The sequence below is a fragment of the Dermacentor albipictus genome, chromosome 5 (assembly GCF_038994185.2).
Source record: "Dermacentor albipictus isolate Rhodes 1998 colony chromosome 5, USDA_Dalb.pri_finalv2, whole genome shotgun sequence".
NCBI classification, from domain to species: domain Eukaryota; kingdom Metazoa; phylum Arthropoda; class Arachnida; order Ixodida; family Ixodidae; genus Dermacentor; species Dermacentor albipictus.
Window position 1 is genome coordinate 35663778 of NC_091825.1, and position 144179 is coordinate 35807956.

The following is a 144179-nucleotide window of genomic DNA, read 5'->3' on the forward strand; positions in this document are numbered from 1 at the left end:
CTCGTAGTTCGGTCGGCGCACGCGCGGAATGTCCGCGCAGCTTTCCGGACCCGAACCAAAGAGGAAGCGCCTTCACCTTTCCGCCCCCAAGTAACCCCGCCGTGAGGCGGCGTTAGCAGCGCAACACTCGCGCCATCTCTCGTACTGCGCTTCAACCACAGCGACCGCCGCGTGCCCCAGGCCACGCGGCGAAGCCGAATTGCAGGAGACGGGAGCCATGCGGGAAAACAACATATGAGGGGACCCGTGAAAGTCGCGCATCCCCACATCCCCGCAACCTTAAATCACTACACATTCCGGCGAAACATGTCACACGGTGTAACATCAACGCGTGCTTCGCGAACAAGGTAGTACACGCAACAGTGGCCGCTCTGAGGAAATGTCCACACGCTGTCCATAGCATGCGAGCCTACATAGTCCTTGGGTACACCGCTGGCGTGCGCCGGTGTCAGCAGCAGCTTTGCAGACTCGACCGCACGATTCCAGGCCAAGGCTCCGGAAACGGCGACGCAGTAATCGGTACGGGCAAGAGTCGCCCGCGCCTACGCGCCCTGCTGGCGAGAGCCGCGGTGGCTATCGGTGATCACCAGCTCTTTTCTCCGCCGCCGAGGGTTGCGAGCTGGATACAGGCGGCCGCCGAAGTCGCTGCGCCGAACTGGCCACAGCATCACCGCTTCCCGGTGGCTCGATCGTAGTCCGGGGCCGCAGCGCAGACGATGTGCAGGTAACAGCAAACCAGGGGTGACTCCGCTCACGCTGCGTACACTCAACGCACTCGACCAACAATAACGTAGCGAAAGTGAGAGAAATTCAGCATGCATATCGCCCACGTGGTACGATGTTCAACTCGGCTAGCAAAAGATCGGGCAGCTACTCAGATGCTAAGTTCACGTGAACGAAGCTCGCTTCCTTGACTAGAACGAGTAAATTCATTTCACGCGAGGCTATAACTAGAATGGGGGAAGCGAATTGCAACACCTCACGCCATGGTCCACCAGGTTCTGTCGCTCCACGTGTGACAGGCAGCATCGTAAAGCCTTAGGCCTAAAGCATCGCTACCCTGACAACAACCGGCATCGAAAAAAAGAACACCCAAAATGGGTGCAAAACAGGCAGCCGCGAGGAGACGTCAGCTCTATTAGGTGGTCCTACCCCGCTTGGTGCACACAGCATCCGAGTTGACGGCGCCCACCGTCCCAGATGGTGTCGGAGCGCCCGGTGCCAGGACACAAGACCAGTCAGCCCGTAGTGGCACCCGTGTCCACCCGGCTCCCAGGGCCGCAACTTCATCAGAGTCAAAAAGACAGAAGAAGCTATATGAAATTGGGACCACCCACGAGGCTTCCGTACTCACTCGCTTCAGGCTTGCCAATGCTCCGCGGGCGCTAAGCCTCGTTCTCCCAGGATGTAGACCACGTGGCTCTCGTACCGAGAAATGTCATTAAAAAACACTTGCGAAAAGGCTTAGCATGTTGACAAGTTCAAACACACTACAGCCACCGTAGCCTCACTCACGAAAGCACGCCGCCAACACTAGCGTTCAACATCCACGCTAGCCCTACACTTCGGTTCAAACGTCTCGAACGAAGCAAAACTGTTAAAACTATCGTCCGATGCCCCAAGAGGTCCACGTTGGGCAGCGAGGTGTGGGATTCTCATCCGTGCTCTTGGGACAAATGAACGACAACGCAGTAGTGCAAACAATCACAAGAGCATTTATTGCACCTTTCATAGATCAATGCCTGCTAGCCTAGTTGCTATCCCCCAAACATGCCGATGGGCGCGCGACAAATCTAAGAAGTCCTACTCACCGCGACCGGATAACGAGCGAATGTCTTCGCCCTATGCTGGATCCCAACGCCTGGTAGTTCGCGCGTATACGGTCACGCGAACGCTGGCGCGTTCGAAGGAGGCCACGCGAGACGGTCTCCTAGAAGCATGGAATGTCCGCGAAGCTCGGAATGTCCGCGCAGCTTGCCGAACCCGAACTAAAGAGGAAGCGCCTTCACCTTTCCGCGCCCAAGTAACCCCGCCGTGAGGCGGCGTTAGCAGCGCAACACTCGCGTCATCTCTCGTACTGCGCTTCAACCACACCGACCACCGCAGGCACCAGGCCCCGCGGTGAAGTCGGATCAGAGGAGACGGGAGCTATGCGAGAAAACAACGTATCAGGGGACGCGTGACAGTCGCGCATCCCCACACTATCTATCTATCTATCTATCTATCTATCTATCTATCTATCTATCTATCTATCTATCTATCTATCTATCTATCTATCTATCTATCTATCTATCTATCTATCTATCTATCTATCTATCTATCTATCTATCTATCTATCTATCTATCTATCTATCTATCTATCTATCTATCTATCTATCTATCTATCTATCTATCTATCTATCTATCTATCTATCTATCTATCTATCTATCTATCTATCTATCTATCTATCTATCCGTCGGTCGGTCGGTCTATCTATCTATCTATCTATCTATCTATCTATCTATCTATCTATCTATCTATCTATCTATCTATCTATCTATCTATCTATCTATCTATCTATCTATCTATCTATCTATCTATCTATCTATCTATCTATCTATCTATCTATCTAATCTGTGAAGTTGTGTAGACGGTCGGAGCGGACATTGTCCGCCACATCGTTTCTCAATCGTGCCACTTGTGCACGAGATTTGTACTTTGATTTCATTGAACCATCGCAAAAGCCGAAGTCACAGCGCAGAAAGCATAATCAAGGTGGAATGCTGAATCTTAATTGAACTTTATCAAAAAATAAACAACAGAAATAGTAAACGTCTAATATCGACCACTTCACACAGAGTAAACTGGTGTTTTTGCGGTGCTTTTCAATTTAAACGCTTTCTAGAGAAACTCAAGTTAAAGATCAGCGCTCCATCGCGTTAGTTGCTTCCTTTGCCTTCGCCTTTCGCGCCATTTTAATCTTGCCATCGCATCAAGTGGCCCAGCTGACTTTAATTTTGAGTTTTTGGCCACCAATTTGGAATTTCGGTGAACGTTTCTGCTTTCTCCATACCCAGGAGACTCTTTGGGAATTCCAGAAGCGCAATCGGTAAACGCAGCGTCACTCATGTTTTCTGGCAACTGCTTCTTAGAGGCGCACCGAGTGCCCCGTAGGTAAGAACCAAAATTTGCAATTGGCGGAAGTGCCACCCTCAGCCTCTGTGGGATAGGTAACGGCCGGCGACCAACTCCGCCGCGAAGACTAGAACGCTGAGGAGGCAGAAAGCAGCGTACACGTAGAACACGGATGCCAAGTCTCGCAGCTTGAGCTTCTCTTCTTCACGGGCGGCAGTGCATCGGTCGAGCGAAGGAATGGCCATGTTGTACTTGTGGAAGACGATGCCGCTCTCCATCAGCCTTGTGTTTCTGCGACAAAAGAGGGATGACAAGTGACAGCGCTCGGGACGCTTTGATGCCGTGACCTTTATTTGGGTATTTGTAGACACAAAGAGAGCCGGCTTTAGCCGCAATTGATGTTTACAGTGCGCTGCATGTGACTCTGTGCAAGTCTGCGGCGATAGTAGCCGGCTGCAATCGCGTGTTTGTGCTCCCTCTCTATCTCTTTCTCTCTCCATTTTCTCTTCTTTCTACTTCCCTTATCTCCCAGTGAAAGGTAAAACTGGATTTTCTGCTCTGGTTTACCTTCCTACCTTTCTCCTTTCTTTTATTTACCTCTCTGTCTATGTAGGCAAGAATCCTCTTCGACCTTTCGAGCAGTAGGTACGACTGCTCGAGCAATACGGGCTTCGAATGGCGAACCGGATGCCGAATATGTGTCTGTTTCTAAAAGAAACACAGAAAAAAAAGTGGCATCGAAATTTCGTTTATTTGCTTCAATTCACAAAAGGCTGTTTGAAGTCTGCTCAGCTCCGGTAGCTTGCAAATTTCCAATGAGTGAAAGGCCACCAAACTGGCTAGTTGGCAATACCCGCCATAGGATGCACTTCTGTTCGATCCAAGTTATTCCAGCTTATCGCACTCGCCAGCTTTGTAAACTTCTTCGAATTTCACCCGTTTTTCGCGTCAGCACAGCACCGTTTCCAAAACTCGTCTTCATGCCAAACTAAATTTCTCTCAAAAATCAATTGAGATAGAAATATGGGGCTTAACTTCCCAAAGCAGCACGCAGACAACGACAGATGGCGTAGCGGGAGGTTCCAGATTAATTTCCGCCATCCGGAGTTGCTTCAACGTGAGCCTCTCTAATGTGGCCACCTAGGAATGCGGTCGCCGAAGTCAGGAGCATGACCAGCGAGGTTGTGTTCAGGAGCACAATGCCAAAGCTACTGAAGCACACAGGCTGGTCTCGTTCTTTTTCACTCTCGCCTCCGTGCGTCCGCGCTATCCACAGTCAAGCAATACAAACAACATAAACACCTCGGCGTATAAATAGACCAGCACAATGCGTTGGCGGGCTAGTTGGTGCGAATCCATGAATACTTTGTTTAGCGCAAAACGACAAACACAAGAAAGACGACAGGACAAGGTGCCTTGTCCTGTCGTCTTTCTTGTGTTTGTCGCTTTGCGCTAAACAAAGTATTCGTGTATACATAGATGATGGAGAGACTTACTCAATCACCCTCCAAGATAACCCCAAAGTAAAGGGGAAGCGGAATGCAGCAATAACGAAATATAGGTCACCTTGGGTAGCAATTAAGAGACGTAGATGGGCTACTGGCTTGACGAAACATGGTTAAATCGGCACATGTAAGGGCGGGATAAAGAAATAACGCACGGAGGATAATCGCAGATCTTCAACTGAACTTTAGTGTGGAAAGAGATGCACGGGCAGCGGTCGCTGCGCGGAAACATCATCAGCGAAATCACAGCACAAGATCATCCATCTCATACATCACTACGGAGTGGCCTGATCGGCCCAAGGTTAAAAGTACACTTTGTAAAAACGCCATGACAACATCTTTCGCTCCTCATGCCTGCGAACTTCGGAGCTTTATGGGCAGGTGTACGTCTTCTTTTTTTTTGTTACAGATTAAGGGACGCAGGGCTAATGCAATCTTCTCATTCATTTTTTGTGCATAATGCCTCAAACAATTGTCACTCTTTCTGAGCCTTAAAGCTTCCAAGTATACATTTGTCAATGAACGCTGGAGTGCACAGACACCTTTTGCTAATGTTAGCCAAGTGAGCCCCCGCAGCGAAGGCCTGCTCAGATGCTGGGTGCTCCCTCAAACGGTCATTAACGTATACATATCTGCCGATTTGGCCAACGTAACACTTGCCACAGGGGGTGGGGGGGCGTACAATACGTACAATACATTAGGTACAATACGTTTGTATATTCGGTTGATGTTGATTCGATCGATCAATGAAATTTGAAGTTTGTGGTCCCTCCTGCAGTATCATATGTCCCTTCCGTGTATTCGTGGTTTTAACAGTATAGCTTTGACTATGAAAGCCCATGAAATAACTTGCTCTGAATTAGTACACGCTTATCGTTAGCATTGTGATACCGCATTCTCAAAATTTGACGTCTGAGATATTTCAGCCTTGTGTAGCGTGAATTTGGCATCAAGGATCAGTACACTGATTTTGGTATCAGGGAATAGTACCGCAACATGCGATTTGTTGGGTTACGTGCACAGGATGTCGAATCTACATACAATGCTGGAATTTGAGTTCATCGCTTCTGTCATTAATATCGAAAGACGAAATCGCAGCTCCCCCTTTCATCTCGCCCGGAATAATACGCGCTTGCTTCTCTCGTCCGGAATTCATTCTCTGAGTCGGTTTGGGCAATGTTATTAATGGGGAGGTTGAGTACCGGGTTTCTCAGCAAGCATGTTTGTCAAGAACGTGTTATCACTTCGATCGCTAACTAGAAATCTCATGAAGTGCTTTAGTTTATGATGAAAGCTGGGCAATACGAGATGGACAAAAAAGGAACTCACATTTTTTTAATTCGCTGTCGAAGGTCCACGTTCATTTGTCGGCTCATGTAGGTTCCGAAGATCACATTGCACATTGACTCCGTTCCGAAATAGAATTCTCCCACTTCGCCACGCCCGCAGAATTTGCCCGCCTGTAAGTTTGCAAGCGCGGAAAGCGATTACTATTGAGCCGCATTTTAATTTAACGCCAAGGCGGAAAAGTGGCTACTCAATCGGCTGATATACACACCACGTGCACAAGTGTAATACTGAAACACTGAAAGATGTACAGAAAATCTGAATATGCAACATGGTCGGGGTGTATACCGCGAGTTCCAGCAAAAAAAGAAAGAAAATGTATACGAATGTTCGAAATGATATATTAAAAACAAAAGGACAATTTTACTGACCCATCTTCACAGCAGCGGGAACACCAGAATTTATGCGACGACCACCAATACGTTGTCGTTTAAAAACCGTTGAACAACGAGAACTCAATAACAGAGCCGCCTATCCCAATGCACACTTAAGAAATTAAAGCTACCCATCGTTAATAACACATCATAAGAGGCCAACAAACACTGACACCGGGGACAACATAGGGGAAATTACTTGTGCTTAATAAATCAAATAAAAAGGAAGGTTGTGGGATCGTTCCGCACCCAGCTGCGGCAAGTTGTTTTTTCATCCACTTTCATTTCCATTAATTTATCTTTATTTCATTTATTAAGCACAAGTGATTTCCCGTATGTTGTCCTCGGTGTCAGTGTTTGTTGGCCTCTTATATGACTAATAAAAAATCGGACCCCTTGGTTAACCCCCTATCTTCCCATCGGTAATAACAAAAAATATAATAAAGGTTTTAGTCACTGTCTTTAGGGGCAGGTTGAACTAGCTCATAGCACACGACGTCACCGTTTCGTGCGTTTCCCGTTCTGGTCCTAGGCCTTTTAGCGCTAATTGCACAATTGAAGTTGATATTCAACCTCATGTGAGAAACTCTGACTTGCACCAGCTTGAAGAAATACAAACACAGAGTTTGCAGTGAAATGAATGTATTGCTCTTCTAATTATTATGTTTCATCATTCGGCAATGCCATGCGGATGAGTGTCAACAGCGGTAGCAATGCATTTGATGGCACATTTTGGTTTCTTATACCTTGGAATTAGGCGAAGCTCAGAATACTATCAGACTTAAATTGTGCAGTAACTACATGCTCCTCAAGATTATTATTGAAAAATATGATTACTAGGATTTTCGAATTCATAAGCTTAGCGGCGATTATCGCATCAATTCGTCTATCACTCGCATAGAGCTTGGACAGAAAATGTATTTTAATTTGAATTCAATATTGCAAATAATTTGAGACAGACGTTACAGAAACATGCGGATAAAAGATGAACACCCAATAGTTTTATTTTGTATTAGGTTCGTCTGAATTTCACAAAACACGGTTGTCTAAAACTGAAGGACATGATTAGTAAGTCAGAAATTGTGACACAAAGGAAGAAGCTGGAGCCGTATTAAAGAAAATAAAATAGCTTTTCTAAACATATACAGAAATTTCTCGTATTGCAAACTACACTGATGCATAAGCACAGAGTGAAGAAGAAATGATTGACAAAAACAAACTTTAGAAGTGAGGGATGCCGTCTAGCACTATACAGAATCTTGAAACGTAACTTTAATTAATTAATTTATCTATTCAGTACTGCAGCCCACAAGGGCCAAACAGGAGGGAAAATAACTCGAAGTACAGCGACAGATTTAACGTTTCTGGATATCAAAAATACAAAAGCACAGAACACAAAGTGCAAAAGTGCCAAAAACATGGTGCGCAACTTTATACACAGCAGTTAGGCTACAACGGTCAGGTGAAATGGCATCGATTTCTTCTACAGATCTGAAGCAATGTTGAGGCAAACTGTTGAAGTCAGAAATTGTACGGGGAAAGAAAGAATACTTAGACAATATTGTCTTGGAAAAAATATGGGATTAAGGAAAATATGATTATGCTGGAGAATGCCCGCAAACTTGAAAAAACGAGAGCCAGACACAAGAAAAGCGACACTTCATGTCGCTTTGCCTACGACTGCCTCTCGACTTTTTCCCTTCTTCAAGTTTGCTGACACTCGCCGAGCGTAAGCATGTACCGACTAGCCCAACAAGCAACTCTCATGAGAATAAGAGTGACGGGTTTTTCGAGTCAATAGTGGGACAACTTATCAGATAATGCACGCCAAGTGCGAGTTCATTCTAATTTGCTTGTGGTTTGTAACTCTGTGATAGCGTTATCTTTCGCGAGCTGTGAAACAGGCACCTTGCGATTACACTTAAAGAAAACAGTCTCTTTCGATTCCAGAAAGCTACAAACAGCTTTTGTAGTCAGTCGCAGCTTATTGTGATTTCGGATAATAAGAACTGCAGCCTGGGAAGTCTGTTTATTAGCGACAGGGTTAGCCAGTCTCCGGCACTTGGATCTGGTGGCTCTTGTGGTAACAAGTAAAAATATTAAAGCGTCGTTACTGAGGGAATGTCCTCAAGGCCTCACAGGAGATAAGGCAAAAATATCACCCCGCTTTCCTATCCGCAGCAGGGAGTCCAAATCGTCCTCCCAGATGTAATATATGTAAAATGTGCAATATGAGGTGATGCGCAACCAGGCCACGTTCGTCTTGCATGCTTACGGCGGCATGACGATGTCCGATACTTGCAGTAGCCGATCAAGTGTACAGCATAATTATGATGCATATATGGATTTGATGTCTGCAGACCTCGGTTGTCTACGGATGTCTACGGATGTCTACGGATATGTGTACGGGCCATGAAGCCAGAGGGGCAACAAATTGTCGATTTGTTACGTTCACCGGTACTTTTGTTTCCCTTACGCTAGAGAAAAACTATGTTGTTAGCCTCCGAGGTTATTGATGGTAAATAATTCTTGCTCATGGCACGCCAAACTGGATGTTGTTGCTGCTACAAATGATAACCACAAGGGGCATTGTGATGAAAATGATAAAGGCGACAGAGCAAAGAAGTGTGGGGGCAAGTCGCATTGTGGGCACACCTGTTGCACGAGTGACGTGGACGTGGAGGTACGTGGGCACTGAACAAAATGGGGAATTCGAAAGGGATGTTTTCCCTTGCAATAAAAAGTGAAAAGAAAAACAATTCAGTGCCATTTCACTCTGTGAAGGTGGATGACCAGCGAAGCTGTGTATGTCGGTCCTTTAATGGCGAACTGGCCATTGCCGTGCGTCAAACACCGTGTGCCCGAAAATGGAAGGCGAGGCGCGACTAGTCGCTCCTCCACGTTACCGAGCGTCGGGAGATGATGAGGCACCGGGGAAGGGGGGCATACATACCCATGTGTTTTTGCAAAACGCGACACGACACCTCTTACTAGCCAATCCCGGCACCTAGAGCAGACATGCACCTCATCGCACTCCGAAGGCACACACTGCTTCACCGTAGCCAAGGTGACCGTGCGTCGGTCGACGTCCCGCATTGTAGTAATGCTTGTGAGGCCACTCAAAAACCATGAGCTGTCGCAAACAACACGGGCAACACAAAATTGGTTCTCCACAAACTCCCTCTGAAAGCTGGCCACTGCTCCGGTGCAACTTTCCAAGTTTTCGGGATCGGGGCCACACGCACGCTTCGCATTACTTTCCGCCTCGCAGTCCTGGCGGCAGCACATGTACGGGACCGCCACCGCGGGAGAGCGGAAGGAAAGGCAAGCGCCTGGGGAACGCTGCCACAGAGAGGGTGGTGCGAAGGTAGACATGGCCGACCCTGGTAAAAGTGTAGTACCTGTTCTTATGAGCTTAACATCTGATACGGGTTGTGTTTGGACCTAAGATATAAAACTTATTTTCGCAAGTTGGCGGAGTGCCTAAAGCCTGCTTCATCTCCACCGCGGGTCGGCCGGTGCTGCGCTGTCTTCGTGATCGGCACTCATATGGGCAGAAATTCTCGATCTAGACGGCTCTTGCCGACGGATACATTCTTCATTAGAATCTAGTCATATACAGCTTCACTGTAAAAATCATGAAGTGAAATTTATTGACTTGATTGGGCACTGATCGCAACTAATTCATTATTCATTCAATAGTGGATGTTGTAAAGCCGAAGCCGAAGGGACGAGAACTCACGAAGCAGTAACAGTCAAAACATATGGGAGTGCATCAACATAAGATGATGTCGGACAGCCATCAGTCTTGTTTACAGTATATTGGCTACCGTGAATGTCTAAAACCAATTTCTTGTGCGCTGGTCAGTCCTCAACCTGAATTTGCATCGACTAGATATGTGAAATTCTCATAGTGCTACCAAAGTATCTTAACAGAAGACATCCAGCTTGGAACTATTTACTCTTACTATGACAGATATATTGCAAGTACCGATATTATAATTGTTCAATGAAACCTGTAGTGGGTACTTGCGTAAGACTTCTTTGCAAGATTCGTCATCGCGCGACTTGAAAAGTAGCGCATGTGTTAATTGATTTTTCCGAGTTACTGGCGTGGTCAGAGTTCCGAGTTTCATAACTGAAAACCAATACGTCCTCTGACGTGTTTTATTCTATCCGTCACCTATCTTGCCGCACGACAGGACTTCCTGCAATTGCCGTTCGTTGTTGCATCGATGTAAATTTGGCGCACCAAAAACTGAGCGTTAACGATTTCAGCTGTTCTTTTTTTCTTGAAGTATTTTATCAGAAGAATGCGCTCTTTTTACAGCGAAGCTCTTAAGGGCTACTGTCCCCACGATAGTGTATTCATGTAGACAAAAGCTATCATCATCAGCAATGGCTCGAGCGTCGTCGCCTTCTTCCACAGCTGGCTCGTTGGCGCCCCTCGGCGCCACCGCGCGAGCACGGCCGCGCCACTGCTGCCGCGTTCGTCATCGTGATTATGTAATTATTAATTAGTTAATTATTTGCGAAACACAAAGCCGCAATCCGTAATTGAGAAATACTTTCATGAACCATCGGAATTTACCCAGTGATCGACACCGGGGCCGCATTTTTCAGTTTCGCCGGTTAACCATATATACGCAGTGCTTGGACTGATAGTTTTACCTTTAATTTCCTATTTTCATGGTTCGTGCGTGCCCTACTGCGCTGCTGCCAAGGCCTTTAAATAATCATTCAATATTGGTCATATATGTCTACTATGATCTTATATACTAAGTTTATGTCAGATGTGCAATATCTAAAGTTAAGTCATCTTAGGCGCAACGTCAGCGTTCGTCGCTTGTTGTGGAAGATAGGAGAAAGCATTATACGCATTAAAACTGGCAGTAAGGACAGTTCCGGTAGTATCACTGCAAGTCGGAGTGCATTGATTTTTGAAAGGGCGACAAGTGAGAGAAACAAGTGCGCTAAGCATAGAAACCGGTGCATACTTGTCTTTTATTGCTTTGTACCTTTGCTTTTATGCCTTTTTTGGGGGGAGGGGAGACAGAATTCCTGTATAGGGCCGTAATTCAACAAAATTACGCAAAAGCTAGCTTCAGAACAAAAGCAAGACGCCCTGCCTCGTCTCTCGATGTAGACCCTTGGTCCCAGAGTAAGCCCTTCTACGGAGTTGGACCAACACAGTTTTTTACTAAAATTACTAAAGGGAACTCGGACACTGAGTCCGTTCAGCTACCATAGGAGTGATGACATGAAGTTAGGAAAAAAAATTTGTCCTAACTTAGGGACCGTTGTTTGAGACGTTTCCTCTGGCTTTATCTACTATGCCTTCCCTGCCTTTAGTGGCCGAAATTTTGAAATATTAATCCTACTTTTCCAAACGTATAAAGCAATAAAAAGAATCAGACTACACGCATATTCGTTGCTCATTCTTGCATTTACACAAAGCGACATTTTGTCAGAAATGGTAAATTGGCAAAGTGGCAAAGCCGTCCGAATTCAGATGGATGAAGTTCAGGGAAATATGTACACGTATTAATCATAATCGACATGCTGGCGGAACCACCATTTTTATAGCTCCTACTGACACTGGTGTCAGGATTCCCTGTAGTAATTTTTGGAAGAAAAACTATGTTCAAGTTCCGCAGAAGTGAATTACCGTATTTGTTGACTCGATGAAGTGCAGAACTGAACGTGAACTGTGATATTCACAGATCTGTGCAGCCATCTTTATTCTTTATTTGCTACGCGGTACTTGGTTCCCTTGAAGTTCTGATGCCGGACGACTCTTCTTGCGTAAAAAACAAAGAAAGAAAGAAGCAAGCAAACCAACAAACAAAGAAGCAAGCAAGCAAAGAAAGAAAGCACGAAAGAAAGGAAGAAAAACAGAAAGTGAAACATGAAAATATAAAAAAAATTCTTTATTACGGTTGGATTGCTGCGGAAACTTTTTACAGCCGATAACTTCAGCACTGTTGTTCATGGTTCTGAATCAGAATAAGAATCATAATCGGTTTTTATTTAGATGATTAGAAATATTTCAAGATGTTAATATACAGATGGAGGTCCCGAAGTCAAAGACTGAAATGGGACCTCCTTTGTAAGGTAAGCGTAATAAAACACAAATTACAGCAGTTTCAACAAATCGTTAACATGGAAGGATTACAGGTTGTAGTATGAATAGCATGTCTGACGAATTACATGTGCATAAATTTCATGAAAAAAAGCACTGTAATATAATCTCGTTGACAATTAATAAAGTAACAGCGTAAGTGACGTGACGAATCAACAGAGTATAATTTGCTTACTCGAATGCGTATTTAAGGGAGAAGCGGAAACCTAATGATATGCCAATGAAAATGAAATGAAGCCACTTTGAAAGAATTACGTAGACCACCGCCAGAGACGTGTTCTGGACGTCAAAAGCACACGATGAAGCTTGTTCGTGCAATTCCTGGCGACTAATGGTGCAGATCACTGCACGCAGCTGTTTATCATTACGTGCCCTGTTGTCAGAGGCGCTAGTCGTCTGATCGCACATCAAATGAAACTCATGAGGCGCTGACATGTAGTCATGGTATAGTATGGGATTTCTCACTTCCAGGACATAGAGCGCAATGGTCCGGATGCATTTGAGTAAATGGGTCTGTTGGCACGGCGGCAGAGGGCGACGATGTCTTCTATGAATGAGGTTTGCGACTTACCGGTCTGCTGAACACGCTCAGCAAACTTCTTTCTCGCCACGAGTGAGTGGACAGTGAGGACGGCAAAATCTGTCGAATCTGCTGTTTAAAAGAGTTCCAGTCAACGAATTCACGTTCGTGGTTGAGAAACGACATCCAAGTGGTTAAATGCCACTCACGCGGTCGTAATTTTCCAATCAGCGACAAAAGAAAGACGTACACCGGCCTAATAAAACTTTAAAATGCAAGACGTTTCGGCTTCCATGCGGGAGCCTTGGTCACAAATGGGGCATGAAGTGATGACGAGGTGAGAGCGAGGTGATAGTTTCGTCTGGCGTTCATTCTCTGTTTACTTTCATTCCCACTGACATGGCCATGTAAGCGTGTGCTGCCGCTCTCTACGTTAATGCGGCTCTAACGAAAAGGTTGCCAATTGATATGCCCGACTTGAACAGGCTCCTCAGTTTTTGTTTGGGCAACACTTACTTCTGTTTTGATAAGCCAATCTACAAGCAAGTCCACGACACAGCAATGGGTTCCTCTGTCTCGATGACCGCTGCGAATCTGCGGCTGAAAAGTTCGCCCCCTAGCTTCTTTCAGCCTGAAATCAATAATGTTTTAGGGTGCGTTTGCGATTGCTTTTGCGTGTTGAAGTGCTGTGCTTTGGAAGCTTTCATCACGCACCTAAACAGTCAAGCGTATTACATTCAGTTCATGGTGGAGGTGGAGGTGGACCAGAAACTGCCTTTTTTGGATGTGTTGGTAAAAAAGAGCAATGGCGCGCTTTCTTTTAACGTTTACAGAAGGAGTACGCAGACTGACCAACACCTGAACTTCATGTCTGTTCACCCTGACACTCACAAGATGTCAGTAGTGGCCTCGCTGTTGGGCCATGCGATCTGAATTTGCGCGAGACCTGAAGACCCGAATTCCGATGTGCAGACAATGCGGAAGGATTTTACCACAAGCGGTTACCCCCCAGCCTTCACGAGTGCTGTGGAACACAAGTTTGTCCAACGCTTTCCAGCCTGCAAGTACCCGTCGGAAGAAACGCGCTCTCATTTTATACCGTTCCGGGATAAGGGAGACCTTATAACGCATGCTGCATAAGTATGACGTAGAGGTGGCTCACGTTCATGTGTGCTGGGGCACGTAATGAGTGGAAAGGAAACAACCTGCCTAAGGGAGTTTTCTTAGCGTTGTTTAAAAAACTCCCTGTGCGGATTGAGATAGCGTCTCCATTGAGGAGACGGGCAACATTAAACAGCGGCTGCGCCTACATCTGAACAATGTGAATTAGAAAAGAGCGGCGTGAAATGCTCTGACAGACCACACAGCGACGACTGACCACAATATAGACTGGGTGAATTATACTATAACTGGCCAGGAAAGAAACTGAACGTCACGCCTCTACCTGGAGTTCCTCGAGTTACAGTCAATAGGCCACATGCTCAATCGATACTAAGGAACCCTCCCTCCGTCTTAGTCTTAACTCTAAGAGTGGACGGCCCCGCACCCTCATACTGCCATTCCGTGAATCGACTACAGGCTACGCACGTACCTCGTTTTGGGCTACCATGGAGACGTGAATGACGACGGCTTTCTCGCCGACGATCTCGTGCTAAAAGCTACTTAAACAGGCAGGTATACTCTTTTACCCCATTGTGAACAAGGCTTCCGTATGGAAGCCGAAACGTCCTGCCCTATAAAGTATATTTGGTCGGTGTACGTCTTTATTATGTCATCTTTCATGCCGATCAGACGGGCTTCTGTCGAACTCCCGGTTACTTTTCCAATAAGTCTTCAACATCGTCGCCATGCAGCCCAGCAAGCATCTGGGGAGCCTGAGTGGTAATCATGACCCAAGAAGGGCTACCGATAAGAGCATTGGAAGCTGCCTTGTTGGGCTGCTGCTCTTTCGACGTGGTCGAGAGCGTAGCTACAGGGATGTCTATGTGTGTCTGGTTGAGAAGGGGGGGAGGGGCTCGAGAGAGAAGAAGACTGAGGGACCGGAGAGCAATCTCCACCACTTACGAGACAGCGGTAAGGCAGCATGACTCCTTTTTATTTCGGTGAGCGAGACACGCATTATTACGGCCACGAGTGGTGATGATGAGTATGCATAGATGAGCAAGATAAAATTGACACACGACGCTCACAACATTGAAATGCTAGCTCTAAGAGCAGACGGCCCCGCGCTCTCCTACTGCCATTACTACTGGCTACGCACGTACCTCGTTTTGGGCTACCATGGAGACGTGAATGACGACGGCTTTCTCGCCGACGATCTCGTTGAGCATCTCGTGCGAAAAGTGCAGGAGGCCATACACGTCACTCTGGTCACGTCGAATCATGCTCCACACTTGTCGCTCCGCTGCTCCTTGCGAATACTGCGTCACGGCAATAAGAAAACGGGGTGACAGCGAGAGAGGTATTCCGGAGAGGTATATAGGCGAAAGAGAGCAGAAAAAAATCCAAAGTACTTGCTGATTACATTGAATACCTCTTTTACGACATGGCATTACCCTCAGTATTTTCGAAAGGTTATAACATACACACTCTAGTGACTCGATTCACTTTGTTACTGAGAATAGCATTTACGCCAGTACTGTGTAGAAAAGTCTTGCTACACGCTTTTTCCCTTCTGGTTAAACAGTGCGACACATACATGGAAAAATACCCAAAGGACAGCGCTCCGCCTTCTTCTGTAGCTGTCCTGTTTCACCTTGTTTAAAGCTGCTTTTGAACAATGCGTACAAACCAGCCTAAATGAACATGCTGTTTCTCTCCTGCATTAGCCGAGTTCACGCTTTGAACCGGCTTATCATCCGATACAACGTGTCGCTGTGGGAAAGGAACATTATTCACTTTATTTCTCACGCTATTTTCAAATACGCAAGCGTAATTACGACTTGCATCCTACCTCGAGTGATCGGGTAACCAGAGAGTTTTTCAGAACGTAGGCCTTGAGGTGAGGTCTTGCCGCGATGTCGGCCAGGCTGTTGACCTTCTGGAGCTCGGACTTGACCATAATGCAGGCGCGCATCTGGCCGGCGAACGCATTCATCAGCACTACGATGGCAAGCAACCAGACTGCGCCAACGATTCGCAGAGCTGTCCTCTTTGGCAGTGTGGCTGACGCTGCAAGGGCGGGCATCAAATGTTCTTCTCAGACGTCGAATGTTGGAAATGGTAAATGTGGGCGATATTTTTATATTTAGGGCACGCAGATTTTAATGAAATTAATGCGCGCTTTTCTCGTGTGTGCCAATAATGCACCGTTGCAATTTTAAATACTCGCACGCAAAATCTCCATCCACACTTTCAAGTGGGCGGTTTCTACTGGCCACGCTGTGCTTGCCACTGAAGCCGTCAACAGTAGGTGGAAGCTCCGGCCATGATATCACTCAAAACAACATTTAATAAAATTTTAAACTATGTTGCCGTGATCTCTGTTCCCATGTTGTTCTGGTTGGTGGTGTAAAGGTTTCGGCGGCGCCCTAGGGTTTCTAGTAGTCAGATTTCATATTGGAGAAGTTGCATAGTGCAACACGCGAAGGTTCAGAATTAAGTGATGTTGAACACAATTTCTCAAGATATATATAGCGGTTCTTTAGGCCACACTAAATCTATGCCTCTACTGAAGTCCCGAGAAGCAGCTCCCAAGCCTTTCCGATGCAGCTTTCAATGTGTTTGTTTTTAACACTTCATTATTCATGAACAGCTAGAGTGGAGGTTTATGACATCGCACCGTATCTAAACTTAAGCGTCAGTTATGCGAAAAGCGTTGGCGTTGCTGATGTTGCAGGAGTTTGTCTTTTTTATCACACTGGCGTTTTGCGCAAAAGGAAGAGAACTACGTAAAATAACCACTTCATTGACGTGATGGAATTTTGCTGGAATTGCCCTATAGATACAAATACTGTGCAAGAACAAACACGGCATTTGTGTTTCTCAAGTGGCTCCAACAAACAAAAGAAAATGGTGGACAGCATGTCGCAAGAGAAAAAAACACACACAATGCGGCATGATTATGCAAGTCGACGCCTTCCTTCCTGCAGGCCGCTTCCTCCATATGATTCTTCAATTTCAGAGTAACGCAAACCACATGTCCTCCACCTTTGTTAGGATTACTTTATTAATTGGAAAAGAGAAATCCGCTAGCGGAGTTTTGCATAAGGCTTATTTCGCTCGTTCGTACGTATGACGTAATGTGAGATTCGCAGAAACATTGTCCTTAGAATCAGTTAAAAGGAATGCATCTTTACAATCTAAGGCGAAATGTATGGATGTCTCACTTAAAATTTATTAGCAGTTCGGAAAATGGAGCGCTGATAAGTCACAAACGCACGTAAGTACATTTCGCGGTTTTTTTTGTATGTATTTCTCGATACTATAGCGCTAAGTACAATAGTTATGCGGGATGTATAATAATCCACCACTGATATGTTCCGATTCTGCGGTTGGGGAGTATGTGTTAAAAATTCTTAAATTACAAAGTTGGCAGGTGAAGTTTTCCTAATGAGCCAACATCCCTTTGCGATATCTTTTTCAAGTAGTGCCTGCCTAGCCGACGATATTCTAGCCGACGATAGATAATCGTTGTGAAGACTGTTCCCATTAAACTCCACATCCCGGTATGTACTCGTCGTGGTGACTGGGTGGATGTGGCTGTCGTTTGCTGCACGTCAGGTCGCAGGACTGCTTCTTATTAACAACAATACCATTCAGATTGGGCTGAGGCTAAAACGTACAAGCAAGCGAGAAACTGACAAAGGCAGCGCTCATGCGCTTAGATTTAAGGGCTCGTTTAACGACATGTAGTGTTCAAATCGTCCACCATGAAAGAAAACGCCTCACCCTACCAGCACAATCTCAGCTTTAAAAGGAGAACGTGTGCTGTGTTACGTGCTAAGCGGATATAAGTCAATCAAACATTGACCTAAAGGCCTCCTTACCATGCCCCGCCGGAATCTATATCGTCTTCCATCGGACGTCGTAAAGCGTCATCAAGGGAGTCTATATTTAGGTGCGTGAATGTCTGCTTGCTTGGGGTCGTGTTTTTTCATTTGTGCACGTTTGTGTCCACGTGTTCGTGCGTTCGCGTTTACGTGTGCGCGCTTGGACGTGTTTGCGGGTGTGTGCGTGTTTTTGAGTGCGCTTGCGAGTGCGCGCGTGCGCGTATGCGTGTTTTGCATGTGTATGTATTTCATGCGGTTGGTAGTGTTTTGCTTTAACGTGCAACAAACCTTCTTTATAACTGGTGCAGTTATTGCGGAGAGAAACCATTGCTTCGTTCACACCCATTTAAAAAGCAGCTCCTGAATAAATCATTGTTAGATTATTTATCTTATGGTTGAAATTTCTTTAAGGATAAGTGAGCACCTCCTTTAATCGAAGTGCTGTTTCTTTCTCACTTTTTTCGGGCAGATGCGGGCGATTTCGGTAATGCGACGACAGTTTTCGCACACGCTCGGACGCTCGGTGGTACTAAAGCTGCTCCATCCACGCGCCACCGCCGCTTTCTTGGTCGGTGGAAGCGTGTATGGAGGGGCTTTAGGTGGCACGCGAGCAATGTGTTCTCGCACCCGCGCGGACGAGTATCCAGGGAGAGAAGCGTTCTTTCGGTTGCCTGCAGTTGATGACGCAGCGGGCAGACTCCAGACAGGATAGCGCTGCGGCCTTGAAACCTATTCTAGGTAGCGTTGCCATTATGCCATCCTACCCCCAGCATCCACTCGAAACCCACGTTCAGCATTTTTCTTCTCTTTCTTTCTGCACAGTGCATCATGCAATCGTGGTGGTTTTGTGTGCTCCGAGCTTTACTGGAGTACTCGCATTCTTCGGGTTGCTACTGACTGCTCCCACGCTACAGCAGACAAACGTCACGTGGTGTATACGCGACCGGCAGCAGTCACGTCGTCTTGGCTGGAGCGACCGCTCGGAGAATGAAGGGGCACGCAGCAGTTCGGTTCAAATTACAGTGTGTTTGGTTGCGTACATAGGTGCAATATTTCGCAAACATGATCGCGACCCCGTGATCTAGGCATAAAGCTCGTTACTTAGCAATACCTACGCACGATGATGGACCGAATTATCTGCAGATAGTCCATAAAAAATGTTTACGTGCTCTATCTGTAAGCGGCTATGACAGAAGTATCAAGCCTGAACGCCACTCCTTCCTAGGTAATTTTTCCATTTCTTCAGTAGTATTGCTGCTTGCACGTAGCCTTTCGAAAGCAAAATGTGCTGTCAGGCATTCGAGGGGGCGCACCTTCGCAGAACATGTTCTCGAAGAGCCTCCAGAAGTGGTGGTCCCAAACCACGAGTGGCGCTGCTCGTTCGTTTCGCATACGTCGGGAGATCAGATCCAGAAGGGCGAGAACGACGCTGAGGAAAGCCAGGAAAAATAGAAGCAGCGCCCAAACCTGTGGGAAAAGCATGATTGCAAAGAGAAAACAAAATCTGTTGTAAGAAGCACGGGTTACCGTCAGCGCCAGCCAATTCAAGACCGCCTAAAACAAGAGCACTTGCCAGATATACCTATATCTTGTTACCTTAGTGCTCCTTAAGCCTGAACGTAACCTGCGCTGAATGTTTATTAATTTGATCACTAAATCTAGTCGTTATTTGCCTCTGACAGTTCTTTATCCCGTTCCCATAGCGCTCATTCTACTACTCTAAATGACCACAGATAGTCGGTCCGACGCTGGCGATCTCAAGTGCCCCGTCAGTCACCAATTTTGTCAACAACTCGTACAGAGCAATCGCAGAAAAATAACTCCTGCGTCGAAAAAAAAAAATAAACTCGGGCGTCTTTTGTTACACACGCAGTGGTGGCTCAGGGCCTATGCCTTACTTGCTTAGGACCTGCCCATGAGTTCGAATCAGGGCCGTGGAGGCATAATTTATGTTAGAGATGAATGCAAAAAGATGAAAGTGAGGGAACAAACTTCATTCAGAACAGCTCCGAAAATTCTTATCCTTTGGCTACGTGTTAGTAATATCATGGTGCTTATATTTAATTTGGATCATTTCACAAAAGAACTTCCAAAGCCCCATCCCCACTTAAAGTGAGAAAATAAACCAAGCGAGCCAACAATTTTTTTTTAGAAATGCATGTTGTCGGTACTTACTGAGAAGAATAGACTGAAATAAAACTGCGAATTGGGTCAGTTGGTAATTTTTCATTTTGATATAAGACAGCGCACGGAAAAACCAGAACGAATAGCTAGAACGACACACACTACAAGCGCTGGTGGTGTCGCTCATTCTATCTATCCTACCCGGTTTTTATGTGCGCTGTTTTGTATATAAAAAGAGCATATAGACTGCTGGGTCAAATTACCATGCAAAAAACGCATAAATGCATAAATGAAATGCATTTATTTAGGGCACTTGCTTGTAAGTACTTTGTTCCTTGTAATGTAATTTTGTTTGCGAATAACTGAAAAAGTACAAGTCTAAGCATGATGATATCGACACATTTTGAGTCGTCAAAAGAAGCTGTTCTTAAAAAATGGCTTTATCAAAGCTGTTTCGTTTTCAAGCACATCACTTTATTGCTTTCTTTGAAATGAGCTGAATGAATATTAAAAATAACGTTAGCTGGCAGTGTAGCTGGGCTCAATAGTCTTCCTTAGTATTTATTCGAAACAGTCCATAAAAAGAAGTATTTCCTAAGCACGAGATCGCGGGATCAAATCCCGGCCACGGCGGCCGCATTCCTATGGGGTCGAAATGCGATAACACCCGTGTACTTAGATTGAGGTGCACGTTAAAGAAGCCCAGGTGGTCCAGATTTCCGAAGTCCGCCACTACGGCGTGCCTCATAATCATATCGTGGTTTTGGCACGTAAAACCCCGTAATTTCCGCCGACTCCTTTTCTACCTTCCAACAGCTCTTCAAGTTATCGCTCGGCACGGGTGCGCCTTGTGCCGAGCGATAACTTGAGCAGTTGTTGGCAGGTAGAAAAGGAGTCGGCGAAAAAAAAAAGGTAAACAATGCACGCGTGTGAAGAATGTATTACAATCGGCACAAGCAGCATTACCGATATGCACGTGCGTGGAAGATGCTTCCTTTTTGGAAGCATCCTTTGTGGAAGGCCTTCCTTTTTTTCTGCGAACAGTTGTGAACTAGCAAAACGTGCCGATCCTATCTGTTCGTTCGTTCGTTCGTTCGTTTGTAACGTTTTGTTTAAGGCACGAAACGACGTAACGTAAGAAGGGCAGACACACGGGCCTCTACTCGAGGACATTCTAGGATTCCACGGATGGATGGTTGGATGGATATTTTTACAAAACTCTGAGACGCGGTGGTTGCATGCTTCACCAAGCTTGTCAGCCTTATCTTTCGTCTGCTCTTCTTATCGGTGGTTGTGGACCACGGCTCGTGTTAAGGAACCATAACTCCAGACAGTCATTTATTGCTCTAAAATATTTTTTTTTGTTGCCGGCTTTCTGCCACCAACATTCGAGCCGTCTTTTAGTATTCTCCAGTTTTAAGGATTATCTTTCAAGCCTCATACATTCGCGCTGGGTTACCACGTCCTCACTGACCTGTGAGTGGATATTGTGCTGTTGCTAACAGAATATGCCCGACGGTTTCTGCGCTACTTCAACAAGTTACGCATACGTAGTCACCTACAAATTTGTGCTCCTATAGCAGGATAGCCCAGCCCGGTCGACAGGCTCAACAAGGCGCTGCAATTCAATAATGACCCTCCATGATTCTTCCTACGTAAAGTTGAGATGAGAAATTATGTCATAGTTACAATGTATTCGATCAGACACCGTGAACAGCTGTGTTCAAGCGCAGTAAGCGGTTCAGCCGTGAGGCGGCACTGCCATTCAATTTCTTGGGTCGAGGTGGAGTGCTGTGTTGATGAAGATTGCTGTCGGTCTCAAGACGTGGCTCAGTACGTCTCAACATGACTCAACGCCTCTCATTAGGTTCCAAAACATGGGTGTAGTGATTTCTTTTTCTGTTCTTTTTTTCAGAGCAGCGGCGCCAGGGCTTGAGCAGAGTGCATCTGTAACGGCCTACCACTCTCCGTAACCGTGCCTTGACCTAATTAAATGTTCTTGGTGTCTTACCCGGCCTTCACCTGTGTTCTTTCGGAATAATAATACTAGGGGTGTCCGAATGTTCGAAAGTTTCGAATAACGAATTGACTTTTGCTCTATCTGAGTGACTCTTCAAATGGAATAGTCACTATTTGTAAATGGAATATTATTTGAATAGTTGTTGAATATTTTAAATCGCCAAGCGTGCTCAACCACGCATAATATTGAAGCAAACGTTAAATAAATTTTCTCCCCCAGATCATTGTAGACAGACAACAGGAAAAGTTATCCGTACAAAGCAAGTTTCCCCTTCCTATTTGATGTAGGTATAGACCGTTTCATCGGGCGAGGAAGATAGGGCGCGCGGAGAGCCTTTCCGCCTCTCTGGCTTGGGCGATCCGGCGCGGCGCTGCTTGAAAGTATTGCTGTCGCGTGCTGCGGAACGATTTCAAAATGTTTTACATCGTACTTTGTGAAATCTGCGCCAAGTCCGTTTATATAAGGTCGTCAGGGAAGCCTTTCTGTGCATCGGGAACTAGACTAGGAGGAAATATCTCTTGGGGGCGCAAAAATGTGACGCGTTTTACCAGCCGCGGTGTACTCACATTATCAGTCGTGGTGTGTGTATGTGTTGTGAACAATTTTGTTTATATCGGTTGTAATTCAACAAAGAAAACCGGTGTATCTGTATTAGCAGCATGGAATGGTAAATCTGCTCACTATCTCATCGTTTGGCGTAGGGAGTAAAACATAAAGCATAAGAGTGCATGATAGTGCACGGCCAACCTAAGGCAACCACGAAACATCTAAGCGGCAGGCGCTATCAAATATTTGTGATGCACCGGCATCGTTCTCGCGCATTTCGAGTCTAGTAGGCTTCAAATTACCATATCTCTACGCTAGCCTTCCTGCATGAGGCCGATGACGCTGCTGCTCAACAGAGCGATCACTGCGTTTGGTGAACCAGCACGATACATATGTAAGCTGCGCGCTCCAGGATTGTCCTTTTGGCCTGCATACAGCCATATTATATGAGAGGGATCACATAAAAAGAATGAGAAGCCTATTTTTTAGGACAAAATTTCCGTAATACGTGTGAGTGCGTCGTACAGAAAGGAACGAACACAACCGAAAAAAAAAAATTCGGTTATCATCCTCTTTGTCGAAAAAGCAAAAAAAAAAACGGGCTAACGCCGCAATAGGACCTCGCATAGTCACGCCGCACAACGTTTATAAATACATAACCGCTGATGCCGTATGCTTGGACCATACGGTATATAGAGCAAAGCTATATGTAATTCAGCACCTACCACTGCTTAGAACGCTCGCGCAGTTCGTAAACAGTCCCTTTGCTGGACAAGCTTAATTCAGACTGTAAGGTATGCTGCTATTACTTGCCAGAACTATTTCATTCAGGGGAAGAAACCTCATCCATCGAACCAAGTAGTCACGCAATGTAACCTGAGCGAACAGTTTGAACGCTTGTCAAAGTATAACATCACAGCTCCTATCGCAGCAGAACGGTACCCACGCTGTTACGATCGTCGCGGATGTTTCATGGCTCCTAAACCGCAGCTTCGAAATAGAGGATAAAACTGCAATAAGGTCACATTAGTGAATGGAACATTCAGAAATACACAGTTGATCTCCGAGGCTGATTGTAGGCTCAAATAGGCGCGCACACATCGCGCTGCGAGTTCCGTTCACCTCACTGCCAGCAGAAATTCCGGCCATGACGCCTTAAACCACTTCAGCACGTCTCACAGAACCGTTTACCACGTACAAGGCTCACGTCACACTATACAGACCGCACGACCGCGAAAACAAACGCCAGAACCTAACGCCGAGCGTATAGACCGTTTTTTTCGTAGACGCCGCCATATTGTGAGCGCAGTGGCGCCGCCTATGAGCAGCGCCATACTGGCTTGGGTGAAAGCGGTCTTTTGCATGGCAGGTATACGCTCGGCGGCAGGTTCTGGCGTTTGTTTTCGCCGTCATGCGGCCTGTTTAGTATTACGTGTGTCTTCTACGTGGTAAACGGTTCTGTGAGACGTGCTGAAGTGGTTTAAGGCGCCATGGCCGGAATTTCTGCTGGCGTTTAGGTGGACGGAACACGCAGCGCGGTGTGTACGTGCGCGCATATTCGAGTCTACAATCAGCCTCGGAGATGAATTGTGTATTTCTGAATGTTCCAGTCACTAATGTGACCTTATTGCAATGTTATCCGCTATTTCTAAGCTGCGGTTTAGGAGCCATGAAACATACGCCACGATCGTAAGAGCGTGAGCGTGGGTACCGTTCTGCTACGATAGGAGCTGTGATGTTATACTTTGACAAGCGTTCAAACTGTTCGCTGCAGGTTACATTGCGTGACTACTTGGTTCGATGGATGAGGTTTCCGCCCCTGAATAAAATAGTTTTGGCAACTGATAGCAGCATACCTTACAGTCTGAATTACGCTTGTCCAGCAAAGGGACTGTTTACGAACTGGGCGAGCGTCCTAAGCAGTGGTAGGTGCTGGATTACATATATCTTTGCTCTATATACCGCATGGTCCAAGCATACCGCATCAGCGGTTATATATTTATAAACGTTGTGCGGCGTGACTATGCGAGGCCCTGTTGCGGCGTTAGCCCGTTTTCTCTTGCTTTTTCTAGAAAGAGGATGATAACCGAATTTCTTTTTCGGCTGTGTTCGTTCCGTTCTCTACGACGCACTCACACGCATTACGGAAATTTTGTCCTCAAAAATAGGCATCGCATTCTTTTTATGCGATCCCTCATATATTATGGCTGTATGCAGGCCAAAAAGGCAATGCCGAAGCGCACAGCTTACATATGTACCGTGCTGGATCACCAACCGCAGTGATCGCTGTGTTGAGCAGCGCCATCGGCCTCATGCAGGAAGGCTAGCGTTGACATGTGGTAATTTCAAGCCTACTTGACTTGAAATGCGCGAGAACGATGCCGGTGCATCACAAATATTTCATTGCGCCTGCCGCTTAGATGTTTCGTGGTTGCCTTGGGTTGGCCGTGCACGAGTATACGCTCTTATGCTTTATGTTTTACTCCCTACGCCAAGCGATCAGATATTGAGCAGATTTACCATTTCATGATGCTAATACAGAGACACCTGTTTTCTTTGCTGAATTAAAACCGATATAAGCAAAATAGTTCACAACACACACACACACCGCGACTGACAATGTGCGTACACCGCGGCTGATAAAACGCGTCACATTTTCGCGCCCCCAAAAGATATTTCCGCCTATTGCAGTTAACGATGCACCGAAAGGCTTCCCTGACGACCTTATATGAACGGACACGGCGTAAATTTCACAGAGTACCATCTAAAACAACTCGAAACCGTTCCGCAGCACGCGACAGCAATACTTTCAAGCAGCGCCGCGCCGGATCGCCCAAGCCAGAGAGGAGGAAAGGCTCTCCGCGCGCCCTATCCTCCTCGCCCGATGAAACGGTCTATACCTGCCGTGCAAAAGACCGCTTTCACCCAAGCCAGTATGGCGCTGCTCATAGGCGGTGCCACTGCGTTCACAATATGGCGGCGCCTACGAAAAAACGGTCTATAGAAACAAAGAAAAAAAAACACGTTGTAAGGTACAATTATAAGACCTGCGACGTTCGATAGTCAGATGATGTAGTGGAGCACACTACGTCAGTCGGGGAGCCAACCTTATCCGGTTAAACCACTATCATTCGCGCTCATCAATATGCCTTGAGCATGCGAATAAACTGCTCAATTGCTTCTAATGATCATTTTGCGCTTTAAATAAATGACCCTTTGAAACGCACATGTTACATTGTAATAACACCGACTTGCTGATGTGAATACAGTAAAATTTGAAGATCGTTTTTAGTTAGGGTGAAAATGGACAGTACATTATTCTAAAGCTATTCGATATTCGATTCGCGTCTGGCACTGTTCGGTTCACACTCGGCTCGGTCTCAAAAATCACTGCTTCCACACCCCTAACTAACAATTTCGCCAACTTTAGGTGATTTACTGCGCGAAACAGTTCGTTGATAACGGCGCCGGCGCGGCATTGAGGAGAATGACCACGACGGCACAACGACGACGGCAACGACAAAAAAAGCCGTCATGAATATAGCGACGGCTCGGCAACAACGAGGGTGGCGGCATCGTGAATCGATACGAGAGCATCTTTTTCGTATTTGCCCAACCATGGTACGCACGCGAGAGTTGCGAGTGAGACATCTGGGGCGATCTATCTAGGAACTTTGGTTCTCGTAATCTGTCAATTCCTAGTGTTGTGATCGACCGTTCGCCCCGCGACACTCTACGGTCACGGTTCACACGATTGTGGGGAACGGGCCGACGACCTCGTTGCGATGTTTCTCGGCACGGATGCATTACTACCATCGCGGGAATACGTCATCCATTAGAGGTCTCAGCGATTAGCAATGATACGGCTGTCCCCTGTCAGAAGCACAAACTGGCCTGTCCAAGCGAGAGGTGCTCTCAGTATGATTCGGCCACCAACCTTCAGAGTACGATCGGCGTCGGCGAGAAGGGCGGCCTACCTCCGGATTTGTGGTGCCTGATGTCAGCGGCCTGCTGACACCGGATTGGTGGGACCTGATGTCATCGACACTCTGGCACCGGATTGGGGGAAGTGACTAAACAAAGATCACACACGGCATAAAAGGAGCTACGGACGGCGGAAAAAAACAGCGACTACCGCTTTATCATCAACTTTTCTGTATTTCTTTGCATTTCTTTGTATTTGCTTGCATTTTCGTGTACTTATGTAAATATATACATGTTGTCCAACGTTCCGAATATCGGCCCCAGGCTCCCCTTTAGTGACTCCCCTTTAGTGACTAACAAAGACAGATTTTGAGAAGTAGAATTCCGCAGCAAAAGTCCGCAGATTTCTCTCTGTGGACTTTCTTGGGTAGGGAAAATACAATAAAGAAGTGCTCGTTGAATCGATAGCCCGTAAGCAATGATGGCGCCGAGGCAACGATGATGTGATAACAGTGGTGACGATAGCCGAAGGACCGGCACGACGACGCGACAGCGACAAAGACGGTGGCACAACAACGACTGTGATGAGACGACGATGGCATGAGACGGCAGCAACGTTGATAGCGATAGTGGCGATTCGTTCACTAACATCGAACACAGCCAACGGCTGCCTGGCAGGAATTGAAAGTCGATGATTGCTTTTGTGAGAACAACGCCGAGATTGGTTGCTGCACTGAAACCAGCGTTGCGAACAACCGCACTTCTCTTGGCACCGAAGTATCTCATATCTAAAAACTTAATATGACTCATAATTATCCTAGAACCTCCCAAATTCGAAAACACATTTTTTTCTTTCTCTACTCTGCTTCTGCATAGTATTGTCTTTGTATCTCTGTAAGCCTCCCGGCGAGAGCTACGTAGTTTGTACATGCGCGTTACAATGCAGCGCAACGGTACGGATGCATGAACGAACTCGGGTATCCAGAAAAATATAGTGCTACTGTAAAAAGTACAGTAAATATATGTATGGGTGGGATCAAACCAATCATCATGGTTATGGAATCCTAGAGAGAGATAAATGAGGTGTGAAAAGCAGGGAGGTTAACTGGAAGATAGATATTCAGTTTGCTAGCGTGCACTTGGGAAGGGTAAGGACACACATGCACACGCACGCACGCACACACACACACACACACACACACGCATGCGCGTGTGTATCCTTATTCTTCCCGAGTGTAGGCTAGCAACAGACAAACAGGGACGCAGGAGGGTCACCGTGATTCAAGCAGATCACTCGACTGGAGGAACTTCAGTAGCACCTTAGTAGTCTTCTGGTGCGAATACCGCATCAGCCGGCACTCTAGCATCATCTGCTCAGAAAGCGGCTGGTCGTCGAGGCGTGCCAACCCCGCCACGAGCGACTGTCTCTGGGAGCTGTAGCGAGGACAATGACAGAGGATATGTTCGATTGTTTCCTCGCTGCTGCAACTATCACAGACGACTTCAGCCATTCCGATGTGGCAGGCAAATGCAATTGTAAAAGGTGCTCCAAGCCACAGTCAGCAGAGAACAGTTGTCTCGATTCGTCATAGTCAAGATGGAATACGTGGTCGGAGGGATGGGTCTAGGCGGTGCAGTCGAGTATGCGGGAAACAAGGCGCGTTCCACATGGAATATGTGACATCATGCGCGAGTATACGAAGCTTTGCTGCTGAAATGGTTCTTGATAGCAGGATGGGTGCCTTCACTGCATTTTTGTGGGCCCTCCTAACAGCTTCATCGGCATGTTCTTAGCCGTTGAAGCCGCAGTGGCCTGCAGGAACAACTGAAAAGTGATGTCGTGCCATTTTTCTTCTAGTTAGTGATATAGCTGCAATATTTCTATCACAAGTTGGTCTTGGGGTCCACGACGTAGAGCGGATAGCAGACAATGCAGGGCTGCCTTCGAATCGCTAAGTATACTCCATCTTCGTAGCAGATCTCCATTGAGTTTAAAACCTCTTTCACCAGTCAACGTCGACTTCTGCGGAGCTTGCTGCACTTCGCAGTGCACTTCACATGGATCACGAAAATCTGTCAAAGCCTAGAAATCTAATAATTTTACTATGCCTGCAGTGCTGCAATGAAGACTTGTGCTGCGAACGACCTGTCTTACAGACATCGATGGTGTTCTGTCGAGGTCATTTTGCGCACCATATCTGGGAGTTTCAGCAAGGCGCGATGCCTTCATCGTTGCTGCACGTGCAGTTCGACGCACCTCGTCCCTCGTTAACCTGACACTCACATTTCGGAGCACGTGTTGTTTGCGAGATTCGTGAGTTCGTGACTTACGTGAGCAACAAATAATAGCCCAGGAATATTGCGGGCCCGAAAAAGAGCTGGGCTAATGCGGTGCCTTAGTTCTTAAGTCGACGTTCATACTCGGCGACTAACTCAGAAACTACAATGCAGCAGCCAAGTAGCGATGGCTTTCAGCGCGGCGGCCAGTATTCGTGAAGGCACATTAGCAAGGCAGAGTGCCCGATTAGCCTATCATCCGGGAAACACACAAGACGTGGATCAATCCCTCTCACTTTGAGAGCCGCGGTCTCTTCGCGTATCTCGCACAGGATGAATTGCAGCCTTACGATGAATCCACTTACTAGATGTACAAAGCTTATACGAAAAATGTATGTTACTGTATGATTTGACTCACTCTATTATTGTTATCAGAGTGGGATTGCTCTCAACTTCCCGCGCGCGGCCCTCAGTACGTTCTGTGAGCACTACCTGGCAACTTGCGTCTAAGGGCAAGATTAAGCACGCAAGATAGGCAGGCTTCCGTTAGAAATTGTGGCATATATATAGTGACTTGTGAGGGAGGTCACTTCAGGTGGGCTGAGGAAATAAAGGCCAGGCTAGACGTATACGCTTGCCGGTGCGCGAAAGCTCACGCCCGCGCGCCTACACATGCGCAGATGGGGCGAGACAGCTCGTGCGCGTCAAAGCGCGATGCGAGCACAGTGCGAAACGATATTTGCCGAGGGCAAAACAGTGAGCTAAGTGGGCGCACGCTAGCTCGCGTTTTGCATAGCTTCAAACCGCCATTACTCGCGAGGCGCCGCAAACCCAAGGCACGCGGGCGCGAGCTTTCGCGCGCCGGGAAGTGTACGTGTTGTTTGGCTTCAACGCTTCTCCTCGGCGAGTGAAGCGCCAAGCCACTGTGACTGCTACGCGCCAGTCTCCAAATTTTCTGCTAAATGCGGTGTGGCCTGTGCATTTTCAGCGCGGAGCAAAATAACGCGAATATGCCGAGCGGTTCGCGACAGCAATGATAATGCTGCGTGTTTCAGACAAATGCACTAGCTACCTCTACACATGTTAGACAGAACCAGTTTACAGTACACCACTGCCGTGCGGCATTTGTTACGTTGGTCAGACAGCTGGCATGATCGGTGCATTTCGGAAAAAATCGCGAAACATGCTCGTGCACTTCTCTTGAACCTTATCATTTCCGGGGAGTATAAGTATTACAAATATAAAATGCTAGTTGTAGCATGCTGCAATGAAAAGAAAGGTGCTATCTCTGTTTTCGTCCCCTCTATACAAGAAGCATTACGCAGCACGGACCTGGCGGAGCAGCTATGGGCCGTCCAGCGAGCCCACGATGCGGCCAGGGAGTTACAACTCCCGGTCCCAACGTGGGAGTAGCCTGCTCTATGGGGCCTTGCGTCCCGTAGCTCGCAGGACCTCTCATTAAAGTTATTCAATCCAATCCAATAACACTGTGAAATAAAGAATTCGATTATCCCAGAATTTGATTATATCAGTAGCGATAAGCATGTGGTCTGATAGTAGCTTCTTCTGCCGTCACATCAGCTCTATGTTTTCGAAGCACAATTAGTTGAGTACCAGTGTTCCGTTTATCCTGTTAGACTACGTTCCAAAGCGCGGCGGAAATATTGTGTCGCCTTCACTATTCCACTGCGCACGATTACCACTCACCTGGGGATCGAACGTCAGTAGGTATCCGGCAACGTTGGTGTCGTGGGTGCGATTCCGTCCGGCGAGGATCTTCACGGGCATCACCATGATGGGCGATGTTGGGTCCGCCAGCGCGTCGCGGTCAACACTCCTCGCAACGCCAGGATATGTTATATTCACCAGCTGGACAGCGATTGACAATACTTAGTACGTGGAAGAGTTAACTGCTGGACTATAGTTGGTGATCTTGCATACTGAAAAGATTTTGCGCCAAAAAACAACACACACAAGAAAGGCGACGACACCACGGTCGCTATTTCAACCGTTTAATGAGTACGTGGCGCTGGAATTTACGTAATTTGAAATCTTGGAATATCGTTTTCTGTTATCAACAGCCGCTAAATGAACGGCTCGATATCCGTGCATAACTTCTTATACAATCAGTCGACAGTAAACTTTTGCGTACGTTATAGGGAATAAAGGTGAAAGCCTGCCCGCTCACGCGACATTCATTACATTACTTGACGTTTTAATTCTAATGCGTTGTTATTTCCTTGTGTTTTCTCCCACCAGAGGTCGTGGTCGTGGGTTCGAGTGGTTTAATTAACTCTATCTTAATTAGCCGTGCCTTAGTCAACTTCGTCTCAAGAAACGCCGAAGGTAGCGAGTTCCACTCTCGACCTTCAAGATCTCAATTAGAACCCAACTTGGAGATATGGCCGGTTCGCCTACATACCCATGTGAGTTCGATTTCCGCCAAAGGTACAGGGTTCGACTACCACCAGAGGTCGTACGTACGAGTGCATTGATGGATGGATCAATGAATAACTTTCTTGGGGTCCATCGGTGCGCGTGATTAGTGCGCAGTGGGCCGCTCCCACATCGGGACAGAGAGGCCATGCCCCTCCGCCGCGCCGCGGGCCCGATGGATAGCCCAGAGCTGTGATTCAAGGTCCGAGATGCGTAGAGCTCGGTCCCACTTTTCCTTGGTGGGCCTGGCCTCCGGCGCCAGGGGGCATTGATGAAATATCCTAATTAAATTTGCCCTAATTAACTTTGCCTTATTTAACCCCACGGGCTGGCGGTTCGACTAGTTCGAGTGCCTTAATTAACTTTGGCTTAAGTAACACCAAAGGTAGGGGTTCCACTCTCAAACTTCACCATGTCAATTCGAATACAACTTGGAGGTACGGCCGGTTTGCCCATATCTCCTATGGGTTCAACTCCCACCAAAGAACTTGGGTTCCAGTGCCCTCTATATGTCCGCCTTAATTAACTCTCCCTTAATTAACAGCACACGCCGTGCCGACGTTTATCGTTCGCCTATGCTTCACGCTTTCTTATAAAGTAGTTGATGGTCGAATTAGCCCTAATTAACAACGAAGGTCGTGGGTTTGACTCCCACCAAAAGTGGTGGGACTTAATTAAATCCGCTTTATTTAACCTCACAGGTAGTGGGTTCGACTCCCACCAAAGGTAGAGGGTTCGGCTCCCTATGAATTTGGGTGCCATAACGCCGGACATGGAATTTTTTGTCCCATGAGTCGCCTAAGGCTTTCGCCTTAAAACAAGCAAGCAAATTAAGGCAACTTAACTACAGGGCAGTAGTTTTTGACGGGCCCTGTTGAAGAATATGAGAGGTGTATCAACAGTTTTCCAAACTAGAGAGAAAACTCACGAACGCTGCGTGCATTCTGAGACTGACGGCGCGAGTTAGCGGGGGCCCATAAAGCCCCTTTAGGGGCCATTTGTCGGAGTCCCGCCAGCTTGGGTATGAGAGTACGTGCAAGACAAATAACTGCCAAAAATTCCACCCGTCGTTGTTCTTTAGTGGCTTTGGTGTTGCACTGCTCAGTACGAGGCAGTGGTATCAAATCCCGGCCAGGGCGGCCGCATTTTGATAGAGGTGAAATGCAGAAACACCCGTGGGTGCTTAGATTTAGGTGCCTATTAAAGAACACCAGGTGATCGAAAATAATTCGGAGTCTCCCACTACGGCGTGCCTCATAAGCAGATCGTGGTTTGGGCACGCGAAACCCCACAATTAAATTAATTACAAGAAATCCGAGAAGTTGACCGCTCAAGATAGAAATGCGATTATTAAAATCCCAATTATCGGAACGGCGTACGTGAGGAAACAGCTTGTGTTGCAATTTTGTGGCAAATTAGTTAAATGAATTAAATATAAGCTAGTTAATTAGGGCAGCTATGGCTACTGTCGATGTAAGCTTTGTAGCTACTTACGAGGTTATCTCGTGTCATTCCTCCAATCCTTCTAAATTAATAGGGTAGTTTGTTGGGCCACCTCTTCGAAATAATAAATACGTTTCCGCTTGTGTGGGGCAGACCGGGAGGCATAAGATAACGTTAACAGACGACTAAGCGCCAAGTTTCAATTTCCCAGAGAAAAAGTGCGGAAGTTTCCCCTGTTGCAGAGCGCAGGTGAAAGACATCTCAGAACTGATATTTCAACATCTCAAACATTTCAAAACTGATGTGACATCACTTTGTCAGTCACTGCAAACTTCACATCGTCAGTAGTCATGTGATCGGAGTAATTAAATAGAACAATTATTGTATATAACCGATGGGAAAGAACATTGGAACACATAACCTGAGGTGTGACGTCCGCCGTTCCCAAAAATACGGTTTCTAAGAAGTCACATTTTTTATTTTACCTGGAGTGGTCTATTATAAAAAGCAAAATAAATATAAAGCGTTATTATGAAATACAGGTGCTGCCAGACGCCGGCGCACATTCTGCTGATAATCCTGTAGTTGCCAGCACCGGATGCCTGTTTCGGACTACGAAGGATTGCTAATACGCTATGGTTGAAGGCAGACGGATCACACCAACGTTCCGTCGCCATCTTAGGTTACGCAGTTCCACTTTCATTATATGGTACATAGGAGATGCTGTCGCCTTTAACCGGTGCCGGCTACTCCTTCTCATGCAGAGATACGAGATAAATAAATAAGAATAAAATAAGAATAACATAAACGCGCTATAACTAAAGGTTAACTCCAAATCACAATTACACAAAGTCCAGACAGATAAGCGCACTAATGCCACACTAAAACTGAAAGTAAACTCAAACGCAGCAACTCAAGCTCCAGTAACATGGGTGCACTAAAGTAAACACTCAGTCAGTTCACATAACTACACTAGAATCAGGGTACATAAGAAAGTTCGGATTAGATTGAAATAGAAGGTTTATTAATCGCACGCTCTTAATGTAAGCTGTGAAGGCCGCGCTACGTACTAAATCAGTTCGGGAGTGCAATACAGGAACCAGGTTTTAAGGAAAATCGGTTCTCACATTATTCTGAAGGTCGGCCATTAGCCCTGGACTCCATGTGCCATTCGGATAGGGCTTTCCGATAGTAAGCACTGAAGCCAGGTGGTAACTGTACCTGCAGAAGGGAAGTAAAATAAAACATTTCGACTAAGATTAGGCCACTCCCTAATGCAAATTTCGAGCGCAACTTTTAAGTGTTTTGAATTTGCGATATGTTATGTCAAAGAATTTCATTCTGAGGAACCAGGTGCTCTCGCCGGCAGCGCTGTGTCTCTGTTCGGGCAGCTCGTTTAGCAGGAGCGGCAGACGAAGCGTTTCCACCGGTTGCGTCGGCCATTGTTCAGAAAGAAAGCGTGAACGCGTAGCTCGCGCGGAGCGCATTCTCTAGCGGCGGCGGTGCCTCAGGTGAAGTGGGTCGGAAGCCCACGCGAGCGCTTTGTTTCCGCGCAGGCCGAATGTATAGTACGTTCAGGCACTCCGCTTCCCTCCTCACCCTTTTCGCTATACCCTCCTTCGATTCCCCCCCCCCCTCATTGCGCGGCACCCTCCTCTCCGCTTCCTCCGCGCGTCTTTCATTACATGGCCTTCAAGCTGCCTCGACTCTCTCATTAGCTGTCTATGTAGACTGTCTCCGATGCTGGCCAGAATTGGAACACATCATGTATAGGTAGTTGGCACCCCTGTAAGGGCAGTATTGGCGTATTAAAACAGCATCCGTTCCAATTGGGCCCGTTATTATCCAGTTCAGTTATTACACTTCACGACGCGACAGGAGTGTGACAGACACAACAGGTGGTGAAAATGGCCTCACAGCATCTGTCCGAGAGTCCGAGCAGGGTGAATTGAAACACAGGGACCAGTATGTTATTTCCGAGCAGTTTTTTTTGGTATTCATTGCCAGTCATTCCCCAATAGCCCAGTCACTAGTAAAAACAAGTTCCGTTTGATGATGATGTATAAGGTTTGATGGCGCAAGGGCCAGACACAGCAAAAGAACGCCATACACATGGTGATGAGGTTTCAATAATTTTTTTTATTGAAATAGAGGAATTCAATTGTGGATGTAAAATGGCTGTAACCAGGCCTAAAACCAGTCACTTTAACTTGCGTAAAATACATCAGTAATAAAATGATGACAATGACTAGAAATGTGAGCAATATGGGCACAAAAATTATGTTCTGAAGCGAGAATGTCATAACACCTGCACGTAAAAGTAGCCCCGGTGTCTCAACAGGGCCCTTGAATGCGAGGGCTGAGAGGAACGTGCTCTGCAAGAATGCTGCCGCAGCAGGAACCTCTGAGGAGAGGATGTGCTAGGAGTGTAAGGAGCTGATACTCGCAATACACCGGCATCTTGAAGAAAGTTTAAAACTTACCTGTGGTAAAAAAAGCAAACAAAAAAAACGGTATATGCCAAGGAACATTGCTGGCCGGGTAGAAAGGAACAGGCTGTTTATATGCTAAAGGGAAGTATTTTTTTCTCTTAGCTTTTAATTCCTTCCCCTTTATCAATACATGGAGTGCAGTTAGCGTCTCGCCACACATAATTCAGAAAGGAGATTCATTACCAATCAAGAGGCGAGAGTGTGTGCCATACGCATCGTCGACTCTAAGACTACAAAAAACCACCTCAGTTTGTCGTGTTTTTGTAATGGGTGGCCAGTAGTCAAGATTGGGCTTAATGACGTGGAGATTATTGAGTGTTTCGCCGTCCCATGTACTTCGGCAATATCCCCTTAGTTTCTTCATAGGCAAGGCTTTAAATATGTTGTGGGGAGAGCCATGGCACAGGTGTCAGCTTTCGTTGTTAGAGAGATGGCAACATTGTCGCAAGAACTCGATGGCTCTACGCCCAGGCACCCCGCATATTATGACTAGTTTAGCTGCATACATAGAGCGGAAAGACGTTGGTAAATAATTTTTTTTTGCGGTAACGCTTTAATAGTCGGTAAATGTTAAATGCCTTTCGGAGTTTCAGTCTATCGATGTGTTTAACTGCAGACAGTACTGCATAGGTCTCTGCCGTAAAGATTCTTGTTTGGGAATGAAGTATATCGGATTTCAAGAAGGATGGGCTGGCTGCCGCATAGAAACGCCAGCATGTGACTTCGTTTCGTCGGTATAAAATTCAGGGCAAGAGTACTTCGATTGTCCCTGGTGTCCAACTCGTCCCCAGTGACTCGGGTGTGGTTGACTAGGCATCGTGCAATGGAATGGGTGCCCTCGTTGAGATTGGGGAGGTGTTGGGGGACAGGGCACGCATGGGCCGGGATCCATGTCCCATGCGGGCCTTTTACCTCAGTCGCCGAACCTTCCCCCCACCTCACCCCAAGTTCAGCCGGGCGCTGGCTACCACCCTGCGTCTGCTGCAAACAAACCCGTGCGCTTCACCCGCCCATCTCTACCTTATATTCCCAGACCTTTGCACTACCCCCAACTGCCGGTGCTGCGGCATTCACCCGGCTACGCTTCCGCATATGCTGTTGGAGTGCCCAGCACAGTACACACACGTTAACACCACGACCCTTTCGTCCAGGTTGCATGAGGCTCTGCAGAGCTCCGCCCTCGACGACCGAACCTGGGTGACCCAGCACGCGCGTGAGGCGGAGGCGAGGCAAGCCCTCGACGTCCCTTCATAAGAGACTTGGGCCCGGCCATCACAAAGTGCTAGTTCTATAATAAAAGTTTATTCCTCCTCATCACTCCTTGGCTGACTTCGTTCCTATGGGGCATTTTCCTATTTTTCTTGTAAATGATTAAGGTATGAGGATGTGGAAAGCTTGTTCATATTTCCGAAGACATTCACATATGCTTCCTGTGCACCTTGACTAATCAGTGCTTCCGTGAGTATATCTAAGGAATCGAACGCCTTCTCGTAAACAATGAAGGCAGTATATAGAGGTTGGTTATACGCACATGCTCTGCAGATTTCCAAATTATCTGAATGATTAGTACTGAATCTGAATTATCTGAATGACAGTACTGCTCGGATAGCAATTGTCTCAAGGGAAGTTCGAAGGATTGTTTGATGACAGGCAGACCCTTTATCGACCACTATAGCGACACTGCCGGACGAGGCGGTAGTGTCGCCGAGGTTTTTGCAAAAATTGGCATATTGCCTCAGAAAGTTTGCTTCCTGGACATACAATACCTCCGCACTATATTTATGAAGGAGCTCTTTAAGGTCATCAAGGTTATGCAGGAGACCCTTGATGTTTCATCACAACATTGGCGTGTCCATATTAAAAAGAGGTTCGTGGTATGTGTGAAGGAAATTAAATTTAGGTTATAGAGCGCTTGTTGGGCCCTCTGATACGGGATTTTTCTTTTTTGGAGCGATGCCGAGAATCGCGCCGTTCCTTAGGCGTTGCCGACATTGTTGGACGGGGATTCGTGTCCATCGCCTCCTGCAGGGCGCTGGACACCCGCTTTGCTGAGCGGTTTCTTTGACGAGAGGGCGTCTTCTCAAGGAACGATGCTCTTGAGCCTACCAGCCCGAAGGTCGATGGCCCCGTCTTCTGAGACGGCGGAACAGCGCTGGCTGCCGCCGCTGAGGGGGCGGGTGACGTCACCGCTGGCTCGCTGTGTGTGGGCCGGACAGCCGCCGGAGGCCGTTGTGGCACTGCCCTCCGACGCGCCACTGCGGCAACGCTGTTTTTCGGCATGTAGGCCTCCGTGCTTTCTGAAATGATATATTCTCTTTGCCTCTAATTGCGAGGATTTCTTTCTTTTCTATGGTAGGGAGGACCGCGAGTAAGCGGCGTGATCCCCATCCCAGTTCTCACGATGTAGATTGTTTTCGCACAACTCAGTTGGATGCTCATGCACACTACATTTAGCGCATGTCAGTCAGCCGCGGCAGTTCGGTGAACTATGGCTGAATCTTTGGTATTTAAAGCATGTGAGGGGGTTGGGAATACATGGCTGAACCTGATCTTTACATAGCCTGCTTCTATAATCTCGGGCAACACACTTGAACCGAACGTGAGGATAAGGTGTTTGGTGTGGATTTCCTTGCCACCGCACCTGATTTTGATTCGTTTGACATTTATGACTTTTTGATCACTCCAGCCTTCTAATAGTTCGGCCTCAGTTCTACCAAGTCGTCATCCGAGATGACACCACGGATGATGTTCATTGCGTGGTGCGGCGTTACATTGGCTGGTACTTCCACAAATGCTACTAAATTCTTTAGGTTCTCGAGCTGTTGCCTATCGCGGAGTTCCATGTGGAGGTCGCCGCTGAGCAACTTCGTAGGTTTATACCCTGTCCCAATGGTCTATTTCAAGTACTTTGCAAAAAGGAAGGGCGAGATCACTCTCACTACCTTTTCCGGTTTTTCCGCGCTTCCTCGCTCCAGCGTGTTGACCGCGAGTTTCCGCGGTTATCGAGTGAGATGTGTTGATGCTTGCTTGTGTGGTTGCGACACCATGCTTGTTAATTTAGTTAGTATGCATATGTTAAAAAATTTACACGGCTGTTAAAACTACTTCCCTTACTTCGTATAGCTGTTTACTAATTTGCTATAGCAAGCGATGCTTCGCCTTTCAGGCGAAATTCGGACTTTTTTTCCTTAACGTCGTTTTTTCCTACAAATGGACAGAATGTAAAAGTGTGCATTCTGTCCGTTCGGGCGTATCTGATACAATAACTATGTCATCGCTTGGTCTTTAATTGTATGGTGCAAATGTACGTGGAGAGAAAATAGCAGAAGGAGCCCAATGTCGTTTGGTCGTCATGAATACAAAAAAGAAAGTGCTTTGTGGCGCCCTTCGCATGCAAATTATGAAAAAGCAGGGAAGCTAATTCCACACGAAAGTATGAAATGAACACGACTTGGCAGTGCAGTATACTTCATCAGTATATTATACTGAGGCGCAGTTTTGCAATCATAGGGCGTGCATCATTACAGTAGCTATTATCTTAGGCTGAGCTGAGAATTTTGTGAGGCTGATTGTATCGAACTCATACTTTCAGTGTGGCGTATGTGAGAAACGATGATGGTGTGACATCTAAACAAGCATAGAAAATAGTCGATTACCGATTCGCTCTGTCTTGGTGCATGGAGCAACTAGCTTCCTAGTCCAAATCATCAAAAGAGATAATGTACGACCTCAGTAGTCGAAAATAATGCGGCTTCCTCCTGTTCACTTGTAAAGAAATGAGAATCACAGCTTTTGTGAGTGAATTATTATTTGAAGATTTCATGCAGGGTCCATCAAGTTGCTGATTTCATAATCTGAAACTCACAATAAGCTACAAAAAGTGATATTGAAGCAATAGCTGCACAGCGATGCTGACAGCTTCCACAAGAAAAATGGGCTGAAAGTTGCCCAACGAAGCCACTGAGAATAGAACATGATATTTCTTGCTGCAAGAGGCGTCACGAACTGGTCGTGCGAATTGCAGGAATTTTTTTTTACAGTGAAACAAAAATTCTTATCTGGCCTCAGTTCTTGCAACTAACTCTGGGCCGCCTACTCCATTCAGGTTCAGGAAGAACTCTTTAAGCAGTATAGAGGTGCCCCCGTGAAGAAATATTCGTCACATTAAGAATTGGTGCTGCACGATCGGACAACTTTCTGTGGCTACGAATCGAAAGCTACGGAGGCAAAGCGCGCACGAGTGAGAGCGCTTCTAAAGAGAGTCCCACGTTTCAGTTCACGCTAGTTTAGTCTGGGAAAGAGAAAACATGGGCGCCATATTATCAACAGTTGAATAAGACAGAAGGCACCACTGACTTTAAAAGTTTACTATTTTGCGCCGTTTCCCTTCCTGGTCAAACGTGAAACATTCGCACGTGCATGCTGTGTCGATTCAGCGTCTGTTCGGAGCAACCAAAAGCACTGTCAACGTTGCCGAGCTATTTAGCGTGGTAACGCATATGCAGCAACCATAGCGCCTGTAGCTTTCCCTTCACAGCCACAGAAAGTTGTCCGCGAGTGTAGTGATCGAATTACTTACGTGCAGTTAAGAGCATTTTTCACGGCGGAGAAAAAGACTTCCGTGATTCCTTCAACGTGAATCTGATTGTCCTTCAATTTGATGTCAGCAGCAACGGGCACCTGAAAAAGCAAGGCAAAGTATAGTCACGGGAAGCAACAGGTTAATAAAATTTCAGTGCTTAATTTTGTGAGTGCGGCCAATCCATGTAGGCTCTTGCCATACTAATCTTCTCTGTATCATTCCCATTTTAGTATACGTACTTTGGATGTACAGGCTTCTGCCAAGTCGCGAATTAAGGCTTGTGCCAAGCTAACGCAATCTTTCAAGGTACGGAAAACCTCGAAGGCCGTTTCATCACTGCTTTTCCAGTAGCGAAACAAAATGAAGCAAAACGTGCCCACCAGTCGTTCGGGGACTGCAACGTTCAATCATGTTTTGTATAATGCTGTGTATAAGATCGCCCTCACACGTAGAAAGCTTTTTGTTGGGCAAACGGGGCTGGCTGCGCCAGCGATAGATTGACAGAGCATGATTGCATTGCCAAACGCGTACTTGAAGGATTGATAGCTGTTCCCTGTAGATCACGCAAATGCTCCCCCATGTTTAACGAGCACACTGCTGTGAGCAAGCGCAGGGATCGCTCAACACGTTAACTGATTCAGGCGGTAAAGTTTGCGCAGTTGGGCGGTGTATATGTAAGCACCCTATCTATGGCTTTATCGGCTAAAGCTTAAATTTCTTTAATGGACATTATCAGCAAATGTTGCGTTCCATGGAAGGCTTCGTTGCTAGTGACCATTTATCGGCATGGCTGTGTGTATACATGCTGTCGGATGAAATTATGCATGATGTAGTGCCAGCATTTTGATATGCTGGTGTTAATATGTGTATAAAGACGCTGCGCGCCGTTTTGGAATAAATTTTGTTGACTATTGCGTCTACTCTTGTCTCTCTTAAGAGTCTTGCTCAAGGTGCACCTATAGTCGTTTGTATATTCACGTATTCAAGTAAAGCTTGTATTGCCTCACTCGCGTCGGCGTCGGTGTTGGTGTTGCCGTACGAAAAAACCCAAGCTGCGCAAAAATAAAGATTGCGTGTCGGGCTGCGGATTCAAAGCCAGCTAGCTCGGGGTTGCGAGACCACCATGCTAACCGATTCAGCCCCAGTCGGTTCACTACGCGTGACCTTTAAAGCGGGGTTTTATATGCATGAAGAAGTAGACGCAGCCCAAGGCACCAGCCAATCACAGACTTGCCCTCTTTCTAGAGGGGAAGCCTCACGCCCGCCGTTTCCCGCCAGCTCAGGCCCGGCAGTCAGATGGGGACAGTGGCGTAGCCAGACATTTTGTTTGGAGGCGGGGGGGGGGGTCTCACGTTGCAGCTTGGCCTCCTCCTTAAGAGGAAGCTTTAGCTCGGGTGCTCCTATATAAATACATGTAGAAGGTGAATTCGTTTTTCTAGGCAACCACTGCACAAAATTTGACGAAGTTTGTTGCATCTAAAAGAAAAATTTATAATCTACTGACTTCTGGTTCTGAATTTCTCATTTAGGTTGTCAATTCTTTATTAAAAATTGGCAAAAATCGCAAATTGTCAGAAAACGAGGCTATCACGTTTAAAACTCTGGAACTCAGCAATGAAACGTAACATCACAATTCTGTGTATCGCATCTAATAGCGCATCTACAGCGGACAAAATTGATATGTTACAAATGAATCTCAAACAATTTAGTATTACCGAAATATGGCTTTTGCAGAACCGTTGTACATACGTAACCAATTGACGTAAGATACAAATTTACATACCATATTTGTCCGCTTTGACTGTTATAATAGATGCCGTTTGAAGAACCACAATATCTGTTTTTGATGCAGAGCTATGAGTTTGCAAACGTTGTGCTTCTATTTTCTTCGCACTTTCAAAATTTTAAATATATTTTAAACAAAAATCAGGCCCTAAATCGAAATTCCTCTTCCAACAGATACTAAAACTTAACTTTCTGTCTAAAATGCAACGAATTTCATTAAAAGCGATCCAGGTATTATCTCACAAATTCGTGTCTGCGTTTTACATGTATTTGAATAGGCCGAGTGGGAGCTGGGCCCGAGCCAAAGGTTCCTCTTCAAAAATTTGTCAAGGGATCAAATACATGAATAATAACTACATTGCCATTGCCAAAGATGCTGCAAACGAATTCTCGAGCACTACGCACTGTCAAAACAAGCAATATATGTATTTTTTATAAAAATATGTACTCGTATGTGCCAGAAATTGTGCCCAAAATAACTTCTATGAATGCGTCCATGTTTATTTTTGTTTAATAAGTAAAGAAAATATCACGCGATCTTTAAAACTATATCAGTCCGAAACCAGCCAAGCAGTGCATGCCACTGATATGAAAAATGTAAAGGCCATGAAATGAACATGTTGAGGACAAATATGTTAATGAAATTTTGTCATTCAAGAACCTTGTTTACATTTTTGTACATATGCGACGGCCAGTGAAAAATCTCAATGACGCTGTCATTTATTCCAATGTATTACGCAGGAGCAGCTTTCAGCGGTCGTGTATCATAATTGCACCGAAATTATTGCCCCAACAGAGAGCACTTATATAAAGCCGTTCTTCAATATATACGAGGGCAAGTCAAATGAAAGTGAGCCAATGCGAATATATGACAAATGGGGTACTTTATTTAAATGTAGTCTCCACGAGCATTTAGATATTTGTCCCATTGACTAACGAGTCGGGTGATTCCCGTCTCATAAAATACCTTGGATTGCTGCTTCAAAAAATCTGCAGCTGACTCTTTCACGTCATCATCCGACACGAATCTGTTTCCCTTTAGCTGTTTTTTTCATCCGTCACAAAATGTGGAAATTGCAAGGCGACAGGTCTCAGTTTTATTATTGCGAATGTTGCAGCGTTTCCCACTTGAACTTTACCAGTTTTATATTGACACGTGTACTTATCTTTATCGGGCGACCACGTTTGGCCGCCTAACAAATGTTATCGTGCAGCGCAGGACGCGCCTGCATGTAAAAGAAGTTTCTGGAATGTTATCGATGGTTCCGTCCACTGTCTTTCACCGCAACTTGTGTAATCTGATTGCATGTATGCGCGACGGGAATAGTGTAGAACTTTGTGGAAGACACACGGGTCCCATCGGTTAATCTGGAACATTCGACGGCTGATCTATAAAAGCCGACGCGCTTGACCCGCTGATCAGATTTTCGACGATCGCCGACTGTGTTCGCCGCTATCGTTGTGCTTTAAGTGTAGCCTGTTTTGTGGGCACAGGTTCGCCCAATAAAAGCCAGTTTTGTCTTTCACAGTACTGCTACTGCGTTCCTTAACGTCACGACCACGTGACATCTGGTGGAGGTGCTTGTGCGTTCATGTACCGAACGCCCCCACAAAGCCGCGATCCAAGCCCGAAGCCCGAGGACAAAACCAACGTCGCCCAAGACCAGCGAGCTAGCCGCCGGCTGCAAGGACTGCCCCCAGAGCACGGACTCCTACCTGAGACGAGCAGGAAGATTGCCACCAAGTCCTCCCCAATGGCAGCCCCAGCATCCCCCGTCGTGCTGCAGCAGCCCAGGGAGCCCCCCACGTTCCGCGGTTCAACATTCGAGGACCCGGAAACCTGGCTCGAGACGTACGAGAGAGTCGCTGCATTTAACAGCTGGAACAGCGACGACAAACTGCGACGTGTCTTCTTCGCATTGGAAGACGCTGCCAGGACGTGGTTAGAGAACAGAGAAGCCACGTTAACGACCTGGGACCTTTTCCGAAGCGGCTTCCTGCAGACATTCACAAGCGTCGTACGCCGAGAACGAGCCCAAGCACTACTGGAAACCCGAGTGCAGCTGCCCAACGAGACCACCGCGATTTTTACAGAAGAAATGAGCCGCCTATTCCGCCACGCCGACCCGGAAATGTCCGAGGAAAAGAAAGTCCGGCTACTAATGCGTGGTGTTAAGGAGGAACTTTTCGCCGGTATGGTACGAAACCCACCGAAGACTGTCGACGAGTTTCTTCGCGAGGCCACTAGCATCGAGAAGACACTCGAGATGCGAAACCGGCAATTCGACCGCCGCACCAACGCTACAAACTATGCCGGAGTTCAATCACTGGCCTCCGAAGACCTGCGCGAGGCTATCAGGGCAGTCGTACGAGAGGAGCTTCAGAAGATCTTCCCGTCGTCGCAGCCTCAAGTGGCCTCGATCGCTGACATCGTCAAAGATGAGGTTCAGCGGTAGCTTGGAGTTCCGGAGGTGCAACCTCAATTACCGCAACCCCAACCCGAAGCGATGACCTACGCCGCCGTCGTACGCCGTCAAGGCCCTCCTCAGCGACCGCGCCAGGGCCCTGTAATGCCGCAATTCCGTCGACCACCGCCGCCGCCGCCGACAGCGCGCCCACCCGTCGCCCAGCGGAGCTACCCGAGGAAGACCGACGTTTGACGCGCTCCTGACCACCGCCCGCTCTGCTACCACTGAGGGGAAGCGGGTCACGTCTACCGACGATGTCCGTACCGGGAAATGGGACTGCGAGGTTTCGCCGTCAACGCTTCGCGCCCGCAGCAAGGTGAACGCCCTCGCGATATCGCTGACTACCTCGCGGCTACTCAGTGGAGCTCTCGACGACCGTCGCGTTCACCATCACCAGGCCGCTACCTGTCGCCGCAGCGCCGACCATACACTGGCCCAGCTCGGGGCCGGTCAGCGAGCCCATATCCGGAAAACTAAAAGCAGCAACCGATGGAGGTGCGGTTGCTGTCCGTCGAACTGTCGAAGATCCTCCGCCGCCGACGAAGACGCCGAAGAAACTACCTCGACGACATAACGACACGCCGCCGTCCCGACGAAGTCTGGAAGGAAAGAATGCGACGACGAAAGACGACCTGACGATGTCACATACCAGCCACAAGTCAACGCGACGCAGTCGTGATCCGACGCCAAGACCGAACTGTAATGCAAGACAAAGAGCCACCGACCTCGACATGCTTCTCGACGGCCACGCAGTCACCGCCTTAGTCGACACAGGGGCTGATTACTCCGTCATGAGTGGACACATCAATAATCAATATTTGGGGTTTTACGTGCCAAAACCACTTTCTGATTATGAGGCACGCCGTAGTGGAGGACTCCGGAAATTTTGACCACCTGGGGTTCTTTAACGTGCACCTAAATCTAAGCACACGGGTGTTTTCGCATTTCGCCCCCATCGAAATGCGGCCGCCGTGACCGGGATTCGATCCCGCGACCTCGTGCTCAGCAGCCCAACACCATGGAGTGGACACATCGCCTCCCAGTTGAAGAAAGTTAAGACTACGTGGGAAGGCCCTCAAATTCGTACCGCCGGAGGACGCCTCATAACGCCGACTGGAATGTGCACGGCAAGAATTACCATTCACGACCGGACTTACCCTGTCACCTTCGTTCTCCTCCAACAGTGTTCACGAGACTCCATTCTCGGCATGGACTTCCTCAACCAACACGGCGCAGTCATCGACCTGAAGTCGAAGTCAATAACGCTGGCGGAAGATAAAGCGATACCGCCGGAGAGCCCTCGTAGTCACCACGCCTTGAGTGTGCTCGAAGACCAAGTGAGCATCCCGCCCCGCTCCAGCATTGTTATTTCGGTCGGCACCGAAATACCCGCTGACGTAGAAGGTGTCATCGAAGGCGACCAACGTCTCCTGCTAGACCGTGAAATTTGCGTCGCAAAAGGGATCGCTCGACTGCACGGAGGAAACACGAAAGTGTTGCTGACAAACTTCAGCCAGGAGTTCAAGCACATCAACAAGGGCACGACGATCGCATACATCGAGGAAATTCTGGAAAACAGCAATGCGTTTGTCCTCTCGGCTTCCGCCGCATCTACCCCGACGACCATGGTTGCCGAACCAGACTACGACATTAATCCAAGTCTCCCCGTGATTAAGCAACAGCAGCTCAGAAGTCTGCTCCGGCGATACAAAGGCTGCTTTTCGACGTCATCGAGGATTCGACAAACACCAGTCGCCAAGCATCGCATAATCACCGAGGAGTGCGCTCGACCACTTCGCCAGAGCCCTTACCGAGTTTCACCGCGAGAACGTGAAGCTATAAGAGAACAAGTCGACGAAATGCTGCGCGACGACATCATCCAGCCGTCGAAAAGCCCGTGGGCATCTCCTGTTGTGCTGGTGAAGAAAAAGGACGGAACCCTTCGTTTCTGCGTCGATTATCGTCGTCTGAACAAGATCACGAAGAAGGACGTATACCCTCTCCCACGGATAGACGACGCATTGGATCGGCTCTGCAACGCTAAATACTTCTCCTCGATGGACCTCAAGTCTGGCTATTGGCAAATAGAAGTCGATGAAAGAGATCATGAAAAGACCGCCTTCATCACACCAGACGGCCTCTACGAGTTCAAGGTTATGCCATTTGGACTGTGCTTGGTGCCTGCAACGTTCCAGCGCGTGATGGACACGGTTTTAGCAGGATTGAAGTGGCAGACCTGTCTCGTTTACTTGGATGACGTCGTTGTATTCGCCGAAAGTTTTGACGATCACCTTAGGCGGCTTGCCACAGTACTAGAGGCCATCCAGTCATCAGGGCTCACTCTGAAGCCAGAAAAGTGCCGCTTCGCTTACGATGAGCTTCTATTCCTAGGCCACGTCATCAGCAAATCCGGAGTACGCCCCGACCCGCAGAAAACAACTGCCATCGCAAAGTTCCCGCAGCCCACCGACAAGAAGGCAGTGCGTAGATTTCTTGGCATGTGTGCCTACTACAGGCGATTTGTCAAGGACTTTTCACGCATCGCTGAGCCGCTGACACAGCTAACTAAATGTGACGTCGAGTTCAAGTGGGAAACGCCACAGGCCGACGCATTTCAAGAACTCAAACGACGCATGCAGTCGCCGCCCGTACTTGCGCACTTCGACGAGCACGCCGATACCGAAATACACACTGATGCCAGTAGCCTAGGCCTCGGTGCCGTCCTAGTCCAGAGAAAAGATGGACATGAACACGTGATAGCTTACGCTAGCCGATCATTGTCAAAAGCAGAAGGCGATTATTCTACAACCGAAAAGGAATGCCTCGCCATCGTTGGGCCACAGCGAAATTTCGCCCTTACCTATATGGCAGGCCATTCAAGGTGGTCAGCGATCATCACGCGTTGTGTTGGCTACCTAACCTAAAAGACCCTTCAGGACGGCTGGCACGGTGGAGCCTCAGGCTACAAGAATATGATATCACTGTAACCTACAAGTCCGGGCGAAAACACTCGGATGCCGATTGCCTATCCCACGCCCCCATTGACCCGCCGCCGCAAGATGACGAGGATGACGACGCCTCCCTTGGAATAATAAGCGCGGAAGACTTCGCCGAACAGCAACGAGGAGACTCGGAGCTAGAAGCCCTAATCGAGTATTTGGAAGGGCACACCGACGTTGTCCCAAGGGCATTTAAGCGTGGATTATCTTCGTTCACGCTTCAGAACAACCTACTCGTGAAGAAGAACTTCTCACCAGTCCGCGCCAGCTACCTTCTTGTTGTTCCGTCGGCGGTACGTCCAGAAGTACTGCACGCCCTACATGACGATCCGACCGCTGGGCACCTCGGTTTCTCCCGGACGCTATCGAGGATACAAGAAAGGTATTACTAGCCGCGCCTAACCGCCGATGTCGCCCGTTACGTCAAGACATGCCGCGACTGTAATAATAATATTTGGGGCTTCACGTGCCAAAACCACTTTCTGATTATGAGGCACGCCGTAGTGGAGGACTCCGGAAATTTTGACCACCTGGGGTTCTTTAACGTGCACCTAAATCTAAGCACACGGGTGTTTTCGCATTTCGCCCCCATCGAAATGCGGCCGCCGTGGCCGGGATTCGATCCCGCGACCTCGTGCTCAGCAACCCAACACCATAGCCACTGAGCAACCACGGCGGGTAGCCGCGACTGTCAGCGACGCAAGACACCGCCGACAAGACCAGCGGGATTACTACAGCCGATCCAGCCTCCTTACCGACCTTTTCAGCAGATCGGGATGGACTTGTTGGGACCGTTTCCGACATCAGCTTCCGGAAATAAGTGGATCGTCGTGGCGACGGACTATCTCACCCGCTTCGCTGAAACTAAAGCTCTACCGAAAGGCAGCGCAGCCGAAGTGGCTAAATTTTTCGTCGAGAACATCCTGTTGCGAAATGGTGCTCCAGAAGTCCTCATCACCGACAGAGGAACGGCCTTTACAGCGGAGCTCACTCAAGCCATTCTGAACTACAGTCAGACAAGGCACAGGAGGACAACGGCCTACCATCCGCAGACGAATGGTCTTACGGAGCGGCTGAATAAGACCCTCGCCGACATGCTAGCGATGTACGTCGACGTCGAACACAAGACGTGGGATGCCGTCCTTCCGTACGTAACATTCGCTTACAACACGGCGGTGCAAGAAACAACACAGATCACGCCGTTCAAGTTGGTTTACGGCAGGAACCCGACGACGACGCTCGACGCCATGTTGACGCACGTCACTGACGAAGAGAAACTTGACGTCGCTACCTATCTCCAGCGCGCCGAAGAAGCCCGACAACTCGCCCGCCTACGGATCAAAAACCAGCAGCGTACCGACAGCCGACACTACAACCTCCGACGACGCTTCGTCGAGTACCAGCCCGGCGACCGTGTTTGGGTATGGACCCCGATACGCCGACGAGGACTGAGTGAGAAACTACTGCGACGCTATTTCGGACCCTACAAGGTCATCCGGCGTATTGGCGCACTGGACTATGAGGTCGTGCCAGACGGCATTTCGCATTCACAGCGGCGCCGCGCACGACCTCAAGTAGTCCACGTGGTGCGTCTTAAACCGTTTTACGGACGCTAACGAACTTCCCTTAATTTGTTGTTTTCTTTGCTACGAGTGCTTATTTATTACTTTCGTTTGTTTGCAGCATCGGGTCGATGCTTTTTAAGAGGGGGGTAATGACACGTGTACTTATCTTTATCGGGCGACCACGTTTGGCCGCCTAACAAATGTTATCGTGCAGCGCAGGACGCGCCTGCATGTAAAAGAAGTTTCTGGAATGTTATCGATGGTTCCGTCCACTGTCTTTCACCGCAACTTGCGTAATCTGATTGCATGTATGCGCGACGGGAATAGTGTAGAACTTTGTGGAAGACACGCGGGTCCCATCGGTTAATCTGGAACATTTGACGGCTGATCTATAAAAGCCGACGCGCTTGACCCGCTGATCAGATTTTCGACGATCGCCGACTGTGTTCGCCGCTATCGTTGTGCTTTAAGTGTAGCCTGTTTTGTGAGCACAGGTTCGCCCAATAAAACCCAGTTTTGTCTTTCACAGTACTGCTACTGTGTTCCTTAACGTCACGACTACGTGACAATATTAACCACATCAGCGACGTGGGGACCGGCATTGTGATGGAACAATTAAAAATTAGATTACGGAGTTTTAGGTGCCAAAATGACTTTCTGATTGTGAGGCACGCTGTAGTTGAGAACTCCCGAAATTTCGACCACCTGGCGTTCTTTAACGTTCACCTAAATCTAAGCACACGGGTGTTTTTGCATTTCGCCCCCATCGAAATGCGGCTGTCGTGGTCGGGATTCGATTCCGCGACCTCGTGCTCAGTAACCCAACACCATAGCCGCGTCGTAGAACATGATGACCCCATTCGTCAGTTTTCCACATCGTTTTTTCTTGATTGCGACACGCAGCCGATCCGGCGTTTCACAATATCGGAAACAATTGATAGTCTCTCCGGTTTTAGCAAATTCTATCAGTAATAGCCCCTGACGATCAAAAAAAAAAAAAGGAGTCAACAACACCTTTCCGGCGGAAATTACGGCCTTTGCTTTCTTTGGGGGTGGTCAATTCGAATGTTTCCACTGTAAGCTTTGCCGTCGTGTTTCAGGCTCGTAGTAGTGGCACCATGGTTCGTCCCCGATCCCTATTGCAGAGAAGGAGTCGTCACCCTCATTGTGATGCTGGATTAGATGAGTCAAGAGAGCGCAGAACCTTCTTCTGGCGGTGGTTCAAAATCTTGGGCATCCATTGCGCACACAGGAGCCGATAACCGAGATGCTCATGAATCGTGGTGTTAACCGAACCGCGACTGATGTTCACGCACTCTGCCAGTTCTTCGATGCTTATCCTCTGTTCTTGTCTCATCAGCTCATGAACCTTTTCAATTGTGTTGGGGGTGATTGCACGGTGGCGTTGGCCCGGTCTTGGATCGTCGTTGCCACTTTCACGTCCCTCTTTAAACCAGTCGCTCCAACGCTTCACAATGGCCAATGAAATGAAATGTTCAACGTATACGGCAGCCATATGGCGACTAATTTCTTCTTGGGAAACACCTTCAGCTGCCAAAAACCTCACGGCATCCGGCTGCTGAAATTCTGAAGTGTCCATTAAGTCACGCAACCATGTTCAATCCAGTGTGTGAGAGCATTAAAGAACATTTACCCTCACACCTGCGTGTCACTTTTGTAAATGAATAATGCCTGTGTGCTACGCGCATGCCTTGAAGACAATGAACCGAACCATTATTGCGTGGATCGGGTAGGCTCACTTTCATGTAACCCGCCCTTGTTCATTAGATATGCAAAGATACAATGGAATATACAAATGCTTGATAAAGGGCAAAAAAGTGTCACTGGAAAGAAAGTTCACTGCACGTATACACAATATGCTGCAGCTACATATTTAAATAAACGTACAAGTCTCCAATAAATCTACGTATCTAAGAAAACGTCACTGTATATAATGCGTCAAACAAGGCATATAAACATGCTACGCAATCAGCGATTCACAGAATCCTAGATGCCACCCCCATTCCATCCGCTCCCCCCGATGTATCGCACGCGATGGAAAGCGGTGCGCTCGCTCCCCGCTTTTCTCATTTTCGCACACAAGACAGCCACCATCGTCGGCTCATCTGTTCCAGCCCCCCACGCTACTCGCACATACAGCATGCGGCGCGCGGTCACGACGTTATCGCCCTTAGACTTCATACGAAACATGAGGGTGACGGCGACAGCAGGAATGCGCCTGGAATGTTTGTATAATTGCTATCACAATAATATAATAATAGTCTCCGGTAATTGAAGTGTGCCGTGGCTGATTACTTTCCGCAAAGGAAGTAACAATCTGTCACCATGCGACAATTCGCTCCGCCGTAACAATGTATCTTTTTTTTTTCCTTTTTCAGGGCGGGGGCACCGAAATGAAAAAAAAACGCAAATGAGAGTATGTTGGCCACAATCCAATGCCTACGTTGGGCACCTGATGTCGCTACCGAATGAATATCGAAGAAAACGTGAGATGCTTGGTCCACCGAAACCATACGCATAGTGCTCGGTATCCTACACCGGCGAGACAAGACTTTCCGGAGAGGTTGCGCTCAAACGAACGCGGTGCAATCCATCGGGTCTTCAACTATAAACCCAATGCAAGCGATCTTGCGCGCGACAGCTACAAGCGACGCGATGGAGATGACTGTCGCGTTTGCTCGTCGCCTACAAGTCGTACCCCGTGCGATCGATGACTTCGAGCGACGTCTCCCCAGTGTTGCCGGCAGGAGGGCAGGAATACAGGCGCCGAAACTAGCGTGACGCGTGCTTTATTAACTTAAGTTGATGTGTTTTACTGTAAAAAGCAGCATAAAATATTTCTGAAAGTCTTGCAGTAGGTAGTTATCCTTGCACGTATAAAAATTCAATCGTTTACTCGTTCCATGCGACAATCGGGAGTACTTGAGTTATGTACATCCAATTGCGGCTTCGCGCTATTGGCTAGTCACTCACAGCACTTCCGGGCGACGAGCGACGAATTCTAGATTTGCAAAACCGAGTGATCACGCGACAAGACCGAGCGATCTGTTCAAGCGACGGCCCGATCCGTCGCTCGAAGCCGTCGCTCGTCGCCGTCGCGCACTAAATCGCTCTCATGGGGTTTAGCCTTCACAGTGATGGCGGTGAACGGCCATTGTTTCTTGTTCTCGTCCCCTAGCCAGAAGGCGTCCAAAACTCTGCAGGCGAAAATGCACTCGGCCAGAGAAAACCAAACGCGCACCGAAGTGCGCAGCGCGATGGTCGGGGTAACACGAGAAAAACGCATGTGCTCTGGCTGGCTCTGGCAGCCCGCGGGTAGGGTAGCGAGAAAAAAAAAAAAAGAAGCTCAAAGTGTCCTCACGAATAAGAGTCAAAGTAGAAAAAATAAATAAGAACGTAGTTTCCCTGGCTGGCTTTAGTGTCTTGACATGGATGCTTTGATTTGGCCAGGGTGAAAAAAAATGTCACTTTTTCATGCGACATGACGGCACAAATGAACCACCACAACGCTTCGGATATCACTGCGTGTTTTGTCACCGTGTCTGATAGTGCGTTGATTTGGCTTGTCTCGTTGTATGTTCCGATCAAAGGCTTTAGAAAAGGCGACGCACCCTTGGCGTCAAATCTTTTTAACAACTTTAAACCCACAAACTTCCGCAATTGAACATCTGAAGCCCAACTTTGGAAATGTCAATGCACGTTTCGCATCGAACGTTTATGAGAACTTTATGCCCATAAAGTTTCTGAATTGAAATTAATGCGCTCCATAGATTCCGCGGTGAGCCCGTTCGCCATCAAAACGCCCTTGAAACTTTGTGCTCGGATGGGGCTGCTTGCGTTTCATTTTATTTCATTTTATTACCTTAAAGACCCCTTGATAGGGGTATTACATAAGGGGTAGGAATACATTAGTACAGAATTTGTATAATACTTAACTGAACAAGCAAACAACAACGAAAAAGACTACATGAGCTAAAGTGTTACATACGTCAGCGCAAATACGTAGACCTAAATAATACAAAATAAAATTGCACGAGCATTTAATCTGTTAACTTACTGTTAACTGTTCACTGTGACTCCCGGTGCATGAGCGTTGCCGCGAAATCCAGCCCGAGTTCGCAATGTTCACGGTGAAATGTCTTTTCGAGCGTGAAAAAGAGATTCTACACAAAATCCAGAATGATTTCCGGCGCCGGGGGTTGCTTTGGTCGCCTTTTCATGGACAGCACGAAAAATTTCGGGGGGGAGGGCTGAAGCCCCATAAGCCCCCCCCCCCCCCCCTCCCCTCTGGCTACACCCCTGGATGGGGAGGCCGTGTTTGGTTTGTTCTGCTGAATAGCAGGCTGCGTTGAAGAAACGGCAGCGCGTCGTGCCTTCGGCCGAAGAACAGGCGGCGTTTTGTGAACGCCGCCGGGAACTTTCTTCAGAAAGAGCTCGTCCTTGACGTGCCGACCTCGCTGAGAGGGAGCACGAAGCCCAGGCGTTACGACAACGGAGAGCCGCAGATGCCGAGATTCACTTGTACGCCTCTTCGCAGTAGTGGAAGAGCGGTCAATTTCTGTATGTTTTCATTTCTTTTCACACTGTAAATGGAGGCATAGTGTGCATGCGCTCACCAGTCTTGATGTTCCTGCCGCCGAAAGGTATTCTGCGTTGGACAGTTTCTGCAAAAGGGCACTTGAGTTTACCAGTTGTCGTTTACCAACCAATAGACCTCTCTGGGAAACGCCACACCGCGGCGGCGACGTCACACCATGACGTCGACAAAACGTTTGTGTAGTACAGTCCAGCATTGTTTGGTGTAGGTGAGTCCCACGTGAATGCATGCTTTCTTTGTTTATGTGAACCTCCATAATTTGCTTCTCAGTCAGTTCAGCAGTATCGTGGGTCGGAAAACGTCGGTGTGGGATAAAGTGCATGAGAAAAATCTGGCGACACTGCCTTTTTTTTACTTGCGAACGTTAACCATGTGGTGATTCCTGATGGATTGTGCGATGCCTATGGTGTAGCGTTGCTAAACCCGAGGTCGCGGAATAAAATCCGGCCCCTACAGTGGTATTTCGACAGGTGGAAAATGCAAAAACGACCGTGTCCATGCATTGGGGGCACCTTGAATATCCTCTGGTGAACAAAATTATTCCACAGTCTCCGAAGTGCCTCGTAATCAAGTCGTGGTTTTGGAAAGCAAAATTCCAGAATTCAAAGTGTGGTATGAAGAATAGCGGCTTTCCCATGGAAATCTGCTGCGTTTGTTGTGGTGTGGTAAAAATGTGCGGCGAAAAACAGCGAAGTTGTCGGCTCATCTTTGTGTAGGGAAAGAGACCCCATTGTGCTGTGCATGCGTGTTGGTGTGATTTGCTACGCAATTAGCAATACACCTTTCGCGAGACTATGGACGCGTGTTGCGCGTTATAAGGCCAGCCGTAGCCATCAGGCGCCGATATAATTTGAGGAGCCGTAAGTTTTGAATTGGCGAAAATGAATGAGATGGTATGATTCGTGAGCGTATGTATCTCGGTGCCATATGCGCTGTGTGTAGAAAATAAATAAATAAAAGCTTTCATTTGAGCCTAATCCATAACAACTGAAAGGTGTGACTATACATGAGCTCCTAGCATGTTTTGACCACTGCCGAAGCTGCATGTATACATTTCACCACCGAGAATGCACAGAAAGCAAACCAGTGATCGCGTTTTAACGCTAATCTGACTGGTCTTAAGTAAACCTGAATTTTCTTTTTTCCTTATTATTACACTTTGCGGCACGAACTTCATGCTGTGATCAGGCCCATAAACATGCGAACGTTGGGTCTTATAAAGTTGAGAGCAGGAAAGTGATGGAACAGATACTCTGGAGACATGAGGCACAGTGAAGTTACCGCGCAAAGGTATATGTATTTATGTACGCTATTGCTTTGCGCATCCACATGATTATGGCCCGCCGCGGTGGTTTAGCGGCTGTGGTGTTACCCTGCTAAGCACGAGGTCTCGGGATGAAATCCCTGCCGCGGCAACCGAATTTCGATGGGTGTGTACCGTGCAATAGTGATGACAATTTATTGGCAGAGATCTGAAACAGGGCGGGGGCGAATCGTCACCTAGCATGCCTGAGTTATTAAGGTATGCTATGAATGGTTTTCCTTCTAGTATTCTTGTATACGTCTATTTAATCTTCTCTATCGGCCTTGTACCACTGCCTACGCCTGTAATAGATACAGTCGCATCAATCTCTCCCCTGCTTTTTTTTTCACCGATACTCTAAACGTCTCTTGGCCCCACTACAAGTAGTGAGACGTGTCCCCGCGTCGGCTCCCGCTTTATGGGCAGTTTTGACCGGATTTTTCTCTCTTTGGGGCCTATTTCTGTGTTCAGCGGATCCGCGAAGTTACACGGTATACCGCGATATAGGACCTTCTTCAGTGAGTGGACTGTACTTGATTTTACGGCCTTTCTCGTCTAGACTACGCCGCCGGAGGTGTTAACCCTTATCGCCGAGCCCGCCGTGCTCGTGGGCCGCGCCGGTTCCCCGGCCGCTTGACGCTTTTGTCATGATGGAATACGCTGCGGAAGGCAAAGATATTGCTCCGGAAGACGTTTCGGAGGATGCTGGCTGGAAAATTTACACCCAGAGGAATTCTACGACCAAGCCAAGGCCATCATACGGCGGCAACGCTGTTAGCCCTAACGGCGGGCCGGGACCCAAGAACGGCAAAGTGAGTCCAAACTCGCCTGCTAGCGTCAAGAAGGGTATCATCCTTCGCGGTAAAATGCCTCCGCTGCCGAAAAATGATATCAAGATTATCGTCAGGATTAGGGGAGGTCTGAATATTGCTAAAATTGGTGCGGCCACGGTGGCTGATGCAATCGCGGCTGCTGCTTGCATAGACGAGGTAAAGCGAGAAGCGGACACGATCTGCCCCAATTATCAGCAGAATATTGTGGTGGTTAGCACGCCGGAAGAAGAAAATGCTGCGAAGTACGTGAGGATCAAGGATTTATGCGTTGCTGGGCACATGCATGAAGCTGCGGCATATCGTGCGGCACCGCATGAAACGTGCAAGGGAATCATAAGAAATGTTCCTCTCAGCGAGGGACCCGAAGCGCTCAGTCGCAAGATTGTCAACCCGCGTAATCCCCTGGCCCTGGCGGCAAAACGCATCAAGGAGTCGGGTACGGTCATCATCGCCTTCGATGGATACAAGGTGCCCAACTACGTTCGCTATGGTAACGCGCTGGTTAGGTGCACGCCTTACCGCAAGCAGATTGATGTCTGTTATGCTTGTGGAAAGCTGGGGCATCGCGCTGACGTCTGCCCCTCGCCGGAAGAAGTGGTTTGCAGGGGCTGCGGTTCAACCAATCCCAGTGAGGCCCACCGGTGTACGCCCAAGTGTGGACTGTGTGGGGGAGAGCATATAACGGCTGCCAAGGAGTGCCAGCAGCGGTTCCGTACCCGATATGTGGTCCGGCGCCGTCGATTTGAGCGGGCTATGGCGGACATCAAGGCGGAGGATGAAGAGAAGGGAGGCTTCAGGTACGACGACAGCCAGTTCCCGACGTTGGGCAAGACGCTGGAGAGCGGGCAAGGACAAGATCGTGGGCGTCGACGTTCAAGATCAAGATCAAGGAGAGAGAGAGAGATTCTTGGTTTGGGAAGGAAAAACATGGGGTAAAGTGCAGCACAGTAACTGTCTCTCAGATGAGGACACCTCAACCGCACTGCACAGGGAGGGTAGGGGAATAGATAGAGGGTTGAAGGAGGGGCGGCGGCGGCGGCTAGAACGCCGTGCGCGGACAAGTCGGTGGCCTTCGCTTATGAGGCGCGGTGACGCGCCTAGTCGTGTCGGAGCAGTGCTTCCTGCGCGGCGAGAGCCGCGTCACACATTTGACGAACGTTGCCGTCGATGGCTGGGCACTGGACGAGCAGGGCTCGCAGTGCAGTAGCGAGAGCGGCTATAAGCGCGTCTCTGGGGTCGCTGTTCGCAGCGGTTGGAGGGCCGCATGACGGCTCAGCTGCGGCTGTCTGGTTGTTGCGGCCGCGCAGGGCGTCACTGTACGATCGGCCCTGTGGGGAGCTAGCAGACGTAGTCGAAGCGGCCGTACGCGGCTCGGTCGGTGTGGCGCCGGCTAGTTCAAGCGCCTTTTTGCGCGATAGGGGCCGCTGGGACGAGGACAGCAACACGGCCGCCCTTCTCTCGCGCTGCCACTCAGGACAGCTCGGTTCGGTTGAGGGGTGACGGCCACCGCAATTCACGCAGCGTGGCTTTTCGGCGGGGCAGTTTCCTGTGGCGTGCGACTCACCGCAGCGAAGGCAGCGGGCGTCGCGGAAGCAGGTGGCGCCGGCGTGGCCGAAAACGCCGCAGCGGTCACATTGTAGTGGTCGAGGCAGACGAGGACGAACCGCGCGGAGCTGCTTGAAGAGTCGCACGTTTGTGGGTACGACGCTCCCAACGAAGGCAACAGTGACGCTAGCGCCACTCCGTGAACAAGACAGCACCGCGACGGGGTCCTCGATGTTTTCTTTCACAGTGCGGACGTCGAAGGATGGGTCAACCCCATAAATGACACCCACACAGGAGTTGTTGTGGAGTGCCTTCGAGCGCACCGCCACGCCACTGATGTCGCACACTGCGAGGAGGGGCGCCAAATCGGCACCGCGCGTCACATCCGCAGCCACCACATTGCGACGAAAGTTGACGCGAACACATCTCACACCTGGAACACAGGAGAGTTGCGCCGCGATAGTATCCCGCGAGAGTGCCAGGAAGGTTGCCTTGCGCTCGGTGGGACGGTATAGAACCGTGACTAGGTATCGTGGGCGACACCGCCGTCAGCGGGTGGGGAATACGGCTCGAAGTCGACGAACCGTCGAAAACGGCTTCTCCTTCTTGCGGGCTTCTCCGACTGTAACGCTGCAGGCTGGCAGGGTTGGGCGTTCTTGGCTGCCTCGGGCAGCTGCGGGGAGTTCCGCGGGTTGCGCTCCCCTGTTCCCGCAGGTACTGGGGCAGGAGTAGGCACTCTCAGCCGGCTTCTGTTTGACGAGGGGCCGTCAGCTGGGTCGTCATCGACGGGAGCGGCCACCGCCGCGGGGAGCGATCCCTCGTCCGCCGCAGGTGCAGTGGGCTTGGTGTTAGTGAGCGGGGGTGACGAGCAGGCCGTCGGCGACGACAATGATGGAGAATCCGGCCGGACAGGACTTGCCTCGGGCGAGGTGGTCGCGTCCGTGCGGGAGGACGTAGTGTCGGCACCAATCATACTTGCGGTTGGCAAGAAGAAGGTGCCGGCACTCTCGTCGGTGTCGCCGGCCGACGGGCAGCTAGCACCGTCGTCGGTGGAGGCAGCCGAAGTGGGGGCCTCTGTGGTTGTGTCCGTTGAGGCGGACGGTGTGGCGTGGTGGCCGCTGGAAGCAGTCTCCGCCGCATCGAAAGGAAACGCTCGGAAGGGACTGTCCGAGGATGATGGGGGGCGCGCGGTCGGTGTCGCACTCTCGTGCGAAGGCGGGCATGACGGCGTGGAGTCCGTCGAATCAGCCGACAGCGCACGCAGCACGCGAGCCTTCAGTCCGCGCTTCCATCGTAAAGCGGGAGGCGATCCGCCGGTGCGTGGTTGTTGACCACGCGGCTGGTGCTGCCGGCCCCGTCGGTGCTCCGAGTCGTTGAAGCCAGGAGCTGACTTCTTCGGCCTCTTCCGATGTTGCTTCTTCGGAGCGTCACCCATGAGATGGGGCCTCCGTGTAGCAGCGTGGCTCAGGCAATCGAGCCAGCTGCCGTGCGAGCCCTGAAAAGGGCTGCGCTCGTAAGCGCGGTCGAAGGGGGAGACGTACGCGCGCAAGTAGTGGCGGGCGAGCCGTAGTCGTCGGAGCGAGGGGCGATGCGACCGCTCGCTTCGAAGGTCCGGGAGCGTCAAGATCAAGGAGACCAGGTAGAGCATCTCGCAGCCGCTCCGGTGGCCGGTCTGGGAGCAGATCGGCGTCTAAGGTGCGCTTCGGACTGGACGGGCAGTTGGGAACTGAGACTGCGCGTGGCCCCAATGGGACGTCGGGACAAGGTGTGCGCAAGAGTGGTGTGCTGCAGGGTCTACAAGGCAAGGGCACCGATGGAGCGGCAAGTGGTACTACCTGGACGGAGCGCACAAGTGCTCGAACGGAGATGCCTAGTTTGGTAAGGCCAGAGCAAAGCAAGAATGAGGCGAGATTCAAGAGGCTAGAAGAGGAAAACGCAGAGTTGAGAGAAATGGTGAGGCTGCTTAGGGCGGAAATCTCGGCCCTTAAGGGTTTGGCAGGACCTGCACCGGCAGAGAGGGCAATGCCTGAGCCCATAGAGAGCATGGATTTTGCTGATGTAGGTGAGGCTAGTGGGTCGCGCCCCTCAAAGAGGAAGGCGATGACTCATGAGGCGGAGCCCGCGTCGAGGAAGTTGAGATCTGAAGTGAAGGAGATGCTGTCGAGTGTTGTAGATAGTGTTAAGCAGGTCAATGATGGTCTGGCGCAGCTGAATACGCGTCTCACAGAGTCGCTCGGCTCGATTGATGGAAGGTTCAAGGAGCTGCAATGTAGAATAGAGGTGTTCGAAAACAAATCCAGTCTGAGTGCCCCTCCCCTTCTTAGGTCCGGATCTCAGTCGGCTGGTTCCTCGACAGGGAAGTCTCAGGTTCAGCAAGATGGCTCGCAGCAAATGCTTCAACATGGCGCGACAAAATGAGGCTTTTTGTGTGTGGCAATGGAACTGTAGGGGGTATGCTCGTAAACGGGCGCCTCTACAGCAGTATATTCGCGCGTGTAAGGGTAGGCCGCAGGCTATTCTACTGCAGGAGACAATGACGGAAGAAGTTTCTCTGACGGGCTATCGCACCGTCTTCGGCGGATCCAAAGCTCGGGGGACCTGCATTCTGTTGGATAGCAAACGGACGCATGTGATCCATGACCTTAAGATACCTTTAAGTTCCCTGGAATATGTCATGATTGAGGTGATTCCTAACCGGGTGAACAAGAAAAGCGTGTTTATTCTGAACGTGTATAGTGCCCCGAGGGACAGGGTGCAGAGATTCAAGCTGCTTCTGCAGAAGGCTTCTAAGCTTGCCAGGGACCATCCGCTGATCGTGGCTGGGGATTTTAATGCTCCGTATCACGTGTGGGGTTACAAGCATGACACAGTAAAAGGGAGAGACCTTTGGCAGAACGCTGCGGAGTTTGACCTTACGCTGGTCACTGACCCTGCCTTTCCGACACGTATAGGGACGTCGACGTGTAGGGATACTACCCCAGACCTCTGCTTTGTAAAAAACGCAGCCAAGACTAGTTGGTGCAATCTTGCCGAAGACCTAGGTAGTGATCATTATATTAACCAAGTCGTTTTTGAGGTTGAGGGTAGGCGCCCTAGGGCGTTAACGTTTATAGACTGGGATAAGTTTCGGATGATCCGGGAGGAGAGAGGAGAAAGGGGGAAGGTATTCGAAGGCCTGTACCGGCCGTCCCTGGAGGATTGGGTCACCCAGGTGAGGGAGGATGTAAAGGAGGCTACGAAGGAGATCACTACGGATTTGGAGGTGGATAGTATTGATAGCAGGCTGGCCCATCTGATTGAAGCCAAGCAGTCTATGCTGGCTAGGTGGAAGAAGCAGAGGCTTAATCGAAGGCTGCGCAAAAAGATTTCTGAGCTGAATAAGCTGATTGAGGAGCACTGTAAGCTTTTGTCTAGGCAACAGTGGGATGAGGTATGCAACTCGGTGGACGAGCAGGTGCGCAACGGGAGGTCGTGGGGCTTGCTTAAGCATTTGCTGAACGACTCCAATACGAGGGTTAGTCAGGGGCACGTCCTTGCTAGAGCTGTACACGAAGCAGTGGGGTCTGCCTCAGAGGAAGAGCTGGTTGAAAAGCTGGCCAACAAATACCTTCCTGTTGCGGACCCGGATGCTTTTCTAACGGAGCAGGCCTACACGGGAGAGGACAACTTTTTCCTAGATGAGGACTTTTCTGTGGAAGAGGTACGCACGGTTTTGCATAACCTTAAGAGCAAGTCGGCTCCCGGAGCGGACGGGATATCGAACAAGCTTTTGAAAAATCTGGACGATAGGTCAATCAAGTACGTTACCGGGGAGGTTAACGCTATGTGGAGAGACGGGGTGGTTCCGGAGCAGTGGAAGACAGCTCTCACGGTGCTGATTCCCAAGGCTGGCAAAGTCCCGAGCATCGATAACTTAAGGCCTATTTCGCTCACTTCGTGTGTGGGCAAGGTAGCCGAGCATGCGGTGCTTAATCGGCTTACAAGGTACCTTGAGGAGAACCAGGTCTACCCCCACACTATGATTGGTTTTAGGGCTGGGTTGTCGACTCAAGACGCAATGAAGCTCATCAAGCATCAGGTCATTGATGGAGATGGAAGGGGCGTTAAGGCCATCCTAGGGCTGGACCTGGAGAGGGCTTTTGACAACGTTCGCCACTCTTATATCCTTAAGTCCATTTCGGATCTTGGCCTCGGCGCGCGCTTTCATGACTATGTCAGGTCCTTCCTGTCAGGCAGGAAGGCTACCTTGAAGGTTGCGGAGCTGGAGTCAAAGATGTTCAATCTTGGAGACAGGGGCACTCCTCAAGGGGCCGTCATCTCGCCCACATTGTTCAATCTGGCCATGGTCGGATTGAACAAGAAGCTCTTGGAGATTGAGGGGATTAGGCACACCATGTATGCAGATGACGTGACCATTTGGTGTCCCGGTGGTAGTGAGGGCTATGTCGAAAGTGTTCTGCAGGAGGCAGTAGATGTAATTGAGAATTATTTGGACCCGACGGGGTTAAGGTGCTCCCCCTCTAAGTCGGAGCTGTTGCTGTACAGTCCCACTAGAAGGGGACGCAAGCCAAGGGGATGGATCCCCGTGGACCAGCTGAGCATTCAGCTTCGTACAAGAAATGGCAATCTCATACCTAGGGTAGATAAGATTAGGGTTCTGGGGATGATTATTGAGTCAAACGGCGCCAACACGCTGACGATCCAGAAGATCATTGCCAAGACAGAAAATGCGGCACGCCTAGTGAAGAGGGTGGCCAACAGGCAGACGGGGCTCAAGGAGGACAGTCTCATTAGACTTATGCACGCATTTGTATTGTGTCACTTTACTTATGTGGCGGCCATGCACAAGTGGAAACCATCGGAGAAGGAAAAGCTTGACACACAGATTAGGAAGATCACGAAGAAAGTGTTGGGAGTGCCAATGTGCACCAGCACCGACCGACTTCTCCAGCTGGGAATTCATAATACCTTGGATGAGATAGCTGAGGCTCAGGAGAGGACGCAGATGGTGCGTCTCTCTACGACTAGCACGGGTCGGCAGATTCTGAGAGAGTTAGGGTTTCCTCAGGAGAAGATTTCGCAGCTTCATGTCGGTATTCCCGTGAAGGTCCGTAATCGGTATCACGTCAAGCCTGTTCCCAGGAACATGCATCCGGAGCGAAATGTTGGTAGAAGAAAGGCAAGGGGAGCTTGCCTACTGAGACTCATTCGTGATGAGAATCAGAAGGTTGGCTTCGTCGATGCTTCTTTCAACGAGGAGAGAAAGGTGTTTACCATAGTTGTCGTGGACAATGAGGGCAGTCTCGTTAACGCTGCTACCGTTCGGACTGATAGGCCAGAGGTCGCGGAGCAAGCGGCTATTGCGCTCGCCTTGGTTGACAGGCGCAGGCCTTTTGTATATAGCGATTCAAAGTCGGCCGTTAGGGCCTTTGAGAAGGGCACGGTGGCTAAGGTTGCTTTTAAAATTATGCAGACATGTGATATCTCTCAACACTACTTATGTTGGTTCCCTGCTCACCTTGGGATGATCGAGGGAGCCCCTCCGAATCTCAATGAGTCCGCTCATGAGGCAGCGCGAGATCTTACCCTCCGCTCTGCCCCGCGCAACGGCGTGGCGGTACTCCCCGAGAATAGAGACTCCCCTTCCACATACAATGAAATCACGAAGTATTACCTTCTTAATCGCAGGGTTTACAGTTTGCCGCATCCTAAACTAAACAGGGCTCAGGCACTCACATTACGCTTACTACAGACTGGTACTTATCCTTGCCCACGGAGACTGAACATGTTTTATCCAGAGACGTATACAGAGCCTTACTGCCAAGATTGTGGTGCTTTAGCCACGCTCGAACACATGCTCTGGTCTTGCGAAATAATTGAAGACTCGGCGATCAAGAATGCGTCCAGGTGGGAGGCTGCACTTCGCAGCCCAGACCTGGATGAACAATTCTGGGCTGTCCAGCAGGCTCACGATGTGGCCGTGAGGCTTGGCCTTCCGGTCCCGACGTGGGAGCGGCCCGCTTAGTGATGAATTATCACTACTTGCAGGACCAAATAAAGTTTTCCTTCCTTCCTTCTAAACGTCTCTTGCTTATGTCGATTGCTGTCCGATCCATACTCCCGTTTACTTTAAACCCAAGCGCGTCTCTATGTTGTACGTTGCGTACCGGACTCGTTGTGTGAATTCCTTTGCATTCCATTAGGATATGCTGATTGTTTTACGGATTTTTGCTGCAGCATACACATGCCTCATCTAGTTGCGAATATTTTCTCCGGTATATTTTGTCTTTAGTCGAACCGCTAGAGCCTCAAATAGCAAGGCACTTCACTTCGTGTTATCGTACAGATCCTCACTTCTAATTTTTTTCTCCTTCTTAAAAATCGCCATGGTATCTTTCGTTTCCATTCTTTCCATCTAATTCGCTGTCTCTGTTTGTCTGAGTTTCTTTCTAATTACTCCTGGTTGTCTGTCTACAGTTTCAACTGCACTGTACTTGGTTTCGAACATTCTTGACCTTTTCTTCCGTTCTGTCTCCACTCGTTTTAGGTACAGACACTTGTGTACTTCAGCCGCGTCTTTATTTCGATCCATGTTCCTGAATGTCTCCACAAAATTAATATTGCTCTGCGCTACTCTCAGTTCAAACAAGGCCCAACCCAGGTCCCGTTGCACTGACTTGTTTGTGCTTTTGCCGTGGGCTCCCAATGCCATCGGATCTTTATTCACACAATATATCCGATTTTCGACCCAGAATGACATTTGCGAACATCAACGCCGGCACCATGACTCTTTTTCATATTGCACGCACCATCTCTTATGTATTGTGGTCCCAAAGTGTCCATTGTTTCATTGTTGTTGCATTAATTGCGCTTTCCTTTTATTTTCAGATTATCTTGGTGTACCCTTGAGTAAATATTTCTTTCGGTTATGTATACGCCGATGTATTTGTATTGCTTGACTAGGCTGTGATTTGCTGTTGAATCGACACAACTTAGTTAATCGACTCTTCATTAAAGATGATAATTCCCGATTTCTGTGGGATAAATTTAAGGCCTACATTTGTAGTTGTGTTGCCACAAATATTGGCTAATGTCTGTAAATTTCTTGCATTGTCCACTAGTAGTGATATCTCGTCCGCATACATCAGTCCGCGGACATACACCGGTCCGTTGTGCCATTTGTCCATTACACGTGTATGATAAATCAAATCCTTATTCTGTCTTCCTGTTGTCTTTCTATGCCCTTAACATAAAGCGTACACAACAATGGAGACACAGGGCATCCTTGCTTCAGTCCTTGGAGAGTTTGCATCACTTCATTGCAATTTCTGCTTTTTCATACAATATTTACTCGGTTGTCTTTATATACGTCCTAGCAGTGCCACGAAATCACCATCTATGCCTTCATACCTGAGAACCATACCCTAACAACTCCCTTCATACAACTCCCTGAAATCTCTATGCACTGAGTTAGAAGAAAAATATTATCCTTCTGAGCGTATGCCTTGTCTGAACCTATTATGTGGCTCTCCAAGTACATCATTTGTTTCCGCCCATTCCTACAATTTTAATTTTATGGCTTGCATTCCGTTCTATAGAGCACCCATGTTACTGTAACTGGCCTGTACGAGCTCGTTCTATTCTTATCACCTTGGCATTTGTAGATAAGGTTCATCTTGCTTTCACGCTGTCCAATTGGAATTTTCTCGTCTTAATCACTTGCTCAGTGACATTAGGCAGCAGTGCCTCGCTTTTTGGAACGAGGTTTTTGATGAGCTCTATCGGTATTTTATCTGCTCTTGCTGTGGTGTTATTAGGAACATTTCCTTCTGCTTTTTTGCCGTAGAAGTTTTCCATACTAAATTCGGATCTCTCAGGCATCTCAGGTTGACGCTAGATCTGTTTGGGTCTGAACTATGCTTTATTTTGTGCCAAAGCTAGCCCGAACGGTATCTGTGATGTACTGTAGCTCATTGTCTCCTTCGAAGTTGTTATCATCTTCATCCCTTATAACCATCTGGAAATGTTCATTTGGAGCTACGAGTGCTCATACATGGTTCCAGTATCTTTTTGGTGTGCCTTTGTCTCCTTTGCAAATGTTATGGACCCAACGTTCACTTGGGTATTTAATTTTTTCTTGCACGAGCTCCCTCGCCACCATTTTCTTTTCTCGGTATCTGTTCTATCCTAAGAGTACCTCTTCGTGTTATTCCAACCTTTTAGCTCGTCGATTATCCCTAGACACCTGATTACGCTATTCTACAGCTTGCTTTATTTCCTTGTCCCACCATTTACGTGGTTTCCTCTCTCCAATACAACAGTCCTTTTTTCCTTGTGTGTCTTATCTCCTTGTGCATAACGTCTACCAGTTCCTTATATTCCCAGACTGTTGTAGCAAATGCCTCCATTTTTTTTGCATTCTAGAGTGTTTGCTCTTCACTAATCTTTTCTAAATTCTGGTGCTATTGGTTTATGTTTTACGGTAGTATCTTTCTCAAATTATAAGGTGAAAGATTTATGACCACCACGCAGGCTATCTTTTTCGGGTTCATCTATCATCATTTGGTCCAGTCGTTCGTAGACCTTTTCTGAGACTAAGGCGTAATCGATACATGACCGCCTATTTTCGCGCTGGCACGTTACCTCTCCATGACACTACTTCTCCCTGTTAACTACTATATGGTTTGGTTAATCGCACAGATCCAGCAATAGAGAACCGTTGCAATCAGTATATCTATCGAAATCATCAGTGTGCGCGCTCATATCTGTCACTAATATCACGTAGCCCAATTTCCTGAACTCATTATTATCGCTTCTAACGCAAACAATAAATTCCTTATTCTATTATCTGCTATCACTACCTGTCGAGAGGTAAGCTACTCCAAGCCATGTATTTTTTCGTTGCCATGTGATGCTAATTCATAAATGCTCCTTACATGTCTCTCTTACCTTTCGCCCAATTAGCATGCCTATGCTTCCACTTTTCCTTGTCTCAGTCATTCTGTTGCACCGTTCCCATAAAAAATTGTCAATAACAGGCGGATGTTTCAAATCTCATGCGTTTCGCTCAAAGCGTACACGCTAACTGCTTTGTCATTCAGGTGCGTTTTAATTTCCAGCCATTTTTCTGCATGCGAGTGCCCTCAATGTTGATGTAAAACATTTTGCCTTCTCTATTCTTATCCATTATGCATCTTTTTTGTAACTCCTTGTGTTCTAATGCTGCCCTTTACTTATGCGTGACTGCATTCAATACTTAATCTTCCTTCCTAATTGCCTGAGCCAGGCTAAAAACGCGAGAGCCCGCGCCGCGAATTGATCTGCAACCGGTGTTGCTGCAGTATCGCTAAAATGTATCCTGTTACGCACAAAAGCGCCTTCGCTGTAGGCTCAGTGCACTTTTCGGTTTATGTCGATGGCCGTAAAATTTGTTTCTTTAGCTAGTCCAATGCAACTTAAGTCTGCAGTGAAGCTCCAACCACGCCCTCATAACTGAGACGTGTTCCTCCGTGAGGCTGCAAATAGTTCCCACTTAAAACTTTGCTTGTTAACTAAATAAGGCGGTAACCACAAAACTAAAGTGAGAAGCACCTAATTTTATACGTTTTCACTAGTCCACTGCAGTGGAACGATGAAAGCCTAATTCTTTATTGAACTGAACTAAAACGCTTGCAACGAAAAACCCGGCATGTGTCACACATCTTCGCAAGCAGGAAAACCCACAATTTCTCCAAGTTTTGCACAAGATTGCAAATACTGAACGTTTTACAATAAACATTTATATCCAGTAATTTTAACTAACTATCGTTTACTGGATTATAAAAAAATTAGTCTGCACAAAACAAATCGGGGCTTCGGCATACTACAGTTGCCAACATGGACGTTTCTCCTGCGGGAGCGTTACTCGCTGAGCACGATTATGCATCTGCCGTTCCTACTTCATCAAGCTCGCCTTCATCCACTCCGCTTCATCAGGTGCGCCTCACGAGTGCCAGACTACTCCGATGACGCAGAGCCAGTTGTTAAGAAGAAAGAGCAGTGCGAATGCCCTCTGCAGTGGCGCTCAGGAAATCTTGGCGAATGTGTATATGAAGTTATGAAAAGAGCGACAGAATGTACTTAACACGAAGATCTGCGATAGGGTGACTCAAGTAACCGGTGTGAGCTTGCACAACGGTTTTGATATCAGGCGCACTGCCAAAAACATGAGCGGAGAACTATGGACGCCTCCACGGAAGTGTCCTAGAAGTGAAGGCTGTATGAAGCGCATACATAATTATGACAGCTTCACAATGATGGCACTAAGAAACTTCGTTCATGGCTTTTTCCGCCGCAAGGAGATGCTAACAGTGCAGAAGATCACTGATCACTGTGGAATTAGTATGCGCGATCACAGATCTGCAGACCCTTCAGCCGTGATCCATCCGCCCTCTCCTCCTGGACATCGGCTTCAAGAGTGAGAAACACGAGAGAAGCTCCTTGCTCATCGAGCGCGAAGATTGTTGCGGTGGAAGCACAAGTATCTTTAGGAGATTGCTCGGTACAGGAATGAAGGGAGCAAGATATTCTATCTTAATGAAACGTGGTGAGCCCCTTCCTTTTCAACCTGGCCATGGCATGGTTGCCTGCTGCCCTGCGGATCGACCTTCACTTCCCCGTGCAGTCCTCAACCTACGTGGACGACACCATCCTATGGATGTGGGGACCACCGCAACACATTCGCAAGGCACGTGTGGCCCTACAGAGAGCCCTGGACACTGCGGCTGTCTACTTGTGCAGTATTGGCTTCAGCATCTCGGCCAGGAACGCCGAGGCTTTGCTACTGCATCCCAGAGCATCAGCCCACCGCTCAGCTGCCCGGCTGCGCTTGGAGGGCGTCCAGATTCCACGGAGCAAGGCAGTCACCTACCTGAGGCTGCGCATTGACCATCGGGTGACCTGGCTGCCGGCTACCAAGGACCTGTGTGCCCAGATGCTTCGGGTCTGCAAGGCGATTTCACAGCTCCTTGCCCGTGGACAGGGCTGTTCCACCAGGTGGGACCTGCAGCTATTTGAAGCTGCAGTCACTTCATGGCTACTGTATGCCCTCCCTCTTGTGGCGCTGTCCCCACCCCGCCTGCGGAAACTGGAGCTGCAGCACCAGTCAGCAATACGGCTCTGTGTTGGCGTTCCCCGAACCTCACAAGTGGCCGCCACTTTGGCTGAGGCAGGTGCATGGACCCTGTCATTACTCTTCCGGCAACAAGGGCTACGACACATTCATCACCTACACCATGCAGATGGTCAAGCACTCCTGACCCGCCTACGCTCCCGGCCAGCATCACACATGGGACAGCTGGGTGGCCTCTATAAGGAAGTCATAGGGGATACCCTGCAAACGCTGTACAGCATCGCCCACCACATCGGCCACCAATCCCTATTTCTACGGAGCTGCCAGGTGTCGCGACGAACCGTTTCCCAGCATGTGCCCTACAGCAGACAGCAGCCTCTCTTCTCCAAGAGAGACTTGGTTCCACCTTCACATCTTCGTCGATGGATCCGTGATGCCGGAGACGGGCTCATCCACAGCAGCCTGCGTTGCACCAGCCCTACAAAAGAGCAAGCTGTGGCGTCTCCCGGGAGATGCAAGCTCTACCGCAGCAGAGCTAGCAGGACTCCACCTTGTTGTGGACCTACTTTCAGAGGAGCTACCAGCGACCCCGGCAGCCATATGCTGCGACTCCAAGGCGGCGCTGCTCTGCCTGCAGAACCCTGACAGGGCTAGCCTTGGGGTTTCGCTGCTCTCTTCAAGACTGATGAACCTTCAGGACGCAGTATGCTCACTATCCCTGCATTGGCTGCCGGCACACGTGGGAATCCCGGGCAATGAAGAGGCGGACAATCTTGAAAAAAGTACCCACCATTCAAGCGTCTCCCTCAGCCCTGCTGTAACGGCCGCAGACTTCTCGAGACACAGGCTGCGCCGGCACATCATCACCTGCCACCCGGACAAACGGGTATCTCTGGGCCGGCCTCCACGGCCTCTTCCACAGCAAGGCCTCTTACGAAGGGATGCCTCGTTGCTGCTCCGACTGCGAATTGGCTGCTATTGGACGACAGCCCGCCGGCACCGCCTTGGGAAAGCCACCTCGCCAACCTGTGCCTCCTGTGGTGAAGCAGAGACTCTGGAGCACCTCCTACTGGCCTGCCCTGCTCACCTGCAGCACCGCGGTCAACTACTGCAAGAGTTTCATCGCCTGGGACTCCCATGTTCATGACAGGAAGATATCCTCTTCTCCTGTCGTAATCAGCTACCGGCCTTCCTAAGTGTCGTCGAATACCTCGACTCGTCGGAGCTCTCGGCCAGACTATAGGAAATTTCTACAAAGACGGATGGCCTAATGGCCATCCCACCATTTCGCTCTTCCTGATCTGCCACTACTTCACTTCTACTGGGCCACCTCCTATAGGGTCTACCTCCAGCCTACTCCGGTCGAACCCACTGGGCCCTCCCGGCCGGGCTTATTTCCTACCCTCTCTTTCTTTTAATCTCCGCCACCCTGCTGGCGCTGATCCGTGCTCCCGCATGGGTTGCAGAAGATAGTGCCAGCCTTTCCTCCTTTCCCACATGAACCACTTCTCTCTCTCTGGGTCGCTACTGGCCAAACAGTGAGTAAGGTCTGTGCTGTTAGGACATTCAGGTCGTCACACGACGCCTGCTTGCGCGGCTTAACGGGGCTCATCAACCGTCGGAAAAAGGACAGTGGCTGACTGTAATTGACGTCGGTAGTGAGGTTGAGTTTGTTGATGATTGCCTGAATGTGTTCCCGAGAAAGAAACAGGTGACCACCACGAGGAAGTGGACGGCAACCGTATTGAAGCGTATTCAGTTCGGTCGTTGATAGGTTGCCACAACGAAGAGTCATTATCATGGACAATGCGTCTAACTACTCCAGGCACGTGGAGCAAATCATCGATGTCATGGCCAAAAGCAGAGATCCCAGACTGGGTGGCCTCGAAGGCGTTCCCGTGCCATGCCACCATGACAATGAAACAGCTGCTCGATACTGTGGCCACCGTAAAGACTATCAAGTACTGGGTTGATGTGGCGACTGAAAGGGCTGGCTTTGTTGTCCTCAGGCTCCCTCCATATCACAGTGAGTTTAACCCTATAGAACTTATTTGAGCACATATTAAGAACGTAGTGGCTGTGATAACACTACATTCAAGACCAAGGATGTGCACAACCTCCTCCTTGCTGAAGTGGTGAGTCACACCAGAGAACTGGATCAACGCTATGCAGCTTGTGAAGGGCATCGAAACATACCTCTGGGAGATGTGTGGGTTTAGTGACAAAATGGAGCCAATCGTGATCTACCTGCGAAGTGATAACAGCACATCGAATCGGAGCTTTCTTTCATTGAGCCATTCCAGTGAGCTAAACTGGGTCATGAATCATACCAACCTAAAACAGCCGTCTTCTGACTCACTAAGTCATGGTTGGGTAGCCGTGTGAACACCTCCTCAAGCATATTTCCCTTAACTAACAAATTGCAATCCTCTCTTCTATCCGATTTCATGCCTGCAGCAAGATCCCCTTCTTTGTGATATCTCCGGCAGCCACAAATGCGGGTTCCCTTTCCAGGAGTTGGAAAGAAGTCCGGCTTGCTAACTTTAGCCCTGAGTCAAGCCACATCAGCTGCGTGATTCGTACTCAATCAAGTTCACATTTATACACATGGCTCTTCGAATCTAGCCAGCTTTACTGGTGCGGTAGTCATTCCATGTACGTGTGTTTGCAAGAAGTTCGATATCAATCACGTGATAACATCACCATGGACTGAACTCTCCGCCCTCCATAGTGTAGTTCTATATGTGCAGCAACCTTCACCAAATCACTGGGATATATTTCATGATTCAAAGGCAGAACTGCAATCACTCTTATTAGTCCTGCGCCGCAGCCCACATGAACAATTGGTCGCAGAGATACAATTACGCTACCATCAAGCGGTAAACAGAGGCCACGACATTGCATTTCAGTGGCTACCTGGGCATTGCAACATTACTGGCAGTGAAAGTGCCATCAAAGGTATCCGTGAGGCTTGTAGTGAATGTAGGGACCTCAGTACCATTGTAGAGAATAGATGTAGCGTTGCACCTCAGCAGTCTTGCCTATATTATTACTCTAAGGAAATGAAACATACTGAAGTTCACCAACCGGCCTCTATATGTCATGGGCCCACATATGACATTACATCTTTTACCTGCTTATAACAGAGAAATGTTACTGTCCCGCTTGCGAGTAGGAGTTTCTTTAACAAACGCCTACCTCTTCCTAATTGTAAGGTGGACGGTCCCAACTGTAGCACATGTGGTGTCGAAGAAACGACCAAACAACTTCTTTGTGACTGCCCTAAGATAAGAGGAGTGCCATTCGGGCAGCTTTGGCCTTTCACAGAGGAGAAGATCTTCTACTCGTGGCCTAGTGCGTCTGCTCTATGCGAGGCCACAAAGGCGCTAGTGCGTTTCTTGAAATGCACCAGCCTGTATGATGACCTTCGAATGACTGAGTGATGAACGCTCGTGTATGTAAGAGTGCAAACTGTGAATTTCCTCCGTCCTTCTCTTTCAAGCCCCTTTCCCCCTTCCTCTGTGCAGGTTAGCCTACCGCGCTGAGCCTGGTTAACTTCCCTGCCTTTTCCTTATGACTTTTCTCTTTCTCTTGTAGTGCATCACATGCTTCACTGGGTTAAGTCATGTGCACATATGCCTTTGTTTTAAATTGTGGTGCTTAACTTCCTGAAGCAACATATGGGCTCAGTAGGCGACTCAGTAGCAATGACTACAGTGCACGCTTACCGGTAGGATTCCGACGCGTAAATGACAATCCATTGGTGGTCACGGTTAGCCGCAGTCAGCTGGAAAGTGCGACAGCAGCTTTTATGTCAGGTCTTAAGAACTGCGGAGGTACTCTAAATCTCCCCGTGGTGGGCAAGCTCATTTCGTCTGCTGCCGAAGTTCTGATTGGCTGGGCTGGTGTACACGTCAGAGGAGACAGATGCTCCCAGCCAACCAGCATTTCAGCAGCAGGCGAAATGAACATGTCCACAAGGTGGACACTTACGGAATACCTCCCCTGTTCTTCGCTATTGAGGGCATGCTTTCGTTGCTATTTGCAACATAACTTTTGACATCGCGGGGAACTCACCGCGTGTACACATAAATAAGGTGATGCGTATCTGATGCGGTGTTTGCACATTAAACACCTGAAATCAAATTCCAGAGATGGGGCTGCAACGCACGGAACGAACGTTCCCTAACATCAATAAACGTGTATACATTGAGGCGACATAATAAATACCATGTTTCCGTGAATTGCAATATTAATAATGGGCTCTGTGTTCCGCGATCGCAAACGAAGCGGTCATAAAGATATACTTGTCTGGCGTTATTTGTATACGACTGACCTCAGCCTTTTGCAGTTGATATATGGGCATAGTGCGAACTGCAGATGCTGTCACTTCGTCATCGTCATCAGCCTATTTTTATGCCCACTGCAGGGTGAAGGCTTCTCCCAGCGATCTAAAATTACCCGTGTCCTGTGGTAGCTGATTTCAACTTGTGCCTGCGAATTTCCTAATTTCCTAACCGTACCTAATTTTCTGCGATCTTCGTCTGCGCTTCACTTCCCTTGGCACCCATTCTGTAACTTACATGTGCCACTGGGTATTTGCTCTACCCATGGCCTGCCCAGGTCCATTTTTTCTCCTAAAATCAATTAGAATATCGCCAACCGCCCTTCCCCCTCTAATCCACACCGCTCTTTTTGTGTCTTTTTAACGCTACGCCTAAAGGTATCGCTCTTTGCGCGCTTTTCGAGTTACCTTCTTAGCCTTCCAGTTTCTGCCCCATATGTTGGTGGTAGAATGCAATGATCGCACTTTTCTTTTCGATAATAGAGGTGAGCTCTCGGTCATAATTTGGTAAAGGCGGCAGTATGCGCTGCTAGACACATCTATTATTTTGTAAGTTTCCTTCTCACAAACAGGGTCTCCTATAAATAATTGACCTGGATTGCAGGAGTACCCTAATCTTGAAGGTATTCCTGTAGCTGTTCTAGATGCTGACGGACGGTAATGAATTATTGATCTCCAGCTACACTATTGAGCATTACCTTTGTCTTCTGCATATTGTGGGCGTTAATACGCACATATAATTCATCTGTATGTTATTACGATATCATCGAGCTATGCTCAAGAGACGAGCGGCCGCGAGAACGACGATGAAGTTGTTCGGTGCGCTTGGCGCGAGCGAGTGTCGGCCTGGCTGCCTGGCTCCAGTGTATATAGCCTGTATATAGCCTCTTCTGTCTGTTTCTTTCCACACGCAACATTCTGGTGGAGGTCAGCGATCCCCGTCCTCACTACGGAACTCCGAAGTGGTCGGCACACCGAGCTTGTCACCATGCCTCTCGGTGATGCGCCCACCCCTGCAACGGCTTCGGCTTGACCCACTGCTCTAATCGTTACGATCGCCCCACATCGCGACCCAGGCCTGGAGGGACAGGATGTTGACGACTGGATAAAGCTTTATGAACACGCCAGTGCTAATAACAGGGGGAGCCCAACGAATATGCTCGCCAATGTCATATTTTATCTCGGCGGAACCCCCCGCGTCTGGCATCAAACGCATGACGACGAGATCACTAGTTGGGACAGTATCAAAGAGGAGCTACGGGAAATGTTCGGTGACCCCATTGGGCGCAAGGCTGCCGCGAGAAAGGCTCTTGCGTCTTGTATTGAGTAATCTACGGAGCCGTATGTTTCCTAAATCCTCGTCGTCTTGGCTCTATGCCGCAAAGCTGACGATGCTATGTCCGAAGCAGATAAAGTGTCACATGTTCTAGAAGGCATCGCTGACGACGCTTTCAATTTGCTTGTTTTCGGCAACGTCTCGACTATCGACGCAATCATCAAAGAATGCCGTTGCCTCGAACAAGCTAAGAGTCGCCGTATCACACACCACGTCGCGCGGCTACCCAACACTGCTGCTACGTCGACATGTGAGGGTCGACCACGTCAGACCACCACCTGTGACGACGTCACCCGTATTGTTCGCCGCGAACTCGAGGCCGCCTGTTAGCCAGCTTTCTCCACGACGCCTCCTGATCCGCCAGCAACCGCTATTGCGATGATTCAGGCCGTCGTCCGACAGGAATTTGAGAACATGGGGCTGACCTCCGTGTGTTCCACGTCTCAACCCAGCGCTACCCACTTCTCTAGCGGCCCTCATCGTCCTCGGGAGTCCTTTTCCGCCACATCTCGCCGGAACCCGTCCGAGTGGCGTACCCCTGATGACCGGCCGATAGGCTTCCACTACTGTCTCATCGGCCACGTCGCTCGTCACTGCCGCAACCGATGGCCACCACAACCCATTATCATCATCATCCTATGTTGATACATCCTCGTCTTCAGTGCCGTGGGATCATCATCATGGGATGTGTGCCTTTGCTGGTTCAATGCCCAGTATGCGGGCCAAATAAACGTCATTCCAACAGAGACGTCCTAATATTAGGTTTCAACCCTACTCTTGTACTCTCTTGGCTAAAGTCCTCAATCATTTGTTGAAATTTGTCCACATCATTGCTGAACAGGACAATGCCATCTGTAAACTGAAGGTTATTGATATATTCGCTGTACATCATCACTCGTAATCTTTGCATAGTCGACTTGCATTCGTAATCTTCCAGTCAATAGCGCTGAGGAGATTGCGTCTCCTTCCCTGACCACTTCCGTGAAAGGTATTTTCGCCGCTCATATGGTAAAGAATTGAGCTAGCTGCGCAGTCCTTGTAAATATTTACCAAGACGTTCACGTATGTTTTCTCTACTCCTTAATTACGCAATGCCTCATGACTGCTGGTATCTATACCGAATCAAATAGTTTTTCGAACTCTATGAACGACATATAGAGAGGGTGGTTGTATTCCGCCGATTTCTCAATTACCTGATTGACGCCATTAATGCGATTCATTGCAGAATATTCCTTCTTGATGCCAGCTTGTTGCCTTGCTTGATTGAAGTCAAGCGTCGCCCTGATTCTATTGGAAATTACCTTGACGAATACATTGTGCAATACTGAAAGCAAGCTCTAATGGGCCTATAGTTCTTCAATTCTTTAACGTATCTCTTGTTATGCATTACAACAATATTGTTAGTCAGTTAGTTGGGGTTTATTCGCGCAATGCCTACTCAGGCCATGCTGCGCCAGTCACAAGTCCACAACGCAACGCAACGTTAAAGCAGGTAATCCTGCCTTGCATTATAATTGATGTAAATGACCAATAGTCTCTAAAAAGTCAAACAAGTTAGTATGTGGCACTAGTGGGTCATCTGCCAGTAATAGGGTAGGATGTAAAGGTATAGGTTGTGTAAAAGCTTCCGTCTCTGTGTTTCAAAGTGTAGACATGTCATAAGGATATCAATTACTGTAAGAGGTTCATTGCACTTTTCGCAAGTCGGCGGTTTTGTTTTTTCGGAGGAGAAAAGTGTGTGTTAGATGTGTGTGTCTAATCCGAAGTCGACACAGGGTCACCTCATAGTACCGCTGCTGCTGAGTGCACGACTTCCACTCACAAATTACGGGTTTAGTAAGACGCAGGTTGCTGCTTATACAGTGGTCCCAGTCTTGTTGCCATTTTCACATCAATGCCTTCCTCATCGCTGTGATGCTATCTTTATATGGAAACGTCGTGTTTGTTATGTATTTGTATGCTGCCATTGATGCACATCTATCTGCTGCTCCACTACCCGGTATACCAACATGGCTTGGTACCCACTAAAACCTAATTGATCTGCCGTATTTGTTTGATGTTATCATAATTAAACGTTATCATCACCTTACATGTGTTCACACTCAGATTTCACGTGAAGAGGCTTCAACGTAATTAATGAATCAGTGTATATGATTGTGTATATGAACTAACTAACAATATTGGCATTCTTCCAGCTCTCTAGTGCAGTTTCATTCGCGAAGCAATGGGTAATAAGAGCCGCAAGCTTTTCAAGTATACCCTCCATCTTTCAGGAAATCGGCTGTTCTTCAATCTTCGCTGCCGCTTTTGTCCGGTACATGTCTTGCAAAGCCCTTCTAACCTCCTCAACTTCACCGCTAGTTCGACATGGAATATGTGTTGTCTTTACGTGTCTTTCTTTTGTGAGTGTTCAACTGCGGCAAAAAAACATGTCGCTCGACATGGAGCACCTCCACTACAATGTCCCCGCAGGGGCGTCTGCGTCAGCAGGCGTTTGGTGCGTTGCGACACCACGTACCCGAGCACACGAGGGTTGTACCCTCCCGCGTGTAGCCGTGCGCGGCTTAGCCGTGTCCGGGGAAAAGGGGATCCTGGGGGTTGAGCCAATGTCGGGTGTTTGGACCTTTACGGCCCCTCGGCGGCGGCAACACACCCCTTTGGCCTCGGCTTCACGTAGACGGCACCCCCGGACTGACCCACCCGAGGGAAATCGGCAGTCGCCTTTTCCTGTCCTCCTCTCCAATCATCGTCTTCCTCTCTCGTCTTTTTCATCTTTCCTGTCTTCTCATCACTTCTCCTCACTTCCTAGTTTCCCGGCGGCAAGGGTTAACCTTGTGTAGTTAGCCAGCCTTGGTTATGCTGTATTTGGTTATAGCAACGATGTACGGCTGGCGTTGGCAGGGTTTCTCTAGCAGGAACTCCTGTCACGTCCCCCTGTTGGGCTCCATGGTGGGTGGTCGGCATCGCGGCCGAAAACCCAACTGTACTTATGGAAAACGCTTTTCCTAAACTCCCTGATCGCCCTCAGAAGCGAGGGCGCACCGAAGAGATTTTTCAGTTTTTCGGACGCCAAGTCCACAATTTTCCTCGTTTTCATGTGATCCACGCAGAAAATACAGCTAAGCAAGTGCGAACAATCTCCCCGTTCCTTGTATCTAAGTCTCTTACCGAAGTTTTTGGTCCAGGATATAAGGTGTCGAGGATGGCTAGCGGTGACCTCCTCTTGGAGCTCCGCGATCAAAAGCAATTTGAGAAACTGTCTCAGCTAGTATCATTTGGGGAGACCCAAGTTGTAGTAACCCCGCACCGCACGATGAATACCTCACGCGGCGTTGTCTCGGACGATGATTTGCTGGAGCTCACTGAGGCTGAGCTCTTGGAGGGCTTCAGCGAACAGAATGTTATAAATGTCAAAAGGATTAAGATGAGGCGAGATGGAAAAGAAATCCAAACAAAACACCTGATACTCACTTTCGGCTCAAGTGTCCTCCCCGAGTCCATCGAGGCCGGTTATATCAAACTTCGTGTTAGGCCATACGTGCCCAATCCTCTCAGGTGCTTTAAGTGCCAAAGGTTCGGCCACAGTTCACAGAACTGTCGAGGCCGGCTGACATGTGCCAAGTGTAGTGACACTGAACATTCCTCCGAAACCTGCCAGAACACTCCACATTGTGTCAACTGTGATGGCGAGCATGCCGCATACTCGCGGTCCTGCCCGTCATGGAAAAAAGAAAAAGAGATTGTGACAATCAAAGTCAAAGAAAACGTATCTTTCAAAGAGGCACGTAGGCGGGTGTCATACCTGTCTAAGAGCAGCTTTGCCGATGTGGCGCGTAAGGGGGCAGCGTCACAACGGCCTCCGGCGGCTGTCCGACCCACACCCAGTGAGGCGGCAGCTACGCCATCCGCCCCCTCGGCGGCAGCAGCTAACGCTGCTACGCCAACACAGCAGACGGGGCCATCGACCCCGAAGGTGGGCGCAGCCGAGGCTACCTCAACCTCCTCGGCCCCATCCAGCGCTGGCAACAGCCGGCGCAGCCAGATCCCCCAGGGAGCCCCATCGACCTCCGGGCCGGTGGGCGGAGGGGTCTTGCCCTCCAAGGCGGGACTCTCTGAAAACTTCTCGCTCGCAAGAGCATGTGTCCGGCGCCTCACAAGAGGCAGTGGACACTACACCTATCGCCACGGCGCCCCAAGCGCCTAAGGAGCGGCGAGGCTCCCTCGAACTCCAGAAAGGGCAGAACTCCCGTTACAGGGCCTCGAAAGGGCTCTGTAATTTAATCACTGTAATTTCCGTAATCACTACTTCTGTTTCTGTAGACACAGCACCTATCCACTCTCAATATGGATACACAAATAATTCAATGGAACGTCAGAGGTCTTCTCAGAAACCTTGATGATGTGCAGGAACTTATACAAACACATAATCTAAAAGTGCTGTGTTTACAGGAAACACACTTAAAATCTATTTACAAAAACTTTCTCCGAAAGCATGTTACATTTCGCAAAGACCGCGAGGATGCTGTCGCATCATCTGTCGGTGTAGCCATCATTGCTGACAGAAGCGTAGCATGTCAGCATTTAAAGCTCCAAACGGCCCTTGAGGCCGTGGCCGTCCGAGCCGTACTTTTAAATAAACTCATTACCATCTGCTCTTTGTACATACCACCACATTATCAGCTTCACAGACGAGACATAGAATCATTAATAGATGAGCTCCCGGAGCCCTATCTGATTCTTGGGGATTTTAATGCACATAGTAGTTTGTGGGGCGATTCACGCTGTGATGCGCGAGGTCGCGTCATTGAACAGCTGCTTTTTTCTTCTGGAGCATGTCTCTTCAATACAAAGGAGCCTACGTATTTTAACCTAGCTAACAAGTCATATTCTGACATAGATCTTAGCATTTTATCGCCGACACTTTTACCTTATTTTAAATGGAATGTGCTTAATAACCCGTATGGCAGTAACCACTTTCCAATAATCTTAAGTACGACGGAGCAAGATCAACTTCTCCCGCAGGTCCCCCGGTGGAAGGTTGAATCAGCCGATTGGGAACGGTACCGAGATCTTACTCATATGACGTGGACTGAGATGTCCGGTATAGCCATGGATGATGCTGTCACATATTTTACAGCTTTTATACTAGATGCCGCCTCTAAGTGTATTACCCAAGTGAGCGGCACTGGTTCTAAGCGGCGTGTTCCCTGGTGGAACGATGCATGTAGGCAAGCGCGGAGGAACCAGAACAAAGCATGGGCGCTGCTTCGCGATTCACCAACAGCAGAAAACTTGGAAAACTTTAAGCATGTTAAATCACAGGCGAGGAGAACGCGCCGACAAGCAAGACGAGAGAGTTGGGCAAAGTTTATCTCAAGTATTAACTCTTACACAGATGAGAGAAAAGTCTGGAATAGAGTGAAGAAAGTTAACGGGCAACAAACGTATTCCTTACCGTTAGTAAACAGCCACGGAGAAAGCCTGGAAGATGAAGCCAACTCTCTTGGTGCACATTTTGAATACATATCGAGCTCCTCGCACTACTCCGAAACCTTCATAAAGAACAAAACGCGAATAGAACAGCAAAAGTTACAAAGGAAATGTGCTAAAGGTGTGGCGTACAACGAACCACTCTCCATAGCAGAACTGCAGGCAGCACTGAACTGTTGTAATACATCCGCCCCAGGTTCAGACCGTATAATATATGAGATGTTGAAACAACTACCGCCCGAAACACAAAAAACCCTCCTTTACCTTTACAACAATATATGGTTTTCCGGCGAGATCCCCTCTGCTTGGAAGGAGGCTATTGTAATCCCAATTCTAAAGCAAGGAAAGGATCCTTCCTCTGTATCAAGCTACAGACCCATAGCACTAACAAGTTGCCTCTGCAAAGTTTTCGAAAAAATGATTAACTGTCGCCTACTACACTTCCTCGAATCAAACAATTTGCTCGATCCATACCAGTGCGGGTTTCGGGAGGGTCGATCTACCAGTGACCATCTTATACGCATAGAGGCACGTATCCGTGAAGCTTTTGTCCATAAGCAGTTTTTCTTATCTGTATTCCTTGATATGGAGAAAGCTTATGATACTACGTGGCGGTTCGGGATATTGAGAGACCTCTCACACTTAGGTATACACGGAAATATGTTCAATGTTATCGAAAGTTATCTGTCAAATCGGACATTCCGTGTTCGAGTTGGCAATGTTTTGTCACGGAAATTTGTACAGGAGACTGGAGTGCCGCAGGGCGGGGTGCTCAGCTGCACGCTCTTTATAGTAAAAATGAATTCTCTCCGTCTACACATACCACATAACATCTTTTATTCAACATATGTTGACGATGTACAGATAGGATTTCAATCAAGTTCTCTCGCAATCTGTGAGCGACAGGTCCAGCTTGGTCTTAACAAGGTCTCCAAATGGGCTGATCAGAACGGGTTCAGACTGAACCCACAAAAAAGCACCTGTGTTGTTTTCTCTAGAAAAAGAGGCCTACATCCTGATCCTGAAATTGTGTTGCATGATGAGCGTCTGCCTGTAAACAAGGAACATAAATTTCTAGGGATAATATTAGACGCGAAATTAACTTTTATACAGCACATAAAGTATCTCAAAAACAAATGTATGAAAACAATGAATATCTTAAAGGTTCTCTCACGCACAACCTGGGGCAGAGATAGAAAATGTCTCATGAACTTATACAAAAGCCTCATACGCACACGACTAGACTATGGAGCCATAGTTTACCAGTCGGCTACTCCAACTGCTCTAAAGATGCTAGACCCTGTCCACCACTTAGGAATTCGCCTGTCCACAGGCGCCTTTAGAACAAGCCCAGTGGAAAGCCTGTACGTTGAATCGGATGAGTGGTCACTGCATCTGCAGAGAACATATTCGTCTTTCATGTATTTTCTTAGAGTGAACGGAAACAGTCAGCATCCCGCGTATTACACCATAAACGATTTGTCCAGTTGTCAACTTTTCCGCAACCGGCCCACAGTGGCACAGCCTTTCTCCATGCGTGTTAGAGACATGGCTGAAGAAACAAGGGTTCCACTGCTTGAATACCACCTTATGTCCCCTGCTATACGGCCCCCGCCGTGGCAGTGGCAACCAATAGACTGTGATACATCTTTCGTAGCTGTTACAAAGCACGCGCCTGTCGCGCATATACGAATGTACTTCCTCGAGTTACAGCACAAATACTCCTCTCCTGAATTCTTTACAGACGCATCGAAGTGTGATTCTGGCGTATCCTACGCAGCGGTCGGTACATCCTTTTCAGATGCCGGTGTTCTGCACCCTAACACAAGTATTTTCACAGCAGAGGCCTACGCGATATTGGCTGCCGTTAAACACATAAATGAATTTAATATCCCAAAGGCAGTTATATACACAGACTCTTTGAGTGTCGTAAATACTTTGAAAACTGTCAGGAAATATAAAAACCCTGTAATTATATCTCTTTACACAGCATTATGCACAACCTATGAGTCCAAGCAGCATATCGTCGTATGCTGGGTGCCAGGGCACCGAGAGATAGAGGGAAACGTGTTGGCTGACCAGCTAGCCACATCCATCCACGCAAACGCTTCCAACACTTGCACGACTGTCCCTGTAATGGACCTCAAGCCCTCAATACGAAAAAAGCTAAGGGCTTTCTGGCAGCGCTTGTGGGATAAACAGACAGAAAATAAATTACATGTTATCAAGCCGTATCTAGGCAACTGGCAGCCGGTATCAAAAAATCGCCACACAGAAGTAACACTTTGCAGACTCAGGATAGGACACACATACAGCACACACGCATACCTCTTGTCCCGTGGCGATCCACCCACGTGTGATAAATGTGGTGAGCCACTAACCGTGCTTCACATCCTGCTGCAATGCACTCAATTAGACGCCAATAGGAAAAAGCATTTTCCATTACCACATCGGCAGCTAATTCCATTCCATCCTCAAATGATTATAGGTATAGAACCTCTCTTTAAACATGAATGCCTGTTTCGATTTTTAAAAGATGTACATAGTTTTCATATTATAGCCCCAGGAAATCCGCAGCACAGCCTCTAACAGAGGTTTCTGCTGCGGTAGGTGCAATAAAGAAAGCACTTGCCTCCCAGCCTTTAGGCCCAAAGGCCCCCCGGAGGCATAAGTGCTATTTACATATTCTCGCATTTTAGCTCCATGATCACTTATCACGCGTACTATATCCAGAGACCACTACATGTATCACTATCATAATTTTATGCTATATCCTATTTTACGCTTCCATGTCACTGATTGATTTTAGGCCACTTTACAGCCATGTTACATTCCACCATCTCCACTCATAAATCAGCGCTTAACACAACATTATCAGTCATGGCGCTCTTTGGCCATACCTGGCCCTTGCGCCACTAAACAACACACATCCATCCATCCATCCACTACAATGTTACGCGAAGGACGGGTCAGTAAGGCGAGTAATTATTTAGAGGTTATATTTACAACAGCGGTTGCAGCGCTGGCCGGTTAGATTCACAGCGCGAGACCAGTTTGTTCTGGCTCCTCTTTTCTCGAGTGATGGCGCCCACGCACCTCGTTCAAACAAGCAAATAACACACGCGTGTAGCACTCCAAGTGCATTTTTTGCCATCGCCGCCACCGTGATATCCTGCTTAAGTCCAAGGGCGATAACACCGCCGCTGCGCGTCGTATGGGTAATGTGCAAGTAAAGGAACCCCAGGGAAGCAGACGATCCCTGCTAAATCTGGCGAGCGCGAACAGAGAATGCGGAGAGAAAACGGCACGTGTTCCGTCGCGCGGACGGCCGTGAGGGAGGCGGCGTTGTGGTCCGGCAGCAAAGGCGCAGTTCGCGACCGGGCGCAAGGGGAACTGATGATCGCGGTTCAATCTCGGGCGCCATATTTGGAGGCAATTGGGAGGAAACGCGGGAGGGAGGGAGCGGGGCGATTTTTTATAGTGTGTACTTTGTACGGCCGCGTGCTGCTGCGCACGCAGTATCTTGAAAATGATCTACAGACGGCCAATACATTTGTGCCCGCTGTGTGCCCGTTGTCCTTGCGTTGAAGCTGTAGACTGCACGATGGTCACTTCACTCGCTGCTGCTGCTGCGTTGCTCACGCCAGCGTCATACAGAAAGAAATTCAGCAAGAGGGGACGCTCGGCGAAAACTGGCAACAGGTAATACGCCACGCAAGTATTAATGCCTTGCGTTGTCGGACGCGAGCATATGAAAAAAAAAAGAATGTGAACTGAAATTGAGGTGCTTCTTTTATTTTGTCTTATTCTTTTCCGCTAAAACTAAAAAATTTGCCTTTAAGTGAACTTATACATTGCGAATTATTTTTCTTGCGTCAACCAGCAACAAGCTAACGGCATGAAGACGTGCCAGACGCATTGGTCATGCGCCAGACACGCCACCGAAGCGAGCGAGGCCGGCTGCACATGTGAAGTTCTCGTTTTCGCGACCCCTATCTTCTTCTCTTTTTTTGAATCCTGATTTGTTGGGCTCTCTGCGTATTCTTGCATTCTTTCTGCACTTCGACACGGCACCACTGCACTATTGGACTATGGCTAGGCGAGAAATTTTAACGCGATAGCGTTAAGGAGCTCGTGTCGCAGAAAAGCCGGTGTCGTCGGTGTCGGCGTCGGCGTCAGCGTTTTGCGGCGTTGACCGTGAGCGATAAATCACGGCAGGCACTCCATAAATAAAAAGCAACTTCCAAGATGGTCTGGGTGGGAATCGAACCAGGGTCTCCGGAGTGTGAGACGGAGACGCTACCACTCAGCCACGATTTCGATGCTTCCAAAATGTACAAACGCGCCTCTAGTGAATGCGGTGTTGCCTTCGAAACGAGCCGTGGAAAGTTATACTGTTGTGTATATAGGTAATTATCAACATGTAACTTACAGAAGTCGCAATTACACGAGTAGCGAAGTGCGTTTCGCTGAATTTCTTCTGCGCTTTCCGCACACGGAGAGCCATCTTGCGGCAAACACAGAAGAGCCCCTCCTCTCCATGTACGGCGCTGCCCCGACAGATGGCGCGCCACGCGCGCATTGGAGCTGTCGCGGTTCGGACTCTCTCCCCTGACAACGCTTCGCCTCGCTCCCTCCGCAGAATCAAGCGTCCTTCCTTTCTTTAGATCACTATCTCTCTATCTCTCTGCCCGTGCCGATCACGGCGTTTGGCTGGCGTGCATCATTTCCCCCTCCGGGATACCGAGTTCTTTGGTTCGCTCCGCTTGCTCAGGCGCACGTTTCGTTTCTGCGCCGAACGCCGCGTTGCTCGACCATATGGCTCGACGCTCACCGCGTCTGATGCGGGGCGCCTCGTAAGTGATGGCTGCCCTGTAGCCCATTGTCTTACACCCATTGGCGGGTCGACGGGAACGCTATCGCGTTCCACTCTTGAAGGCGAAGCTTAAGCGTCCTCCAATTTTTGTTGGACAGTCCGCGAGGAATTATAATCAATTTAGGACGAACAGGCAAACTTCAGATGCGCAGCCGGCCTCGCTCGCTTGGGTGGCGTGTCTGGCGCATGAGGCATGCATCTGGCGTGCCTGGCGTGCCGCTGGCTTATTGCTAGGTAACGCAAGAAAAATAAGTCGCAAAGCATAAGTTCATTTATAAGCAGAACCTTTTTTAGTTTTAGCGAGAAAGAATAAAAAAATAAAATAGGACCTTTTCTGTAAATTTATTTCACATTCTTATTTTTTTTTCCGATGCTCGCGTCAGCTAACGGATGGGGTGACCAGTAGGCGTGTCGTGTTTCTTGTTGCCAGTTTTCGCCGAGTGTCCTTTTTTGTCGAATTTCTTTCTCAATGAGACATGTTTGTGATGCTCTTTATGGCCCCGCAACAACATATACCTTCTTTCGGTAGTCATGCTTGTCGAAAACGGGACGAGCGATTGCTAAGCGTGATAACACGGGAGTGAGTCGTTTGCGCCGGCAGAACGCGCAAAAGGTAGCACTAAGGAGCTCAAAAACCAGCAACACCAAAATTTTGTCTTCTGACCGGCTTAAAACAGGCTTTGCACCCACGCATTTGTCTTGAGTTCGAGTAGAAGGCATTCTGCGAGCGTCTAGCATGTTCTGGCTGAAAGCCTGTGTTGTGGCCACTTCTGTGTACGTAGCGTAGCATCGCGTCAGCAGAGGCCAGGTTGTTTTGGAAACACACAGTCACCCATGCATTTGTGCTCTTAAAGCGCAGGAAATAAGGTCCGGGACTGTTTAGAAATAGGATGCATTCCTTATGTTTTGTGTATGATATTGTTTGGTATGAGTCAGGTACTTCCTACGACACGTATGTTAAAGGGAATTGATTTTGTTTGTAATGCGGCCCATTCACCATTTTGACACGTTTCGCCTCTATACGCCGTCTTCTTGTAAAGTCTAAATACTAAAATGACACATGTTTGAAATTTACTTCTTTTTCAGCGGATGTCGTCCGGTGGAGCTTCGTACGGGAACTACTTCTGATTACGCAGTGCCACAAAGTTGGATGAATGGAGAAAAAGCCAGGAACAAGTATTTATATAGAGCAAAATAAACATTTCCTCATTTCACAAGGCGTCTCGCGTCTACATTATGAAATTGCACGTGGAACGGATTCGATGGAGGCTTGTAGAGATCGTTCGCAATCATTTTTCACAGAATATGGAACAGAATATGGAGCAGATCGTCACGCAACTGCAAAATGGCCAGGCGCGCAAATGAAAATCAAATCTGGCAGTGGAACTGTCGCGGCTTCCGGCGCAAGTGGTCGATTCTGCAACAGTACCTTCCGCTATTAGATGCGACTCCTCTGGCGATTGCCCTCCAGGAAAATGGAGGACCCGCAAAACTGTCAGGTTATCAGGCATTTCATAGTGGCAGGGGGGAGAAATCCTCGGTCACAACGCTCATGAAAAGAAATATCGCGGCCATTGAACACGATCTAGAGTCGAGAGAGATCGAGAACGTGTTTGTCGAAATTCTAACCGGAAAACAGAAGGACCCTAGTTTATTCCTTCTAAATTTATACAGCTCACCCAGGCAGAGGAAGGTGAGGTTCAGGGCTCTGCTTCGCAAGGCCCTCAAAATTTCAAGCAACCAGCCACTGTTGATAGTGGGGGACTTTAATGCACATCGCCAGGAATGGGGGAACCCGCACCAAAGCCCGAAAGGCAGACAACTGTGGGAAGATACGCATGACATAGGGCTCACTCTGCACACGGAGCCTGAGAGTCCAACGAGGCTGGGCAATAGCGTTAGTAAGGATACATCTCCAGATCTGACATTCTCGAAAAACATTAAAGATCTAGAATGGCATAATTCGGATCAAAATTTTGGCAGCGACCACTACATAATTGTTTCGATACTGAAAGAGGGCCTTCAAACGCGCAGGGCTCGCGCGCGGGCCGTCGTTGAATGGGATAAGTTTAGAGATATCAGGAGAGCGCAGGAACTGGGGCCCATAAGAAACATCGAGGAATGGACGACGGCGCTCAAATCGGACGTTAGAGAGATGACAAAAAACGCTCGAAGGGGATAACGCCCCGGAGATAGCGGACAGCCGTCTTCTGCATATGTGGGAAGCTAAGCAAAGCATGGAGCGTCGTCTCAGAAATCAGAAATGGAACCGCAACCGCAGAAGAAGGATTGCTAGGCATAATAAGGAAATCGAAGATTATACTTTTACATTATGCGAACAAAATTGGGCCAACAAGTGTGATGAAATGGAGGGGAGCATGAACCTCTCCAAGACGTGGAACATCCTCCGGCACTTGTTGGACCCCGCAAGCTCGAAAACTCAATCCGGTATAAAATTGGCAAAAGCTAGGCACGCATTCGTAGGGAACGATGATTATTTTATGAAGAAATTAATTGAGACGTACGTGGGAGAAACATCGCGAACTCCACTACCCGACTATGGTGGAGCGCCTAACGTGGCGTTGGACGCCCCCATCACAGAAGCGGAAGTGCGAGCAGAGATTGTAAGACTCAGAATGAAGTCGGCTCCGGGCCCTGACGGGGTAACGAACAAAATGCTCAGGAACTTAGACGATGATTCCATTAGTTATCTAACGAAGTACATGCAGGAATGTTGGGAAAAAGGCGAGCTCCCACAACAGTGGAAGACGGCAAGCATTATTTTAATACCAAAACCCGGGAAGCCTCCGCAATTGGAAAACTTACGGCCAATTTCCTTAACTTCATGCGTGGGGAAATTGATGGAGCACGTCGTCCAGGCCAGATTGATGGGCTTTATGGAGCAGGGAGATCTGTGGCCACATGAGATGGTCGGGTTCCGACCTCACTTGTGTACGCAGGACGTCATGCTCCAAATCAAACATGATATAATAGACTCAAGGTCTAAAGATGCAAAAGCAATTCTGGGACTGAACCTCACCAAGGCTTTTGACAACGTAAAGCATGAGGCAGTCCTGGAAGGGCTGAGCAAGATTAATGTAGGTACCAGGACATATTGATACATCAGAGACTTCCTGACGGGAAGAACTGCTTGCATGAGGTTCCAAACGCTGGAATCCCCCACAGTTGAGCTAGGGAGTAAGGGTACGCCCCAAGGATCAGTGCTGTCTCCCCTACTCTTCAACGTGGCTATGAGAGAACTCCCCGACCAATTGGCAAAGCTCGAGGGATTAAAATTTAGTATATATGCGGATGATATCACCCTCTGGGTCAACCGGGGAAGTGATTCAGCCGTCGAAAGCCTGCTCCAGGCCGCCACCGACATCATAGTCGATTACGCGGCCGAGAGAGGCCTAGCATGCTCACCGCAGAAATCAGAATTGTTTATATACAATCCGAAACACTTAAGGTGCAAGGCACCGTCGGAGATTAAAATTAAAGTGGCGGGTAAAGAGGTACCAATAGTAGAGCAAATTAGAATCTTGGGCCTGATTCTCCAGTCACACGGCCACAATGGCGAGACCATCAAGAGGCTGCAGAATCACGCAATGCAGACTATGAGTCTAATTAGGCTGGTGGCCAGCAAAGGCCGAGGGCTAAAGGAGAAAAATTTAATTAAACTAATACAGGCGTACATATCTCGATTTTAAAGTGGGGGAAAAAGAAAAGATTGCTTCTCTAATGAGAAAATGCGTAAAACGAGCGCTGGGACTGCCCATGTGTACATCAACAGAGAGATTGATGGCTTTAGGAGTGCACAACACATGGGCGGAACTGGCGGAAGCGGTGCGAACCTCTCAAATTGAGAGACTTAGCACCACGAGGACAGGAAGAGCCATATAGGCCAAAGTTGGAATAAATCCGGACAGAGGCCCCACCCAAAAGGTGGAAGTAGATAGGGAAGTTAGAAAAAATCTGATTATTCCCCCCCTGCCAAAAAAATGCACCCGGAACATAGCAAAGACAGGAGGCATAAACGAGCCGAAGCATTCAAAATTAGATTCGGTAATATTTCGGAACATGAGGTGGCCTACGTAGACGCGGCGGGAGGTAGCGGCAGTTTTACGGTGGCAACGGCCGTCAGCGGCCGGGGTCTTCCCGTGACCGCTGTCACTCTGCGCGGGCGCAATATAGAAGTTGCCGAGGAAATTGCGATCGCATTAGCTTGCGCTGGAACGGACGCGAAATTTGTGGTCAGTGACAGCAAAACTGCCATACAAAATTTTAGTAAGGGAAGGATCTCGCCCTTAGCGGCCAGAATCCTAGGCCAGAGAAAGCTAGATAGAAAAATTCAAATAATTTGGACTCCGGCGCACGAAGCCGTCCCCGGCAACGAGGCGGCCCACGAGCTGGCTCGAGACCTCTACCGCCGAGCTGCTATACGGGGCCCCTCGATGACCGAGGGAGCGGAGAGCGCATGCTAAAATATGGGGAGATCACGCAGCATTATAGATTGGCTCGTAGACTGGTATCCCCGCCAGACCCAAAATTAAACAACAAACAAGCAGTCGCGTGGAGACGACTACAAACTTATACATATCCGCACCCGGTTATGGCGAACCACATGTTCCCCGAGGCCAGGAGCGATAAATGCAATCTTTGTGGGGCGAGAGGGACCCTCGACCATATAATATGGGAATGCCCGTACTCTCCCGGGGGAACGCACAAAATAAATAGTAGAGACACCTGGGAGACCCTGCTGCGCAGCTCAGACTCTGCGCTCCAGCTCCGCCTCGTCCAACTGGCTGAAGAGGCTGCTGGGACCCAAGACCTCCCAGCCTGCATCTGAGGCGGCGGCACTCGCCCCCTGACCTGCGTGTCGGGGGGTGGGTAGATCACCTTTTCCGTTGGACATTAAAGTTTATTCTATCTCTATCTACTAAATTATAAAAGATTCCGCACGAAGACCACGCGTGGTTCAGCAGTAGAAGGGAAAAAAGTGCCACGCAGGTGAGCGAATTCCACCTACCTTTATAAACGCGCGTGACCTAAAACGAAACCGGAAGTGTGGTTCGTTCATTAATGCTGGCGGCTTGGTGCGTTACTGTTGGCTCGGCCGCTAGGCTTTATGGAAGTCCGCTCTTGTTCAATTTCTTTCTCTCTGCCAGCGTTTTGACAGCGAGTGTCCGTGCTTATCGATTATGATTGGGTTGGATTGGTTAAACGTTTATTTGAGCCTGCAGTGAAACACTCGCCTGCGCACTTGCTCCGGACGGCGCCTACGTCGTCCTCTGGGCGCTAACTGCGCGGCCTGGGTCCCCGCTCACCGTTGCCGGCTCGCTGGGTCCCTACCGGGCCAGTGCCTCGACGACTTGCTGGACCGCCCAGAGTTGTTCTTTTTTTATTGTCGGTCCCTGCGGCTGCTTCGAGTCAAGGCGGGATCCCCCCAGACTTGGCTTCTTCCTGGTACTTGTTGCAATTCCACAGCATGTGTGCGAAGCCGGCCGTCTCCCTTCGGCAGATTCTGCACTTGTCTATCGGGTGCGTCTCGGGATTCATTCTGTGCATCAGCGACGGTCTGGGGGTGAGCCCGTCTGCAGCTGTCTGAATAAAACGGATTGCTCTCGACTCAGCCCCGAGCAACCCTAGTGAAAATCCTGAACTGGGAACTCAAGCGGTTACAACTGGTATTAAGTGGTGTCATCTGGCAATCAACTGGTCCCAGTTGAAATACAACTGGTACTTTACTGGGTGCCTTCTGGGAAGCAAGCGGTACTAGTTGGAGGCAAAGTGGTAACTAACTGGTTCCAGTTGGAGGCTGAGTGTAAACTAACGGGTTCCAGTTGGAAGCTAAGTGGAAGTGAACTGGTTCCAGCTATGAGCCAACTGGGCGTGTTATTTCTAGGTACAGACAAGTTCGCGAGCAACTGGTACAAGATGCAGGCTGAGAAGAAATCAACTGGCTCGACAGTTGGACACCAACTGGCCATGAAATTTTCAGGTACACACCAGATGGGCAGTAAATGTCCCAGCTTGGAAGCCAAGTGGGCGTATCGTATTACAGTTTAACTTCACTTTATGAATCTGAAAATACATAGTTCTTGTTCCTATAATGAAAGTAGTACTCTACATGCATCTACATAGAACTGACACATGCACTATGAAAGTTGCTATTGAATGATCTTAGCATATTCAAATTGAGAAAAAGTGCATATTATTTTATTGTGAAACATGAACCGCGCATTCAAGAATGCAACTTAAGTTCGAGCCTATGCTTGACTTTGACGCCTGGCATGAACGTGCCCAGGACGGTTATTGCATTTCCTCCGGTGTATTCACGACGGGCATCTTTTAAATCAAGCCAAACTTGGGCTGCAACTTAAGTTGCGTTCTTGAATAGAGGGGTAAGAGGGTGCGAGGTGACGTATCTAATATTTGCAGATGAACCCACATTGTCAAGGCCCCTGTATGCAATTTTTCTTCTGCGGAAGCAAGCAAAATAGTAGTTGAGCAAGTTGACCATTTTTATAAGGCTTGTAAGTGCCGCCAATATTAAATTGTTTTAAGTCATTCCATAGAACCATTAGGAGCATGTCTCCTTTAGAAACAAGTAGCGTTTTATTTAGTGCCTCCCGAAACAATTCTCCAAGCTCTGTTCTATTTGGGTCAGTATTGCTGGAAAGGTGTTGTTCAGCTTGCGATTCCTCTTGGTCCTCAATCCCGTATTCCGGTTTACAGTGACTTAAGTTTTGCACCATGTTGCCAAAGTCATCATGTTGAGTGCCCTGCAGATGAGAGTTTATTTGTGAGGTCCGAGAACTTAAATATACATATATTCACTAAGTTTATGCATACGAATGTATAATCGGGGTAAGGAAGTTGTCTCATCACCACTGTCGGTATCTGTTTGGTAATAGCACTTTTCACCATCACTGCATGTGATGGTGACTGGTGTCATGCGCATCTTCCACAGTTGCTGTGTAGTCTTGATTGCAACCACCTCCTAGTGGCCCACCTTCATTCTCGTACAGATTTCGTGCCAGTCCACTTGGACCGGGCTGTGGAGATGTCTGCATAACAAATATTGCATTTCACTGTATACGCACTGCAGCACATTTGACTGCATTATTTATGAAACGTTTCTGCATGTGAATAAAGTATTCCTCTCTCTCTCTCTCTCTTTCTACATATATATATATATATATATATATATATATATATATATATATATATATAATTTATAACCTTAGAGTTCAAAAATATGCGAAGGACACGTAGTTGGAGAGAGCCAAGGTAATGTCTTTTGCCGTCACTTGAAGATGCTAAAATTATATTTTTAATTCCGGCTAATTAGATTATCAGTTTATCAGTTTATCAGATTATCAGGAAGGTCACGGGATGAGACCGCGTGACGGCGGCCACGGACAAGCTGAGAGACATGTTGAGACGAGTGTAGTGACGCATCAGAGGGGCCGGCGCCGGTCAGACCTCCTCGCTTCACACTGGGGGAGCTCCTCTCCCCGGCTGCCGCGCTTTGACAAGCGTGGGAACACACACACACACACGCACACACGAAGACACGTGGCACTGAAACATGCCGGGACGCGCTTGGCGGGGATGCGTTGCGGCCGCTCCGAACGGGCGAAAATGTCCGCCGCTTTGAACGAAGCCCCGGCGTCCGTTGCATCCGCGCCGGCTACACCGCGCGTCGTAGGCGAAACGTAACAGACCGCCCCGCCGGGGGAAGGAGATCCCGATGGTCAGGGGACTGCATCCGCTGTCCGGAGGGATGTCGCTCGATGATGCTCATAACCGGAGTCGGTCGTCCCTCGGCGTTTCTTGAGCGCAGCGCACCGAGAAGGCCTCGTTCTCACGTTCAGGTTCACACAGGACACTGCAAAGTGACTTCGGGAGAGTTGTCATTTTTCTCTAGTTCCCAGCAAGCGTTAGAACTACGCCGAAACACAGCCGCTCAGTCAGCAAGCACGGCACAACCCTCACTAAGCCATGCCAAGCTCTTTCCCCTTTTATACTACTGCCTAGTTCCTTACAGTAGTCTAGCAGCACTCAGAACTCGTCCACAAATTGGAAAATTGCAGTAGAAAGCACATCATGACTTTGAAACACTACACAAAAGCAATATGTTAAAAATCCTGTCTCAGGAAGAAAAACATCAGTAACAAACAATTTTGAGGCTGATTCCCACGTTAGGGGCTTCGACTTAAGCCATCGGCGTTACCGTTGAGACTCCCCTTTTTGTAACGCACCTCAAAGGAATGTTGTTGCAAAGCGAGGCTCTAGCGCAGGAGGCGGCCATTTGTGAAAGAGATGGTCTGCAGCCGTTGGAGAGGGCAGTGATACGTCTCGAAGCATGCAAAGCGGAGATCGCAGTGAGCGACCGTACACTAGCTCAGCTGGCGAAAACCACGTAGCCGCATGCGGCGCGGTCCTCAATGCAAACATCACCCCAGGTAGAAACAGCTCCCAGTCAGTTTGTTGTTCAAACCACAGTGCTCTCCACACGCGCTTCATGACGGAGTGGAGCTTCTCAAGGGAATTCGACTGTGGGTGGTACGCTGAGCTGTGTAATAGCTTTACCCCACACCTTTCGAGAAAGGCTGTCGTCAAAGCGCTAGTAAACACTGTGCCCTGATCTGATTTGATTTCCGCAGGAAAACCAACTCGCGCAAATATGGACAGTAGTGCATTGACTATCTCAACTGAGCTGAGTTCTTTAAGAGGCACTGCTTCAGGGAACTTTGTCGCTGGGCAGATCACAGTTAAAATGTGTCTGTACCCCGTGGCTGTTACCGGCAGAGGTCCCACTGTATCAATAACGAGCCGTCTAAAAGGCTCCGTAATGATAGGTACCAACTTCAACGGCGCCCTCGATTTGTCCCCTGGTTTGCCCACCCGCTGACAGGTGTCACATGTCCTCACAAAGTGGTCTGCATCCCGAAAACACCCTGGCCAATAGTACTCTTGCAAGAGACGTTCCTTAGTTTTCTTAACTCCTAGGTGACCGGACCACGAACCCCCATGCGACAAGCGCAACAGATCCTGACGATAGCATTGAGGCACCATCAGCTGATCGAACTCCACTCCCCTGCGGTCTAGATACTTCCGGTACAGGACCCCACCTCTTTCCACAAAGGGAGCATTTTTCTTGGCGATACCTTCCTTGACAATGCAGCGTATGTTTCCTAGGCTGCCATCCTTCTTTTGCTCGGCTATCAAAGCCGCCCGGCTGACTTTCAGCAACCTATTAAGTCCGTCTGACGTAGGCGCGATGAGCAAATCTGCGGATAGCTCTTCTAACTTTGCCGCATCGGGCATTTCCTCTCCAGTATCTGGTGCCTTTAACGCTACAGGCTCAATTTTATTCAGTTCGGGCGTGCTCTGAATATCAGCATGCTGCGCCTCTGACCCTTTCTCATTGTTCGACAACGTTGGCCCCGCAACTACCGCCTTTGCAGCGAGCTCCCAAACCTTCGATCTGGTTAAGGCCTGAACGCTAGCCTCACCAAACAAAAGCCCCTTCTCGCGCAAGAGGTGATCGGACCTGTTCGAAAATAGGTACGGGTACTGGGGGGCAGCATAGATGACACTGCCGCCTCCGTCTCAAGTGCTCCGAAAGGTCCTTCAATAAGCACTTTTGGTACGGGCAGACACACGCTGAGCTTCCACGGTTTGCTTGATCCATGCGCACTCGCCCGTTAACATATCGGGTTCTACGTAAGAGGGGTGAACTACATCCATTGTAGCTGCGGAATCGCGAAGCACTCGGTACTCTTTCCCGTTTACGAGGAGGTCTCGCATGTAAGACTCGAGAAGCTTCATGTTCTCGTCAGTGCTGCATAATGACAAAAACACAACTTTTGTTTTTGTTTCTGGACACTGCGCCGAAAAGTGACCCGGCTTCTGGCACGTATAACACACGCGCGCTTGCCTCGCCTCGAACCGCTTTCTGCGTTCGGCTTCGGCTGCCGCCGTCTCCTTACGTTCGGTCGGACTGCTTTCACTCGCGTCTGCACTACGTGTGTCCCCCTTTGCTCTCATGGGCGTGAACTTCGGCCTCTCAAACTTGGAGCCAAACTCACCCTTTTGACCGTCCTTAGCTCCGCGAGCCCGACGCGTCACAAACTCTTCGGCTAGCTCAGCGGCTCTAGCCACCGTACTAACGTCTGGCCTATCCAAGACCCAGTACCGCACGTTCTCAGGTAACCGACTATAGAACTGTTCCAGCCCGAAACACTGCAGAACTTTCTCGTGGTCACCAAACACTTTCTCTTCTTTGAGCCACTCCTGCATGTTTGACATTAGCCTGTAGGCAAACTCTGTATATGACTCACTTTTGCCTTTCTCATTTTCTCGAAACTTCCGACGGAACGCCTCCGCTGACAGCCTGTACGTTTTTAGCAGACTCGATTTCACTTTGTCGAAATCCTCTGCCGCCGCTCTCTCCAAGCGAGCGACTACGTCGGCCGCCTCGCCGGGTAACAAAGTGAGCAAGCGCTGTGGCCACGTTTCCCGAGAGAACCCCTGCTTCTCGCACGTTCGCTCAAAATTAACCAGGAACAAACCAATGTCCTCTCCAAGCTTAAACGGCCGCATCAGGTCAGTCATTTTGAACAATACTCGTTCTCCTGCACCGTGTGCCTGACTTCCATTACGAGCGCGTTCCATCTCTACGTCGAGACGCTTCATTTCCAAAGCGTGTGGACGGTCGCGCTCTTTTTTTTCTCTTGTTGCTCTCGCTCTTTAAGTTCGCGCTCCTGTCTTTTAGCCGTCTCCCTCTCCTCAATGGTCTCAAGGCATTCCGACAGCTCGTCATTCCAGCTTCCAACTCAAGAATAACCCTTAGCAGCTCTGGTTTTCTGAGTTTGTCTGAGACATCCAAACCCAACTCCCTTGCAAGCTCCAACAGTTTCGGTTTGCGCAACGACTTCAAATCCATGGCTGCTCTGAATGCTGCTTTCTCTACTGCCTACTATTGTCTTGCCGCAAACTAACCCGGCAGCAACGACAACCACAATTACCAGCTCTGTTTCTGACACTAACAAAAGCTTGGCAAAACTCAGAAGAAGAAAGTCCCGCACTCACCAAACCTCGCAGCCAAGAATTCAGCGCAGTCGTTCCGCTGCAGGCAACCAGTCATCACACAGGGCTCGTTGCACTGCTCCCGGATGGTCGTTGTGCTGCTCAGCATACAGTCAACCGCGTATCTTCGCTGCTGGCCTCCGTTGTCGCGACCTCACCGCTGGCAACCAGCTGTTGGAATCCCACCGATGGCACCGGTTGTTGGAACCTCAGTGCTGACACCCGTTATTGCAATCGGACCGCTGGCGCCCGTTGTTGCAAATGGGTCGCAAGCCCCAAGGGTAGCGTTGGCCTGGCGGCCTGGGGCACCACTGGAAGCATCCGTAGGTCCTGGCAAAGCGTGAGTCGGCTGCTAACAGAACAACTTGTTTATTCCAGCATCGCAAAAGAGCGGCCGGTCAGGTCGACCGAAGTGGAGAGACGGGAGAGCACGTTACTCAACAGAAGAAATCGGAGCCTCTCTCTCGGCGTCCGGGGGCAGCTGCTTTTATACTCTTGGCATCGCGGGCAAGAAGGAAGGTCACGGGATGAGACCACGTGACGGCGGCCACGGACAAGCTGAGAGACATGTTGAGACGAGTGTAGTGACGCATCAGACGGGCCGGCGCCGGTCAGACCTCCTCGCTTCACACTGGGGGAGCTCCTCTCCGCGGCTGCCGCGCTTTGAGAAGCGTGGGCACACACACACACACACGCACACACGAAGACACGTGGCACTGAAACATGCCGGGACGCGCTTGGCGGGGATGCGTTGCGGCCGCTCCGAACGGGCGAAAATGTCCGCCGCTTTGAACGAAGCCCTGGCGTCCGTTGCATCCGCGCCGGCTACACCGCGCGTCGTAGGCGAAACGTGACACTGGGTAGCTACAACTAACTTGTCACAGCATTAACTGTACTGTTTGAATTTTCTCAATACATGCTACTTTCTGCAGGGAAGCAGTGCCCTTGGTTACCAGACCGGGCTAGGAAGGAGCCATTGACACCGTGAAAGGTGTTTGTCATACAAACTCACTACATATCTATTAACATATACTCCATTTATTTAGTGTGCCTATGCATGTGTGGTGCTCTGACACAGCAGTAACTGTAACCGCATTTTGTGAGGCCCAAAACCGACATTTAGGGTGTGGTAATAAAACAAATAACCAAGTTGCCACACCTTTCAATCTGTCTATAAGGCGCACACCCTCCTTCCTTCCTCCATAGTGCCCTTTTCCTGAAGAATTTAAGTAGAGCAGTCGAACTTACTTATGCAGTCGGCGCGGGGAAATTCCTTTGATAAATGGTAAATTTGTGAACTTTGCAGCAGATGTGTTTAACTAAACTCCATTTTATGATTTCTTCTAAGCGCAATTTATGCCTTCATGGCTTTGTGAAGTGATTTAAGGGTGCCATAGCGTGTGTCACATTGTTTTTGTGTCATTTCCTTATCCAAAGTACCCTGCTAAAGAAACTAAAATGTCTGAAATTGAGGATTTTTATTCTGCTACAAGAGGTGCCACAAGAAGCCATTTGACTTCTCCACAAATGAAGATGGAATGTAAAATTTTCTTTACTCAGCAGCTACCCAAAGCAAACTCTTATTCATTCTTTTATTTATTCCTTGAATTTAATCTTTACTGCATTAAGTTTTTGCCAGCCTGTTTGTTTTTAATCATTTAAATGCATATGGTTTGACAGCCTGCTTCAAGCGCGTTTTCGAGAAACAAGGTTTCCCTGAGAGCGTAGTTACAACTGTAGTGAAACGGATGAATCACTATGGGGGGGGGGTGAGAGAGAAAATTGCTGACATTGATAGAACAGCAAAAAGGTATGCTGGTTATTACAAATTTCTTGCGTTCATGTTTGGTGCTTCAACCTTAGCTACTTAAACTTCAAATTTAATTCTGGCTCTCTTAAACCTGGGTCGATTAGTCAGTATTAAAGTTGAGGGGCCTTTTTATCCAATTTCAGCTTCCCAATGTTGCCAGATATTGAGGGCAACAGGCTCTTCAGGAGTCCACACACAATGCTGGCGTTCTATTTTTATCTATTTCTGCAGGTTACGGCGTGACTAGACCAAAAAGTGTCCATGAAGCAGTACCTGCATTACATTCTTGTTACTAATAAAGCTTTCAATCCTACTTTTCAGTTGTTGCCTCTTTGTCACACGTAGTTGTCATCTTAAGGTAGTAGTGGCTTGTTGTTGTGTAATGTGATGTAAAAAAACACAGGAAGCGGTGTTAATAAAGAGATTCTCTTTCTGTGCTCTTTATATTGTTTTGCGTGATATTAGATCACAATAAATATTAACCAACTAGCCGAGCAACATGTGGCGATGAGGTTCCTTATTGCTGTGCTTATTTGCCTGATTCATACAGGGCCGGCTGTGCACTGTCGAGATCACATGATCCCTCGAGCGTTTCCATTTGGACCAATTGGCACAATTGGTTTCATGCCAACTGCACCACGTGACCCAATTGGTTACAACCAATTGAATTGGTTATATGCCAACTGCACCATTTGATCCAAACGGTATGCAACCAATTGGCCCAATTGGTTCTATGCTAACAGCACTATTTGATTCAAATGGTGTACAACCAATTGGCCCATTTGTTCCAAGTGGGCCAATTGTATACTAATACACAAATTAGACCAATTGGAAACAAGTAGAAATCTTCCAATTAGGCTCAATTGTTATGTTTTTTTCAAGTGGGGTGTAGCTGTGCACTAATTTGCTTTGGCGATCCATGCTTCGCCTTGCGGGCGAAACTGCGACTTTTTTTTTATGCTATCCCAATCCGCCTCAGTGTCTTTCAGGGTAGATGCCTCAACCCCTGTAGGATCCTTCGTGTGGCGGCTAGACAAGAGTAATATATTCCAAAGAGCGATTGTTTCTGCTGAAAACACGGTTCAACTCGAGGGCGATATCTTGGTGCTGCTACCAAGTGACACCGTCTCTAGGCCTTGGCCTTCATTGCAACAAGCTGACATTTCCCCTTTACTGCAGGCATTGCAGATTAACGCGCTTAAAATGTTGTCGCTGAAAATGTCGTGCTTAGCGTGTTATAGTGGTAATTTCTGTCGTAAAATTGACCCCGTAAGTGCGGGGCAATAAATGCTGTTTCCGTTGGAATGTAGTCTGCTCTGTCCCTGGCCGACTTAATAAAATATAAGCATTGCGCTTTTTCTAATGGGTTACTTTAAAGGGCCCCTCACCAGGCCCATATTGCAAATTTTGGGTATACACTGCGGGAGGAGGAGAAAAGAGAAAAGAAGAAGGCAGGGAGGTTAACCAGAATAACGTCCGGTTGGCTACCCTACACCGGAGGAATGGGAAAGGGGAAAGCAAAGTTCACAGGGAGAGAGAGGAGGGAAATAAAGAAGGAAATTGCAGCAAGTTCGCTGACGCGTGTGGTTTTACAGAGATTGCCTTAATAGTCACAGGTGGTCGCATAAACCCGCCGTCCTTAAGAAACACAAAAGTGCCTTCACCGCTTTATGGGCCGACGGGCGATGGGGGCGGTGTTCCAGCAGCACCCACACAGAAAGCGGCCGATTGCAAGTTGTTACGTGTGCTATAGGAGCATTTTGACCCAAGAAATTTTCATATCGGCTCATTAATAGCCGAGATAGAAATCTTTCAGCGCCGCAAACCCATTATTTCAACAGACGGGCACCACTTCCAAGCAAGACGCTCTCTCCACTCGCCCCTCTAGCCTACGCAAACAGAATTCCTTCCCTGCGTTCTTCCATACCGGATCTCGAGAGTCGCGTGACGCATACGTCACAGGCCCCACTTTCATTTTTTTCTCTTCGCTTTTTGTTTTTACTCTCTTCCACCGACGGCGTCGCGCGCAAGCTGTTGTCTCATTCGCGCAGCCCAGGATTACGCGCGCTGTGCCCTAGGAAACATGACTAGTGGTATAATGACTAGTGGTAACCCTAAACATGACTAGTGGTAACCCTATACGAATACTGAGGCAGAACAAGCGGATCACAGAGCATGATCATGCGCTGGAACACGGTAGGAAATGGCATAGTTCCGGTACCTGTGCACGTGACTGCACGACAGTGGGAACAAACAGATGAAGCGGAAGTACATCTCGCTTCCTTCGCTGTGAAGTAAAACAAAAAAGACGCAGACATTCCGTTTGTGTGTTTTATTATTTCTCTAAACTTGAATTCGTCAATTCAAGTAACAGATTGCACAGATAACAGATGTCTTGAATAATTCTCGAAGTCATGTGTCACCACGAGCGACGTCACACTGCGGACACGACTACGTAGGCGCAGGGGCGCGACTACGCCAGCGTCCGGCTTCGAGTGAGGCGGCCGCGAGGAGAAGGAAAAACGGCGTTTGGTTTGAAATTTCAGATCTTTCCGCACCGTGTAGCGATGTATTACTTTGGAGACATGACCGCTATCGCGTAGTCTATGCTCTGCGCTTGTCAGCTCAAGATGGCCAGACCTAGTGAGGGGCCCTTTAATAAGCCGGACATTACTTCCTACATAAATAGTACACTGAAGTATCTTAGTGACAAAATTGCGCAAATTATCTTCTTAATGACTTACATAAAAGAAACTAGGGAGTTTCATCATGCTGCATGCCATTTATGCCATATGTCGTTGTGGAGGACTCCGGACTAATTTTTACAACCTGGAATTCTTTGCCGTGCAAGAAATGCATGGTATACGGTCGTTTTTGCATTTCCCCCATGGAAAGGCAGCCGCCGCGGCCGGAATTTGACCCCGCGCCTTCGGGCTTACCAGCGCAACTGTAAGGCCACTACGCCACCGCGGCGGGTATTAATGGCTTTATGGCATATGTTGCAATGTGTAGCCCGTCAGCTGCAGGGGAAGTGGGGCCTGTCAGTCAGCATGGCTTATTCAATTAAAATAATTCTGTAACGTGTGGAAGGTTCGAGAAATACGAAGTTAAATCCTAGGGCAATACGGCATTGGTGTCCTATAGTTACTTTCCTACGGCAGTGGTTCTATGGGTTATCCGAGGTGGTTCAATAGATATGGAAAAGGCAATGAAGGCACACACACACACACAAACACACACACACACACACACACACACACACACACACACACACACACACACACACACACACACACACACACACACACACACACACACACACACACACACACACACACACACACAAAGAAAGGATGTGAGTAAGAAATGTCTAGCATTAAGATGCCCGAGATAGGACTGCGTTCACTGAGATCGCGGGAGAAACCAACAGGACTGCGCTTTATTCAACTTATTCTTGTTGGGGAAAGACCATGATAGCACACAGCCATTGAGCCGATCTATACAAGTTCAGCAAACACATGTCCTTTGTTGCCCTACTGTGAACTGATGGCGCGCAGGCGTGTGGAATCAGCCAGGTTAGAAGCTTGTTCAAGCCGAACTTGTATTGTTTACGCAAAAGAAGGGGAAATATTTCGATCAATTTAGTTGACTCGAGCCACTTTTGTCGGGTTCATGTAAACGCCATAAGGGTCATTCGACCCGACCGCAGGTCACGCTTGCTGCTTCCACAATGCTGTATCATTGTTTAATGGGAGAAAGATTGCCTAGCAAACAATGATCGCTGGACCATTGTGTGCCTTCTAGGCTTGCATGGCTGCTGAATACACATCGATTAATAACCTCTCCATGCATGATGCATTACGCGCTGGTATTTTATGGGAGTAGTTATTGCAATTTTAGTTTGTGTTCATGCTTACTATGTAAAACAGCCATGTGTATTTTATTTATTTATTCATTTTAAATGTAATTGAAATTAAATTGTGGCACTTAACGTGCACAAATTGGGCAGTGGGTCATGGGGGCGCCCAAGCAGAGGGCTCCCTATAAAGTTTCGCATTTATCAGGTAAATTTTGATGTTCCCGAAATTTGTTAGAAGGCCGACTTGCCACGGGTGGCAATGGAACAAGTCACTTTTCAGCACTTACGTCAGACATATACTGATTGTGTCCATGTATATACAAGTGGCTCAATTAGTGCTAATCGCTCCTCCAGTGTGCGCGTCATATCATGAAGATCGCCATTAATCATACTCAAGTTCTGCCATGCCACAACATCAACGGGATCGGAACTTGCTGCACTCAGATACACTGCTGGCAACATATATCAACAGGCACCTAATTGGTGGGTCATATAAAGCCTATACTTGTTTATTTTTTTCCAGGGACCTAATTTCAACCGCTAAGAGACTAACAGTGCAAGACGCGCTTGCATGAGTTGAAACTTACTCAAATGTGATCGTTGTATCTTTGCGTGTGTATGTACTCGCTGAACCTTGTGTGATCAGATTGTACCTGCAACACGAATACAGTTGTGCTTTCTAGAAGGTACACGAGCACCAGCGATTACGATAGAAGCTTTTACGAGTCATGTATAAAAGCCGACGCGCAGATCAGATTTCCGGCAATTGTGGATTGTGCTCGCCGTTGTCGTAATGCTTCGAATGCCACTTGCCTTTAGAGGCACAAGTTCGCTCAATAAAAAGTTATTTTTGTGAGACAGCTTTTGCTACTGTGTCACTACTGCGTGACATCTGATGGAGGTGCCTGTGCGCTTATGTACCCGACGCCCTCGCAAAACCGTGACCTAAATCCGAGCCACGGAGGCAGCGCCAGCATAGCCACGTACGATCGAGCTAGCCGCAGGCTACAAAACCTGCCTCTGGAGCACGGACTTCTACCCGAGACGACCGGGAAGACCAAGACCAAGTCAGCCGCCATGATGACGCATGCAGCATCTCCCGCAGACGTCGTGCTGCAGTAGCCACGGGAGCCATCTAGTTCCCATGGGTCCTCAACGGACGACCCCGAAATCTTGTTTGAGAAAAAAAAAATCTTTACATTCAACAACTAGAACTATGAGGCGAAGTTGCACCATGTATACTTCTACTTGGAAGACGCCATGAGGACATGGTTTGAAAACCGAGAATCAACCCTAAGAACATAGGACCTGTTTTGTGGACGCTTTGTACCGACCTTCACAAGCGTCGTGCGCAAAATCCTGGCTTCCGCAGAGCTAAAGCTCTACGGAAGCCAGGATGCCGCTGCCAAACGACAACGTCGCAATGTTCAACAAGGCCATGACTCGGCTGCTCTGCCATGCCGACAACGAGTTGTACGAGGAAAAGAAGGTTCGTTTCCTTACGGGTGGTGTGAAGCAAGAGCTTTTCACCGGATTGATGTGCAATCCAGCAATGACCATAGCCGAATTTCTGACAGAGGCGTCGTTCATTGAGAAGACAATGGAAATGCGAACCAGTCAATTCAACCACCGCTTGATGCCAGACTGTGCAGAAGCACAGGCACTGTGCTCCAGCAACTTCCGGGAAACCAGTAAGTCCGTCGTGCGCGAAGAACTACGGAAGACGTTTCTATCGACGCAACCGGAAACTTTACCGTTCAATTATAGCTTACATATTGTAAACTTTTGATTACTTTACATTTTACTATAACCTACCGGATTTCTAGCGAATCCCCCAGAGTAGGTACACGGCAGTAGATCACAAGGATCTACATTTTCATATACTTCTTTGCCGCTACACCCGCAACAAAGGGAATAGCTTCGGGACATCGCCGACGACCTGGCAGCAACTGAGTTGAGACCGCAGCTATCTTCTTGGTTGCCGTCACCTGGCCTCTAGCTTTCACCGCAGTGATATCTGTACACCGCCAAAACCGCGGCCGGTCAGGTAACGCATATTAGGAAAAACTAAAAGCAGCAACCGATGTAGGTGCGGTTGGTATTCGATGAAATGCCGATCTTCTGACGCTTCAAGAACCAAGTCGACAACGAAACAAAGACACGCTGCCATCCAGACGAAGCCTCGAAGCCAAGACTACGCCAGCTGCAGTGGACCTGACTACGAGACGTCACAACAGGGATAATACGACACAGCCATGACCCGACGCCGAGATCTAAATGCAATGCAGGCCGCCGAACCACCGACCTCCACGTGCTTCTTGACGGCTACGAAGTCGCAGGAGCGACTATTACATCATCAGTGGATCATTCGCTGCCAAGTTGAAGTGAATACAGCGTGGGAGGGCCCTCACCCGAGGGTATATTAAATAAATAAATAGTGAAACTCCGGAGAGCTGGCGGGTACCTGATAACGCGAGTTGGAATCTGCAAGGTAAGAATTACCGATCATGGCCGCACCTGAACTGTACGCTTCGTTATTCTACAGTGCTCGGGAGAGATAATGTTCGCCATGGTCTTTCTCAGTGAACACGGCGCAATCAGCGACCTTAAGAACGAAGCGATAATGCTATCCCAAGACTAAGCGACAGCACCTGGGGCTCTCGGAGGAACCATGCCTCGAGTGTGCTGGTAAATGAAGTCAGCGTCCCGCATGGCTCCAGCATCATCGTTTGCGTCGTCGCCAAAAAACCCACAGATGTAGCAAGCATCATCAAGGGCGACCAACGTCTACTGCTCGACTGTGAAATTGGCGTCGCAAGAGGAATCGCTTGACTCCATGGAAAACACGTGAAAGGGATGCTGACCAACTTCAGCGAGGAGCACAAACACCTCAATAAGGACACGACGATGGCATGCATCGAAGAAATTGTGGGAACCAGCAAAGCGTTTCTCCTCTCGGATTCTGTCGCATTTACCTCGACGACCATAGTTCGAGAACCAGCCTTCGACATAAATTTGCCTCCTCATGAGTAAGCAGCAGAAGCTGAAAGGTTTTGTCGGACTAAACGGAGACTGATTTTCTACGGCATCGAGGTTACGACCAACCACAGTTGCTAAGGATCGCATCATAGCCGAAGAATGCGCTCGGCTACTCCGTCAGAGCCCGTACCGAGTTTTGACGCGGGCACGAGGTGCCACAATGCAAGAAGCCGATGAAATACTACGAGACGAAATCATTCAGCTTTCGAAAAGCTCTTGGGCTTGTCCTGTAAACAAAAGGATGAAACACTTCGGTTCTGCGTCGGTTATCATCAACTGAACAAGATCACAAAGGGACGTATGCCCCCTCCCATGGATAGACGGCGTTTCGGACCGGCTCTGCAATGCTCCTTTTCGGCAACCGATCTCAAGACTAGTTACTGACAAAGAGGAGTAAACGAGACTTATCGCGAGAAGACTGCCTTCATCCTGCCGGACGGCGCCTACGAATTCAAGGACGTGAAATTCGGGCTGTTCCTGGCGCTTGCAGCGTTCCAGCGTTTAATGGATACGGTGTTCGCAGGGTTGAAGTGGCAGACTTATCTCGTCTACTAAGATTGCGTCGTCATCTTCGCCAAGGAATTTTGACGATCTCCTTAGGTGGCTTGGGGCAGTACTAGAAACAGTCAAATCATCGGGGCTCATTCTGAAGCCATAAAAGTGCCATCATCAGTAAATCTGTAGTTCGTCCTGATCCACAGAAGGCATCTGCCATCGCTTACGTTCCACAGCCCAACGACAAAAAGCGAGTGCGCAGATTGCTTAGCTTGTGTGCCTATTATAAGTGCTCCGTCAAGGACTTTTCTCGCGTCGCCGAGTCATTAAACCATCTCACACAATCAGACGTCAAGTTCAACTGTCAAGCGCCGCAAGGCGAAGCATTCGAAGCGCTTAAACAATGCCTGTAGCCACCATCAGTACACGCCCTCTTCGACGAGAACACTGATACGGAAATCCCCACCTACACAAGTAGCACAGGCATCGGTGTACTGCTAATCCAAAAGAAAGACAGCCTTGAAAAGGTGACAGCTTTTTCGAGCCGCTCACTATCGGAAGCGGATGCCAAATATTCTACCATGGAAAAAGAATGCCTTGCCCTCATTTGGGCCAATGCAAGAATTCCACCTTAGCAGTACGGCGGCTATCCGTTTAAAGTCATGAACAACCATCACGCATTGTTTACCGACATAATGTAGCGCAAAAACACAATTACAAAGAAGCGACGCAGAAGACGTCAATGGCGCTACGAGCTAATTTATTTGAAACACAGCGAGAAGAGAAAATATACTGTTCCCAACAGGCAGGCGCGCCTACCACTACCGAGGGCGATTATCAGTGCTGGCAAGATGACCTGGTAGATCTAAAGAAAGTAAGCTACGCATTGTATAAAATAACACAAGTCTAGCTTACAGAAGCACTGCCTGTTTTTATTTTATGTAAAACGCTTCTAACAGCTTACGTGCCGTTTTATCTTTACTTCTGCCCAGGATCTTCACATATTGAAATACCGGCTTAAAAGGGCAGGCTTTACAATGCGCATAAAGATGCCCAGTGAAGTCCTTCTTCAGGTTATTAGCATGCTCCCTCATTCGGTCAATGACGAAGCGGCATTCTTTGCCCTATGCAGGACTTTCCACAAGACAGGGGGATTTCATAGGCCGCACCGGTGGCGCAATGCACGTAGGTTGGACACCTAAAACTCCAGAAATCAATTAAATTCACCTGTGTACGTATCCAGCTTTTCTGGACACAAGGGTTTAGTTCGCGTGAATGCCACCACGTGGCGTACTCACCTTAAACTTTTCAAACTTCCCGCGGTGACGCGGTATGACGTCAACCAAACAAAAATAAAAAAAGTAAAAGCTATCCCTGCGCATTGAACTTCGCCACAATGCTTGTCCCGCCAGCGTTATCAGTGTTCTTGATCAAGCGTATTCGCTCGTCGCCTGGAAATTGCTCGTCATCCAGCGTTTACTCGCGACGAGCAATTGTTGATTCTGGGCTTTTGATTCGGTTCCTTTTTTTTCTTCTCTTTTCCTTTTCTTTTTCTTTTTTTTCATTCTACGGAGTAAAGAAGCTAGCCTAACCGTCAGAAGCACTTCGGGGCAGCCTTTCTTCAATCGGCATACATTGTTAACGTCCGAACATCGCACCGCGCCTACTAGAGACGCCGTCGTGGATGGATTTTGATTTTCCCTTATCGAATTTGTTAAGGTGCACACAATTATTTCACTAGCGACTTTGCAATGCACACTCATGGGCTATCGCCGCAGCTGCAAATCTAGATGTGCTTAAGTATTAAGACATATACATGGATATGTCGGTTTTTCATCTTGACCCAAAAGTCACGAAACAAGAGTTGAGCAAACTGTCCCTGTGTCGTCGCAGGGTGTGAGAGGGGGCTAGTTGGTATTCCATGCTAAAGTGACTAGCGCAAGAGTGGACACGGGACACTAAAGAGGCGACAAGGATAAGCGCAAACTTCCAACTGGGCGCTTGTCCTTGTAGCGTCTCTCTCTTGTCCACTCTTGCGCTAGTCACTTCAGTCTGTGTCGTCATCCGTTAGCATGCTATGGCCGAAGCTGCTCGCAATATTACGTCACATTTACTGGCCACCAGGCCAGGTACACCCTTGGGTACGACATATACAGTACTTGCAGTTAGTTTCCAAAGTAGTCTCCTATGGCGGCTATCCACGTGCGTGAAGCAAGAACACTATTTAAAATTATTGTGCAGTAATATATGCGGGATTTGTATGTTCTCCACATTCTCTACCATGTTGCCGTTCCGCCTTTATTATATAGCCGCAATGTAGACTAGCAGCTATCGAACGCCATAAAGGCTATCCACATATTCAACCCTTAATGACCATCGGTTATCTTCCCTCCTCATTACATGTCCTGCCCATGCCAATTTCTTTTTCTTGATTTCAACTAAGATGTCATTAACTCGCGTTTGTTCCCTCACCCAATCTGCTCTTTTCTTATCCCTTAACGTTACACCCATCATTCTTCTTTCAGTAGCTCGTTGCCTCGTCCATAATTTAAGTAGAATCCTTTTCGTAAGCCCCCAAGTTTCTGCCTCGTAGTTGAGTACTGGTAAGACACAGCTATTATACACAGACTGGATTCCAAGGGAAGGGAGGCGTAGCAGGGGGCGGCAGAAAGTTAGGTGGGCGGATGAGATTAAGAAGTTTGCAGGGACGACATGGCCACAATTAGTAGGTGACCGGGGTTGTTGGAGAAGCATGGGAGAGGTCTTTGCCCTGCAGTGGGCGTAACCAGGCTGCTGCTGCTGCTGATTATGATGATGATGATGACATATTCAAGGACCTCACGCGCAACTCCTGAAACTTAATTGTATTCAAGAGTTGTGCTACTGCCCAGGACATCCTTAACGAATGTTACATAACGCATTATGAGGTTTTACTTGCCAAAACCACAATTTCATTATGAGGCATGCCGTAGTGGAGGATTCGGGAATAATTTAGACCACTTGGGATTGTTAACGTGCGCCTAATCCTAAGTACGCGGGTTTTCGCATTTCACACCCATTTAAATACGGCTGCCGTGGTTGGGATTCGATCCCGAGACCTCATGATTAGCAGCCGAACCCAATAAAAGCTAAGCAACTACGGAGGGAAAGGAATGTTGGCAGTAGGAGGAAGGTGACAGCCGGCACGTGAGACAATTTGTTCCCATCCTCATTGCTGGAGAGTCGGTACCATCTGTCCAAGAATGACACCGTAGAATGCACTGTATTCAATGTGATGGAGTCCGCGTCCAATATTTCAGACCCGAATCATACTGTAATTACTGACGACCAGGCATCTCGCTAATACGTGCAGTCGTTTGACAGCTGCCGAGCGCTGGCATCGGCCACAGGACCTACTTGACCTTTGTTCAATACTTGCCGACATTCTCGCCTTACTTCGCACCATTGCGTTTCAGCTGAACTGCTTCAACAGCCGATTTATTTGTGCCAGAATTCGGCCACCCTGTCAACGTTATGGTTTCTTATTTTTAAGTCATCTTTTATATTTAGGCTAAGGCTGTCGTGAAATTTCCAGTGGTTTCACTTTTCCCAAAATGCCCGCATTTTTGTCGGCCTCTGTTAATATTTTGGAGGATTTTTAATAGACGTGGATACCATTGTATGGCCCCCTGACCAAGCTGCTCAAAAAGTCATTTTATATCCCTGAGGTCATGCGCAAGTTTCCGCCTTCTTGCCGTTCATCAACCTCCTGATTTCCCTGTCACCTGTATTGCATTTTGACGACTGCATTCCCACGGAAGTTGGCGACGATATGTCCATGGGATTAAAGCCATTTAAATCAATTCTACTGTGGATACGACAGCCGCTTATGCTCACTGTGGATGGAAATGTTGCGCTAATGACCGCCATTCTGAAGCATCTAAATTGATAGTCACAAAATTATGCGGATCCCACGTATGTGCGAATCGATGTAAGCAAAGCTTTCTGTGTTTGTTGTCATTGTTAAACGTAATCTCCACAGAGTAGTCAGGCACCCTCTAATGAAATGCTGTCAATGTTTGCCTGATTACGCCCACCATTGTGATGCAAATAAACGTAACTCCAACTCATTTTCTCAGAAATAAACGCTGAACGAAACGCTGACGTCATCCTGAACAAGATCAACAAGCGCCCTAGTGCTCGATCTTCATCATCATCATCATCATCATCAGCCTGGTTACGCCCACTGCAGGACAAAGGCCTCTCCCAAATTTCTCCAACAACCCCGGTCAAGTACTAATTGTGGCCATGCCGTCCCTGCAAATTTCTTAATCTCATCCGCCCACCTAACTTTCTGCCGTCCCCTGCTACGCTTCCCTTCTCTTGGAATCCAGTCCGTAACCCTTAATGACCATCGGTTATCTTCCCTCCTCATTACATGTCCTGCCCATGCCCATTTCTTTTTCTTGATTTCAACTAAGATGTCATTAACTCGCGTTTGTTCCCTCACCCAATCTGCTCTTTTCTTATCCCTTAACGTTACACCTATCATTCTTCTTTCCATAGCTCGTTGCGTCGTCCTCAATTTGAGTAGAACCCTTTTCGTAAGCCTCCAGGTTTCTGCCCCGTAGGTGAGTACTGGTAAGACAGCTATTAAACACTTTTCGTTTTAGGGATAATGGCAACCTGCTGTTCATAATCTGAGAATGCCTGCCAAACGCGCCCCAGCCCATTCTTATTCTAGATGTAGGGGCGTAGACCTGTACAATCTTCATTTTGTACCTCTTATTAAGTTTCACAACAAGACCTGCCACCCTCTCGTTAATGCTATAGAATTCCTGTATGTTACCAGCTATTTTCTTATTAATCAGGAATCCGACGCCTAGTTCCCTTCTCTCTGCTAAGCCCCGGTAGCACATGACATGCCCGCTTTTTAGCACTGTATATGCTTCTTTTGGCCTCCTAACTTCACTGAGCCCTATTATATCCCATTTACTGCCCTCTAATTCCTCCAATAGCACTGCTAGACTCGCCTCACTAGATAAGGTTCTAGCGTTAAACGTTGCCACGTTCATATTCCAATGGCGGCCTGTCCGGAGCCAGTGATTCTTAGCACCCTCTGCAGCGTCGCAGGTCTGACCGCCGCCGTGATCAGTTGCTTCGCAGCTGCTGGGGACTGAGGGCCGGGGTTTGATTGTGTTGTTCATATAGGAGGTTGTGGCCATGTACTGCACCAGGGTGGCCAATCCTGCTCTGGTGAGGGAGTGCGTTACCGGTTCTGGTCACCGGGATCAGGCCACACTCCAGGCCTGTTTATGCAATTTTATCAACACGCGGATTTTTTTTTTAATCCGGTGAAAAATTGCCGGCACCCGGATTCGAACCACGGACCTCTTGCACGCGAGGCGGGTGTTCTACCTCTACGCCACCGCTGCACCCAGCCTATTATACATGTACACATACTATACATTATACACATATTATATATATATATATATATATATATATATATATATATATATATATATATATATATATATATATATATATATATACATATATATATATATATACACACACACACACACACACATGCCGCGGCGTCGAGGTGGGAGGCACGTAGAGAATCGGACTTGGCGTAGAGAATCTTATGATGCCCCTATTCGTAAGCTTATATTCATGATTTAGTTATTTGGGGGGGGGGGGTAGGGCGAGAGCGATGTCTTCTTATACCGTAGAAACATCCCTCGGACGTCCCTGATGTGCTCGTTCTAATTCTCAAGTACCCAATGCAAACTGTAATCGCTGCAACTTCATGATGTCCTGGTGGCAGGCCACCATGGCATGTCGCGCAAGCATGAGCGCGCTGATTCATTTGGGTTGGCATATACTATTTGGTGCGTCATACTTCGCCACATGCATTTTTCAAGCAGAGCTTGAAAAGGGCGGCCAACTCACTACGTCCCTTTCCTCTGTTTACTTCCGCAAAGTGTGTGTCTATCGCTGTGGTTACCAAATACGCCCAGTGGTATGCTACTACTCAAGCCTTCTGTCGGCTGAGCAACTGAAGTCGCAGGCTTTCTTCAACACGGCGTCGACGTTCAATATGGCTATCCTCAATTACTTTTCGCGGACTTCGCTCACCGCCTTCTCTCCAATGAAATCTCCTATACCACTCGCTCCTGCTAGACACAACACAAACACGCAACGACCTTAATGAAGTATCTATAACACGCTAGTTGACATGCTGTCGACGTATATTTCCGCTGAGCACCGGTATTGGAGCGTGGTCATGTCTATGGTGACATTATCGGTCTACAGCTTCGCTCAACAACACCGCTCGTTACTCATCAGTTTTTGTTTTTTTTTTGCCGACGAGAGTTAGCGTATCTCCTCTGAATGTACTTTCGGCTTTAAGTGGGACCTTGCACGCCCGATTATTATGTCACGTTGACGGCGACCGTTGTCGTCAGGCTGCCGCCTAATTCTGAGCGTCGCAGTCACCAGAGTGCACAGAAAGCTGTCTTCCCAAACAAACCACCGGGATTCGAGCCCATCTCCCAAATGCAGCATCTTGCATTTGGGAGATGGGCACTCTAACCATTACGCTACCACCTGCCTCCACCAATTTCCGTTTATCTGCCTTCCCACTTCTCGTTTTTGCCGCAGACGCAGGAAGAACGGATGCAGAAACGAAAAAAAAGTAAAGATTGCTTGAGCCGCCAGTGACGCATGACTCTAACTTTGGCAGGTTACCCTCATTGGAGCGCATGTAGGCTTGCGGCTTCGTGCAGATGGTGGGTCGCCTTAGCTTTATTGTAAATTTGCTTTCACCAACTCTTTTCAGCTAGAACTGAAACGCCAGACAAAAATGAAACCTAGCGTTGAATATTGTTCTTGTTTTCTAGGTTTAAAGCAAAAATGCTCATTAACACAAATAGTGATTTTTTTTAAGAAATGGCATAAGGATACTTTTTCAAGGTCATGTTTTGTCAATACGGCCCGGCACCACGTATCGACGAAAGGGCATCACAGTGCCGATGCACGCGGCAGGTTACTGAATGAAGAAAACAGGAAACGACTGTTTTTCAGTTCTCGCAACATATTGTACACAGAACACAAGGCACCCACCCCCATGACATTCTTTTTTTTTTACAACAGCGACACACAATGCCGGACTGATATACTTCCTAAAGGGGTCTCATTTGATTTTTCATCGCAGAACCGCAAGCACAGTTGCGTCGCGCGTGCTTGCAGCCACGTACTGTAGCCGTGCTCCTTTTCCTCTAACAATATGGCCGCCGGCGGCTTCAAGCGCTCCCGTAGGTGGCGGATTGGACTGTCACTCGAGAAGTTTAAGTACATAATCTCTTTGCATAGAAACGACGGCATGATTGTTAACATCGTTGCTCTCCAGACTGATCTTGATGAGCTAACTCATTGGTGCGGTAGGGCAGATGGTAATTAACGTAGACACAACTATACATCTCAAGTTTACTTCCGCTGCTAAGACGATTCCTAATGCCCACACAGTTAATAATACTATCATTCAAACTTCAGCGTCGGTAAAATACCTCGGTGTAAATTTTAGCTCTTATTTATCCTGGAGCACTCATATTGAACTGATTACTACCAAAGACTCAAAAAAACTTGGTCTTCTTAAACGCGGACTATGCCAAGCCAACCAGGATACAAAACTACACGCATTCAACGCGCTAGTCAAGCCTGTGATAGAATACGCACCCGTGATCTGAAACCCTCATTATACCTATCTTGTTAACATGTTGGAATGTATACAAAACAAGGCTGCTCTATTCATCCTTTTTCGTTACTCTCGGTATCAAAGTGTAACAGTACTGAAAATGTCGCTCCGTCTCCCGCCTCTGGTCATGCGCAGAAAACTCAGCCGTTTATCTTTTTTCCATACTCTCTACCACAGCAACACACCATTCGCAAGTTCACATCTTCTCCCGGTGCCGCACACACCGGCTCGTGTAGATCACATGAAGAAGACTAAACCCATTTTCGCTCGGACAGAACGATACAAATACTCACCTCTGGTCCTGGCTATTGAAGTGTGGGATTCGCTTCCTTCTAGCATTGCGGCTATAGCTGGAACATCATCATTTCAAACAGCTCTTTGGTGCCCCCCCCCCCATACTTCGAAAACTCCACTAGAATCATGTGCGTTTTTTTCCGTTTTTTTTTCAGTGTGTGCGTGTGGGCCGTAACGTTCTGTGGAATGTTAGATGACATGTTTTGTAACTTCTGAAGGTGCGATTTTTGTTTTGTGGGATTTGCTACATGTGCATTTTTTCAGTACCTGTTCCTAGCATTTCTTCCCCTGTCAACTTGTACCCGGCTTATTAACTTGTTTATTCCTGTCTTCAGCCGTTTATATTCTGTGTTGTATATTGTTAAATTTTCTTTGATGAATCCCCCCCTACGTAACGCCCGCATTGGGCCTTTAGGGTATTGAAATAAAATAAATATTGTTGGCTTGGATATGTTTGGCACGAGGCCCAAGTCGGTACCCTGTCTTCTAACGCGTTCTTTTGTTTTCCTCTCTGTCTTGAAAGGACGCGCACCGTAACATGCTGCAATGGTGATTGCGTTGCGCGTATGTAAGGTGAGAAACGCGGTTCTAAAATGTCTGTTCACTAACTTGTGCAGTAAGCCCGTGTTTATAGTATTCGCGCAATAGTAAGAGTCACGAGTATGGCAACCGTAACCGCAAGCGCCACGTTATAGTCGTAACTTGTCGCGACAGCGTAGTTGAAATCCACTGACCCTGCCACTAAGAAATACATGGCGAGGTATGGCTGATGAATAATTAATTGCGAAGATTGGTTTTCAGTAAACGTTTGTTTCCAAGAACGGCGGGTGCTCATACTACCGCAAATGACGGATGCTTGGCGGTGACTCCAATCATTTACTCGCCACATCACAGATCTACACTTGAATTCAACTGGTTTCACCAACTCTTGCTTATATTCTCTCGCCCTTAAACTGCGCCTTCGCCTGCCACCCGGCCTCCAGCTTTTCCTCTTTGTCCCCCGCTTCTTTCCCAATCTGCTGAGACGTGCTTCCACTGATGCTTGGTCTTCTTTTTTCTCAATAAATGAAGGCATTCATTCATGTTTTCCTATGTTACTGCAGAAAATAGCGTGTCTTTATCTACATAACCACCCTGTCTCTCACCTGGACTCTCCAATCGAAGAACAAAGTTGCGGTGTTGCAAATGACTGGGCGTCACATATACAATTTTCTAGGAATGGCCAGTAGCACGGCGGGCAATTTTTGGTGGGTGACGAGACAGTATATAGAACACCTTCTCTGCAACATCCCCACTCAGTGCTCTGCTTCGTGAGCTACTATTAGCCGCTACTACGAAGTACGAAATGAAAGAAACCTAGCTGGGCTGGTCACGGACAGGTCTTTTTGGATTCGTGATGCGTCGATATAAAATATATATATTTTGTATATAAGCCTAAATGACAGCGATATAAGCGAGGTGAGTAACGCTAGCACGTTGGTTTTGACTAACGATGCTCTTCATGCAGCACTTTCGTCTTATGCGTGTTTGCGAACGGGAATGAAAGACAGGAGGGTAACACGCCTTCCTGAAATTAAACATTCGGAATAACTCTTTGTTGGACGGTTAGACATATGTTGAGGGCCCCCGATACGAACCACCTGCAAGTCTGTATCAGCTTGCAAAGAGGAACTCAGATTAAACGTTGCCATGAGGATAGGCTTTTAATTATCATAAAGATATCTTTATTGAAATTCCTTACCATGAGGTGAAAGCCGACTAATAAGCATTTATATTTTCTGTGTTATTAAAACGTCCTGTTAATAAAAGGTTGCTGTGCTTTACAGCCTCCTAAATTAGGTTATAAAAAATAAATTGATGCGGTAAGTGTGTAAACGCAGACGCAAGAAAAGGCCTAGTCCGTTTCCAAGTGTTCACTCAATGAAGATGGAGCGCCTCTATACTCTCACATTGTAGGGATGTCAAGAACAAAACACTTCCAAAGAGTGAGTCATGAATATAACTCATTATAAAGTGAGCTTGCTCTGGAAAAGAAAACGCTCAAAGCGCAACGATGGCTGCGTGCAAAGTGCTTCCTCTGATTCCGATCTACGGATCAAGGCGTCAGTTCGTCATACTGAAATGGTCGTACATTGCAGCGCAATCTCGGGTCCTCAAATGTGACGGCGAATTTAGGCCAGTATTCGCTTCACGCGCACAATCTGATAAGATAACGCTCTTTCGCTATTGAATCCGTGACAACATACTGGATATTAGAAACACATGCAGGAGCATCTTGAGCTAACTGATAACTCTGGAACTGCGATTAGACGCTAAAAAGAAGCCTCCCCCCTAAAAAAAGAATACAGTTGCTTTCAATATTAGCTGAAAAATAGTGCTTGTCGTTTAAAAAGGGCCTCCAACACTGCACAGCGGCGCCGACATATAGGAAATTCAAGCGCGAACTATCAAACCAGCGTATCGTGGTTCAATGTATCGCAATAGTCCAGGGGCCAGTTCCACCACGGCTACTGTGTCGGAGCTCGTATTTCATGTCAGCATTATTTGTCACAACATCACAGTATTTTTTCTTTAGATCTTATAGACAGCTAAAATACATCCAGCGAAAGCCTCATCTTAATATTTCAGTACTTTTCGTTCTGCTTTCCTCCAGGCAGCAGTTTTTATTCCTTATGGTGCCAGGAAACCGAGCCTGATGCCACCAACGCTCAGGCACTTAATCGGGAGCGCACACAATGTTATCGCACACCTTGTGAGATGTACCGTAGCGCTGAGGTGTATAATATATCAGAATCGGTTGTAAAGGCAGTCGTGCAAGTTTGGGCACATGTGCTTAAGCTCATGAAGTTGATTTGTGCCAAGATAACCTGTCCAAGCTTTCACACTTACTTTATAAGAAGTCTACAACACCATCAAAATGCCGGCTGCTTTTAACTGCACGAAACAAAACTATTGAAATGATACAAACAATGTTAACATCATTTTATCATTCGAGTGTTCAGATTGGTAATCTCTAGATGCGGAGTAAGTTGAGAAGTTGTTTGCGTAATCAACAAAGCTCCGTTAATTAAATTTTCAGTAATGGTTCTTAAGTGGCTAAAGAAAATGAGAAGTTTGGAGCCCGTCCTCGAGATTATGCAGCCAATCGAAAAACTTTCGACTAAACATGCTTCTGTAAGAGCCATGCAAACAAACATTTTCCAAGTAAACACTCTTGGAAGGCATAACTGACGCAGAAAAGGAACATCTGTAAAGCCACAGAAAGAACAGCAGTTCACGACGGGACACAAAGGAGGAACAACACACAAACTGCGCTAACAACTTCAAGCGCTGTTTATGTGATAATGAAGCAGCTAGACCGTCAGTCGTTCCTTCCAAACCTGTAAAGTCAACCTGACCACATCTAGCCTTTCGGGATGCTGTCATCAATAGTATGGCCCCGCGAACATATTCCCCGTGGCCTTATAGTCGCCTTCCATTTTTATTCATGCTGTTTTCTCGAAAGCAAGCAGTTTACAGTTTTGGTGTCAACGCGGCAGTGTACGCGTGCCGCCGAAAGCTTGCTTGGTCGCAGAAGCGATGCATGATGGAATGATGGTGCAGATTTAGCGCGCCGCTGGCATCAAGACAATGCGCGGCCGCCGAGGGAAGGAAGATAACGAAAGTGAACAGCTTGGTAGCTGCTCACGGAGCCGTGCCGATGGGGACTTCACTTCACTTCACTTTATTTCCTTAAAGACCCTCATGTGAGGGTATTACATAAGGGGTGGGACACATAAAGGTTAACAAAGTAAACAGAAAAATGTTGAACGAGTTATACAAACAAAAATAATTATTGTGATGCAAGCGCACGAGTAATTTGGTTAAGGAACATAGATGGGCATGTGATGGCAGCAAGTTCTTGGGGAAGGTCGTTCCAGTCGCAAGCAGTCCGGGGGAAGAATGACGAAGCAAAAGTTTTTGTGTGTGCTCGTGGTCGAGACACCTGCTGCTGATGTCCGGTGCGAAGAGAGAAACGTGGTGGGGGAGGGCAGATGTAGGGTTCCTGTGATAGCTCGGAATAAAAGAATTTATGAAATAAGCTCAAACTAGAAATGTGGCGACGAAGTGCAAGAGTAGGTAGGTTGGACTGCGATTTCAGAGATGATATGCTGATATCAAAAGAGTACGAGGAATGAATGAATCTAGTTGCCCTGTTTTGAACTGATTCAAGTGAATTAGCAAGGTATACTTGTTTCGGGGACCAGATGGGCGATGCGTATTCTAATTTTGATCGAACTAGTGATTTGTATGCGAGTAGCTTAACATGCAGGGGGGCAGAGTGGAGATGACGCTTTAGGAAGCCAAGCGTTTTGTTAGCAGATGAAATAATATTCGCGATATGGCTATTCCACGTAAGATCCTGGCTAAGATGAACACCGAGATATTTATATGATTGGACAGGGACGATAGGAACGTTAGAGATAGTGTAGGGAAACAGGAGAGGATTACTGTGACGGTGGAAAGATATATATTTGCATTTGTTTATATTAAGTGTCATTAGCCAGTCGTTGCACCAGTTTTCTACCAGATTTAGGTTATTTTGTAGGGATTGTTGGTTAAAGGTGTCAGTAACTGTTTTGTAAATAACGCAATCGTCGGCAAACATCCGAATATGGCAATCTAATTTCTGAGGTAGGTCGTTAATATAAATTAAAAACAAAAGAGGCCCAAGGACGGATCCTTGGGGCACCCCTGAGGAAACTGGTAGTAAGCTAGACATTTGTTTATTGATGATGACTGATTGGGAGCGGTGAGTCAAGAATTCCTTTATCCATGCTAGTATGTCACAATGCAAGTTTAGGCTGGAAAGTTTCAGAAATAGGCGGTTATGGGGTACCTTGTCAAATGCCTTAGCAAAGTCGAGGAAGATTGCGTCGGTTTGGAGATTAGCGTCAAGGTTGGCATGCAGGTCGTGAACGAAAATGGCTAGTTGAGTCTCACAGGAGTAACCTTTACGAAATCCATGCTGTGATGAGTGAAAGAAATTATTTGAGTCCAGAAACTGCATTGTTAAAGAGTAAATCACGTGTTCCATGAGCTTGCAGGGTATGCTGGTAAGTGATATGGGGCGGTAGTTAAGTGGTGAATCTTTTTTACCCGACTTGTGGACTGGGACGACCTTCCTCACTTTCCAGTCGTGGGGTATGATACCTGTAGAAATGGACTGCGAAAATAGCAAGCATAAAAACTTGGTAGACGTGTGGCGAGTGTTTTTTAAGACTTTTGTGTTGATTTCATCAATGCCGGTAGATGAAGAAAGTTTTAACTTATCTATAAGAAGGGATATGCCGGTTTCTGAGAATGTAATGGCTGGCATTGCAATTGTGAGGTCACTGGCTGTCATGAGGGGTGGTGGTTTTTGTTCGTTAGTAAATACAGATGCGAAGGCAGAATTAAATATGTTAGCGCACTCAACGTCTGAAATAACACGTCCAGAATCGTCAGTCAGGGTAACAACGCGCGAAGATTGGGGGTTTAAAAGTTGCCAGAATTTAGTCGGGTTATCTGTAAGTATGTTTGGCAAATCGATGTGGTAAAAGGAATGTTTAGCGTTTTTTACTGCGACCAAATACGCCTCTTCAGCAGCGTAATATTTTTCCCATGCGCAGTCTGTTCTGCTCAGTTTAGCACTACGGAAAAGGCGTTTCTTTTTATTTTCTAATCTTCCCAGTGTCTTGGTGAACCATGGCTTGTGGTGGTTAGCGCGGAAGCTGCATTTGGGAATATATTTATTAGTCAGTTCATTAATTTTATGTTTAAACATTGACCAATTTGTGTGGATATCTTGTTCGTCAAATGACCCCTGATATGATGGAAAAAAGGCCTCCAATTCCGCGTTGAAGGCCTCATAGTTTCCTTTGTTGTAGAGAGAAATTGTTTTTTGGCAAGTTGCTTATGTTATTGGGGTGAAGTTAAAGCATGCATGAATGACTTTATGATCGCTGATTTCACGGAGATAAGTAATAGTGTTCAGGCTGTCGGGGTGGCTAGATAGTATGAGGTCAAGAATGTTAGCAGCATCTCCGGCGATGCGTGTAGGCTGGGTTACTAGTTGGGCTAGGTTAAAAGTTAAGCAGACATCCATAAATTCACGGCATTCATCATGTCTAAAATAGGATAATTAGGGGCACACCAATCTATGCCAGGATAGTTAAAATCCCCAAAAAGAAGAATGTGTGCCTTAGGGTGTCTAGTTTTAAGTTCGTTTAAAATGTTGTGAAGTTTACGGGGGAATTCGGGGCTATTGTGAGGGGGTCTATAACAAACGCCAAATAATATAGATACTGGTGTGGCGCGACAAAGGAGCCATAATATTTCAAGGTCTGAAGAGATGTTTATGCGGGGACACTGTAGCTTATTGCTTGTAGCAATAAGGACGCCACCCCCTCGAGAGTTTGTGCGATCAGTGCGGAAAAGATTAAAGTTAGGTAGGTTACAAAGAACTTCAGCGTCACTTATGTTATCAGTTAGCCAGGTCTCTGTCAAGATGAGCAGGTTGCTGCCCGTTGAAGACACGAGGCTGGACACAAGATCGCTCTTTGGAAGCAGGCTGCGTATGTTGGTGTAGATAACCGAGAGGCAAATATTCTCTCGAGGGGCGGTATCGCACAGATTAGGTTTGTGACGATGGCGAGGTAAGCGCTATGCTATTTCCGTAACCGTTTCTGTGGCGGCATCGAAGGTGTAGCGTTTCTTTCCGAGAAACAAAGTCTTGTATCGCAGGGAGAACGGTCCGGTTTTTGCTTTTGCAAATGCGACAAGGTGTTTGCGTGCTTTACGAACTGGAAGGGAAAAGTCTTCTCCAATGCTAAAATTGGTGCCCTTTAACTTGGGCCCATTTGAGAGGACAGTTTCTTTTGTTTTATAGGACAAAAATTTAACTATAATCGGCCGCTGACGGCCATCTTCGTAGCGGCCCAGACGATGTGCACGCTCAATTTGACATGGGTCCAAGGTTATGCGTAATTTGTCACGACAATGGCGGATTAGCAATTCTTCCGATTCAACGAACGTTTCGCGCGAATTAGAATCCGAAAGGCCATAAAATATCAAATTGTTGCGGCGTGACCTATTTTCGGCGTCATCTAACCGAGCTTCAAGGTTAGTAACAAGAGCAGCAGTCTTAGCGGATACAGATTGGGCAGACTGCAGATCAATTTTGAGAGTTGAAATACCCTGGAAAACATTTTCTAGATCTGCTACGCGCTTGCTCAAATCAGAAATAGTTGTGTCAATAGAACGCATCTGATGTTTAAGGTCCTGTACATCGGTTATTATTTGGTCCTGGCCGGTTGACAATGTCTCCAGCTTAGCAAGAACACGGTCCAATTTGTCAGGACCAGGGTTCGTCTCTATATCACCCGACAAGAGCAGGAGGGATTTCATAACACCAAAACATTCACCAGCGACACAAATGCAACACTGACGAAATCCTGACGACGGTGCCATCCTGACGAAATCTGAGCCGGCGATATTGATAGATGCAGCGTTTTTGTTTTCTTTAATTCTTTTATTCTTTTTTTTTACAGCGAAGTCGTTAAGAGGAAGCTTTAACATTGGCCCTACTCCGACTCTGCCTATTCAAATAGATGTAAAACGCCGAAACGCTTTTCTTAGATAACCCCTGGACCGATTTTAACGAAATTTGTTGGATTCGGGAGAGAAAGGTAAATTCTAGTGACTATTGGAATTTCTATTTAGGGCCTGAATTTTGGTAAAAGATATTCAACAATTCGAAAGTGCGAAAAGTACACAAGCACGAAGTTTACAAATTAAGAACTCCAGATCAAGAACTGATATCGCGGTTCTGTAAACAGCATCCATTAGACAATTCCAATATGCCGATTTATATGTTACGTGAAGTCGTTACGTTGTGAACAAGGGTTGTAGAAAAGCTGTATTTCCGTATTACTAAATTTTTTAAGATTCGTGCGTAATATATCAATTTTGTCTGCTTTAGATGTGCTGTTAGATGCAATGTACATAATTTTGATATCAGTTTTCTTTGCCGAAAGAGAGTTGTAAACTTGATGGTTTCGTTTTTTTAAAATTTGCAATTTTGAACAATTTTGAATAAACAAATGATGACCTAATTCAAGCATTCGAAACCAACAGACACTAGATTTTGAGTTCTTGTTTTAAATGCAACAAACCTTGTCAAATTAGATGCAGTGGCTGTCGAGAAAAACGAATTGTCCTTTTACATTTATATAGATAGGACCACCAGAGCTAAAGCTTCCTCTTAAGGGCTACTTTCTCCACTATCGCGTCCGCGTGTAGAGCCAAATCCTGAAGGTAGCGTAATACCGGCCCGACCCGCAGCGGTGGTGAAGCATGCGTTCAGCGCTCCCCATATGTGGGCTGATCCCGAATGTAATGCCATGCCGGGGAGACCAGCGGCGGAGATGAAGCAGGTGTTAAGCACTCCCCATATGTGGGCCGATCTCGAAGACAGTGCAATGCGGGGCCGACATACGGTGGAGGTGCAATTCACCATTAAGGGACCCACATACACAGCTTTGCAGGTCATGTTTCTTCACAGAGTGGAAGGGCACTGAGATTTTTTAGTTATCCGCGTTTATCCTGCATGCGTCTGCGATGAAAACAAGAAGCAGGTATGCCTGGAAAATCTAAGGTGGTGGAAGCAGGTGGCAACGGAGAGGTTAGCATACTCAGCCCCTGCACGTACTTATATCTGCATTGAAATGGGTTCGTGGTAGTGATAGCGACCAAAGCTCTACTTTTTCTGCGTACTCTAGTCATTGTGAAACTAAGGATGTGCTTAGCATGCCCAGTCACTGAATGCTAATTGCAGCAGCTACGAGTGGTGGAATCCCGCTGGGGCTGATTGTGAAGAAAGCTTCCTTTCTCTGTCCACTCTCGCGATGGTGAAGCTAAAAATGAGGAGGAGGCCTGACGGACACAACGTTGATCGTCACCATAACAGAATGGATGGACGACCTGCGGAAAGGACAAGGCACACCAAGTTTTTAGCACTTAATTTGTCCTACAGTAAAGCGCTACAATGGCTAGTATGCCCTCATGGGAATGGTAGACCGAACTGCTTCTCACTGCTAACACTGGACTGATGCTAAGAAAATACTCCGTCCGCAGGCACTACGCTACACTCAAATGAGCAAAACAATGTCAGTTTATAAACTGATATTGCCAATTATCTGGTGTCCTTCTTGTGTGTGTGGAGGGCATAAAGGTCCTGAAAATGAAATGGTAGTATTTTCGTTTTTGCTGCAGTTGCACACAAACAAAATTCTTTGAATTAATGCGACAGCGATCTACCGGCGGAGAAGACCAATCCACAATAAAAAAATAATTGCTGGTTTCAGATCTTCCAATTTACTTTGCGCTTAGCTACCATCTGTTATATTTTTCTTTTTGTGCTCTTATAAAGAAGAAAACTCCACATTACTACAATATCAAAACCGTACACAAAATAGACTGGCTTTGAAGCTGTGACCACGCACCGCACTTTTCTGCATTTAGCACATGTAGTATTGGGCAACACGTTTGAGCTAAATGATTAGGCTTTCGGTCAAAGCACTGTGACAGGCGGGAAAAACTCGTTGTCATGCCCGGTCGAAACAATACCATCTGAAATCTTATTTACTTATATTCATTTTTGAAAAATCACTATAACCGTTTATACATTTGCTTCGTTTGAGTTATATACTAGCTTGCCTCGTCAATCTCAAAAATCTATTCTCTTTTCGGGAGACGTCCTTCGTGAAAAACGACGCAACATGACAGTAAAACATCCAGCAAGGCTCTATCCAATGATTGACGAAATAGTGCACTGAGAGCGTGTCGACTAGCGTGCGAGTGAAAGTTGAATTATGATAGTTGTCAGCTTGTTTTGCCTCTAGCACGAGCGGGTAGTGTTAGCAATGACATTGGTGCGAAAATGGTCAGCTCAGTCTGCGATTTGTTCATGTGATCTCCGCATTGAACGTCGCAGTTGTCACGATGAGAGTACTTCTGTCACATTATCAGCCCAGTAGGCTGGGAAGGCTCGATGGTAGCTCACCTTGAGGAGTATTAGGTAACAATTATTAATATACATACTTTGCGATGATGAAAAAGATGCAGAAACACCACTGGTGTTGTCTAACTATTCGTAAACAGGCCCCCCAAATTTCAATTGGCCCACCCCCAAACATTAGATAGGCCCACCCCCAAATTTCAAGTTGGCACACCCTCAAATTAGAATTGGCCCACCCCCCGATTTTAAGTCGGACACGCCCGATTTTTTTTCGCCCAGCCTTAAACTTGGAGTTGGCCCATCCCCAATTTCAATTGGGCCACCCCTAATTTTCAAGTTGGTTCATCCACGAATTTTCATAAATCGTTCCCCAAAATTCCAGTCGACGCACCCCAAAATTTAGGTTGGCCCACCCACATATCGCCCCCAAGTTTAGATTGACCGACCCCGAGATTGCCCCCAGATTTAGGTAGGACCAACCCCATATCACCCCCAAATACAGATTGGCCCGCCTCCACAACACCGCGAAATTTATATTGGCCCACTCCAATTCCACCTGCAAATCGAGGTTGACCCACCCCCATATCAGCCCCAAACTAATGCTGGCCCACCCCTCGATCACCTCAAATTTAGGATGGCCCACCGCAAATCATACCCCAATGTAGGTTAGTCCACCCATCACCTACCCCCCCCCCCCCCCAATTCAGCTTGGCCCAGCCAAACATCACCCCCATGGTTAGGTTAGCGCGTCCCCATGTTACCTTCAAATTTAGGTTCGCCAACCCCCATATCATTCTCAAATCCAGGTTGGCCCACCCCCCTATCAACCCCAAACGTAGCCTGGCCCACCCATCTATCACCTCAAATTTAGGATGGCCCACCGCAAATCACTCCCAAATTTAGGTTAGCCCCCCTACCCCCCCCCCCTCCATTCAGCTTGGCCCAGCCCCATATCACGCCCATGGTTAGGGTGGCCCACCCCCCATATCACCGCCAAATTTAGGTTCTCCCACCCCCATATCATTCCCAAATCCAGGCTGACCCACCTCCATATTCCCCCAAACTTATGCTTACCCACCCCTATATCACCTCAAACTTAGGTTGGGCCACCCCCATATCAGCCTCAAATTCAGCTTGGCTTACTACCATTTCACCCCAAATTTAGGTAGGGCCACTCCCATATCACTGCTAAATTCACCTTGGCACAAATTTATGCTGATGCCACTTCCAATTTCAAGTTGGTCACCCCAACACTTTTTATGAAGACCTATATATTTATATGGGAAATGCGTCAAGCTTTTGGCGTTACAGGCACGATATTGCACGATTTTGCTACCAAATTGCAGGGGTACTCGACAAAGAATGCTGCCCATTAAAAGCAAATGCACCGAACGAAGGACATTTACTCAAATTGTTTTTTACGGCCACACCTACAGATTGATACCACTTGGCTGTAGGGAACACATTGACAGTAGCTACTAATCCAGACGCTGCACATCTCCTAGTTGGTGCATTTCTTATTTGGATGAATATTTAGAAATAATTAACGTTCGGGCAGCGACTCAGCCTAGCAGACCCTTTGTTCCACACGAATGTTGCATAGGAATGGCACTGGCGATCGGGTAACATTGTGGCACAGCTGGACGTCATTCGCTCGGAGTGTGTGCCATTAAGGACAGCCGAAAGTCGAAGAAAACGGACCTTCCAGAAGAACGCAATAAGAATAGCCATCTTGTTCTTGCAGGTTCCACGCTACAAAGCACGAAAGTTCTTTTCTTTTTTTTTCGTAACACAAAGCCATGCGCAAGCTTCTAGTTATGTTGTCCAATGAATAAAACCTTCATAAAAGCGATGACTTAACAAATGAATACGATACTGCTACGTTTTATGAAGGAAAAACTGAAAGCATAATATTTCAAGAGCACCACTGGAAAACCAGAACCGAAAGCAATTCTTGAGTTGTGTGTTTATGCCATTTGGTAGGAGACTATCAGCCCTATGCGGCTTTCAAAAAATGCACTGCTGAGAAACCAAAACCGAAAGCAAATCTTGGGTTTCGTGATTCTGCCATCTAGTGAGAGACTACAAAACTAGGTCCTATGCTGCTTAAAAAAAAAAAAAAACCGCTGTGAAGGGGGAATCGAACCGCGGCCGCCGTGATGCGGGACGAAAGGTGCTCGGTATTCTACCACTCGGCCACGGCTACCGAGGCTTCGCCGAGGGGTACGCTCATGTTGTTATAGATACCACGGCAATTTTCACGACAGTGTTACAAAAATCGCTTTCGGGAACAGTCTTACGCCATATGTGGAGAGTCGAGAGAGGCATCAATCGAAAGCTGAGTCTCCGGACTACTTACGATGCACTGCGTATTACGATAGACTGGATAGTTTTATTACAGTCATCATTCTTGCCTCAAAAATCGAGCACAAATTTTTGTCGTTTCCATAGGCTTCCATTGCTAAAACTTTAACTGCTGTGGGAACAAAATTTTTACGTGCCATAGAGTGATCACTGCATTTGGCTCGTGTGGACTGTCTTCCAGAACACGTTTGTCACCTGCGATTTTCAATAATCGGCCTGCAGCTTTTGTTATTCGCGAAAAACCCGCTCGTTCCATTGAAAACGCGCTAGCTTCGTGCCGGGCCCGCTTGGGGCGCTAGTTGGTACGTGTCCAGAAAAGCTGGATATGTTCACCGTCTCCGTCGACGGAACAGTCCACAGAAAATCATTCCACGAGTTGAAGCGAAAAGTGCCTATCTTCATTGGAATTACGCACATAGAGAAATATATATAAAGAGCGGACACTCGAGCCGTCTCGCGGCCGAGCGAGTAAAGGTCTGACCACCAGCCAGGTGGAGTAGCGATGTGCGCTTACACTTCACCTCCAAAGTAGACAGCTTATGACACATCCACCGGGTTGCATCCACACGTCCCGTTTCCACAGAATCATTCGTACTGCGCCGGTCATGTGCCGCCTGGTTACGTCCACCCCACCGCACTTTTCAACGCGTCGCCTCAAGTTTTCGGTAAGTTGTTTTCTTTTATCGGCAGAAATAATTTTTCTGTTTCTTGCGCTAAAATTATTGTTAGCAAGTCTATTGGTATGCTGGGTGAACGTATTTTGCACGTGTAGCACAGAATATGAGCCGTGGGGCCCATTTACCATGCAGCCACCTGTTTGCTCTTGCGCCATTTTTTTCGGGAAGAGTATCTGTACTCCTTCCTACGGGTAACTTTCCAAAAGTCAGCCGCAATACCTGTTTAGGCACAGAATTTGCTATCTGTGGCTCACCCGTATCATCACACAAACGTTTTATTTGGCGCGGTTTGAGCAGCGTAATGCGTATTTGGGATCGTTTTGGAAAGGCTGTTTACCTCACTGTATGTGCACGACGCAGGTGCCTTGGTCGGTTCGCAAGTTTTACTTCACGCGTTGCTTGCCATGGTTTAAACATTCTTCTTGAAATCTGGAAAGCGCTACTGCCTGTTCGTGGCCTGCATTTCTGAGGACCTATGTTGCGTACAGTAGGCTCTTGGTTATCCCCTTTTCACAGACGCAGTTTTGGTCATGATGGGTTCGATCTTAATCGGGCGTCGATCGCGATCAAGTCGCGACCAGGATTGAGTCGATCGCCATCCGCGCGTTGGCATCGAGCTGTCGGATTGTATTGGACACCTACATATGTGCTGTTTAGTTGAGTCACACAGTGCTAGGAAACGAACAGCAAATAAAAGCAGCCTAATAGATCACCCCAATAGGCCCTTACAGACCACAGTAAAAAATGCAAATATTTGTTCGCGTTCGAGGTATAACTTCCCTATATCTATGTCGGTAGCGTTGACACCATGTGTTTCGGAAAGTTTCAGGTGATCGGCATCAACAGCCACGTTCTTTAGTCATAACAGATGAAAGTGATAGTTGTTTCTAAATAAAGTATTATACAACGACTTTTTCAACCTACTGTCAAATTTATTGGGTGTCTTGGACCTGCTTAGGGACATCTGTTGCGCTAGCGTTGCTATGATTCTTGGACCGTGCAACAGTGTTCATTTGCCATCGCGATTGACAATCGGTATGGGGTCGAGCACTCGATCACAATCGAAAATGCCCGAGTGACAGGAGTAGACGAATATTATCGCGGATATTGCGATATACGCAATCTTTATGACATTGTGCTATCACTGTCAGATCGAAGTCTATCACTGGGTGCGACGGTCCGGAAGAACCACTGAGAACAGTCAATGCTTTAAGGAAGAAAACCTGTTTAAGTCAGGTTAATTATATATTAATTAATTCATTCATATTGCCTACAGTGCCTGAGTGGAATTGCAGTGGGAGGGGGTGTATAAATATATTGTAACTAGCATGGAAGGAGACAAAGAATTAAAGTGTCCAACTCAAGAGATAAAATAGAATTCACGGAGCTGTCAAAACTGATCAACAAAGCGCAAATAAGTAATATTAGAAATTGTAGCGGGATAAATACTGAGGAAGCTGCAAAAATTGGATCCGGCCTAAAATCAGCGAGAAGGAAACTTGGCATAGGACAAACCAAGATATATGCACTGGAAGATAAGCAGGGTAATATCATCAGCAATGTCGAAGGTATAATAAAAGCATCCCTAGGACTCTATACTGACCTGTACACTACCCAGAGGACTCAGGAGTACTCTATCCAAAACAACAATGAGCAATATACAGAAACTCCTCCTATAACTAGAGGTGAGGTCTGAAGGGCCTTGAAAAGCATGAAACATGGAAAAGCGGCCGCAGAGGATGGAATAGCAGTCGATTTAATCAAAGATGGAGGAGACATTTTCCTAGGAAAATTGGTGGTTCTATATACGAAGTGTCTACTGACTGCACGGGTCCCAGAAAAGTGAAAGAATGCAAACATTATACTAATCCGCAGAAAGGGAGACGTTAAAGAATTGAAAAATTATAGGCCCATTAGCTTACTCCCAGTATTAAATAAAATATTTGCCAAAATAACCTCCAATAGAATAACGGCAACATGGTACGTTAGTCAACCAAGGGAACAAGGCTGGCTTCAGGAAAAGATACTCTACAGTGAATCACACTCATGTCATTAACCAGGTTATCGAGAAATCCGCCGAGTACAATAAGCCTCTCTATATGGCTTTCATAGATTAAGAAAAAGCATTTCATTCAGTAGAGATACCAGCAGTCATAGAGGCATTGCGTAATCAAGGAGTACAGACCGCTTACGTAAATACCCTGGAAAATATCTAGATATATTCCTCACCTACTTTAATTCTACACAAGAAAAGTAGGAAGATACCTATAAAGAAAGGGGGCAGACAAGGAGACACAATCTTTACAATGCTATTCACTGCGTGCTTGGAAGAAGTATTCAAACTATTATACTGGGAAGGTTTACGAGTAAGGATCGCCGGCGAATACCTCAGCAACCTTCGGTTTGCAAATGACGTTGTTCTATTCATCAACACTGCGGACGAGTTAAATGAAATGATTGAGGATCTTAACAGGGAGAGCATGAGAGTGGGGCTGAAGATTAATATGCAGAAGACAAAGATAATGTTAAATAACCTGGCACGCAAGAAAGAGTTCAAGATCACCAGTAAGCCTCTAGAGATTGAAGGAGTACCTTCACCTAGGTCAACTAATCACAGGGAACTCTGACCATGAGAAGGAAATTCACAGAAGAATCAAAATGAGTTGGATTGCATACGGCAGACGTCGTGAGCTCCTGCCTGGGAGCTTACCGTTATAATTGAAAAGGAAAGTATAAAATCAGTGCATTTTACCGGTGCTGATATATGGCGCAGAGACTTGGAGACTGACAATGAAGCTTGAGAACAAGCTAAGGACCGCATAAAGAGCGATGGAACGAAGAATGCTCGGCATAACTTTAAGAGACAGAAAGAGTGCGGTTTGGATCGGAGAGCAAATGGTTATAGACGACATTTTAATAGACATGAAGTGAAAAGAATGGCGTTGGGCAGGTCATGTAATGCGTAGAGTAGACAACCATTGGATCATTAGGGTGACAGAATGGGTACCAAGAGAAGAGAAGCGCAGTAAAGGACGGCAGAAGACTAGGTGGTGCGATGAAATTAGGAAATTTGCGGGTGCTAGTTGGAATCGGTTGGTGCGGGACCGGGGCAATTGGAGGTCGCAGGGAGGGGCCTTCGTCCTGCGGTAGAAATAATATGATGATGATGACAACGACGATGACGACAATGATGATGATGATGATGATGATTATGGAAGCCGGATGCAAGAGATGTTTGAGCATGGCATATAGGTAAGAGGGCAGTATTAGTCCTCAATGCAAAACCGAGGATACACATTCAAATTCCCTCAGCGAAGCAGGCATTATCAGTAATATACACAACGACTGATGGTAGACCATTCCAGTCACTGATCGCGTGGGGGAAAAATGAATTTCTGAGCAGTTCAGTTCGGGGCTCTTGTATTCGCTTACCTTGTGCGCATGGTCCGAACGGCTGGATACATAATGAAGTCCTAGAGTTTACCTGCCGTGGTCTTAGCCAGTCCTAGAATTACACACGGTAGGGAAGAACTTTAGTCGGAATTTTTTCCGTCTTTCTAGGAGCTGCTCCCACGCCAATGTCTGCTTTGTAGCAGTCATGCTAAGCTGGCTGCTGTAATGATCTAAAACACAAAAAGCTACGATATTCCGCACTTTCTCAATTTTATCCATTTCAATGTTTGTTGCAGGATCCCAGACAGTACAACCATATTCTAAGATAGGCCTTACATGTGTTTTATATAACAGATCACGAGCTCGTTTGGCGAAGACCTTGGTGTTCCGTCGCAAGAAACCCAACATTTTGCATGCTTTTCCCGTGATTTAGTCAATGTGATAGTGCCAAGACATGCACCATGTAAAATATATTCCTAAACACTTGAATTCTAGAACACTGCCCAAGCAAGATTCATTTGCGCAGTAGGTCATGCTCTGTACAGTTTTTTTCTCTTGAAATGCATGTGAACCATTTTCTTCGTGTTTAGTTGCATGTTACAATTTTTGCACCGTGCGTATATTCTATCTAAATCATTTTGCAAATGTCTAGTGTCATCTGAACAAGTTATATCGCAGTACACAACACAATTGTCAGCAAATAATCTCATTGATGACAGAACATTTGTAGACACATCATTTATAAAAAATCAAAAAGCAAGGAATGGAAGCTAGATCGACAGCATTTTTCATAAAAAACCTGTTCACATGCTTGCGAACATATAACAAACCACTTGCATTGGCCATTTTATTTCTCTCATTGGTCCTTTTTTTCCCTGCGATGTGTTTCTAATAAAGGAAAAATCAGACATCCACCCATTCGAAGCAATTGCTACAGAGGAGACCCATATGGTTTCCTCGAAAGAAAAGCCTCATAGTTGAAGGAGAATTCGTCCTGGTCAGGGACTCGAACCCGGAACCACCGCCTTGGTGGGGCAGCCGCTCTACCATCTGAGCTAACCAGGCGGCTGGCAGATGGTAGGGTGAAGTCGAATTTGTCGACAACACGAAGCAACAGTAAGAGTTTGACGCAATACTTCCGCGGAAACGCGCAAGGTGGAGAGAAGTAAGTAATAAAAGGAAAATCAGACATTCACCCGTTTGTAGCAATTGCTACAAAGGAAACCCATACGGGTTAATCGAAAGAAAAGCCTCACAGGTGAAGAAACATTCGCCGTTTGATGAATATGCAAATATTTTTACAGTCTGTACACAAAATCCCAATAATATGCCACGGAGTGGATTAAATTGCGAGGGCTACTGCTGCGTTTCATGGCATGCGTACAACAGGCGAAGACAAAGGAGGCCGGGCATGACTTTCTTTCGTATTGTCCATGACGGTAAGTGATTGACGCCTTCTGCATGTACTTTTAATAAAAATATAAAGAACAGCGCTGCCATGCTCTTTTCAGTACTTGGTACTATACGCATGTATTTTTGTCAGCCAGTGAAGCGAAGAATAACAGGCTATAGTGCGCCAAAATTGTTTCAGATCGAAGGCTTGGGTCGAGTATGCTAGAAGGGGCGACCTCTTAAGAAGGTCACCGACCCAGCTGTACGCCACGTACGGCATCTGCGGGGACAATTTCACCTCAAATGACTTCATGGACCATAGGATGACGTCACTAAAGAAACAGCTATTCCTACGGTTCAGTCGAGAGGATGCCGCGCAGGGGCGTCTGCGTGAGCAGGCGTTTGATGCGTTGCGTCACCACGTACCCGAGCACATGAGGGTTGGACTCTCCCTCGTGTGGCCGTTCGCGGCTTAGCCGTGCCAGGAGAAAGGGGGATCCTGGGGGTTGGGCCGCTGTTGGTTTGGACCTATAAAGCCCTCCGGCGGAGGAAACACAGCTCTTCGGCCTCTGCTTCACTTGGACGGCACCTCCAGACTAACCCACCTGGAGGAAATCGGCAGTCGCCTCTTCCCGTCCTCCTTTCCAATCTTCGTCTTTCTCTGCCACTTTTCCATCTTTCCTGTCTTCTATACAATTAACTTCCTATTTTCTGGGCGGCAGGGGTTAACCTTGATTAATATATCCAGTCATGGCTATATATATATATATATATATATATGTATATTAGGCGTGCGCAGAATAGAATATTTCTAATCCTGAAACGGTCCCCAGGTTGGGCTCAGAGGTGGGCGGCAGGCATTCCTACCGTATACAGTAATGTTATACATGGCTTCTAGATTCCCCCCCCCCCCTCCTTGAAAAGGGGGCGAATCGATGCAACTTTCAACCTTCTCATGAAACCAAAAGAAATATTTCCCAAGTACCATGAAATACATAGTCAACATGAAACCAGGACAGTCCGTACAATATACCCATTTGTTGTCGCAAACTGTCTGACAGAAGAAATCGGCTCTGGTTACAAAGTAGCTAAAATTGGAAGTGGCGACCTTCTTCTCGAAGTTCGTGACGACCATCAATACGGCAGACTGACAAAACATGTTGTGTTTGGTGACATTCCTGTCTCTGTGGGGCCCCACCAGTCAATGAACACTGTGGTGTCATTTCTGATGACGACCTCCTTGAACTCACCGAAAGCGAGCTGTTGGATGGATGGCAGAACCAAAACGTGGTGAAGGTGAAGCGAAATAAGGCGCGATGACAAGGAAATCCCAACAAAGCATATTATAATTACGTTTGGAACAAGTGAACTATTTGGTTCAATAGAGACCGGATATCGTAAACTTCGCGTACGGCCGTACATTCCCAACCTGCGCCGATGCTACAAGTATCGGCGTTTTGGGCATGGGTTTCAGAGCTGCCGAGCGCACGCTACTTGTGCAAAATGTGCATCTAAAGGCCACACCTTAGACAGGTGTGCTTTTGCAACCCACTGTGCTAAGACACTGCAACCCACTGTGTCTGCTCGGAAGTTTCGGCCGCATGACGACGTCTCGCCGCATCTGCTTTTCGGTGGCATTGGAAGAAGGCATCCATTAGCGTCCCTGTGTATGCTCTCAAAGTGAGAATATGCAGTGGCACTAACATTGGCATGGGCTATAAATTTAAGAATATCTAGTCAGGTTATAGGGACATTAAAGGCAAATATTAGGTCAAGCTAAAGTGATGGATGAGTGCTCTAGTATTTCTAAGGCGTCATTATTATCGCAAACAGAGCCTTAATAGTGAGAAATTGAGATAAACACAGCACATGATAAGAGAGACTCCCCCGGGGCATTCAAGTACTTGCTCGAGGACGTATGCACTCCTGAGTTAAACTCTGTGACTAGCACTCAAGCACTCGTTGCAAAAAACATCCTTGTATTATAAGAGGAAATAAACTGCTACTTGTTCAGTTGCATTTCATTTTTAGAAAAAAGAACTGTCTGAAATTACCCTTGCCAACGACGGGGGTGGTCGAAAGCTTTCCTTTACGCTCGACTCCGTGCCGCACACGCTTTCTCGTTTCAGTGGTTTCGTTATCGCGTAGTACTTCGCTGGTTTAGCTGCCTGGCGAAACTCGCACAAACTGCAAGTAGCTGAGAATTCAGACTACATGTCGTGTCGCGGGACGCCTGAACCGTCTATGTCACTTGACCAAAAAGCAGCTGCAGCAGCGAATCCACCGCTCTCTCTTGGCTCTGTACCGCTGTCTGTCGGGCTCCGTTTCACTCACTGACGGCAGAAAAGGGTGGCCATGACGTACGCAACCTCACCGCTCGAGCGCTTGGGCGCGGAAGATTTGAATTTCAAGAAAGGTAGTCGGACCCTTCAGAGACAATTTTCTCGTAAACTAAGTCTTTCCTTGGCACGAAACAAGCGTTGGGAGGCTTCTGGAAAGGTATATAAACAGTTCACGTCGAGTTAGTATTTGCCTTTGCTATCCCTTTAATAGGTGGCGTCATTTCGAACGTTGCTGCAGCTTCGGCCTGGACTGAAACCGTACCAGTGCGCGACGCAGAGTTCGAAGTAGCACCGGCATGGTCTTGGAGCTAGGCAGTGCCGCTCTAACCAGTGCCCTTCATAGAAAGTTTCCAGAGCACGCTTCTGTGTGCACGCACGAGCAATTAGTGGCGGTCTCGGCAAATCTCACCGTTGCGCAGCGCTACGCCCCCGTGCGTGCTGGTGCGATTTGCGGAATTCACTAATAGCTAACGTTCTCTAAGTATCTCTAATACTTACCACCCACCCCCTCGCGTTTTCAGTCATATGGCGAATTCTGAAGCATGATCGTATCCTGCGAGAGAAATGAACATGTCAAGGAAGCAAGCACCTAGAAGCACTTTAGCAAGTCTGGGAAACTCCTCCTATGAAACAGCAAGGGTAAAAAACCCCCCCATAACGTTTTACGCCAACCAAAAAGCTCGCAAGAGCGTCTATTAGGGGGCTTTACAGCACACGACTGACGCTTGCCTCGCGTGAGGTCGTTCGCGAACAAATCGGTGCTTACCGGTTGGAACTCGCCTTGTTTTACTAAACAAAGTGAGAGATGAAAAATATTTGAACTGATAAAAAGAATCATGAGCAAGCTTTCTGAGTGCAAACACTTGCGAGCTCATTTATTCCTAAGCGTTAAGAATTTCCATTCTCGGGACTTGTTTTCGTACCGAACACCATGATTTAGGCGTCGGTACAGGTTATCCAGAGAAATATTCGTGCTGTACAATCGGACACGCTTAGAAAAACTTCTTTCGTGTCCATTTTCGCAGTCTTCAACAATTCTGAGCTGTTCATGCACCGGCAAATATAACGTCAATGCTGTCACAATCTGGCTCAACTTGTGCGCCTTTCGAAACTCTGCGCGCTTGGCAAGTTGCTCAACAACAGCGTAATTGCGCGCGACCGCGTTTAGGACTGACATTCGCTGGGTAAGCAAACCTTGCCCTGTCAATTTCCTTTACGATGTCGGATTGTGAAACCCTCAGTGAAGCGATGATTAATTTGTTTACCGTAAAAGCGTCTGCGCATTTATCGCATTTCAGTTTTTTCGGAGTCATCTGCAGTGCGTACCTCGTCACATAGGCTATGACAAGTGCAGCGTCCTTTAGTTTTGAAAGTGCCTGCGGGGTCATGACGAGATTTCGGCTTTATCGGGGCACGTTTTCTCTCTTGCTAACTTCTCGCAGCTTCAGTCTCTGTTAGGGTGATTTGCTGGTGTTTTTCCCATCTGCGGTAGGGTGTTTTGTAAGCGCATTTTATTATCACTTTTGTACATGTGCTTATATATATATGTGTGACAGTGAGAGTGAGCCAGCCTTCAGTACAACGAAAGTGGTACTTAAGGATGTCTGTCTTAATTTCCCGAGGAGCGTGAAAGAAACACCGAGCTAGTCAAAACAGTAGCTGGCGATCTCCACGACTGCTTGGGCTCCCTGATGAACAGCGCCGGGATGTTGGCCTGGTCACTGACTCTTTAGGCGTAAGTGTTATTTTCCCTCCACTGATCTGGACAGTCCAGAAGATCATCACAAAGGAAGTACCGAATTATGGAACTTGTCACTTAGGAGAAGTTTCTTACAGGGACTTTCCAAATTAACAATTTTCCACTGCTCCATCACGGCATCGACGAATGCAGCATGTCGTGGTGGCTTAAGTTGCGCTTCGACCGGCGACATAGAGAAAATTAGGCCCAGATTCAGTGAATATTTGCACAGTTATCTTTAAATTGCTTTTTATGTCTCACATGGTGAAATGCTTTTTGTTGATAGATGTAGCCCTACCGCAACGGCGGGTGGCACTCCGAATGGTAAGCCACTGTACTATGTTTCACTTGCTGTCGCCTCAGCTCTCAGCGGGACGTGCAACATCGTGAGGCGGCTTGTCCCGAAACTAGGGCGTGCTAGTGCGCTTGGTCGGATAATACTGCCACCGTAACAATTTTAATGCGACTGCCATTCTTTGCCTTCTTTGCCTATGCGACTCTCGTCATGCCTCCTTCGTCACGCGATCGTTGTCATAGAGGCGTCGTGATAAAGGCGTCGCCACGCCATTGTCATCCTACAGTCCTCTTTGTTCATTCAATTGTCCTCATACCTAACCATGCCATCTTCATCAGTACGCCGTCATCATAGTCATCATGGTCATCATACCGTCATCGTGATGCCGCTATGGTCGCTCCGTGGTCGTGATTCTAACGTCATCCTTCCCCTCTCGCTGTGCCATCGTCTTGATGCAATCGCTGCCACACAGTCGTCTTTATAACATTATCCTCATACTGGTCTCGTCTAGCTATCGATGTCAATCCTTCTTCGTCATTCCATTGTGATAAGCCGCTGTTGTCAAGCCGTCGTCATTACCGCGTCGCTGTCAGACAGTCGCTTTGTTATGCCACAGTCGTCACTACGTCCTGGTCTTAGAGTCGTCGTTATGCGTTTGTTGTTATACCATCGTCGCGATTTTCTCGTGGTCGTTCCATTCTCGTCGATCTGACTTCGTCATACGACTCTCGACAGGTTATTGTTCGTCGTTAGACAATTGCTTTCGTCCATCCGTTCTCAAACCATCGTCGTCATGTGGTAGTTGTCAATCCAGCTTTATCATCAAATTGTCGTATTACCGTCTTCGTCACGCTATGGTCGCCATACACTCGTCGTCATCCCATTGTCTTCATGCCTTAGTCATGCTGTCTTCCTTATACCACCGTCATCATTTCAGAATCATCGCCTCATTGGCCTCATGCCATCGACGTCATACCCCCTTAGTCTTTCTCCTTCGTCAATCCATCGTCGTCTGTGCATCGGCATGTATACAGTGGAAGTCATACAGTCGCCCTCATGCCGCCATGCTCATGGGACACTATTGAAAGTGAGTAACAGAGGAAAGTGGCAGGATACTGGTGTATGCTGCATTTAGCCGACTCAACTGAAGTCTCAGAATGGCCACTACAAATATTAAATCAAGCCACTTCAGGAGTACGGTACTTTGCTACAATCCTCCTATGGTAATCGCATTACCGTCGACAGTCATAGTGGGATGAGTTCTGCCGTAATTATTTCTCAGTGGCTTCCGCGTTGTAGGGGATACTGCCAGTTCATGTCTCGTAAGCACTTTTACGATTATCTTAATCCGCATGCGATATTTTGTTCATGCACAAAGAGCTTTCTCAATCGCCAGTGCTTCCAGCGCATGTCAATCACGTTAGCGACGTTGTCAGCGCACCAATGGGCAATTCTAGATGTGTTCCCGCAAGACTTCTCCCGCTTCTTGGGTAGTTTACTGCTCAACCAGCAGGTGTTTCACTGGAGCAACAACAACAACAAAAAAAAAAGATGCAGGCATCCCGTGCTGTCGAAAGACCACTGCACAGTAGCGAAGCGCTAGTTTCCGGGTCGAGGCAGTTTACTTCCGGTTCATTTAGCCACGGGTGCACCATGCGCGCAATTCAGCGCATCGAGCACATATAAATCAGGAATTATTATCTTTATTGAAGACACGCCCTATTGCAAAATCCAGTATCCAGTGTACAGTGCCAGGTCGGATTACGGGCCCAGTGACGCGCGCTGGATGCTAGGGCACTGGGCAGGCGTGGCATGCTGGGAGGCGCTAGCTCCTGGTGCGAAAAGCAGCTCTAGAGCATAAAATACACGGTGCCTGGCCACCGCATATATGTTTTTTTGATACAGAAAGCAGCAGAGCGCGTATTACTCAAATAGAAATATAAGGGAAAACAAGTAAAAATCTGAAGCAGCAGAAGCTTGATGTGGGCGAGTTGGTTTTGCATACTTGATGAAAAGAGCGCTACGAAGACGCGGACTAAAAGAACAACATGTACGACGGACAAGGCGCTACTTCCGAATAAACGCTTTTTTGAAGAAACAGGACTTTAAATAGATGCAACCAAGAATGGCCCATCGTGACATCATGACCTCCCTATCTCATTAGAAAGCTATCTCTTTTTCGTTAAGCGTCACTGAAGGGCAACTAATGCACGTGCCCTCGGCCTTTGCAATGTAAAAAGCTTCTAATATCTCCCGTTCTAGTCTATCTCTAGACCGTACCATAGAGATATCTTAAGATACCTCGTATATGAGATACCCCTAAGTTGCCAACAGGCTTATATCGGTCAAACCGGACGGTGTCTTAATGAAAGGGCGCGTAAGCACAATTGGGCCGTAAATAGCAATGCGGGGGGCTATCTGGCAGAACACTGTAAACGTCACAATAGCCGCCCGTATCTTCGCGACACCAGGTTTCTGGCACGGTCTAGAGATAGACTAGAACAGGAGATGTTAGAAGCTTTTTACATTGCAAAGGCCGAGGGCACGTGCATTAGTTGCCCTTCAATGATGCTTCAGTGACGAGATAGGGAGGTCGTGATGTCACGATGGGCCATTCTTGGTTGCATCTATTTAAAGTCCTGTTTCTTCAAAAAAACATTTAGTTGGAAGTAGCGCCTTGTCCATCGTACATGTTGTTCTTTTAGTCCGCATCTGCGTAGCGCTCTTTTCATCAAGTAAAAATAAAAAGGTTTGGACCAGGATTTGACAGTCTGACCTAGAGATCCCAAGCCCAGTACTTCACCACAACGCCACTTCAGCTTCTTTCTTTCTTTGTTGACTCATTTGCCAGCTCACTTGTTATCAACGCCGGAGTTAAGAGAACCAGCATGTTAAATACGTTGTAACATCTACTAACAAGCATGATTGCAATCACATCCAAATTCTCTTAGCTTTATCAAGGGTTATAACCTCGACAGCGATTCCGGAGGGCATTCTCACGCTTTATTCGCCTCCGTATAGGCGTTTATACTTTCTTGTAAGTACATTGGAGCCGGTCGAGTGTCTTTGTCAGAGCATTACCCAGCCATTCTGGCGCGCAATACGTTATGAAGGCCACTGAGCATTAGTAGATCAAAAGAAAGCCCAACATCGTCGTTTTCTGTCACTAGATACCTGATGCCGTGGGGTTCTAGCGGAAGTTGTTCTTTAACTGTCCTTTGTAAAACAATCCAATATATACTCCTCCCCAACAATGCAGGAAAATATTATGCATGGTCGCTGGCTGTTTACAAATTAAACAATGACTTCCTCAAGTTACAAAAAAAGAACTCATCGCCTTCAAAACTCTACCGACAGCGCTCAAGTTCCAAATTTGAAAAAGAAAGTTTTAACCCCTGGTGAAGTTTGCCTACTCCTTACTGTTTTTAGTACATTCTCGTCATGGCTACCACTGCAAAGTTATTTATATGTAAGCCCAGGAGATTCAGTATCGCACAGATTGCTAGACAACGTTTTCTGTTGGAGAGAACTCACATATTCTTTTGAAAAACGTACACTTAAGAAGCGCACAGTGGAGACAACCTCCTTAAAAAGCCCGCAACGGTTCCGGGAGGGCTGCTTGTGGCAATAATAAAATATGGTAGCGCTTTACGCATTCTCACTTGACATGCAGTGCGCAAGAAAGAGTCCCTGTCGTCCCGAAAAAATATAAATCCCTTTGCGAGCTAACGCACGAAGACGTGTCCAATACCTGCTTCCCCATCTTTGACGCTCCTGAACAGGTTCGTTCCACTACATCGCTCCCAACTTGATGCCCACACATATACTGTAAATATGCGATGAAATTTGTAGATGTTTAGCCTAGAACAGCATCACACTTGCTTCGCACACCAAATATTACTGATAAAGAACAAACTGGCGAACATGGACAGATTAGCCTCTTTCCACATTACCACCTTCTCAAGGCTGTTTCACATGCTGCGACTGGAACGACGAAAATCGGTGCAGTCGCACGCGTCACAATGGGACTTTTAAAGGGCCGATTTCACATAATTGCGATTTCAACAATGCGACTGGTGCGACGCCCAGGGTTGCGCACTGCCAGGTTTTGTGGCACACGCTGCATAATTCTTTTAATATATTGAATAAGACGTTTACAATATAATATTATTGACTTTTCTTGATTAGAAGCAAATAATATGCACGTATAGTAATTTAAAAACGTGTTAAGATTTGTTTTGGAGTGCGCAACGGTGGTTTCTGCAGTTCAGTGTGGCATGGCGCACGTAAACAGCTGTTCACAGATGGTTCAGCGCCTTGTGTTGTCTCATCTGCGCTTTATGACCATTTGGTTCTGCCTGCGCTACAAATATCTACAGATGATCTGTCGACAACTTCATATAGCTACCCTCACCGCGTATGCAGTATTCGGAATTCGGCTGCCACGAAGTCGTCGTGTCAGCCCAACAAGGTGTTCGCGCTACCCGTGTTCGGTGTCAGCTTCTGGAGAAAGGATGTGTGAACATTGCTCGTGATTGCGCATATGCGGTGCCTGCTCCTAGCCATATTCTTGCGCCAAACGCAAGAAGCACCAACCCGAAAGCCCGTGTGTGCCCCTGAACAAAGCCGTAAATGATCTGTGTGATTACTGGACGTAGAATGAAAATTGTGTTGTGAAATTCAGCCTTAGCGCTAACCTGATTCGTCCATCGCCGTGCTTGCGCTGTGAATATATATATATGGGAGCCCTTTCTAAAAATTTCTAAAGGCGCAAAAGCCGACGCATCAAATGTTTTGAGCAGTTACCGTCACTTTTGTAGAAACCTGTACGTTGTAACGCAGCATTCTAAAAGACACGCTTCTCGTCCACATTGTTGTCCTGTGTCTCGCGCTGGTAGTATAGTTGGAAATTCTAACACGAAGACCATATCAATACGCGCTATCCATAATGCAGGATTGTAGGCCCACGGCAGGTGCACTTGCCGTAGTTCTTCAGCTTTCTGCTCAGCCTCTCACGCCTCTCACCGTTAGCCTGTTTTTTGGTAATAAATATTTCATTATATTATTAATGTTATTAGACATTGTAGTTTTTTTGCTGTAATTTATATAACTCATCCAGATTTCTTAAGCTAGTCATGCATTGAACATGTACTATATGAACATTGTTACGACATGCTTATGGGAGTCATTTCAATATGATTGCTCAGCCAGAGAAAGTACAAATGAAAGTCTAAATGTTTATTCCAATTTCGAATTTCTGAACTGATTATATTGACAGAATTTTATCCCTGCTTGCATTACCTGCAATTTAATTTTCAAAGCTGGAGAAACTGATTCCTTTTCTTGCTGTCGAAAGGCGCTGCTTCAATGTCAATAGCAATCAATAATTATTCATTTCAAAAGTGTTAAGCAATGACTATATCTCTAAGCTTATCAATGCGTTTTTGTTCCACGAACACAATTAAGTTTTCTTTCTCCCTCTCATTGACAGCCATGGAATGAAACTGTTCGCTTTCATAAGTATCAGGATGCAAACATTCTGGAGTTTATCTTGTGCATTTCTCTGCATCCTATAGTGTGCATGTTTGTATCAAGTTCTGGTGTCGCAATCGCAATGATCTACGCATATTTTTATATTGCAACAAACGAATTTATTGAACTTTGTTTCCAAATGTGCAATGTGGCCATGCAGTAACGACCACATTAATAAGCAAAAAAAAGGCTGCAGATTCAGTGCACGTGTTGGAATCTATGCGAAACCCGCCGTGGTTGCTCAGTGGCTATGGTGTCGGGCTGCTGAGCACGAGGTCATGGGATCGAATCCCGGGCACGGCGGCCGCATTTCGATGGGGGCGACATGCGAACACACCCGTGTACTTAGATTTAGTTGCACGTTAAAGAACCCCAGGTGGTCGAAATGTCCGGAGTCCTCCACTACGGCGTGCCTCGTAATCAAAGAGTCTTTTTGGCATGTAAAACCCCATAATTTAATTTTTAATCTATGCGAAGTGAAGTTTTGTCAAGGGCTCAATTAAATGCTGGTAAAGTAATTGCGATATATATAAGTTGTCTTATTTTCAACAACCCAACATGTCATCTTTTACAAGGTATGCACCGCATAGGTCACAACCTTAATGTCATGTAATGTTTAAGCACTACAGTGTTCACAAACCATACCGAAATGCAAACGGCAGTTATAGTAGATGCAGACTGCGAGACCTCAACACAGTGACATTGGTTGTGCAAGGAATGGTGCGAGGTGTATGCAGATGAATGAATGACATGTACTTATTTATTTACATACCTCTCTGGCTGCAAGGTTGGGGTATTAGGTGAAGGGGGAATAAAAAAGAAGTTACGAAAGGAAGAAGGCTACAACATTAAGAAAAAAACAACAACAAGAAAAGCAGCACCAATACAATGCACCAACTAGCCCAACGTGTTTCACTGGCACAACATTACACAATACTTCAAAAACAATAACGGAAAAAATTACTGCCCATGCACCCTGTACAGATGGTAAACCAGCGAAGCTGAAATGTGCGGCCCCAGTGTTTATCACTGGGTTAATTCCGACAGTTTATTGAAGTCTTTTGATATTATTGGTTATGTCTGTGTTTCTTAATGAGGTTACGCATGCGTTTGGTTAGGGTTTATTGCATTGTTTATTTGGAATGCCACACATCGCGTTTCGCAAGATCACCATCATGGAAAGTGCAATGAGTGGTTCATTGTGTTAATCGAGCGGGTCCATCAAAGTTTTTCTGAATTACGTTGCGCATTTGTGTTTAGTAATGCGTTATCCATGGTATTTATGACTTGGTTATGCACTGTAATTACCAATTGACACACCGGGGCTGCACATTTTATTTAAATAAATACAGGGACACAATTTTGAACCTATAGGGAAATCGGAAAGACTGAAGCTCTGCTGCGAGAGAGAAACGACGTCACTATTGGTGTAGCCAATGGCCCACCAAACCTTTGCTGCGCGATATTTATGACATCATGATCTTGTCTTAACAGCGTCCCGCTCTGTGCCCGTTCCTTACAATAATGCGTAGATAAATGTACGTTTTAAATGAATAAACATTTCTATATCTGCCCAATAAGAAATTTCTCCGTCCATCATGTAAGACGAATAATGGCTCACACCCCCCTAAACAATGGCTCATACCCCTAAAATAGGGTTTTTATGATCGGACCACGAGTGTTTCGCCTAGGCATATACAGCTTTACTGTAAAAAGAATGAACACCTTTCTGCTGGAGACCAAGACAATCATGAGGTGTATTAACAAATGAAAGTTTATTGAACATGCCGAGTAGATGCTGGTCGACAAGCAATGAATCGAATTTACACAAAAAGCAGAAGCAAAATCTTATGTGTGTCTATACAGATCCCAACATGAAATGCATCCATCTCTGAAAGTGTAACAGAGGCCATGCTGACACAAGATTCTCCCAGTGTGTTTGCATCTACAGCTTCAATAATTTCTCTACGCAGCCGATCTCCACAGAATGCTAGCTTCTTCCTCTACAATGCACTCTCGACATCTGAACGTGCATTGCATTGCTAGGCATTGCATCTGAACGTGCATTGCCTAGAGAAATTATGGAAGCTGTATATCTAAAAATGCTGGGAGAATCTTTTCAGCATAACCTCCGTTAGAAATAGATGAATTTTCTGTAAGGAAACACACAGTAATTTTTGCTTCTCCTTTTTGTGTATTTTCGGTTTATTACTTGTCAACCAGCATTTATTAGGTGTGCACAATAAACTTTTGGTTGTTAGATCATCTCGGCTTTCTTGTTCGTCTTATGTGTTCTCTGGTGCCGTTTGCAGCCAGGCTATTCTTTATTTTTTCAGGCTGCAAGAAGTCACTTTAATGGCCGTTATGATGCTTCTGTGTACCTTATAAAATCTTTTATTTGGCCTATGTAGCAAGAATGTATAGTGTAAAGCAGTAAGAACAGAGTACGCTAACTTCTAATTAAAAGGTTTATTGTGAAAATGCAGTGATTTATAAAGGTTGCCAAAAAGTAGTACAGCAATAAAACCTGATTAAAACTAGTACTTGATGAAACCAAGCATGAAAATCGGAAAGGGAGAAAATACGTATAAATATACAAGCCCAGGGAAAAAAACATTGTGAACACCAAGTGCGCATGTGGCTACCTTCCAAGAAACTTGTTTTTTTTTTCCCAATGGCGTAAAACTCGAAGAGTGTGCTTGCATAAGCAAGCTGTCAGTCTGTCTATTGGAATAAGCAGAGTGTTTCTTGAGAGGTGCTCGCGTGCAGGATTGGCAATTGTAATGATTTTTTTCCTAGACTTGGAATTTTTCTGTATTTTCTTTCTGCAGCATATTTATTTATGTTTGGCTGCGTCAAGCACCAATTTTTTATCTAGCCTTCGTAGATGCCATTTTTCTGGTAATTTGTAAAACTCGCTGCATTTTTACAATGAACCTTAGTTGAAAGTTAGCCCTCATCCGTCTAGTGTCATCCTGTTGATACTGCTTCATGCTGTGCGCCCTTGCAACATTTGTGTTTGTGTGTGTGTGCGTGCGCACGCATGGATTTGGATGTGAAATCAGGCCCTTGGGCCGAGGTATGATTCTTCTCCTGTGCAGACTCATGAATTCATTAACTATAGTGCAACAGAAATACGATGGACAAGAACGAAGTGAACACACAGAGCGCTTTGTTCTTGTCTGTTGTCTATCTATTGCACTTTAGTTAATAATGGATACACACGAACTCGTCCAGCTTTCAATTCTTATGTCGGACTTATAAGCCCGCTTGTGTCCTGGAATATCCGCATGACTATGTATCCTGTAATTTAATTCTTGGCCATGTCCTTTCAAGTCGCGTGTCAATCTCCTGATTTTCCTGATAATCTCATGTGATGTGCAGGCCCAGACAGCTTCTGGTGAATCCATGCAGGTGTGCAGGGTGTTGCGCAGAGTGTAATTTGCACTCCAAGGGCTGCTTGGATTGCTTTCAGTTTAGCTTTTCTAGGTGTAGGATGACCTGGAATGGTAATCGCTTATATGGGGTTTAATTTTATGTAGTGTCATACTAGTGTTACACTGCTGTTGCCACATCGGTGTACTATATGTGCCTGATGCAGCTTGCATCTTCATGATTAGCAACCTCCTATGTGTGTTTGGCAGTTGCATATATTCTCCTGGCCTAATTGTTTGCCCTCATATTGGACTGTATGGACGTGTTGTGTTACTAGTTCAGGTTCTCCCGTCGTTGTTTCTGAAGGGAGCGGTAGACATCTTTGTATCTCATATGCTAGCTGACAAAGTATCTTGGGAACAGGTTCTGAGCTCTTGAGGCAAAGAATTTGTGCTGCAGGCTGCGACTCTACTCTGTCTAAGTGCTTGTTCGTTTGCTCTTTTTCATAGAGGTCTTCAAGCATGGCAAAGTCGGAAAGACCTGTTATTACCCATTAGTTGTCTTTTTTGTGCGCTGCTGGTAA

The 144179-nt window shown here is 47.4% G+C and overlaps 1 protein-coding gene and 1 pseudogene across 1 annotated transcript; one reads left to right on the forward strand and one right to left on the reverse strand.

Moving 5' to 3' along the window:
• Nucleotides 1–2889: 2889 nt before the first annotated feature.
• LOC135908111 (probable glutamate receptor) lies at nucleotides 2890–72454 on the reverse strand. The gene is made up of 10 exons (XM_065439867.2): nucleotides 72401–72454; nucleotides 71793–71851; nucleotides 39836–39936; nucleotides 33892–33985; nucleotides 30593–30754; nucleotides 19308–19461; nucleotides 15957–16174; nucleotides 15268–15423; nucleotides 5950–6080; nucleotides 2890–3406 (listed from the first exon to the last, which is right to left on the reverse strand). Exons 2-10 carry the CDS (start codon nucleotides 71823–71825, stop codon nucleotides 3193–3195), a joined length of 1263 nt encoding a protein of 420 aa, XP_065295939.1. The 5' UTR covers nucleotides 71826–71851; nucleotides 72401–72454; the 3' UTR covers nucleotides 2890–3192.
• Nucleotides 9715–9893, forward strand: LOC135908124 (U2 spliceosomal RNA; annotated as a pseudogene).
• Nucleotides 72455–144179: the final 71725 nt, after the last annotated feature.

What these genes read in the sequence shown, in the direction of transcription:
- LOC135908111 (XM_065439867.2), bottom strand. Translation starts at nt 71,825, where the DNA reads ATGGATTGTCATTTACGCGTCGGAATCCTACCG. An exon ending in TACTGACGTTCGATCCCCAG is followed by an intron (nt 19,462 to 30,592) that starts GTGAGTGGTAAT and finishes CTTTTCCCACAG; the next exon opens with GTTTGGGCGCTGCTTCTATT. An exon ending in TGGTTACCCGATCACTCGAG is followed by an intron (nt 15,424 to 15,956) that starts GTAGGATGCAAG and finishes GCCGTGACGCAG; the next exon opens with TATTCGCAAGGAGCAGCGGA.